Here is a 103949-nt window from a genome sequence, read left to right as displayed (position 1 = left end):
CAGTTATTAAAATTATTATATTTATTGTCGCATAATCACGATTAACTAAATTATAATAGAAAGATTTGGAAAAAATTGTCCGAGGCAATATGCAAGAAGCTTCGAAACGATGAAAAATAATTTACATTTCTATAAAATGCTTCTCGACGGAGCATCGATTTCGAGAATACGTATGCAGCGGCGCGATATTTCAAATTTTATAGCAGAAGCGCCTCTTGAGATAGATCGAGCGAAAAACATTCAAGAACAACTTCTCGATATGCTCAAGATGGCGTGCCGTGTTTTGCATGAATATTGTCGTGCTAACTGTTCAAATGACGAAAACGTATCGCGAGCAGGTGTAGACAATGATTAAGAGCAAACGTCTCGCTTGCACGCGCGATAGGTACAACATTGCCTGCTCCCCTCGTGAGCAGCCGTACAGCTAACGCTATGTCAAACAGGACAATTATATGTTATCTATGCGAAGTAAAAAGAGAAGTCGGTAGCGCGCGAGCGCGCGAGCGCGCGGATATAGTGCTTACAGAGGAAACGAAACGCGCGCGCCGTGGGATTTGCCGCTTAAGCGCGGAGTGTAAATCGAGAGGACGTCAATTACACACACGTAGTCCCGGCGCGAATCGATTGTGCAATTGCTGCTATCGCGTTCGGCGCGCGCTTGTAATTTACGACTTATCTACGGGTCGTGTAATTTTCCTCGGGCGACGTTTACAACACAGGCCAAGCGAACGGCAGCGGCGACGCGCTGGCGAAGAAAAGAAAGAAAAGAAGAGAGAGAGAGAGAGAGAGAGAGAGAGAGAGAGAGAGAGAGGCGGTGCAATCGAGGCGTGGGCTTTTAAATGCATTGTGCGCATCGATGTCGATCGTGAATTAGGATTGGCGAACTGGCCTCTCTGATTCTCGTTTAATGACAGCCGCCGCCGCGAGAGCTTTTCGCACGCATATATATCACACATCCACCGAGGGGGGAGAGGGGAATTGCCGAGCTCGCGCGGATTAATATTTGAACGCGTGGTATTGTTCGAATGGTGTGTACGTGTTTCCAGTTGTGTCCTCGGCGTTTAGCTTTTCAATGGGGCTATTTAGCGGAACCTCGCCACGGCGATTAGGACAGGCGGCGTCTCATTGAATGACGCGCGTCCGTAGTGCCGGGCGTGCACGCGCGGGAAGCGAGTACTTTGCACTCCCGGAAGGGTATATCATCGAAATTTCAGCGCACCGCGCTTGCGTTCCCGATGTAACTTGGGCGCGAGAAGGGTGGCGAAAGCTCGGCCCGAGGGCTGGATGATATTTGAACTCGGATCAATGGAGATTTTACGAAATTTGAATGGCGCCAAGCGATAAGGTTGCGCGCGTTAGGGAGTTCAGCCGTAGAGCTGGTATGCCGTCGGGTGCGGGCAACGAAGCTCTCTGCAGTGTGCTTTTCGCCAAATCCCTGCTGACGCCAGCGCGCGGATGAATTTACGCCAGGCACGCGCGCAAAATATTTGCATTCGCTATGAGATGAGCACCGTGCAAAATGTAATTTTGATCAATTTTCTTTTTAACATTCGCATTTTTCACATACATGACATATTAACAGGAAAAAGTCAGAGTCATTCAGAGGAAAAGATTCAAGACGGTACAAAATCAAATATGACATTTGATTATAGTATTATAATGTTTGATGCTGCTATATATAGTAAATGATTTAGATACGAGTCAATGTTAGCTTGAATTTTTTATAAAAATTAGCGTGACGATTGGAGTGAACGTTCAAATCAAACTAATCAATCGGAACGTGAGTTCGTCACAAGTGAAAACTAAGTCGTTGGTGTTATCGACCAGCTCGAAAAAATGAAACGACGCAGGCTAGACCGAGAAAAAGTAACGCGTTGTTGGTGCATTTCCAACGCGAGATCTGCGCGAACAGCCGCAGGATCCGGCGAGATAGATATATACTTTGGACTGGAAATCAAAGTCATAAACAGACCGATTTTCAATTACGCTTTAATTGATAGGAAGCAGAAGAGATGGCTGGCGCGAAAAGGGGTAGAGATCAGCGGAGGAGGAGAACTGATTGTGCGCGCGCGCGTCGGGAGCTATTCCTCAGCTTCAGGAGCAGAGCTTTTCTTCGCCGCGGAATATATATCGGTGCGTCAGCGGCACACGTCCGCTAGCCGCCCTCGTTTATGCCATATTTGCGACCGAGGCTCTCTTTCATTCCACTTTTGCGATCTGCCCACTTAGCGCTCGGCGCGAATCCAATAGCCGAAACTTCCCGCTCGCTGATATACGCACGCACCTCTACCGAATCGGCATCTTCTCCGTGGCTTCTCGACGATAAATCCCGCGTTCTTCTTATTGTACCGCTGCTGGATCTATTGTTCTTATTGTGGGCACGCCTCCAAAGTTCGTCCGATTCAAGTTGAAGTTATTATGCGCGAGGACGACGCCTCCTCGAATAATAATATTTATGGAAAGTTCCCAGATTTCCGAATCTCCTGGCTGGCTTCTTTCAACGACAACCTCGATTGACAAGTGGTCAAAATGCGGCTTCTCCCAACACCGACGCATGAAACAACAGATTCTGATGCCGCCGGCGAACCTACGTACTAAATAACCAAGTAATTTGTCGGCGCGCCGTTGATCAAATAGAAAAGTAATGGGGCTAACAAAAGGGGGATCAAAAGGCAAAGTTAATCATTAGCGTGAACAAAGAGCGAAAGCAGAATGAGAGAGCCGCGAGCAGAAGGCCGCGCGCGGACGACAATAGCCGCTCTACCCTGAAGTGAGAGAGGCGCGCGTTTTCGGTCCACAGGGTAGGCGCTTGGCTCGCCTCGTGCGAGCCGCTCAGTCGGGCGCCGGCAGCCGGGCGAGCGCGAGCGTCACCTCTTCCCTCACGCCCCGCCGTACCTACGTCGGACCTGTGCGCACAGCGCGCACAACGCAATATCGCCAGGTGTACCTGTCGCCTCGTTTGCGGCTGATCCACGCCCGAATACACCATCCGAATTCCGCTGCCACTTGTGTTTGTTTGTTGTTTTGTTTGTTTGTTCGTTCGTTTATTTATTTCGTTTTTATTTTTTCATTATCGCGCGAGTGTCGTTACGTTGCTCGTTTGGCAGTGTCGCTTATTTTCTTTCGTTGGATTGTCGTCGAATTTATTATCTATTTTTGTCCGTTCGACAATGACAGCTGTAAATACATGGAGCAAATTATCCGATGATTGGTACTGCGGTATTCTTCGGTGAAAAGTATCGCTGATTTGGCCGCTTGCAATTTCGAAACGGTGAGTACTTGTTTTTCAAATAACTCATTTACTTCGGTCAATATCAATACGAGCGACGCGTTCGAAGATACGAACGACATATACATACAATTATACATACACGTTAAGCGAAAGAGCCTCGACTGACGAATCACGACAACCAAGCTAACAGTCTGTCGGGGGTCGCCCGCGGATTCGAAATAAGGGCTGACAAGTCCCAGGAGCGCGCCAACCTTTAAGCTCGCGAAAGCTTGGCTAAGCGAGACAGCCTCCAGGGTATTCCAGCACGCGCTGCACCACGTGCAGCAACGTCAGAAAAGAATCAGGAATTGTCATGGGGACGCACGAGAGTCTCTCTCCGATGCATTACGACATTAAGATTAATGCATGTTAAAGTAAGGTGATGCTTCAATTACGGCGGCAGAGATTAATTCTAATAATGCTAATGCTCGGATATCAATTTACTTGGGTTTGTTAGATCTTACGCAATTATATTTTCGGTAAAATTAATATTCATTAGCAAACTAATGCTCGATTGTAACATTTTGTCACATAAGGTATATTTAACTGGTTCTAAAGTTTTTTAACTGTTTCATTACTAAATTATTAAATAATTGGAGAAGACATAAGCTGATGACTTGTCCTAATGAATTATTGTAAAACCAAGTTTCTAAAGTAAGACAAACAATGTCATTAACAATATATTAGTTCTTTTTTTTGTGTTTAACTAAAACTTACAAATGATCGGTAGAAAGCATAAGATTAATGATTATCTCAGCTACTTTCAAAAGTTCAGAGTGAGAATAAAAAATGGTCCTCAGTGTGTGTTTTGGAATTCAATTTTATAGTTTGAATTTTATGCATAGTTTTATTACGTCGTTTAAGAAATGCCGAGTTGTACTGAAACGTCATACATGAAAATCCTATTGCACGCGCTTTACTTTAATATTTTTAAAATTCAAACTGATTTTGAAGTCGTATATAAAAGTTTATACACTATTGAATGATTTGTAATTTGATGTTTTGGACTTGCTTAGTTCAACCAATTCTTCGTCAATAGAATTATTTTGCAAACCGAACCGCAGTGAAATTTCATCGTAAAGAGAAGGGTTTATTAAATAAAAACAAAAGTTTGAGGACGCACGCTTAGAGCTTGCACTAACACGACACTCGATTAATTATTATTATAAAGCAAAAAAAGAAGTAAAGAAGGTGAAAAAGATGAGGGAAGAGAAGAAAAAACAAAAAAAAACAATTGACGTCGAAATCAGAGCGTAGTAGCGTGGGCGCATAGGTGCGGGCCCGTAGAGCCGTCAGCTGCAATGGCTCACTCCTTCTTCGCGCATCCGAACCCCCATTTATTTGGACAAGGAGCCGGCGGCAGCGCGAGCATCTAGCGCGCGCTTGCGGATTAACGGAGCTTGCACCCGTACGCGGGTGCCGCCAGCAGCAGCACATTCCGCTTTAATTATCGAGCTATTGACGAACCTTTCTTTTTCGGTATTTTCGCGGAATATAATTACCGAGTCTTTGCTTTGGCTAGACTCGTTTTTTCCATACGGGCCTCTCCCTCCCCCCTCTCGCTAGCTCGCTCTCGCTCTTCGTTAATTGAATTTTAATGGAATGAATAATCGGCCTTTGAAAGGTGCTGGTGCACTTGATAGGTTCAAGCTTGAGCTTTTAAACAGTGTGTATGCTTCTGTCAGGCTGTTTTCATTCCATGTCGCTTGACAGACTTTTTCAATTGACGCTTTTATTAAAAGGAAAACAACTTTCATATTACCAAGTGGTCACTACCTGAAGTATACAATCAACGATACATTTATTCGAGTTTTTCTTTAACCGAATGTTTTTCTTTTTGCTATTACCTTAAGAAGTGTTTTATAAGATAACTTCGATAAAAAAAATTAAAATGAAAAGAGAGAAACTTATTGCTGTATTATTTAGCCAAGCATATTATAATTCACATATTATAATCTTATGAATTATAATCTTTTGGCAAATGTTTGCATTTCAAATTATAACTCAATTGGGAATGCATATCGAAGTTCAATGAATATTACTTTTCTTATTTATTTTTACGTTCTAAAGCTATCCACGAACAAAAATTGAAAATAAGTTTCTTTTTAAATTCCGAAAAGTATATTATTATTTGCTATTTCGGAAATTCCGAATTGTGTCATTCAACAAACTAGAAAAGCAAAAACAATCATATATTATTAGCGTACTCTATGCCAATTAATAAAGATAATGGAACGAACTCAAGATAACTAGGTCAAATCATAAAAAAGTAAAGCTGATTTATATCCATAAGGACTGACGCAGCCTTTCTTTTCCATTTCGAAACTGTGGCATTCGCTAGAACTAATCTAACGAAAAAGCCAAAGCCACCGACGATATAATCACATTGTTGACAAGTACTAACGGACTTCAATTCAATTCCGCCTCTATAACTGTCACGCTTCATCGATAAACAACGCAAGAAAGAAAAGGGAAAAAAAGGCCGAGCAGAGAGGGGCAGAGTCAGTGGCAATCGACACATCAGTCGAAGGCTGGTAAGTAAAATATCAAACAGATCGAAAGACATTCGGTTCGACTCGACACACGGCATCCGTTACCGGCGTTACCGGGCGCGGCGAACACGCGAAATGCGACGCAAAACCGGAGCTGGCAAAGCTTTTTGACGAATGAAAGCGATTACGAGAGCCAGTTGCCTTACACAGAGATTCGAGCTCGAGCTGTCTTCCTCGACTGGCAAGCTTTTAGCTGTGCGCGCGTGTTATACCGAAGTATTATATCGATTAGCTGTTGGCAACAGAACAGCGAGAGAGAGAGAGAGAGAGCGAGGTTTGTCGGGGCTGGTTGGTGGGCTTTGGCTTTCCTATATTATTAATCTTTGCCTCTCTCTCTCGAGCCGAGCTTTACGAGCAGCACCCTCGCGAAGCTGCCACATACGCGTCCGTCGACTCTCTCTCTCTCTCTCTCTCCAGTCAGGTGTTACGGGCAGCTTTCGCGGTTCAAAGGAAATCCAGACTCGCGGGCTTCCCTACTCTCTGCTAGTCCCAGACCCGACACACCGACTGCGCGCAGATGTTGCGCACCTCTGGCAGGTGCACGTCAGCCGCCACCACCAGAAGCGCGCGCGCGCACGCCGTTTTTGACTTCCATGCAAAAACAGAGCGGTGCGCTGTATGCGACTACCGAAAATGAAAACTCTCTTTTGCCGCCGAAGGCTCTGCGTATGCGAAGCGTACCCCCTCCCTCCCCCAGGGCAAGATTTGCCATTGCTATGAAAGTGCACGGGCGAGGCGCGCGTTTGTTTTTGAAGTTTCGGAAAAAATAGATTGGATCCGCTGAGGCGCTCTGCGGCGGAGGTTTCGAAACTTGTTTAGAGCTGTTTGCCGCTCGCGCTGTTGTTGCTTTCCTCTGGGCTACGCGCCTCCTCCTGCCTGCCATACAGCGAACGTTCAGGCAAATTACGCTCTGTCGCTAGATCACAGATTGACCCGTGCTATCGATATTCCGGCCGGCGCGAAAGCGATAGCTCGCGATCGTTCGCAAGGACGCCACGCGATTTGCGACTCAGCAACGTTAGTCCAGCTGAGTTCCGACGCCTGCGTAGAGCAATGAGAATCGACAAAGAGCGTCGCGGAGACGAGCAGTGTAGCCGAAAAAAGACAACAAGGTCGTTCTCACACTTCCGGAGGCGGAAGACAGAGAGACAGAGAGAGGGGAGGGGGGAGTCCACAGTCGAAGGGAAAATAGAAAGCTCGAGCACGTGTACGGCTGGCGCTGGCTCTGGAGGCGTATCTGGATTCCGGAGCGGCGTAGCGTGCGATCGCGCGTAGAAGCGAACGTGTCCCCCTCCTCCTTCCTCGAAGCGGATGTGTGTACACGCGGTTTAAGCTCTCGAAGAGCTACAGCTGGCGAGAGCTTGCGCCGCGCGCTGACGGACCATCTGTAGCCTTGGGGTGCACCTGCGAACTTCCTTCGATATTGCCCGACACACATGCGGCTTTTCTTCGCTGCTGGGAACGCCGCCTATGTGTGTGGCTGCTCGAGTGCGGCCGGGCCTTCGACTAAATCTTGTGCGCCAGCCGACTGCCTGCTGCGGCCCCAGTTTTCCCGATGCGACACTCGTTACCCGCTGCTAATATATATATATATATATATATATATATATATATATATATATATATATATATATATATATCTTTTCCTTTTTCTTTCCTTTTCCTTGTATTTTGCGAGTGTCCAGAAAATTTGTAGTAGTTTTACATCAATTATTTATGTCGCGTATTACTTATTTATTCGAAATAAATAAACAGTAAGCTTCTTACAAAATTGCCATTCATTTGACAATTCAAATGAATAATGGTTAGGAAACTAAAGTATGATTAAATGCTTTCTAACTGCCTACAGTATCGCGAGTGTATATATATTCGAATTTGTCATACACAACATTTTCAAAGTGTACGGTCGAAAATTTGGAATTGTGAGTTCATTGTAAAAGTCTCCGCTAAAAGGCATATTAGTGACACCCACACCATTACAAAATATCCATTTAATGAACTTGATTAAAGCTTGCGAGATGTGTGTCAGTTATTCGATATTTTACATTTGACTTGATAATAATAATTCCTGCTGAACCTATATTCTTGACAGCGTCTGGTCAAGAATAGAATAACTTGTTAATAATAGAGAATAGAATTGGGAATAGAATAAGGCTTAGAATCATAATCGTAATCATTTTCATTGAAGTCAAAAAAGCTAAGCTTTAAATCGGTTAAAATATAAGAGTGGGTAGACATTCACGAGGAGACAATGAAAAGGCCACACCTGATAACGACAGAGTACCGCCAGCAGCGGCGAGAGAGTCATCATCAATCGGTGAATGGCTCTGTCTCACTTTCTGGGATTCCGGTGCGGCTTCGCGCTCAAAACCGCAATACAAAGAGCGCGCATGTATATATATATATATATATATATATATATATATAAGTTTTTTTTTTCACGGTACGTCTGGCGTTGAAGCCCGATTGATTGACATCGCAGAGCAGCCGGCAGCAGCAGCGCGAACGTCGATGTCGATGATCTCTCTCGAAAACCACCGACGAATAACACAATTCATCGCGGCCCGTTTAAACAATTTCGCCTCGGCGCTTCGGGCGCTGCTGCTCTGCGTTCATCATGCCGTTGCGAGCTACTACTCGTGGAAATGAAGGAAAAAGGAGCCCTGTCGCTACCAGGTTTCCATGTCAGTTACAACACCGCTAATACCGCCGCTGCTATGTACAACGGGATCAGTTATAGCAGTTTCGAGCTTTGATGTACAACGCCGCGCGAGCTTTTGTTCCTTTTATTCGTTCGACGTGCTTTTTGCCATCGACTCTCTTCTTTTCCACTGACTCGTTGGATAACCGCGGCGAGACACCGTGATCATAGCAACTGTGTCCTTATTCGAATAGTAATGATTAAAAAAATGGAATTTGCATTGACGTCATTGCGAAAATATCAATATTGTGGCTAAGCGTCTTCCGCTATTCCAAAGCTTTCTCGTGTTCTCGAAAAAAAAATAAATAAATAAAACGAACGTGTAACTGCTTTTGCGGTATATGCTCATCGCGCATTTTTCGTCTATGAAATTTGGCTCAATCGACTGAGCACGAACTGTGGGGAATGTGCGTGCGTGTGATGACGGCCCCCAGTTCATTCATAAATACATAATGATACGTTCGTTTGTCTCGAAACCGATGAAAACGTTCCGCAGAACGAAAACATCTGTTTAACGTGTACACAAGTGTTGACCGGAAAAGTTTTACTCGCAAGGCGACATTTGCCCAAGTGTCTTTCGTACAATTAATACATTTTCTTCGATTGGAATGTTACAACGCAACTTGCTACGCCATCGACCACTTTTTTCAAAATTACGTTACAATCGAACGTGAAATTGATATCGCGGCGATAATCGACGAATATCGGATAGGATAGGATACTGACTGGAAACGAGAAAGGTTTGTGCACCACTTGAATAACGTTATTGTGCAAATAATACATTTGAATTTCGACAAATTGAGTTGATAAATATATAAATCGTTCTCGCAAGTACCAGCATGTATCATCTCTCGCCACGATAATTTTGACCGCGAGCGTCATTGAAAGCGCGACATAATTAATGGCAACGACAACGTTCAAACGGTACAAAACTAAAATTTAAAAAAAAAAAAACATGAAGCGCAAATGGGGCATGGATCAATCGAGCCCAATGTGAAATTATCAGCACGGCATATCACCGATGGAAAAACGCGGCAGAGATCGAAAGCTCGACAGCAGCGACAACTGTAAAATGCACCTCGCATAATAGGCAGCGGGTGGGCTGCACCTGCATTAGCCGTCGTCACATGTGGGAGGGCACGTGGATTACGCAATATGAGGGCTGCGACGTCGTCGTAGCCAGGGCTATCGCGTATACAATGCCCGCGCCAAGTCAGATAAAAGCTCGCGCTCGCGCGCGACTGTGCGTGACATTTTTATAATGAAGCTGCAGCGATGGCGAAGAGTCGAGTCCTAGTCAGACATCTGGCCTCTCTCTCTCTCTCTCTCTCTCTTTCACTCGCGCTCGTTCTAATATTGGAAATTTTAGTCAGAGATAGAGAGAGAGAGAGAGAGAGAGAAGCTCCTCGAGCAGCACGCCATGTGCGGAACATATGTATAAACACAAGCCAGGCTGTTGCCGCTGCGAGCGCGCCCGTTTAAAAAGGCTCGTGTGTATATATAAAAGGGGCGGCGATCGATTACCGAAGGGTTCATTCGACGACGTAAAATAAAAGGGGACAGACTATTGTGACCGCGATTTTTTTTTTTTTTTTTCATCGAGTGACTTAATTAGCCGAGTACACTTAAAGGGTTCGTTTTTAGTTTCACCGCTGCTGTGCTGTTGTTACTGCGGTTGTCGTGAATGACGGAACTAGAACGGTCGAGTGGCCTGCGAAGGTTTTAATGCGTTCGACGCACTGTTCTGCCTGTCTCGCTTTTTCTCCGTCTGTCTGATAACAGCTGTTCTGGTTATATTATTTTTAGGATTTAAATGGACGTCACGCGAGAAGTCAGCGACTGGCGTATTTTCATATTAAATCCTGGGCATTAAATCGAATTCCTTTTCCACGAAATTCTGCGCGCAAATTAGGAATCGTCACTGCTATCGAGGCCTTCATTTTTTTGTCTGTCGGCAATTTAGTTACAAGCAATAAAAATTACGAAGTGCTTATCAATAACTACAAAAATTATGAAAATTTATGAACTGGCATGATTTCAGTTGGATAGCAAACATTCGTTCACAATATTTAATGTCAAGGGCAATGAGCATTCGATGCTTGAATTAATCAAACTTTTAAATTAAAAAAATTATCTGGAACAAATTACAATTGTAAATCAACGGAATACGAAATAGATAATCGATCATCGAAAGAAAAGCATTAAGTCCATCCGTTAATGAAATAAATGCCAATATTGCGAAGGTGCTGGAGTAGGGTGAGGAAGGGGGGGGGGCGAAAAATGCTAATAAACGCGCGCGGGGAGGCATCCGCAATCAGCAGCGGTGGGTGGCGGCAGCGCCAGCGAAGCTGGCATGTGCGCGCAAAGAGTGATTGCCTCGAGAGGCGAGGGAGAAGAAAGAGAGAAAAAGAAAACAGGCGCACATGCGGACTGCGATGTTGGCTGGTGGGCGCTCGCGAGACGGGAAATCGCGAGGAGGCGGCGGAGGGTCGAGGATCGATTGGCGCACACCCGGCGTGCGTGTGTATGTCGGTGTGTGTGTGTGTGTGTGTACTTGCCGGCAAGATGTTTTTCATCTGCGGAATCTAGCGGCGGCGGCGACAGCCGGGATTTCGTAAGTCACAGCAGCAGCGCTGCCACATCTGGATCCTGACAGCGTATATAAGTGTATGCACGGCGCACATGGCACGGCGACGCAGAGAATGAGTCACGGGCGATATTGCAATCTGTCTCTTTCTCTCTTGGCCCGTGGCTACGTGACTTTTACATAGGGCCAAGTGTCGCCTCGAACTTTTCTAATTACCGCGCGCTCGCGCGCGCGCGCGAACCGAGAGACTGCAGCTGCGAGAAAACGGCGCCCACCGATCGAAATAGCAAGCAGCCACGACGAACCGGCGCAGCAAAAAAAAAAAAGAAAAATATAGCATCGCAACGCGCCGCCTGCGCGCCACCGGCTGACGCGCGCGCGCGACCGACTCCGCGCCTGCAAAAAGCTCTCGATTGGCCTCGCGCGCACTTTGGTTCTGTATATCGGGCGAATAATTGCCAAAGCTCAGGAAGCTTGTAATGAGTTTGGTGAGACGTGATTTTCTACGGCACAGTTGCCTCGATTATTTGCGCGACAGAGCAAGAGAGGGAAAAAGCCTGGCTCGTGAAAGCTCTGATTAAAGTTTCACCGGGAAATCCACGGATTTTGCGTTGTGGCACGTTTATCACTTTCCCGCTGGCGAGGAGCTGGACGATCAGCTTGTTTGCGTTGGCTAAGCTCTTAACCGACTGTCAAGCCTCGTTTATTTAACTTTTTTTTTCGAATTCGGCAATATTTTGATTGTATTTTTCAAATGTTGAAACGAATAAGTTGTAACATTATTTCACAAGTGGTTTTATATTAATTATTTTGATAAATTTGCTTCAAATATTGGATTAATCAAATGTTTATCGATATTTATACATAGAAAAGTTGAGATTGTGTTTTGGACTGTAAGCTTGTTTCGAATTTCATTATTAGAAGACGTTTTATTGATAATAGCATACTTAGGGTAGAATCTTTATAAAGCGAGAATAAGACACTAATCATTGAATAATTAATTTTTCCTTAAACTTGTTCATTTCACCTTCCTCTTTTATACGCAAAAGATACTTCGACGACAGCATTGTCGAGTTGCTGATTCTTTTCCAGCTCTATTTTTTTGTAGCTAACGAAGATGTCTTATATTATTTTTTCAGATGAATGGTAAACGGTAACATTTTACTCGTATGACTCACATCTCTTAAAAGTACAATAAGTCGCAGTTTCGAAGCGCCGATTGTTATGACTGGCTCTGAGATCGGCATCAACAAAAGTAATTTAAACAAATTTTCAAATTCCAAAGGCAGATAAAGAGCTCACGTCGCAGACGGAAAACTGAAAAAACACAGCCGTCCAGTCAAAATAGTCGTGTGCGGTTCAGATCTTTTGACTTGCGTCAGCAGAAAAGAGAGTGCAACCGCACTCGCGCTCAACTATCGTCAATGAAGCTACAAAAGCTAAAAAAAAGGAAGAAGAAAATGTAATCACTGGATCTTTTTGAAAAGTCGTCTTCATAATTAAAACATCCACGGAGCGTAAGCCTTCGCGCTCCTGCAATAACGAGTGACATTTTTTTCCTTTATCGGGAAAAAGAGTTTCGTCGACTTTTTCACTGTTGCAAATTTCGTTCAAAGAATTTCATAGGTCTCTGTTAACGACGGCCGTTCTATCGTTGTGAGATTCGCGCATTGCCAACGAGAAAGCCTCGTAGTTGCGAAGCACGACGGGGCGCGGAGAACAGTCCGAAAAATCCGCCCGAGACGGGTATAGAGAAAAAGCGAGCGTGATGCGTGCGGACGGAAGCTGCCGAAGTGGGCAGTCGACGGGCAACGAGCAGACTTACGAGGTCGGGACCGGTAACGTCGGTGATGCGGATTATCGGGTGTCGCGAGCATTAGAGTAATATGGCACGCTGACGCCGTTCGACGAGCAGACGTGGAACGAAACGTGGGGTAATTGTTTCAATTTACTTGGTGTTGCGTGTCGATAACTTTATTGTTAAACATAACCCCAACAGTTAGAAAATGAAAAATTCAATAAGATTTCGTGATATGAATCTTTAGAATGTAAACGATTCGCAGGAATTTTTTCAAAGTTTACTACTCAACAATTCTTTCGAATAATCGTGACGTGAAATACTCTTGCAATCAACGGTGAATATGTGAAATTATATCTTAATATTAAAATTTTGTAAAATCAAGCTGTACTATTTATGATCATGAGAAATACTTATGAAAGAAACGTTATTTATTAAACATGACGTTTAAAAAGGCTAATCTTTCAATTCGTTTGAACACTCCAAAATAAAAGATCTAGCGTTTGCATCTGCAAGTCGTTTCTGCACGCAACTCTTTTCAACTACCTCGTTTATAGCAGAACCAGTATTTTCACGAATCTTAGAGAGATTATGATTTGTTCATCTGTTTTTACTTGAACCCTAGCATGTATGGCACCATTGAACAATAGAAAATGATACCATGTTAGTCGCGAGTATAATATAAAGAGTTAAGAAATGATTTAGTCTTTAGAATGTTTCTATGTTTTTACCAAATATTGTTTTCCCAATTGAAGGATCCTTGCGTCATTTATTACTCATCACTAAATTGATTAATAAACATTCGTGAGATGGAGCTATGAAAATATGCTAAATAAATCATTTTAATTCAGATCTTCGATGTTTTGCATTAATAAATCGGCGCTGCAAGCCGAGTAAGATATAAATTTGGACATCTGTTCATCAACGATTCACTTGACTAAGGTTCCTTTTCACCAGCAGATCGTTCAGTCGAATTTGATTAGCAGTGCTTCGCAATGTCATTATCGTCTTTCCACTTTCTCTTTTCGTCAGTGCTTCAGACATTCTGTGATACTATGGTTTAAACATTCACGGTAAAAAAATAAGAATCTCAATGCATTACATTACTTGCAAAATTAAATGATTATAGTGACAATTAGTTGTACGTATTTTGATTTACAGTTGATACAAATGTAAGAAATAATTATTAACTTTGATCCATTTTGAATATATGTTTGTTAAACCCTAAATTATTTTCGAAACAATTGAAAATTGATCGGCATATCTTCAAATGAAACTTACCACGAAGCTTCGAATTGGTGCTCTTTACGCAATTTCGCACCCGACCGCGCCTGTTCCAATTTCGCCTGCGGGACCATCCTCTTCTGCTCTCTATCACGACGAGCTTGTCCACAAGGGGATATAAAGCAGTTCCATGACTGGATCGTGTAAATGTCGATGAGCAAGCGAGACAGAGAGAGAGAGAGAGAGAGAGAGGAAGAAAGGAAGCGTGTGACTTTTAGCGTGCATTTCTCGTTTTTATCGTTTGTTTACGCGGATACGTTTTGAGAAAGTTTCTATAGTATTACATAGCATAAATGATCTTTGATTATTTATAGCGCACCGACTCTTTAATCGACACTCGAGTCATGCCTATTCGTGACTTGAGTAGTTCATTTTTGCAACATGCATAAGCTGACGCTTCGGTGTTTACCTCACGAGGCTAACCAATGCAGTTGATTCACGGATAGACGTACGGAAAGTGCCGATTTGAGTTCAAATTAGTTGTAATATGTTGTACGACACATTTTAAGTGGCCCATTATTCGACGTCATGATTATCTCACCGTGCAATATAATAGACTATCTCAATTAAGTCCCATCTATATTATTAATTGAAGATTCTTTCAATTACTGAACTACCGTTTTTCTCAATGATGAGTATAAAGCAACATGATACTTCAAAGCGTAGGCTCCATTTACGACAACCCATTTCTCTCACATGTTCAGCATCTTTCTTGGATTGCACAATGCCCTTAGAACGACATGTTCTTTTATTGGTAACATTAATTGATAGAAACTAAAAAATATATTTTTACCTGCTTCATTATCGACGGAAAGATGAACGACTTTATAAGGCCGTGGCAACGAAGGCATCGACTAACAATGGAACAAAGAATCACCAGGAGTTTTTGAAAAACATTGACGAAGCGCATCGGGGCAAGAAGTTGTCACTTGCAGAACGCGCGCAACGCAAAGCAGTGATTAAGCGGGCGGCGCATCGCAGCCTGGCAAAACTAATGGGAAAACGCGCGACGCCGGCGGACTGGTTAAAAGGGCAATCGGTATGCAGGACGCGGGGGCTCAAAGGACAAATCCGCCGGAGCACGTATATGACGCTCCGGCGCTCTGGAATCAATCAAATTCGAATCGCGCAACGGGTGCCTCACGCGTCTCTCGCCTAATGCCGCGGGCGGCGCGTCACGATTTTTCTTTGCGCGATCCCGAGGGCCCAGCTCCCTCCCTCCCTCTCTCTCTCTCTCTCGCGCGCGCGCGCTCTCATCTTTCGCTCGTTCGGACTCTTCTCGCGATGCTTTATTCCGTCGTTTGAGCCGCCTTCTTCACGCTCGCCTCTCATTCGGAATCGTTGGTTCGTCCGGTACAATGCGCGATCGCTCCCAAAGAGAGAGAGAGAGAGAGAGAGAGAGCAGCAGCCGGCCATTGCGCATCGACACGTTACGAATAAAAAAAAAGTAATGGAAACGACGATAATCGAAGGCGCACATGTGCGCTTGTTTCAGTCTGACACGAGCCAGCGATCGCAACATGAAAGTAGAGAGCGGCGGAGTGGCTACGAGCAGCGGCGCGACCACGGTGCTGCACAAGATCAAGGTCAAGGAAGAGGCCAAGGACTGCTGTCCGACTCTCATCCAGCAAGGCTCGTCGGCGCCCGTCACGGTCACGTCCTCGTCGTCGCCGCCGCCGAGGATAGGCGCCATCGCCACCATTACCATCAGCAACTGCGGCAGCGAACTCGCCGCGGTCGCCAAGCACACTGCCGGCGACGCTTTCCCCGTCGATCTCGATCTCAAGAGCCGAGCCAAAGGTATATACTTTCTCTCCTTGTGGCGTCGAGGCGCCCCAACCGAGTAGCGCAAGGTCAGCTCGCCGCTCCGGGAGAGCCGATCGCGAGCCGCGACGTCGAGGCGTATAACGTGGCCGACGAAATCTATATACGTCCTCGAGCCGCGCGGCTACAGTTAGCCGCCCGCGAGTGATTTTCGGCGACTGCTCTCTCCCCGCCATGGGGGCACCCGCACGGCACTTATCTGCCCGCAGGCGTCGCCACCGACGCGCGCGCACTCTCGGATTAGTAAAACGCCCGCGCCGATGCGACTTCCAAAGACAAGTGTACGCGCGCACTGTTCGCTCGGAAAGTGCCTCTCGAGGGGGATATCGGCCGGCGGATTTTAGGGTTGACGCTACCCCAATGAGGATGTGCTTTCGAGTACTCGTTTCCCAATGAATGCGCGCGCGCGCGTACCAAAAGCCTCCTCTATTTGTATACGCGACCACGTGCCTGGATTATTAGAATGCTCCGTTGGCTTAGCTGTTCGCGTCTCGTTGCTTCGACAGATCACGTAGTGTCCGTGCGTACGGGGTCATTTCTTTCGAATGGCACGGACTGTGACTGACTGATTTCTGTGATTCATAATATAAAAGCATACTTGCACCGCGTGCTCCTCGTTTCGCTCTATCGCGCTTGTTTTTATTTTGCGCAAGACGCTGAAAATACAGCAAATCGTATAGAACTGAAAAATTCTATGTGAAACGAAATGCAGCTTCATTGGCAAGATAAACGCTATCGTACTCGTTCTCCTCCGCAAAAAATAGGCCTCGCAACGGACGGTCCCGGAAAAGCGCCCGGTGAAAGGGGAGCTTTTTTTCGATCCATGATTTCGGGGGAAAAAAAGTAATTAAACGAAAAGCTCGCGCGCAGGACCAAAATAAACCTGCAACATAAAACGTGCGAGCGGTTGGCAGCGGCACGTGGTGCACAGTATCAGAGGCGTTCAGGCTCTGGCGATACTTTTCTCCTCCTCTGCCTCCTCTTTGCGCAGCGTGTACACACACGCGCGCGCGAGCGCACACACAGCGCGCTCTCGAGGCTGATGTCGTCGCCGTAGAGTGGGTAGAGAGAGGGAGAGAGAGAGAGAGAGAGAGAGCAGAGCAGTGCCTGGCGCCGACGCGATAAGACACGTCCGACACTTTCCTGCGCCCCGCTGATAGCGCGCGTACGCGCGCTCGCGCCATGCCAGAAACTGACTGACAGAGCTTGCAGCGGCGGCGGCAGCGTGGAAGCCCAAAATTCGCCGCCGCGGGGAGACTGCCGTCGCCGCCGCCGCTGCTCAAGCGCAGATTATCCGCTGTGGTTTTGCCCTCGCGCATACTTTGCGCGCGAGAGCGACGGGCCGTTTCGTCCGTCGGACCGCGCCATTCGGGTCAGCCCGCGCGGCCCGCGTCGCTCGTTATCGCGAGCGGGCCAACGGAGTCGCGCTGCCGGCGAGCCGTCCTCTTGCCAAATCTCGCGTCCAAGGAAATACGGCAGCGTCAGCCCGCGGCCGCATTATTCGCGCGCGCGAGCTCCCAACTTTTCAATTTAAACTTTTCGTTTATTAAAATCAGCCGACGTCTCCGCGCCCGCAGCTGTCTCTGGCGCGCCCGCGCGTCTTTCGGAATTCTTTATCCCTTGATTCCTTCCGGGTCGGGAGATTGACTCGAACTTGCCGGATGGAGAGTGCGACTGGGAGGGAGACAGGCTAAGAAGGAAACTGCGTTGAGCGAGCGAGATAGACGAGGTGAGGAAACGATGGAGAGAACGCGAGCAGGAGGGGGAGGGGGCTCGCGATCAAAGCCATCTGTTGCATTGTCCCGGCAATTAGGAGGCGACAGCTGAGTCCCGCCGTACTTACTTCCTTCGGAGATCCTCAGCCTTGTGCGCGCGCTTTCCCGCTCGGTCTTGTATGTACAGCTTGCGAGCGAAGCGAGCTTCGGTCAAAGGTACGCTGTGCAGGCTCTCTTTTCCCGCATCAATTGCCTCATCTCGTTTTCTCGCTTCTTCTCTCAATATTCTTATATACTTGTAGTTTTGCGATCGAGTTACCGTAGCCGATTGACTAGTCCAATTTTGCTATGATTTGAAAATTTTTAAGTTGCAAATTCAAATTCATGAAAAAAAAATGCATGAGCTGTAATCAAATGCACCTGTGTTCTTAGCGATTAAAAACGCCGTACGTTTTTGCATGAAGTGGCTCTCCGAAAAAAAAAATTAACGACGAATAAAAAACGAAACGAAACAACGTCAGCCACGTATAAGCAAAGGCAAACAGCACTTCCGTGAGAAAATCCCCGAGAGAGCTTAAGGGCGTCTTATCGCGGTGGGCGAGCAGCAGCAGCAGCGGCGACGGCGGCAGCAGCCAGCACACGGCAACGCATAAAAGTGGGATAAAAGCGCGCAGAGAGCTGAGCGTCGCTGCGGGAAGTAACAGCTGGCCGAAGGGACATAGAGAGTGGCGCCAGCTACGCAAGCTCGCTGCAGCCAAAGCTAGCATTTCCGTAACCGTGTCCTCCCCACCCCCCTCTCGCCGCTTGTCCCTAGGACATACGTACACCTACGTACTATTTTACGCGGATTTTGCGAATCTCTTCCAAAAATTGCGAAAAGCACTTGGTCGAAATGACTTTTACATACGGCTCTTTAAAATTCTTCGTTGTCCGGATTGGTCGGGAAAATTGTTCGTTCGATACACCATCGGCAGATGTCGGCTTTTGAAAATTAATATAATACGAAATCCAGAGGCGCCTTTACTAATGGAAAGCTAACCGCTAATTGTTGATATTATAAGGTTTTAAGGCTGAAAACATGACGTGAAGTGTAACGGTATGATTAGTTGAACGGAGAAGAAGCAGTCCTCGCTGAGCAATTCACAACGTCATTATCGAAACGAAGTCATCCAGCAATTTTCATCTCGTGAACTACGTTAATTGCGAAGTGTCTTTAAAACTGGAATAAATGCGATAGATTTGGAGCTGAACCGACCACTTAATGATAATTTCAGTAATAACTATAGACTCGCGGCATCGCCCGACTTCAAAAGCTACTCTCACTCGCACGACTAATCACATCATAGCTGGCAATCATTATACGAAAATGAGTTATTTCCGCAGAGCAGCGTATAAAAAATATCCCGCAAGGTGTGTCGCAACCTACTCAGCGGCGCGTAGCACGGCTGTCGCGGGCGCGGGTTCGAAACGCGAAAGGCGCGCGCAAGTCAGCTGCAGCGCACATACGCGCGCCAGCGTAAAACGAGCCGAGGGAGATGATTGAGCGGTGCGCGCCGGGGCGAGAGACAAAAAGCGCGGGATGGCTTACGGCTAGGCGAAGTTGCGCGCTTGGCTACAGGTAATTACCTGCTCGCACCAGGTGCCGTCGCCGCCGCCGCCGCCTCCGCGATGTCGCGTCTTTTCTATACGAGCACAGGCTCGCTCTATCCCGTTTCAACTTCTAGGCTATTTTCTCTCTCTCTCTCTCTCTCTCTCTCTCTCTCTCTCTCTCTCTCTCTCTCTCTCTCTCTCTCTCTCTCTCCGTGCCAGCTCCCGATCTGCTTTCTCGTGCGCTTTCCGCCCAGCTCCCGGCGACGTTTCGACCGCGCGGCTGAAAGACGTTATTGCGCTCACCGCCGACGTCGTCATTCGACTAACGCGATCTTTTGATCTTCGTTGCTCCTCCGAAGCGACATATTTATCGTTCGGCCGCGCATCCGCGGGGGCATCCCGATTGAATTATTGCGAGCGCGCGTAATTGCCCTCGCGACGCGAATATAGGCTTGGCTTTATTTGCGCCGCGTGCCAAAACGATCGCGAGAGACGGCGTTCGTCCGTGGACGCGGCAATGAAACCCAAATGAGCGCGCGCGCGGGCTTTTAATGGGACGTCGCGCGAACGGTCTTCTCGCGCCGGGACCTCGCGCGGCAAGCGTGCAACCGTGCACGATCGATCGAGGATCGATGCGCATGCGGACGAGAAGGGAAAAAAAATGAAATAAAACGAGAGAGCCGACTTGCCCGAAGAGAAAGGATGGCCGCGGCTGCGCACGAGGGAATCGGATTATCCTTCGTCAGCAGGACTTTTACGCGATATCGTCATTGGGCTTATTGCGCGTTGTTTACAGCAGCATAGCGCATTATTATCATTATATTCCGCGGGGCCGCGTATAATAAGCTCTCTCTCTCTCTCGCCGAGAGCAAGTCGCCTCCGTTATCAGCGTGTCTACTCCAGCCCTTCATTGTTTGCCGCGAGCAGATACATCCCCCCCTTCACCCGGCAGGCAGTGCGCGTGATAACGTACATAATAGCAGTGTGCGCGTCGGGGCTGCCCGGGAAAAAGACCGCGCGCGCGCGCGCGCGCAAAAACGGAAAAAGAAACGAAAAAAAATAGGAGAGATCGAGCGCGTATTCTTTAATCCTGACGGCGTTTTGCTGCTTTTTTTCAGATGCCAGATTACATTGTCGTGCGATTGTTTGACGCAGTCCTCTCTCTCTCCACGTTGGTTTGGTTTTTCTTTTTATTTATTTAAGCGAATTAAACCCCTTATCGGGTTGCTTTGCTGTCACATGGTCTAATCTTCATTTTCAATTTGAGAAAATGCTGTTGTACTCGATAGGAAGCGTTTAGTCGAGAAAATAGTTCATTATCGTTTGATAAATTAATTTGATAATTTTTGAACAATAAACAAAAAGAAATGAATTGGCAGTACACGGCATTAATACTATGCACCTTGTGTTATTTTGCCCACGTAACCGTATCCCGCTACGGTGCGGTGTCCAGACTACAACGAAAGTACACCTGCTGCGCGAGCCTTTAACGGAATTGAAATAAATTAGCAAATTCCCTTACATAAGAATCATCGGGAAGTACTTTCGCTGCGAAAGAACCTTCAAAAACTGTATGTTACAGCGCAAACATGCGACAAAATTCCACCACGAGAGGATGCGAACGGTACGGAAAGTCGTGGATCCTCGTCACCTTCGCCATCGTCATCGCCAAGCTCGCAGTACGCCCAACCGACGAAGTCGCAAACCGCGCGCGCCAACTCGTCCTCTTCGGCCCGCTCGCCGGAAAGTGACGACCAAGGCGCAACTTTGCAAATCCACAAAAGTGAATCTCAGACGAGCGAGGACGTCACGGGGGCGGCGACCAACGATCATCGACTGGACGAGCCGAAAAGCGAAACTAACGGCACCTCCGGCGCTCGATGTATTTCGGCTATTTTCACGGCGCACAGTAAGCTCAGAAGGTTACTCGGCACCCTTGTACAGTTTGCCACAGATATATCGCCGGACACGGGTGGCAGTGTGAAAGCTTTGGTGCTTAATCTGTTGGTGAGTTTACGGAACGAGCGACTGCAATATATCGAACACCACAATTCGCGATAATCTCTCGAAAGAAAAAACCGTACGCGTGAACAAATTCTTGTCCATCTCGCAGAGTGGATCTCTGTCGGCCGAAGAATTCCACTCGGCGCTACAGGAGGCGACGAATTTCCCTCTGCGCGGATTTGTGCTGCCGTACCTGAAGCACAATCTGCCCTCGTTGCAGCGGGATCTCAGCACAGCTGCCAGAACGGATAACCAAGTGAGTAGAAAAAAAAAGAGGGGAGAGAGTAAAGAGGGGGGCTCTAATTAAATCCTTTGGAGTGCCTGCGAAAACCCTTTTACTGTTTACATTTCGCTCGCTAATGGAAAAGAAATCCGTGCACTTTGCAATTCGAAATTAATTCAAACAATGAGCTGGTGCGCACAGGCGCGCCGGGACAAAGCGTCGCGAATGATTTGTTTCGGCGTCGTTTAGCAGTGGGAGAAAGACATCTGACGCAGAAATTCGGGAACAATAACGTCGGCCTTCATTTCGATGAACGAGATTCGTCGACAATAAAATCAATTGACCCGGCGTCTCGCGCTTCCGCTGAGATTTCTTTTGGCCGGAGCGTGAGCATAAGCCTTCGATCGCAGTGAAACGACGGTTTTCTTTCCGTGTCACTCCGAGTATAAAAGCCGCGAGTGACTGACCTCACGAGGGTTGGATGCTTTATGATGTTACTAGCCCAGAGTGCCGTAAATCAGCGCGCAAAGAGCCTCGCCGCACTGCCGCCACCAGATGTATCTCACGCCCGCCAAGGCAACTTGCTTAATTTCAGATTCTTCGTTTGGGATGATTTCGCGCGGAGTTAGCAGTCTTGCAGTTAATCAATTGTCGCTACGTACGAAATGTCTCGTATACTTGTTCTTTTATAAAAATCCACCACGACTACTCGACGGTACTTCCTTTGTCGCGTCGCTCACTTTTTGGACTTGTGCGCCGTGTAAAAAGTAGCATTCCTCGCTTTCGTATAAAACAACGGCGAAGCTCTTCTCGGAATGACGTTGAAACAGCCACTGGCAATTCGTCTAACGTGAATTCGCAACTATAGTACATTTTTATGAAGCAATTGCAAATCGACGTAAACCTACGCATAGTTCAGGAGGCATAAATTTACTTGAGAACGGGCATTTTTATCGGTAGCGGTAAATCGCCCGAGCTTTCAAAGTATGAAGTACAAGCCGCCGAATACGCGTGCGGCTGAACGCTTCGTAAACAGAGCGTAGGCGCTCGACGAAGAAGGACGCACCTGAGCTCTCGGCGCGGGCAAATATTTCTCGCAGCGCGCGCTCGCTGGATCCCCTCGGAGCCAGAAGCGCTGCAGCCGAGCGCACTCGCGATGCTTGGCAAATCCAACGATCGGCCCGGGCGTGATTAGCGAGCGGGGCAATAAGCGAGTTGCCGTGGCGATTAACTCAAAAGAACAATAAAAAGGGGCGGGGGTCTGGGAGGGGGGGGGGGGGCGTGCGGAGAGCGAGTGCGTCACCTGAGCGCGACGCATTCGAGAGAGGCAAAAATAATATCGGAGAAGGAGATCGCCGCGGCGCTAGAGGCAGCGCAGCGAAATGACTGCGAAAGCTGGCGCGCTTGGCGGCCGCTTTTCTACTTAAATTGTACGTATATATCAGAAGGGGCCTTCGCCGCTCGTAGGGTGGCCAGCTGTTGCAGAGCGTCTCAAGACCTCTCGCTCTCTCTCTCTCTCTCTCTCTCTTTCTCTCTCTTCGCAGAGCATCAGCTTGGACGGCGACGGCGACGCCGGATAACGAATTGCAAATTAATAGCGCAACATTTACATTTGCCTGGCTGCCTTGCCGTCGCGATATCGCAACGACGTATTCTTTTGTCGCTCCTCCGCACCTGTGCGCGCGCGCGCGCACCCTTGGCGTGTCATTCGCCAATGATACGTATTTCACCAAAAAGAAGATTAATGCGGTGCGCGTCGCGTCGGGCTCGCGAACGCTCGCGTGAAAGTGGGTTACGCGCGAATTCGTTAAGCTCGCCGGCGCGAGTGCGCCCGGAACGTTCGGCCGTGGATTATTACTTGATCGTCGATTAAAGCATACGCTCGCACCTGAGACCTAGCCGCCGCGCGTGAAATACGGGCCGCTCGCCCTTCTTTCCCCTCCCAAGATAAAACGCGCGCGAGTCGCGCGAAATGGCAAATAAAAATTAGCCCGAGAGTCGTAAAAAGCTCGACCTCGTCGAGCGCTCGGGGCTCGGCTAATAAGAAAATGACGGGTGAAAAGCCGCGAAAGTATCGATTGGCCGCGCGTTCATCGCGCGAGACCTCGGAGGGCAGAGGGAGACGCTGGCGACGCCGACTGCGCGCTCTCTCTCTCTCTCTCTCTCTCTCTCTCTCGATATTGAATTAGAAGCGATAAATCGCGCGAGCGAGTATTAAGAAAGCTCGGAGCGGCGCGCGGACAAAGTAGCGCCCGGCGCGAATATTAAAAACGAAACTGATTGGCCTTCCGCGGACGTTTATGAAAAGCCCGTTGCGCCGCGTTTCCATCTCTCGCTCGCTGCAGCTGCGGCTCGGCGTCCGATCGCGTGCCGTTGTTTGCCGAGCGACCGTAGTCCGCGCGCTGACGCGATGTCGTAGATTGATTACGGTGTATCAACGTTCCTCTCGCAACTCTGCGTTTGCGCGCGCGCGGCGAAAGCTCGACTCGTCGAAAGAGAGAGAGAGAGGGAGAGAGAAAGAGAGAAAGGCACCGGCAAGTGACGCGGAAAACCACCGCGGAGCGGTGCCTGGCGCACCGGGCCACAAGTTCTCTGACGTGTACACTTGCGAGGGCTCGCGTTCGCGATACACGTGCGCATGTAGCCACCTGTGGCAACATGCGCGCAAGTGTTGCTCCATATTCGAGCGAGCTCCCATCTCCTAAGCAAACGCAGGCGGCGCTCCGACAGTGGAGTCGAGCTAGGCGCAAATCATCGGTTTTGATTGGCAGACGTGCACGCAGTACCTGCGTGCCAACGAGAGCGCGATCCTCGAAGCTGTGGGTCTCACCGAGTCAGCGGTCGAGCTTTTCGCGCCGCCACCGCCGCCCACGGTGGTCTCCAGTGCCAGTCTGCACCACCATCACTACGCCAGCGCGATGAGACCGCTGGTACCCAGTGCCGCCTCCACCCCGGCGCCGAGTGTCGCCGCGCACCTCGGCTTCGCCGCTGCGCACGGCCTCAAGAGGAGGGCCTCCGACGCGCTGTGAGTATCGACTTTACACCGAATCTCGTGTCGTTGGTCAGAGGCTGTCGCGTCGAAGCGCGCGCGAAACCCCAAAGTAGGCGAACTGCAGCCTCGATGCGCTTGACAAACCGAACGCACGGTGAGAAGGGCAATCGATTGCCAAAGCGCGCTCGTGCCATTCGTCAAAAAGACTCGTCGTTGGCATCGCGCGGGTCGTGCGCACCAGCCAGCACTGCCGGTCAATGTTCGGGATCTTATTTAGCCAGCTGATTAATGCACCAAATGACATTCAATTTATTATGGCCCCTGACAATTATCTAACTCATAATTGTCCTCCTGATAAGTTCGTTTATTGCGATTTCTAGCTTCTTTCGCGTTGTTTTGAGACGATACGCCACTTTGGCTGCCCTAGCCAGTGGAATGCCAGTAGTACGCCTCGACCGCGATCGGACGACAATCGGAACAAACGCAACTCGACGGAATCTACAAACATACGAGAAGAAAGAACTCGCGCTCAGACGGCTTCACGGCCTGGCTCTGTTCGAAAGATCTTCCAATCAGCGAGTACCAAACGTCGCCGCTCGATCGACCTATTGCTGCCGGCGGCACACGCAGCTCGCCGCCAATCCCGTTAAAACGAGCCGGCGCGTCTAGCTCGGGCGGCGTCTGTGACGAGACACGCGCAGCCTTCCCCGAGTCAACAGTGATCAGTCGATCAGGTAGCGGGTCGTTCCGCGCTGAGAAGCGCGCTAAACAGGCGGTCGTCTCGGAGCAATCGAACGACGCACCCGAAAGAGAGAGAGAGAGAGAGAGAGAGAGAGAGAGAGAGAGGCGTAGCTGCGTGGGCGGCCCGCGATCGTAAATTAGAGGCGCGCGGGCAACGAGCGCGGGAGTGGAGACAGTGTCTTCGGGCCCGATCAATCGGGAAAAAGTGAGCGAGCTCTTGCCAAGCCGCAGGGCGGCGAAAAATCTTGGCCGGCGTCCACTCGGGCGCCGCAGGTGCGCGCTCGAGCGTCGTAATAGCCATCGCTTTGGCGGCCGGCGTTGTCGCGGTTTTTGTTGCCCGGTGCGCGGGATGGCCTTGCCCGCGCGCCCTCGCCCCCACTCGTTTTTAATGCGCACTTCACTGCCCCATCCATAAATTGCATTATATGCATTTATATATATCTATATATCAGTTTCGCGTCACGATCCTTTTTCGCGCGTCGTGCCATCTATCGTTGCGTATCCACTGCTTCCGGTCCAGCGATCGGTGCGCATTGATCACTGAAACAGCCCGTCGAGACTCTTGGACGTGTATGCGCGTTCCATTGGAAATGTTCGTCATTCCCATTGGAAGCTCGTGCTTCGAATGCAAAATCGCATTTCTCTAATGAGTAGAGCTGCTACGTCGCGAGAAAAAAAAGGAAGCCTTGGAGGGCAGGTTGTGCGCGCATATAATAGCACACCCTCGCGGAGCTCAAAGGCGGCGAGGCGAAGGCGACAAAACGCTCGCTCCAGATATGCCGAAAGAGAGAGAGAGAGAGAGAGAGAGAGAGAGAGAGCCGTTGGATGGCAGCTTCTCTCTCTCTCTCTCGCTCGCTCGCTCTTCGCGTCCTCTCGATACGTCTGCCGCTGACGTTTCCATATATCACGCGCCGCCCCCGTACCTTAACCTCTCTCTCTCTCTCTCTCTCTCACCCTTTCACTCTCTTTCCAAGTTGCGCGCGAGCGCTGTTTTCGAGTGCCTATCGGCACCCTGCTAATATGCCAGCCGCACGCCAGCTCTCTCCGAAATTGAATTGGGTCTGTGGGTGCTGCCACCACTTCACGCCAGTCACACGGCCGGGTTCGCTTGCGCGACGCCACCAAGCCTTTTCTTCCAGCTCTACCGACGCGCACCTGCGCTCACGTCCGCACCTGCACCTACTGATCCCTGCAGCCAACGCTCTCTCTTCCGCGAGCTTCTCTCGCTTGCCATGACAAAGCTGTACTTGCAGCTCTTTGCAACACTGTGCGCTTTGTCTCTCTCTCTCTCTCTCTCTCCTTTCTCTCTCTCTCTCTCTCTGTTTCTCTGACGGATAGAGGGTTACGAGAAAATACTTATTCCTATCCGCATTCCTTTAATCACGGGTCTTGTGAAAACATTTCTAAGGTCAGGTGCGCATAGAGCTGAGTAACTTTCTTTTCCGTTTTTTTATCTTTCAACGGCGATCGAAAGTTTTTAATAAGATTCAAAAAGAGACTGAAGTTAAGGAGAATATTAATTAAAAGTTTTACTTCAACATTCGCGTGAGAGAATTGCAAAACTACATGCTTCTCGACGTACGAATCCGAACAATAACACTAATAGGAAAAAGAAAGACGACGCCTAAAGTTAAATTTATTTTCAAAGAAGATGGGGCAACATTCGACAATACTATTATGAATGCATCGATAAACTGACACCTAGTAGTGACTCAGTAAACGTAATATTCGTAATCTATTGAAAAAAAAGCTCATCTTTCGTCGTTTTATTGCAATCGCCAGCTCGCAAAATACCTCTCCGCAATGAAGAACGAGCAAACCCCCATCACAACACGCAATTGTCCAAATCAATCCAAATTTGTAAGCAGCTACTACGAGAACGGTGCAGCATTCGACGAGGGCCCGCCATACGCAAAGCGCTCTGCCAATCCATGGACATCGCACTCTCACCATCACAATCAACAACCACAGCAGCATCACCATCTGGCACATCTGTCGCATCATCAGCAGCAGCAGCAGCAGCAGCAATCAGCTCATCCAGATACAGCTCCGTACTGCTGGTACACTCAGCCCCTGCACTCGTCGGTCGCGGCAGCGGCGGTAGGTCATCCGCTTGTCCCCAACCTCGTGCAAGCTGGCGCCAGTTACGGCCCGCTGACCCAGTCGCAGTCTCACCTGCCACCCTCCCATCAGCCGACTATCGCTCACGGAAGTACGCCCGGTGAGCTGATTTGATTTGATCCTCATAGCCATATATACGCGTGCACAATTGAAAGCTTGTAAAATAAAAACAAAAAGAGGATCGTCGCTTGGTCCATGTTGAAAAAACGCGATTGCTTATTTGATTGGCACGAGCAGCATCGAGCTCAGCGTCGGCGCACAGCGGCTCGGACGACGAGTGGAAGAACATCCACGTGATGTTGAACTGCATCCTGGGCATGGTGGAGAAGACGAAGCGCGCATTGGCGATACTGCAGAAGCGCGGATGCACGAGTCCGGCAGCGCCGGCGACCGGAGCGTCGAGCGCCACGAGCAGCCTGCAAGCGCCAACCCCGGCGCAGACGAACGGGGCCCAGTCGAACGGCGAGAACGCCACGGCGGCGGACAGAGACGGCACGTTCAAGCGACTCTCGGGGGAGATCGTCGCGCAAACCATCCGAGCTACGGAAGACCGCGTGGCCGAAGTGAAGAGACGCGCCGGTAAGGGGCGACGATTGACTCGCCAGGCTCGTTTGTCGGCCGCGCTTCAAATCGCGCTTCGAATCGCGCGCTCGCCTTTGCAGAGGAAGCCGTGCAGGAGGTGAAACGGGCCGCGATGGCCGAGGTGCAGCGAGCGGTCGCTGCGGCGATGGCGGAGTCGCGCGCGACCGAGCGCTTGCGAAGTCAGCGCTACCTCGACAACCTGCCGCTCAGCCAGCAGCAGCAGCAGCGTACGGCTCAGCAGGTCATCCGACCGAATTCGTTCCTGCGCCTGGCCGAGACAACTGCCTCGTCGGCGAGGACTGCCGGGGCGACGTCCGCCGCCGCGGCTGTCACCGCTACCTCGTCGAGCAGCGACGACGTGGACAAGGAGCCCCACCTCGGCAACGCGATAGGATCGGTGAGTGTCCCATTGCCAGCTTTGCTTGCGCGCCGCTGGAACTTGGAATGATCGGTCACGTGCGAAACGACAGAGCTGCTGGAATTGCGGCCGAGCAGCCTTGGAAACCTGCGGCGGCTGCGGGATCGCGCGCTACTGCGGTTCCTTCTGCCAGCACCGAGACTGGGAAGCCGGCGGTCATCACGCCACCTGCCGATCGACGTCGTCGTCCACCGAGCAGCACCAGCAGGCACACCAAGAGCGTGGCGGATCGACGACGCCGAGCCCACCGAGGACTGGCAGTGCTGCGAGCGACTCCGATGTCACTAAAACTGCGACTTCGTCAACCTCGTCCGCGAGCTCGGTCCGCTCTGTCAAGTGATGATCGGAGCTCGTGTAAATAAACTTTTTGTATAAAATGCCGCTTGTCGTTCGCTTGGCGATTGTGCATTTAAGTTTTCCTTTTTTTATACTTTACTGCGTGATATTCAAATGTATCAATGGATTGTCTTCGCAATGAAACCTATTTCTATAAGCGCTGCGTAGCGTTTATGCAGTTAATATAAGTGTAGAGATGATTCGCGTACGTTCAAGATGAAATGCCAAAATAAAATACTGTAGAGTCGTTAAGAACTTTGAAGATGGTAGATCTTTGAAAGCTATGTCAAAATAATTGTCGTAAAAATCTTAAATAATCGTTCGAGTTAATCTATCGATCGCTATAACTCGGTGCTATTTGGTGAACTGTATACATTTTCTAAATTAACGTCAAACCCCCGTGAGCTCGTACATTTTTGACACTCGATATCTCAGCAAGAATAATAAACATTTCAATTAAGATTATCAGTCAAACCAGTGTAAGAAAAATGTTCCTATCTAGATTCTTAGCTATTATTGATTAAATTTTCATTATTCATCGAGGCTCGACAGCTTCGATTGCTTTTCCTTATGAGAAAACAAAATCAGTTTAATATTGCGCAAATTTCGTATACTACTAGAAGTAATATAAGTTCTTATCAAATACCTCTCACGTGAGATCAGCAAAATTCTAATATAATTACTAATTTCTGCTATTATTTATTTATACATAAGCTAGTCGAATATGTTACTATGAATATTCTATTACGTGTTTTTCTCGTCAATAACGAAAAAAATTTAATAGACTTGCTCGTGCACTTTTTGTATATGAATTATAGATATATATGTATAAACTATTAATATATATAACGGTAACTTTTATGTAATAAATTCTTGCACCCACCACATAATATAAACAAATACAAGTTCAACCAAATCGTAATATAATAATTAGAAGTAAAAGTGGACCGCAATTTAAAAAAAAAAATAGTTGTAAGTCTAGTCACCCAAAATAATAAATAAATAAACACACTACGTTTGTTAAACCAAGCTTTGTTAAAAAATTCTGACGTGAATATAAATATTCACCATATTAGTTACATGATTCTCCTGATATGCAGATGAAGAATAAAAGTAAATCAACTGACAAATGTTACAAAGTAAAATTACTATATATTTCTCTGATATAAATCAAAAGTAATGATTATTTATACAATTTTATCCATGATTATGTTTCGTCAGAAATATACTTCAATAACATAAAATTGATTTATTAAAAAATGTCGAAACTAACAAACTCATACATCTTGTAAAACAATGTATTATCTTACGAAGAATTTTGTTGAATCAATAAAAAAGTATTATGAATTATTCTTCTTTGGATTATCAACAATATCAGCGAAAAGAGCTTTCATTTTTTGTTCTTTGCCTTGAAATTCAGCCCACTCTTTCTTATTCCTTATATATAGAGGAACATTCAGTTTTGCAGATATTATTTTACCAGCATTTGTAGAATGCAGCAACTGGCCTACTTCGGCCAAATCTTCCATAATAATATTCCTTTGATTTGATTTAGCCCATGTCCATATTTTATCTAAACTTCTTGAACCATGAGTACTAGTAGCAAGCTTTGCCCAAGTACCACGAAGATTTCTGGCAAGTTTTTCCCTACTCTTTTCACCAATATACTCACTGTCCATGAAAGCATCCATAATCCAACTACCTTTAGGATCTTCAAATAATTCTAGCAAATCTTCAGTACTCATGCTGAGCAATGAATTGACTATTTTTATAGGTTTATTGAATTTCAACATTGCTTGTACGGTTACACTGCCATATATTTCTATTTTAGGCTTTGACTCATTACTATTTTTCAAACTTTGATAATTTTCATAAGTTTGAAGTGATGAAAGTAAAGGTACAAATAAAACTTGCCTTTCGTTTGGTTCATCGCAGTGTAAAATCTTCATCATAAGATTTACAAATGGTCCTTGCTTTGCATGTAATCTAACACAAGCATTGGCTACACTAGCAAAAATGCCTTTGTGACCTTTTGATAAATTATGTTCCAAGTACTCTGCGATTTCATCAAACATACTTTCTAAACATTCTTTTTTGTGACAGTAGTCAAATACCTTTGGTACACAAAAGTTAGCACTGATCATCGATACTAATTTGCCAAATTGATTTTTGAAATATCTTCCATAAATATCGTCAAAATCTTGAAAAGTTGATACTGCAAGGCAAACTTCTAATAATCTGATTGAACATTCTGTATTAAAAATATTTGATACACTGTTATCTGTACTTGGATTAAAGCAATCTGTACTTATTTTTTTTATTATTAAACTATTAAGCTTTGAGTCAACATCTTTGAGGGAGTACAAAACTGATTGCATCAGGCCAGAAGTGAGCTCATCATGATTAAACTCTTGGAACTGTGGGAATTGGTAAAGCCGATTGCATGTTTCTACCAATAGTTCTATGTACTCTTCTTTTACTTTACTTCTTTTACTTAAATCAGGAGATCCTCTCTTTTTGTTGTTAGATTGGACAGTAATTAATCCCCCAAGACATTCTATGGCAGTTCTTAGAATATGATTGGCATAGGTATCCCATATGAATTCTTCAATGTTATTAATAGCATATTTACAAAATTTCAAAGCGATTTCATTGTACTTTTTTACTTCTGAATCTTTAACTTCAACCTTTTTATCTGATTCTGTTTTAGATAAATTACCTCTGTATGCACAAACTCGTATTAGTTTTTCTATTACATGAGATGCAAATCTATCACTACAAATAGGTCTCAGCGCACTATCAAAGGCACCTGCGAATCTCACAATAGTTTCAAAACTAGTGTACTCTAACAAAGTGTCAAGAACTCTGGAACCAACCTGAATAATAAAAATTAAAGTAATTTATGGAGTCTTAATGTTTATTCAATCAAACCTGCAATTTCATCAGAACATTTATTCAGAAACATAAAATGAATACCTGATTTCTGGCAAAATCAATTTCTTTTCCAACTGCTTGTTCATAAACATTGTTTGCAAAAATGTCTTTATCTTGTATTTTAGGAAATTCTGTAGTAATTGCTTCTAAAATACTACTTATGTACTGATAAGTTTCAGCATTAAGTTCTCCATAACTGCGACTTCTAGCAACCTTTTTAGCCATTTGATGAGAAGATCGCTTTTTCTTTTTACGTTTATTGTCTCGCCTTGGCTCTTCTTGATTTTCCATTATTGACTATTAATTATATTATTTATATGTTCAACGATATAATATTGATGAATATCGGCGTGTGCTAAGAATTCTAAACACTCATATACCATAACCTTAAAACGATAAAAACAGCACGTGTTTGACAATCATGAGACTATACTTAACGAAGGCTGGACTAGGCAACTATACTTCAGCAATGTTCACAATATATATGACGATCAGCTTTTCAGGGGTAAGTTTCGGATTTTTTTGAAACTTGGTCTACATATTGCTTATATGGCAGTGTAATTTTTTTTTTTTTTTTTTTTTTTAATTTATTAAACGGGCATAAACCCATATCAAGATACATATAAATATAATAATAAAATATATAATATAAACAAAAAGAAGTATAAATAATTAATAAAACGACAATAGTGAGAAGAAAAAAATAAACGGAATAGCTATAAACTATATCCAAAAGTCGACAAAACAATATAATAGAAAAACAGTAAAATAAAAAATAAAAAAGTAACACAATAAAAGAAAAGAAAAAGAGAAAAACGAAATATAAAAAAGAATAATAACTAATAACTAATAACTAATAAATAATAACTAATATAAAAAATAATAAAAGAATAATAAAAAAGAATAATAAAACAAAATAATAATAACAAAAATTAACAAGTAGATAGGGAGAAGCAGCCAAGATAGGTGGGTAAAAGGGAAGAAATAGGTGAGGTGTCACGTGACAGAAGAAAAGACAAAAAAAAAAAAAAAAAAAATAAGACACTAGCGAAACACCGCAGTATTCGCACGAACGTATTTAAGTATGGATTATTAGATCATTATAATAATTATATCAAAAGTTATAAACAATTAAAAATATTGACGAAAAATTTTCAAAAATTTATATCTCCGCAACTATTGAAGTTATCGAAACGAATTTTTTTTATATTACGTATAAAAGGATGTACTTTAAAGATATTAAGCGAACAATACTTTAATATCAATTTTTCCAAAATTTATTAAGATTTTTATTAAACAATTGCCCATATTTCAAAAAGTGTTATTTTTATTTAAAAAATTCTTTTTTTATTGAATTCCTTGACATTTTATCTTTAAGAATCCGTTTTTAAATTCATCGAGCATTTATTAGATGCGACACAGAGCGATATTAGTGGACGCTCACAGGCCCTACGACGCCGATAAGTCAGTAAATTTGGTAGCAGCGCCGACGCGCGACCGAGCGAGTGTCGTAAGAGCCTGTGAGTAAGTGTCCACTATTTTCGCTCACTGTGTCGTATCTAATAAATGCTCGATGAATTTAAAAACGGATTCTTAAAGATAAAATGTCAAGGAATTCAATAAAAAAAGAATTTTTCAAATAAAAATAACACTTTTTGAGATATGGGCAATTGTTTAAAAAAAATCTTAATAACTTTTGGAAAAATTGATATTAAAGTATTGTTCGCTTAATATCTTTAAAGTACATCCTTTTATATGTAATATACAAAAAAATTCGCTTCGATAACTTCAATGGTTGTGGAGATATAAATTGTTGAAAATTTTTCGTCAAAAATTTTCAATTGTTTATAACTTTTGATATAATTATTATAATGATCTAATAATCCATACTTAAATACACTACCATGTAGACAACATATAAACCAAGTTTCAAGAAAATCCGAAACCTACCCCTGAAAAGTTAATCGTCATAGTCTGGAATGTGCCTACACTCGAAACAGTCACCTCATGAAAATTATACTTAGTGGCAGTTTTCATCCTCCACCCCCTGATCATAGCCTACAAAATTTACGTATATAAAGAAAAATGCTTATCGATGTATTTGTAATTAAACCTTACGAAAATACTATTTTTTTTGAATTGAACCCCTCTAGTTTGTTTGAAAATAATTAGAAAACAAATATGCTGTATGTGCAATATAGAAATCGCTATTTCTCGGTGAATTTTATATTTAGCGAAATTCCGTTCGCCTTGAACAATTTCGATTGTTGATTGAACTATACATAAATATTGAAAAATGACATTTTTGTTTGAATAACAGCCTAAATATCACCGAGATGGACATGCGCAAATTACTCCAAGCGCTAATATATTACGTACATAAACAAAATTCTAAACGATATATTTGTAATTGAACCTCAGGAAAATATTTTTTTTTTACATTGAACCTTTCTGATTTGTTTTTAAAAAATTAGATAACAAATACGACATGCACCACATAAATCGTTGTTTTGATGAATTATACATTTAACAAAATTCCGTTGGACTTGAACAATTGCACCATCGCTATTTTTAATTGAACTATTCACAAATAATGAAAAATGGTATTTTTGTTTGAATAACAGCTGACAAATATAGTTAATACACAATACTGTGGCATCTTCTTCAATCACTTATCTGCTATTAGATGTCGCACTATATTGCATATCGACTTAGGGATGGACAGAATCAAATATCTCGGGCTGGAATGAAGATAGGGAAATGAGCCGGGTGACATTTTAAAGCTGGAGCAATGCTGGTTACGGGAAAATTATCCAATTTTACGAAAAATAAAAATTTATCCTTGAATTTGGAAGTCAAAGTTGTAAGTGTAAAAAGACGATTTTCTTCGTTCTTTAAACTGATAACGATTTATAAATAACCTTATAACCTTAGAACGAGCGATAGGAATATGACCTTGAAAATTTTTTTTTCCTAAGTCGATATGCAACATAGTCTGTCATTGGCAACTTAACGAGCATCAGGAAACGACTCATAAAACATATATGTGTCAGCACCTGCTCTTCGAGCACAATTTTTATCGTAAGATATAACGATTCTTTTCCAAAGCGGTTATCAGTGCGTGATATCCGTTATATTTACATAATACAATAGAGGGAATAAAATTGTTGAACGCGAAGGGACATTTATTCGAATAAACAATGAGCTACATTTCCACGCTTCACTCATTCACACTTAACGATAAGTTCGTCTTTCACCGTACACTCTTGAATTCTCTAAGAATGTGATGCTTACGGTAATTGTTCGTCGTGTCAGTGTGATAGTTAATCTCGCTCGGCCCTGTAGCGTAAGTACCAGCGTCAAGATGCGCCTCCGGTGCCTCGGAAAAACGTGGTCCTTAAATTTCTAGTTGTATAGCGAAAACATGCGACTCCCGATCAATAACGTTCTGGAGAACGGGCTTGATGCTTTCACCCGGGCATCGTCTTCCTCGAAGATGGAGCGTCAGAGCGCATGGCGCAATTTATTTGATGTGGCTTGTGACTAGCAAACGTCGAGTGAAAGAGAGCGAGCCCATCGCAGATTCGAGCAGCAGGACAAATCTACGGCATCCACCGATGGTGGCGCGTTCGAGCGTAGCAAAGGGCGTAGGCTTTGTGCCATCACAATCTCGAATATTCACATCTGCTCCCATGTCAGTGAGATGACATACGACGCTATGGTTATCCTGATGGACAGCAAAGTGCAGTAAAGTTCAGCCAATATTATCAGTCATTTTAAACAGGTTATCGCGTTTGACGATTTGGTCTCAACCATATGCAACGATCGTTCACTGTCTCCCAGTGATACTGGTAGGACTGTCAATCCCTTCCGCCTTATACACCATCCCCTAAATCCCGAGCATATGACTCGTATCGGTTTGCTCCATGTCTTATATTTACATGGTACAATTCGTGTTCTTTTCGATGGCCACGAGGCAAAGATTATGGAAAATAATTTCTCGATGGAACAATTTTTTTGTCAGCGAAAACCATTTGTAGATCGGTTCCTCTACTCCGCCGCCGCCCAAAAGTTGCTGGAATTTCGGTTGCTTGGTGGAGCTTCAACAATTATTTAAACTCACTTGGTTTTTTCCCGTAAATTAGATATTTTACGGCTATGATAATATCTCTGTCTTTCGCTTATGATCATATTTTAATTTTTTTGCTACTCATCCGAAATGTCAAGCAATACACTGTCAACTTTGGCGGCCTATAGTTCCTTCGTTTAATACCGAATCTTGATGATTTTTTATTTAATTAAAGATATTTTCAAACGCTATGTCACAACGATACTTTGAATGGATAGAAAAACTGCGCATGATTTTTGCTAACGATTGAGCAGGTTTATATACGTAAAAACAGTATTTAAACGCCATGCAGATACAATTATCGACAATCTGTAGATCAATAACTTTGGCAATTTTTTTATTAATTAAAACAAAATTACGCGGGATTAATAATCGGTTTTCCTAACCTTAATAACGACGCATAGTTCTTCTATAACTTTTTCGGAACAATTACTATCACTTTTCCGCTGAGTTCCTTCATCCGATTCATATGATTGGTGCTATTAACGTTCGTAGTGTGGCATATAAGCTATCTTTAATGTAATAAACTATATGGTATCAAAATAATACAGAATGGATTAAAAATTTTACGTAAGTCAAAGAATCTCCCTCTTGTACTGTCCATCAAGGTTGAAATTAGATATTTCGGTTAAAAAAATCCACTTCTAACAAATAGTTAAAGATTAACGCTTGAGATTCGCTCTTGACATAAGAAGATATATATTGTTTCACAAAAGTGTAGACCTATCTTACCGACTGATGTTTCGGGTACATGTATCGCTGTAATGAGAAAAATAATATTTATTCTTTAATGGATGAAATACGTTGATTAGCTAGAAAAATTGCGCGTGATTTTAGCTACCGATGCAATACCTTCATTTCTATACAAGACCGTATTAAAACGCTACGCAGATTCAATTTCTATTGATTTGGAAGTGTTCAGCGGTTGGAAATTTTTTTTATTAAGAAAAACTGAATTGCGTGGAATTATTACAATCCTTGCCTATCTCGCGTAGTTTTTCGATCATTTTTCCGGGACTACATTCGTCGATTTCCCACTGAGTTCCTTCATTCTCCTTCATCCTTTCAAAATGAGCTCAAAATATCATGATGAACTTCGTAATACTTAACCCAAGTTAATTCTATTATATATGTAAATGAAAATGTGATTTAGAGGATGATGGAATCTCACGAAGATATGAAATATATATAAGAATACCTAATTACCGACATCCAAACAGCATTACTTATTTTCATTCTATTTCGATTTTTTTACAAAAACTGAATAATTTATCCTTTTTCAAATGAACTCGAGGAATGAATAATTTAATAAAAGTATAAAATTTTTAATTTTATAAGAGTATTCGGTTCTCCAATGTAGCTTCTTGCAATGTGTTTTAACATCCGTTTAATTTTGTTTCATATTTAATCATACAGGGTACAATGTTATTCAACAACTTTTTTCTTGATGTATAGTATTTTATTTGTTGCGGTTCTTTAAAGAACTTTATATATACCATGTTTTTTTACAATAATCATTCAATCTGGCCAGTTTGATTGAATTTATTAAAAAAATTGCTTTTAATATTATTCAGTTCTTGGATAAACGATGCCAAATTCATTTGTTTTGCTTTTAGCGCATCTTAACTTGTAGGAAACATTTTTTGAGCGTACTTTTCTTATGATACAGCTCAATCGTGATAGGATATACCGAAGAAATATTTTTTTAAAGGACATTTCCCCTAAAACGATCACTGATGAAATCGACCGGTTAGTGTAATAAAATGACATATACAAGTGAACAAGTTGAGCATACAATCGACACGATTATTTTATTACGCGTAAAAAGTAGATATTAGTTTATTTTGTCAGTTTTGATTGTTTGAAAAAATGAGACACCTTACACTTTAATGTGAAAAATAAAAAATGCGTCGGTTTTTTTATTCGATTTGTGGAAAATGCCATTTTATTTCATTTACTCGGTAAAGCGGATTTCAATAAATAACTTACGGTCGTTGCTTTTTTTCAATTCGCTGATCTATTGTCCTTCAAATAAAATTTCAGATAATATTTCAATGTATATAGACTATAAAGAATTTTAAGAAAGCACTCCTTTGGAATTCACTAGCCATTACAACGAAATTCGGCACTATCGAGGACATATAGAAGACTAATCTTCGAACCATATGCACTAACTGTTATTTTAAAAGCTTAGCTCGAAAAGCAAGATAGCAAGCGAGAACTTTCATCGCTGTGTCGCACGCATTATTTTTCATTAATTACAGTATCGATGACATTTTACAAACTACGAGGAGTACAATGTGGAAAGGTTTTACAATGTATAAACGCGATCTTTGAAAAAAGGAATTCTTGTTGTAACAATTCATATCAACTTTACTAGAACGAAAAAAAAAGAAAAAGACGAGCTGCTCAAATATTTGAGTAGCATTTCTCGAATTATGCAAATGTCAGCGATTCGCGGAACGGTGAGAGAATTATAATTGAATTCCAGCGCTGCAGCATTCCGCGACGTTCATCGCTTCTTTGAACGCAAGAGAATCTATTAGATTGCTATTATTACCGATCGCTCATCTAACGTACAGCTAAGCAATTCACTAAATGCGAGCGTCCGTCGTTATCACGTACATTAAAAAAAATAGAAATCTGCTTGTATGTGGCGTTCGACTCTAACTAACAGCACTATTGAAACGAGAGCACTCGCAGTATGTATGACGAGACTGTCCAATCGCCGGGGGAGTGCATCGCCGGACGATTAGATGACCGTTTCTCATACGGCGCCGTATTCCTCGCTGGACGGCGACTCGTCGCTGGGCGGCAGTTTCGAGCTTCTGGCGAGGCGATGATGGTGGCGATGATGAGCCGGCGGTCGCCTCGGTGGCGGCGGCGGTTGTCCGCTGTAAGATGTGTCGTCGCCTTCCTCGCTGCTCGGCGACGGCGACGGCACGCGGTCCTCTTGCTCTTGCAGCAGCTGGCGGAACTCCTGGATCGATTCGTTTAGCGACCACAGTTGCGACAGCAGCGATAGATCCAGTTGTCGCAGTCCGAACTGAAGTTTAAACGGTCAGCATAAGTTAATTGTCGAATAGTTGCAAGGATATTATCGAAAGGCATCATAACTTGATTCGCTGCATCGTAAAGAAAAATAAAAACTGTAATGACATTTAAACACTTCGCGGAAAAGCGCTTTTGAAAGATTATTCGTCTACTTGGGGAGTCGTTGAAAGTCCGCGATCAATAAACAAGAGCAACGTTACTTTTGCTGAAACAAAGAAGTAGCGAAAGATTTGAAAGTTCGGATAAACGAAGAATTTGTATTTTTCTAATATAGCCGAGGAAGCATCAATAACAGGCTCTCTATCAACAAAAAGCCGCGCGCGAACACGCAGGTCGCCTTTGATTTTTCATCCGAAGCAGCCTGCCGTAGCATTAAGCTTCATCTAAATGCAGATCGTAAAACCTAATCAGATTTCGTTTTTACATCTAGGGAAAAGCCGTAAAATTGCCCGCGGGCTCGCGTTGCGTTGCGCGCGCCGCGCTCTCCGGGTAGAGAGTCTGACGCGCGCCGACGCGTTTTCCCCGTACACGCGTGGCTCGTGGACGAAAAGCACCAGATAAAAAATACGCACGCGCGGCGCGGAATGCCCTGCGAAAGGAAAGGGAAAAATTGCCGAGGAGCAGTGCCAGCGAGTCGTGGGAAAGGATGTGGAAGTGCAGGCGTAAAATGAAAATTAGAACGCGACCGGCGAGAGAGCGAGCGAGCAACGACCGGCCACGAAGGGAATGCCAAGCCGGCAGAGGAAGAAACCAGAAAATCATAATCAGCCAACGGAAAAAAAAAGCGCAAGGGGAAACAAAGCGAGAAGAAGAAGAAGAAGACGATGACAACGACGACGAGATACCTTGAGAAGGTTGCGAGGCCGAGGGACGGAAGCGAAACGTACGATTGCGCTCGCGTTTACGGGCAACGAGTTGCATGCGCGCGCTCGCGTCGAAAAGGAAGGTAAAAAAAAGTAGCGCGCGCGCGCGCGCGCGCGCAAGTCATTACTGAAACGCATCCTCCAATCGAGCTAATGATCGAGGTGGCGTGTCCCTGCGAAATACTCGATTGATTTTAAACTGCCCCCGGGAAGAGTGTGTTTCCTCCCACATCTCGGGACGTTCGCTCATCGGTATGCTAATATGTCGCGCGCGAGATTACGGTGAGCCCAAGTCGTCCGCGTGGAAAATTGGCTACCAAGAGCGCCGCAGCTTCGCGTAACGATTTTCCTAATGCCGATTCGCGCGCCAGCGAGGAAAATCATAACTTTCCAATGGGCAAACTGGACTGGCAGCGTGCTTTTTTTACTGCTCTCTCCCACCTGCGTTGCGCCGGCACTTCCTCGCTCGCTTGTCGCGCTGCTGCGGATTTCGAAAACCGTCGCGGACGTCGCTCGTCGACAGCCTTGCCCTATCGATTTCCACAGCGGCCGTTATCACGGCGAGAGCACGAGCGGATTCGTCGCGTTTGTTCTTGGTGCAGGAAGGAAAGCAGCGCGTCGCGACGGGAAGCGAAGCGGGGCAGCGGGCAGAGATGAACGGCGCGGAGACCTCTCTCTCTGTCTCTCTCTCGAGGAACAAGTCAGCAGGACGCGCGAGCTCCGCGCTCGTCTTCTCGGTTTTGGCCGTATTGTGTCTCTTGGATAACTCTTTTCGACGGGATATTGCGATGCGGGCTTACGTAAAGTATCTATCTAATTTTCGCGCCAGCCGCTCTCTATTTCCTCCGGCTGTTAATTTTGCGTTAAAGGCCAATTTTTTTTTCTTCATCCGAAGAAGGATATTACGAGTGTCGGCGATAACGGCGTTTCCTCGATCCCGGCGAATGATCGGCCGGTGGAGCCAAAGTCAAATTGCGCACTTTCTTACGATCTATTTAGATAAGCATCTCGCGACAGTGGCAGGCTAGATCGGCAATGGACGGGAAACGGGCGAACGGGAGAGGTCTGGATTTCATTAATCGAAAGAAAAGCGGCCGGCTCATCGCAGCCACGGAGTTTTCGGGCGAAGCGGAGTGTGTGCGAGAGAGATGCTCCTTGGCGCGATGGAAAAGTCAAGATATGCAGCGGGGAGAAAGTAAAAGAGACAAAGAGAGCGAGCTCGCGAGCTCTTAGTTCGAGCAAAAGCCAAGATGGAAAGAGCGAAGGGTCACGCCTGAGAGAATGTAGCGTGGGAGCGGCTAATCTTTCAGACACTCGCGTCTTATATATATATACACGGTGCAGCTTTTGCTCGTGCGGCCGAGAGTCGAAGCCGGGAGCAGAGCGTGCCGACTTTGTCTCGTCTTTGTCGTCCGCGCTGATCGATCGATTCGGATCTCGTGCTCCCGGAGCAGCCCTCTTGCCTTTTTTTTTCAATTAGAACATTTTCGCGCGCGCCGGCGTAACTTGCGTCGCTGATTCATTGGCAAGAAGCGGCACCGAGGCAGTCTCGCTCGGAAGATACACGTATACACGTACACGCGGACGTTCGAGAAACTGCGGAGATAAAACTGCTCGGATAGAGAGCGCGGAGGAGGATCGAGAGGCGGCCGTTCGTATCGAGAGTAGGGAAAAGCAAGTAGCTGCGCGCTCGAACAAGCTCGTCCTCGAGTGCTGCGATAAGGGCGATGACGCAGCTTCGAATTTCTCTTCTCTTTTCTTCGCTCCGTGAGACGTTCTATGCAATTATCCGTCCCTCCCACCGAGGTGAAAATCCAGCTCGTAAAGAGCGTCGCTCTCGTATTCCTCGCTCGGAGCGCGAGCCGAAGCGAAGCGTTGACAATTGAGGCGCAAAGCGAGGCCCCGTTGCCATTCGGGATGGGTCCCCGATGGGGCAGGGGGGGGGGGGCTCGTCGACGCGACTTCGCAACCGCGGAAGCTCGCGGGATCAAAGTACAAAGAGACGTCGCGTCGTCCGCCAAACTGTCGCCGACGATCGCTTCGAGATCCAGTTGCAAGAGAGCCATCGAGCCGCGGCTAATTAACGGCCAGTCAGCTTAGCGGTGACGTCAGCCAAGCAGCTACGAAAAGAGAGTGAGAGAGCTGCCGAACGCGCGGGAGAAGGAGGAGCGAACGAGTTAATCTGTTGCAGCGCGTATACCTACGTCGATTGAATATTCAGGCCTTCGCTCGTCTCTCTTTCTCTCTCTCTCTCTCTCTCTCACTCGAGCGCGCGAGGCGAGCACAATATCGGCGAACCGGTGCCCACGCGGCGGCAACCCATTTCCTCGTATAACGGGCTCTCGCGAGAGAGGCGCGCGCCTTCGCAGGAAAACTGCATCGGCGCCAATTAGAAATCTCTCTTTGCCTCTCGCGGATGAGAGTGAAAGAGACTCGGTCTTTCCTTTTTTTTTCTTCTCCTTTTTTTTCTGGCGCTGCGTCGCTGTGGGCGATTTATTGGGTATTGAAATACGCGACTCTCTCCCTATACGCGCCTCTTAATTTCGCTCTCGAGTCTGGTCAACTTATGATTTACAAAGCCGCTCGCAAAATATCGCGCCGTCGATTCACCACAGTCTCGCTATCTTTTCAATTAACCGCGAGCGGTTAATTTATCGATCGGTCGCGAGAAACGCGGCTGGCGATCGACAGGACATAACCCTCGACAACCGCTAATCAGAAATCCATAGCCCGACAGATACTAACGCTTTCCGCTCCATTGTGTGCTGGGCGCGTGCGTGTTTTCAAACGAGATTTCGACGACCTCCGCGCGAACAGTATAGTCACTGTCGGAAATAGCCGATAAACTCAAAACGCCATATACTTATATCATCGGATCGTTATATTTCGAAGGTTATTAGATTGGTGTGCGAAATGTACGGATTTGCTAAGGCTCGCATATGCGATGAATCACTGCTCGAGATAGAGAATGAAAAAAGAATATCGCGATACTGAGTCAACAGCGTGGTTCTTCGACGTCCGCAACAATTGTACGCGCACGCCTGGAGAATGCGGGTGCAAATTGGTTACCCATCGTGCGCGCACAGCGTGCGTCGTTACTTTCGTACCGACCAAAAAAAAAAAATACGCGCGATGTAATTGTTTGGCGGAAAGTCGTGCCGGGTAAAATGGCAGCTTCGGCGGCGCGCTAAAAGCCAAATAGCAGACTTGCCGAATGGAAACGTCGCATTCGCGGACTTGGGAGCGGGGGAGAGGGGGCGGGGGGAGACGCAAGACTCTCGCCGTCGAGCTGCAACGAGTCGCGCCGGTTCTCCGCGCTGCTCGCCCGCGAATTTCGCCAGCGATCTATCGGCTTTCTTTCCGTTGTTGTTTTTCTTTCTCGCGCGCGCGCGCGCGCCGCGCATATCTGTGGGAAGTCGCTGTATGCACTCGCGCGCTGCTCTTCCAGCTTGCAGTTTCGACACGCTTCTTTTGCGACCGCGAGAGATTCCGAGCTCGCGGCAGGTGCCCCGCGTGTTGTGCTCTGTCCTCCTTGCACATTTTTGCGCGCGGGCGCCCAAACGTCACGGTGGCCGTTCGCTCGCCAACGACAACGCGGCACGTTGTCCGATTATTTTCGACGTTCGACCAACGCTCCTCCGCAGCTTTAATTAAAAGCTTTAGCTCGAAGGAACTGAATGAATCATCGGCGCGCTCTCGAAATTGAATATGCGAGAGCGTGGCAAAATTAAATTTCGCTGTAAAATTGAATTTAAAAGCACTTTCTCCAAACACACATCATCGAAGATTGAAAAAAAAGCCACGATTAAAAATCAATTACTCGCGCACGCGAAGAAAGAGAAAAAAAAATCGTAACCGTCTGGTGGGAAATCAATCAAAATCCATCCGTCTTTAATCAGGCATAAACCAATCAAGCGGATAGCGGGCTCACCATTTCTCTCCTGAGTATAGCCAGCTGCGTATCGAGAGTAGTCAGCTGCCTACCCTGAGGCGAAGGCCTGGAGCCTTGGCTGGACAACGAGGTGGTCGAACTCGGCGTCTTCACGCTCCTCTGCGACGCCTTGCTCGTCGATCTTGCGGGCGGCGGAGGCGGCGGCTCCAAGCCAGCCCCGTTCAAGTTGAAGCCGCTCAAGCTGCGCGGCAGCGGTGGCAGTCCTTGCAGCGACGACATCGCTATCCTCTCGATTATGCTGCAATCATACGAACGCAGATACTTTTGACTGTCGGCGTTATATTTATAGCTATTTTTATCAGCGCGCGCGGTCCAACCGGCCGTCGTGAGTCACGCGACTTTTGCCGAAATAAAAGTATAATAAAATGACTCATCCGCCACGACACCGCGGTGCTCAATTTCGACACCGAGACACGGGCTTTATTTGTCGAGTGTGTGTGTGTGTGTGCGCGCGTGTGTGTGTGTGTGAACGAGAGAGAAAGAGAGAGGCAGAGATAGTTCATAGAGAGGATATTCAAAAAGCGCTGTACTTAATTTGTCCGTACGCTTTGTCGTGGCCGCGGTCGAGAGAGCAAGAGAGAAGAAAATGTACGCGAACAAGGGGAACAATTACCACCTATGTAGCTGCACTCGCAAATGGTTCACTCGAGGAGAGATAACGCGCCTTGAACCCACTGATTGAACTTTGATTGACTTCTACTTTCCGAACAATCGACCCGCACGGTAAATGCCAATTGACCATGGTGAAGTGAGAAAAAAATGTCGTTCAATGTCAAAATGCCGAGGAAGCTGTACCCAGACGAATAAATCACTTTTCAACTCGACGATGATTAAAATCCATCACCATCCGCGCGTTTTCATAAGTTACGGATTATGTCAGAAGGTATGAATACACCAGCCACTAGAGAGACAGAGAAATTGTTACTGTCGAGTTTCTAGTTTTTGTTCGTTCAAAAAAGAAAAAAAAAATAATTTCGTGAAAGTGAATTTAATCACGTTGTTCTCCGCAACGAGGAATATTACCACTGACCGCCACCAAATTGTCACTTCCGCACCGCCGTTCGTCAGAAAGACCGCAGGTCCTTATACTGTACTCTTTAGTGTTTACCTATGCAATCACATACACGTATAGAAAGGTCCAAAAACCACGCGACTGTTATTTTCTCCCAGACGCGTTCGGGTAGCGAGCGAAAATAAAATAAAAAAATTTCCTCTCCTTTCGTTTTCGCCGATAATTAACGCCTAGTTTCACATTATCGCCGCAGCGCTTTTCTTTTGCACTCGATTGCCGCGCGCGGCTGCGATACATCGTCGCGAAACTCGCGCGAGACAGTTTTTGCAAGAGAGGAGAGACAGAGAACCTTCGTACCCATATACGCCAATTACCAGTCATTACATATTTTCTTGGCCCTCTCACTGCTCTTTTTCTGGTCGCAGTGCGGTTTGCGAATTCTTGCGACACGCCGCTTTTTTTTTTCTCTTGTACTTTTTAAAATTACACTCGTGCAATTGCCCTCGAAGAGTTTGTCTCCGTTTTTATTAATCAACCGTGTGGTTCTTCGGAAGCGTAGCATGTGTTCGTCTCCGACGGCATGCTTTTTATGCACAAAAAAAAATTATGTGCATCGAGCGCAATTGTTTAAGTGATCTAATTCTGGTTTTGATCGTTGAATCACTACAGATTATGTTCGTGATTTGGACTTGTATCGTCCAAATAACGCTCGATCTGTAAACGCGATACTCCAACAGCAACGTTCATTTTCAGATTTCTGCGATTGTAAGTTATTCAACCGGCGAAATCTTGATGAATTAATTGGATGACTTGCGCCAGGCGTGTTTTTTTTTTTTTTTTCGGTCAAGATGCCTGGCGGCTACAATTAGCAATGAAAATGAAACGGCACGCGCGAAACGTACAAACGATCATATGAGAAATGAATAAGGCATCATGCCTGGTATTCCCAGAATCGGAACGTCTAATAAGCAAACTCTCACAGCGGAGCGCAGATGTGCGTAGACGTAGGAAAGGCTGTTCCGCAACCCCTTGAAAAAAAGCATTACACAAAGATACACAGCGGCGAGCTTTCCCACGAGACATAAACGAAGCGAGCAAGTGGCTGTCATTTTCGCAGCTCACACGGACGCACACACGTGCGGCGCCTGCCTTTAATCGCGCGGGCGAAAGCCCTATAGCAAAGCCAAGCCAAGGCGCCTTGTGTGTACCTGGAAAAGTCGAGGTCAGCGAACTCGGCGTTGCTCCCCTCCCTCCCTTCGCCAACTTCTTCTTCCTCCTCCTCTTCTTCTTCGTCCAGCATCTCTTGTTGCTTGCTGCTAGTAGCAGCGCAAGCACTGGCGCTTTCTTCGGCCGGCAGGGTGATCTTGGTCGCGGAATAACGCACGCCAGCTTCCAGCCAATCCAGCCTTTGTATGTTGTCCGGCGACTCGTCTTTGGCCACGCGCGAGCCCTCCAATTCGTCGATCACCACGACCGTAGCGCAATTCTCTTTGTTCGCCGTTGCCTTGCTGTCTTCTGCGCTCGATCGCGTTGTCGTTGTTCTGGTCTCGACGAAAGTCACATTTTTCTTACGACCACTTCGCTCCGCGTTTCCTTTCTCCAGCTGCACCTCGTCGTCTTCCTCGTCGTTGTTATTTATATTGCTGCTGCTGCTGCTGCTGCTACTGCTGCTGCTGCTGTTGTTGTTGTTATTGTTGTTGTTGTTGTTGTTGTTGTGATTCGTGGGCGACGCTGGTGCTTCGTGTTTTCTCCTAGATGTATCCTCGATCCTCGGTGCTTTGCCGTTCGCCAGTCCAACGACCTTACCGTTCGCCGGAAGCTGCTGCCTTCTCTCGACACTTGGCGCCAACTTGCCGTTGCTCCTGGCCTGCAGATGCGCCGAGTCGTACACGATCGTCCTGCCGCCATCCTGTGTCGTCTGGCATTGCGGCTGCTCGTCGGACCTCCAAGGCCGTTGGTTGGGCGGCGGCGGCGCTTGGCGCGTTGGGCACGGCGGTCGCGGCGACTTTTTCAGTGCCTCGGCGACGACCTGGCGACTGGGCCGCGGCGGCACCGGTGGCGGGTGGGCCCGCTGCACTGACGCCGCCAGCTGCATGCTGCCCCGTTGCTTCGTCAGCTTGCCTCGCTTTTACCTTCTCGCCTGATCACCTGATCGCCGTCATTCTGCGCTCGACGTTATTAGCGCTCGCGCGCGCGCGCGTGTTTCGCGTGTAAACGAGGTCACCTCCTGCACCCACTTTTTCGCGAGAGAGAAATCGGGCCCGCGCACGTTTTTCGGCTATTATTTTCGCATTCGAGTCGCGAAAGCCCAGAGCTGTGCTCTCTCGGTGTACGCGTTTATATGTGTGTCGAGCGTGACTTTTTCAAGATGCAGCGGCGGCGGCGGCGGCGGCGGCTCCTGTGCGCAGATCTCTCTTCTCTTGCAGCACACATACACGGCAACACTCCCGATTCTCAACTGTACGGTGCAGCCAACTTTTTGCGGTCCAAGATTTCCCGCCGCTTCGTGAACGGGCGGCCGACAGGGAGACGACGACGCCGCACAATTGATAGCATCGACGGGATAATGGACTGCGGCAGCGGAGGAACCGGTTGTCAGCTCTTTCGGCTGGATTACGCAAAAGCCTTGAGTCCGTGCGACGGTCCGTGGCGGCGCTCGGCAGTCGGCGATTCGCCCGCGCGAGCTTTTATTCCCTCGCCTCCTTGGCTCTCAACTCTCTCGCGGCAGCGCTATCGAGTCGCCGCCGCGCCGGAATGCGCGTCGCTCTGCGAAACGCTGCTCAGGGAGTCGCATGTCGTCGTCGTCGCGATGGTCGTCGCTGGTGCCCGGCCGCCTTGATGCACGTGTCGCGCATCGCGGCCCTCGGCGCGCGCGAGCCTCGCCGGAGCGACGTCGACCGCGAGGTGCGCGCTCGCGAATAGCTCGGCAGCGGCAAAGGGCGACTGGTCGTGTTCCCGAGAGAGTGCGCGCGCGCGCGCACCGGTCGGCCGCTACCGGAGAACAATGCTGCGCCGGCGGCGTCGCTTCTTTGTGGGCGCGCGAGCGTAAGAGCCGCGGTAAAAGCACTCGCGGACGCGAACTCGGACTCACTGAACTCCGCGCTACGGTCGCGGAGATCCTTGGGCGGCGCGGAGAGCGGCGGCGGTGGTGGCGGCGGCGACCACGTGATCCGCACCACCGGTCTCGCGGCGCGCACAGGTACACGGCTACGGCTCTTGGCTTCGCAGCGAGGGGGGAAAACGCTCGCTCGCTCGACCGCGCGAGAGTCGCTCGACGGGTCGCGGGGAACCTGTCTCTACGCGCGTCTGTGTGCGCGAGAGAGATACGTTTGTGGGGGAGCGCGAGAGCCGACCGAGCGCAACGATGGATGGATCGTCGGCGAACACACACACACACACATATACGACGAGCAATTGTAAGATATATCCCGAGAGCGCGCTCTGTGTCTTACGCGATCTAACGATTTCAAAGTGTTGTAATTGCCCCGTTTTAGCAGCGAATTTATCGGTCGATTAGCGAACGGACCTTTTTCTTTCCTTCTTTCTTTTCTTGTTTTCTTTTTCAATTTGAATTTTTCGACGAGATTCAAATATACCGAATTAACGATGTTCATCGACGATAAAGTCTGCTGACAAATGCGAAAAGAAATATCGCGGAGGCGGTCAGTAGTAAACCACAAAGATATTAGACAAAGGCAGAGAAAATGAGTGCACACTTGAAGGGTAATAGGAGAAAATAAAAAGCGGAAATCGAAATGAAGACAGAGGGAACAATAAAGGATTGTGTCATCGGCGATGCGTGAAAAATTAAATGTGGAGTAACACGATGGATGGACGCAATGCAAACACGCGGTTTAATAATACCATTTTGCCGTAATAACGATGCTTTTAGACCTCGCGCGTCTATCATTACGACGTGTACGACTGTGCTATTACAATGCTAATACATAAAGAGACGATGACGTTGTATTCAATCGATTTCTCTTACTATTGATAACACGATTGTATCTCAGACGCCAGACTGGCAGTTTAATTTTCACGCGCCCATGGTCGACGTATCCCGGTGTGTGTTTTCGTACGCAGAAGAGATTAGGCCAAGTTAAAAGAAAAGAGCCCCGCGAATGGCAAATGCCCGGTATTTATAAGTATGTAGGTATGCATGTGCCGTATAAAATCGATCGACATACCCTTTGTGATCGACTGAACGGAAAAAATCAACTGCGGAGCCTATTGTGTGCTAAGAGAAGGCAGTTGATAAAATTGCAATACCAGCCAATAAAAACAACTCGACGGGTGCGCGCGCCTTGATTTTTCATCACTTTAATAGCCGAGAAAAAAGAAGACAATCGTTAATGAGAACTTCGTAATCGGCGCGGATGAAAGGTGAGACGAGTCGCGGAGCGACATAAGGAAAAAAGCACGGCGATCAGATCGCGCGGAGATAGCCGAGCCCGGTGCCGTGAAACGAACGTCTTCGTAGCGTCGCAACGCCCGCAAAATTGGAGTAAACAATCCGCGCGGGCACCTCGTGCGGGACGAGAGGTCGTGCGTCGCTAAACCCGCGTTACGAGAGACAATGACGCTACACGGCGCAGCCGAGCGCGAGACAAAAGGGCAGAAATTGGCAGGCTCCGTCGGAGCTACCCGCCCGTTATTGCACGCTCGAAGCGCACCGGGCGTTCGTGTAACGCGCCCGACGCCGACGAGCCTCGGCTTTGCGCCGTCGAACGACAATATCCGCGGGAAATTTCCCTTGGCGCACACGGGGTTAACGATGGTCGGTCGGCGGCGCGGCGATGCGCTTGGAAAGTCGCACACGCTGAACTCAGATGCCGCGCTGTCGAATCCCGAAGAACAATGAGCGCGCGCGCGACAATGAAAGCCGCTCGGGTAATTAATTTGTTCCGATTAAAACGACGCGACGTACCTACGCGCGGAAAACGAGCGCGCACGGCGGCTTCACAATGGCCAGCGCTTAACGACCCTGTGCGATCTAATTTATTTGGGAATCGCGCGGCTCGCCATGGCATGTATACAGACAAAGACGAGCCTCTTTCCGATCCCGGTTGCGAAGCTGCAAACTATCTATGGGCAAAATGTACGAGGGATCACTATCATAAATGGGCAACGATCACACGACGACAATCGCCAATTGGCTCGCGATCGTTGTGTGCCGCTTATCACAATGGCGAGGGCCGGTATCTGTGTCAACGTCGTGCAGCTGCTTATTTTTTTTTGTCGCGCGCGCGCGTGTGTCTACGAAAAAAGAAAACCGTCGATGCATTTTCGTGCAATTGCTATGTAGCAAGAAATCGGATTTTTTTTCTTTCTCCGATTGCTCAATGCGCGCGCTATTGTGCACCCACAAACTAGCGTGTTCGCGAGATTTCGATCGCGCGTGCTTTGGAGTGTTATATTCGAAACGGACTAAGAGCGAGGGAGAGCTTGCGGATTGCCGATTTATTTGGGATCGCTAAACGATTAGTTACATAAATGGCCTTTTTATTGCTACTGCAATATAATCACTGATAAGCGGCAGGGAAGTGTGGGTGGGAATGTTCTGTGCGAAAGTGCGAAGCGAACCATTTCTCGTGGTTAGGCTGTAGATCAAATGAAACGTATTTCTAGAGATAGGTATAATTAAATCTCATATGAATGTTTTCTTAAATCACGTTGAATCGCGTTCGACATTTTTAATGATCGGAGTAATCGCCCGCAACCATAAATCCTCGCAACGCACAGACAGACGACGCTCGTGCGTTCGCAAAAATTGTTGTTAAACGGCGTGCGAGTGCCTTCGATACGAAGCACGAGGCGGCAAAAGCCTTCCCCGCGGAGAAACCACGAACCGTACGATTTTCAGCTCATAACGGCGGCGCAGCTCGAGGGACAGCGCGAGGGAAAGCGTCGCGATTCGCGACGTATCGCTCACTTCCGAAATCCGCGCGGCGCAACGGGCGCTCGCCGTCGAGAGAATTTCAACAGCCCTACCGTGCGATCGCGCCCGCGAGAGCGATAGCTGAATTCACGGAGAACGAGTCGAGCCACACAATGAGAGCGCCCGCGAGAGAGATCGGATTTTAACGGCTGCCCATTAGCTTTCGTTATGCGAGCGAGCGCGAGTTACACTCCCGCTGTGTAATGTCATTCATGGTCAAAAGTCAAGCCGGCTCGCTTGCGACACGGCGTACATGCATAGGCAACGATCGCGCAAGAGATCCAAGAGGGCCTCGATACTTTAACGATCGCGAGAGCAAGAGCTCGCAGACAGTGAATGGCGAATAAAACGCATGTATATGACTTTTGCAAAAGTTTTGTGTGCTCGCGAGCACCGCCTGCGATTGCGACTAGGCTCTGTTTGATTTTAGAGGCTCGTTAACAGCTCTCCGTTGATTCATCGCTAATGAGTCTTACCACCACCAACAATTCAAACATTTTAACGCGAAATCATCGACGACGATGGAAGCTATTTCAGAATACGAGAATATCTTTGTGATGCAATATGTACACGTTAATGCTGATTGTTGGAAGAAAGTTGCGGGGTGATGTTTCAGTCGGACAAGCTGGATGGGAAGTAGTTTGTTGAATTGTTTTGGCTTTAGGAAATTGGTTGACGTGTGGATCACGAATCAGTAAGTTTAATACTGATAATTTATGTATACGTCTGTTACGAAATGACAAATGTTCAGTTGTTCAGCTAATGGCCTAATTAACTATATATCTACGGTGTCTCCAACTGTCATACATGAAAACGCTATTACCGTTGCGAATCGCTTTCTCAACCAAGCAGAGCACTAGATTGCCACACAAGTACAAGAACTCACCCAGACAGAAAGGCATTCAAAACCAAACAATAACAATTGGCGAGAATTCAAAATAATTATCCTCACGAGGATAGAGAAAAAAGTGTCAATTCGAAAGGATAACGGCGCTTACGTTTTCCTCGCACGTATAGCCTTTCCAAAGCGAGAGTCTGCATGCGCATTGTAAAACACTGCCAATGTAACGATGATTGAGTCGCGTACACATTGCCTCTGACGACTGCTTGCCCCCCCCCCCTTTCTCTCTGTGGCACGCGCGAATCATTGTCCGCCAGAGCCTTTGTTTGCCCGCTAGACAATAAATTTCGAAGGCTTGCGCTTCCGCGCCGCATGAATTGCGAGAGAGACAGAGAGACGATGGGCTAAACGTGTTCCTAATTATGAGATAATAGTGCCCGCTCGCTCTCTTACCCAACTATATTTACCCAAGACTAGATTTCGCACGGATCTTATAATGGTGATCTCGATGATGAAGACGTTCGGTTGATCGTTGACGGCTTGTTATTTATTTGGGGCTCGTAATGATAGTCGGAATTTTAACTAAACTGATGTATATTTCGTCCTTTCATTAAATTTTTTAAATTTACATTATAGTTCGATAAAAACACGGACAATAACAATATGGGATATTGGCACGCACATATACACGTATCGAGTGGTCGCTCAATTTACAATTGCAAACCTTGACTAATGTTTTTTCCACATAGCAAGACATTATTTATAGAAATCTGTTTTAAGTGTTGTGCAATTTTTCTCGTTAATTATGGCCGTACATAGCAGCAATAATTCTATAAACCAGTACCTTGTTCTCATTCTGCAAAAAATAAAAGAAAAATAATTATTTACTGCTTCTCGTATCAAATACGTTATCCGTGATTATCAGATTTAGAATAAAAGCCTGTCTTTACATTGACACGTATATAAAATTTAAGCTTTGTCGTGACAAGTACACGTGCACCCTCCTCCCGCATAATGAAATTTCAGTGAAGAATAAATGTACACAGAAATCGTACAATGCAGCCGTATTGCCATGATATATATAAGGTTTCGAAGTATTGCAACAGCTATCAAAATTCAAAACACATGTTGAACGCGTGACTATTTTGCTGCCGAAAGTTTAGCCCTAAATGCATTTTACAAGCAAACGTGAGAAAAGTAAAATAAAAAAAAATAAAACAAGGATAAAATCGTTATGTAACAGCTTATATTGCTCCCCTTGTGGTTGTACATATATATACATAACCTATCCGATGTCCATTAATAACTCACATTCGAAAGTGGTCATACCTCTTTCACGTGCGCTCGCGTGCAATTGAAATTGTTTGTTACACTCCACTTCGTAATAGCTTGTATTACAAAGTTGCCCCAAAAAGTGATTTGGATTGAACAAGAGAACATAAGTTTCACAGTTGTACCTGCTGTTATTTTTTCTCATTCTAATCGACGCAAATAAATTAAACTTGCGAGCTCATTGTCATAAAAAAGTGTTGTTTATTTTATTTTAAAAGCTGCGCTTGTGGGACTTACGTAAGCTGAATAAAAGGTGTAGAGCGATCAAAACTTTTTTACCGATGTTTTGTATACTTATGTAAAGTGACTCGGCTCAATAACATTCCGAGTCAATTGTCTATTCTAACACTGTATTTTATGTAATAACAGATTGCGAACTGCTGCCAAGAAATTGTACCTCCTCATTTTTTTTTTAATGCATGAGAATATTTCTGGACAATAAATCAAGAATGATACCTGGAAATTATTGTATCATGACAACAATACTATCACGTCATAATATGTTTATTAAAAGTACGAATAGCGAATTAAAATTGATCCTTTTTCTATCGTTTATATCGCTACTGATTCAAATGGCCAACGTCTTGCCGCACGGAATTTCGAGCCAATCAAAACAATACTATTCTTGAAAATCTGGCAAGATATCTCGATCATCACAATAGCCTACATCTGAAACGAAACTTATTTTGAGAAAAACCAGACATTACGGTCGATGTTCTGGCCACTGATTCCACGCGCACTTGACCTAAAAAACACAACGCCTCATTATAAACTTATTAGCAATCAAAGCATTGCACGTACACGCACTGCCGAAGACAAAAGCAAATTATATCTCGGTGGAATCTCAGTGCCGGCGGTGCAAAGGCAGAGGCAAACCGAGGTGAGGCACGTGATAAAGGAGGTAATAAAAAAATTAAAAAAAGGGAAGAAGACTTACCGGCAAGTCGGACTGCTGCGTGCTGACACCTGGAGGGGACAACGGGCTTTGACGGGCGACAACTTTACTCCTTGAATTTCCACTCTTGTCGACACATGGGGCACAACAAGCTCGTCTGCTGCGAGTTCAGCCACTTCATGATACAGTGGATGTGGAAGCAATGCGAGCACTGGCCCCACACTGCGCAAACAGAAAGACAAAAAAAAAAATAAATGCGTGTCACGCAATGCAACGGCGAGACCGGCGCTCTCGAAACTGCGTCGGGCGCCGCGACGCGAGGGGTAGGGGTGAGGCCAAAACAATCCCGCAGCCCCGATCGATATCGCGCTGCTCGCATGCGCGCGCGCCGCGCGCAGATGGGCGCGATGCGAATTGTGTCCCGCGTGCGCGCTGCGTTTGCTGACAGCTGCCCACGGAGTCGTGGATCGCTTTGAATTCTCTCAGGCAGGGGGGAGGGGCGCCTCACCGAGACCTTCCCTTCCGATTCGACGCTTTCGCACGATCAACATTAACGTTATTCCACGCACCGTCGGGCCCGGGCTATTTGCAGAACCGCGCGATGTTAACCTTGAGCAACGGCAAAAAATACATCGCGTTTTCCGGGCATTACGAAACGACCGTTTCTCGTGATCAACTGACTGAAGATAATGAAGTTACACCGTGCTTATCAGCGGATTATAAGGCTATACGTCCAGTAGTCGATTTCTACCTAGATATCTTTCAATTTATTTATTACCACTTTCATTCTCTGCCATTAGCATAACGATTTTCGAGGAAAAAAAAACTATTAGCCGTGTTCTTTTTTATAACTAGGTAACAATAGCAAATTAACGACTGTAGATCGTATCTTCGCTTTCTAATCGCAAAGATTGAAACGCATATAAAGACACGTTATAAACATATCTATCGGCGCAGGCGATCTCATCCGCTTGGAAAACTGCATGTGCGATGATTTAAGTGCTGTTACATAAAAAATGAAAACACGCAGTGGAGCGCCTTTATCTGCAAATTGTACAAGGCACGCGGAGAGAGAAGGAGAGAGAGACAGAGACAGAGACAGAGACAGAGAGAGACAGAAAGAGAGAGAGAGAGAGACAGAAAGAGAGAGAGGGATAGGGAGAGAGAGCAGCAATGTGCATGCAATATCGAGGAAACAAGCGGCGAAAACAACCTTCCAGAGAATTAGATAAACGTTTGTCGTACTATTACCTAAGGGGCAATCGTCGCCGGGCATTTTGCAGTCGGGGCAGCTTGCATCGAACGGCATCCGGCAAATACCGCAGTTGTCGTCATTGGCGATCCAACGCCAGGTGGCGACGCCTCTCCAGCCTGTTCGTCAAGTTTGTCGTTAGGACTTTACTTTACCAACGTGCAGTTCATTCAGATGTTATCATCGACCAAATTTTTACTTATGTTCCTATTAATGTTTAGCTTATTTCTTTGAATATGTTCAATTGAAACTTATGACCGGAGCATTAAAAATTAAAGATTTTGATTTGATAGGCGACAATGTTCAGCCGATGTTATTCTATTTCATAGGTGGAAATTTTTAGAAATTAAGTAGTGCATAAATTACTATTCTATGTTGAGTTATTTGTTATGAAACGTAATATATCAATACAAAAACAACAGAATATATTAATAGGGCAAATATATTTTTATCGGTTAACTTATCAAAACATAACCAATAAATTACTTGCGTACGATACTTTGTTCATGCCGATTAAAATATTATTAGATAATAATAGTATCGTAGAAATGATTTTTCACGAAAAAATTATTATGACGGATATAAAAAAACTTTAATTTTCGTCGATTAATAGTGACAACTTTCTCTTTATATACAATTCAACATAAGAAAAGTACTTACTGGTTATAGTAACTTTCATTTTACTTGCTATACTAATACGTTCCTATGATCTTATTTTATCCTGCTTTATAACAATTATGAAGCTGAGTTCAGAGATATATAAAAGTTGATTTTGTTTTATTTGGAAAAAGAACAGAATAATATATTGTTTTTATTGAATAGCGCCATATTAAAACTATCTGCGCACTGGACTTCCACGCAGAAGTGCGCGCGCACTGTTCACCCGCTATAATTCAAAGCTTCGACTTGATACAAATGATAATATGTTATTTTCGAATATAGTTTCCCTCTGCTACATTATAAGGTGAGAACGTCACAAAAGTGTCGAGCATTTAAGTAAGTTGTTAAATTTAGAATTGAAGAAAAAAACACGAAGTAAATGCTTGCATATCATCAAAAACTTGTTGGAAGTTAAATTCATTACGACAAGGGCAGTCAGTTTCAGTATCCAAAAAGCCTCTGCATAATACATGTACGTCGTATATGTCCAAGAAAAATAATTTTTTTATCAAACTTTTACTTTTATTTATTCGTCACTAACTCAAATAAACAATGCATAAAATTCCATGAAAAAAATTGGAGCATTAGCAAATACACTACCAAGTTATTCTAATTTATAATATTTATAAGGAAAACGTAGTATCGTGCATAAAATATGAATCAAATAAGAGAGAGAGAGAGAAAGATCTAAACAGTTAACTTGGATTGTTTTTTGTTTTTCAAATTCGCATAACAACTCCAATCGAAAAGTGAAGCTATTTGTACAATCTAACATAATTGCAAATAAGTAAATAACTGATTTATTTTTCGACTAACTTTGATAGGCATGTCAAAAAAGAGTCGCCGAGAAAGATTTCACTTTTTGCGCAATAGCCTAAAGGCTTTATCGGATTATATAATGAATAACTCGCGAAACTCCATTAAATAAGTCGTTGAAAGGCAGGAAAAGCAAAAAAGTCATATTATATGTTATTTGGCAGAACATAACAAAGAAGCCGCTCCAATTTAACGGTTTGAGCGAACACAAAGCGATTGGGCTTTTCCACCCCAAACACATCAGCAAGCGCGCTTGGAAGGGTGGGAGGGAGAGAGAGAGAGAGAGACGGGTAATTCCGTAACAAAGCAAGGAGCTAACCATTTGATCGCCCCTACGCAAAAGCTCTCCACGTGTCTCTTTAGCGGGATTTCCTCGAGCCGCGCGATAAAAACCCGTGGGAAAGGGAGGGGGTTTGACACAGCTCTTTCTTTCCGTCCGCGGCAGGAAAACAATATAATCCGTTTCTTTCTCCTTTTTCGGGCGGAGCGCGCATAACGACATCGACGACGCGTAAATACGCATGTATATACAGCATGATAGACTTGGCCGTATGCGGTGGCAGTTGTCCTCGCTCAGGGCGAGTAGTCGTCGTTGTCGTCGCCGAGTGGTATAAATCAATAATCCGCTCTGTCTCTCTCTCTCTCTCTTTCGCGCGCGCGCGCGAATGCAAAGCAACAAAACAAAAAAGCGAAACGGCTGCGGCAGCCGGCTGCACCCCCACCGCCGGCACTGGCATGGCGAAAAAGCGGCCAATTGCAATGCTACGTGCGCATTCCGATTATTCTAGAAGTGTCGGGGCCGCGCGCAAGCGAGACGCCTTCATATCCTGCATTCGCTGCGCTCTCGTTGTAAAAGGGCGCGCGAGCGAGAGAGAGAGAGAGAGAGAGACAGAAAGAAAAGGACAACTGCTCTGCGCACGAGAGTGCGCGAGTACTCGCCGACTGTTGCTGGCTCCCGCGCATACACGCGCGCGCGCGCACGTGCACATACACACGCACACACACACACACACACACGTGCACGCCGAGGCGAAAAATCTGCGCGTCGCGCCGTGAAAAACAAGCCTTACCAAGCCAGAGAGAGAGAGAGAGAGAGAGAGAGAGACCTTTTTACGCTCATTGCTCGTTTAATACTCATACCGCCGCCGTCCGCCTATAACATCGCGCCGCCTGACTTTACTTGCTTGCTTGCTCGCTCACTTACCTGATCACTGCGCCGCCGACTTACGAGTGTATGTATATATATACACTCTACATTGCGTTTTCTGAATAAACATTTCCATTCGCTATGTTTATCTATGCTTCTGCTCTCTCTCTCTCTATCTCTCTCTCTCTCTGTCTCTCTCAAATCTTTATGATTATCATGTTTTGATAGCAACTACCATTAAACATTATTAGACGATTGAGTGGTTGGGGTTAATTGTTTTAATTTGTTCGGATAAATTTTTGACTAATCAGCCGGCTTTAGGTTGACTGCTCCAAATTACGTTTTGAAATGCTTTTGTCAAATTCTAAAAATAGAGCGTTCGAAATCGCATTAACATGAATTTTTGTTAATTGTCTTGTTATAAATCACTAATTGTAGATGAAAGTTATTGTTGTTGTCAATGAACTATTGCAATCCATAAATCACTCTACCAGTGGCTCGATCAAAAATGATTAATGATAAATGATTAGCAGTCAATTGTTCAATCGAATAGACTCTAATAATGAATTAATTATCACATGCATGATTAAGAAGCGCACCAATTTGCAGAATAAATATGTCAGTCGCATTGCACTAAATATTGCAATGTTTTTGTTTTTCCCATTTTTTTGGGAATTCAAGCAGGATAGTGCGCAGTAATAGCACTAAAAACAAGGACGATGATTTAGACAACGACGCAAATGTAATATTGGGGAAAAACGCGGATCGCGCGAATGAGTCATGCATATAATATGATGGGATCGGAAGCCAAAACGAAAAGAAAGGAAAGGAAACGCGAAGCTAAAAACACCTGGCGCTGGCTTAATGTCTCATTGCAAATCCAATAAAGCTACACATGTCCAACGCCCCATCAAGTGGGAGAGTGAGAGACGCAGAGAGTGTGCAAGGGGCCATGATCGTCGGCTTTCTGCGCAACCCACACACATCCTTAGCTCGTCCGTAGCACTGATACTTATAGCTGTTGGCCGCTCGGCTCAGCCACACCAACACAGGTGAATACCGTTGGTTGAACGTTCGGCACGCGCGCTCTCGCGCGCAAGCTTGAACTCTCGCGCGGCTCTCGCGCAGCGGCAGCTGCTGCTGCGTAGTAGTGCGTAAATACACGGGACACGTGTAAAAAGTGCGCAGCGCTCTATCGATGTGTTAGTGTATTCTCTCTCGCTCGCTCTTCCACGAGCAGTTAAAAAAAGAGAGCGGCAGTGGCGCGCCGCCAGCCGCCGAGGCAAGTCAACTATCTCTCTTGTCGAGCGAGTAACAGAGACAGAGGAAAAACACACGGGATCGCTAGTGTTGTACAGTGCGTAGCACGGCTTACAGTCGTACGTGAGTATCGTACATCGCGCGCGCCGGACGAGCTACATTACGCGCAGCAGCAGCATTCGTTCTCTCGCTCTCATCCAACGAGAAAGACAAAGAGACGATCCTGCGCGTGGATGTCAGCAGCTGCTCAGATGCAACGACTCCGGGCCGTTGACCAACTAGGCCAACGCAACACATCTCGCTAAAGTGAGTATCTGCAACTTTTACCAGCGGGCCCCGTCTAGTTTTGCCCTACGACCGTGCTTCCCGGCTGCCTTTTGCCGTTCGCGGTCTGTCTGTCCTACCCTCAAAGGGAGCCGGTATTTTTCGGCGAACTCGCGGCCTTCGGGCAGCTGCAGTCGCCGCGGCGCGCGAAAATAAGAACAGCGGGAGAGGGACAGAAAAGAGCGCGAGGCCAAGGTAACCTTTCGTCGTAGCCGCCGTCCGTTTTATGCCGAAAAAATATCGTATCTTCGAGGTCTTTCTCGCTCACTCTCCGTCTGCCTCTCGCAGTTGTCTTTCTCCCGCGCTCGCAGTAGGCTCTAGTACTCGACTGTTCATCCGCTTCTGCATACATACGTCTGTCTGGCTGTCGCACGGCGGCCCTTATTCGCGCGCGCATATCTTACCTGTCGTCTACTCTGGCGCTAGTCTTCGAAAGCTCGAGAATGGACCGAACTATTTTCACTCCCGTTTCCTAGATTTCTGAAAATTTTTTAGATTCGCAGTGCGAGTTCCAATTTCACAATTTGAATGCCAACTGCTTCAAATTATAAATAAAAAATATTGACAATCAAAATAGGCCTGTGTGAGTTATTTGTTGTGTATAAGATATTATTTTAATAGTTTTTAGATAAAAAGTTAACTTTTTTCAGATTACAAGCAGATGCTAATTAGTTCTTGCTTACTTAATGTAATCCATCATCATGGTTGGGTTTCTCGAAGAGGACAAGGGACTCTTCCCTTTGCAAACTATATCTTCCGTTGTGCAAATCTTCCAGAATCAACTGGAGAATAGTGCAGAGCCAGATCTTGCTCTGCTCTCAATCATTGTCGGAGCAATAGAAAATCCTCTCACCTGCAATAGAAATATCGAACCTGATGAAGCTACTGGTTATGATGAATCCAAACTCCCACCTGTGGATTTTGAGAAAGCTGAATCAATGTACACAAAGTTTACGTCATTGATAAAAAATGCAGTGGATCTATCAGTTTATAATACTAAGTATGCCACAAGAGAACTGGTAAAAAAGGTATCAGATAGTATTTGGAATTATTTATCAAGAAACTATAACAAAGACCATGCACATTTGCAAAGTATATACAGTTACTTGACATTATACAAATTGGACTGTTTTGGAGCTGCATTTGCTGTAGTCGCTGGTTGTCAAGTTTTGGGTTTTAACGATGTGCATCTTGCCCTTTCAGAAGACCATGCTTGGGTTGTTTTTGGAGAAAATGGTCAAGAAACAGCAGAAGTGACATGGCATGGTACAACTTTAGTTTGATAATGTGCTTCTTACGGAATCTTTTTGGTAAAATTCATGATATTAATGTTTCATTTTTAAATTATTTTATAGGGAAAGGAAATGAAGACAAGCGAGGACAACCAGTTGATGCTGGTGTAGCTTCAAAATCATGGGTGTACTTGAATGGCCAAGCAGTTGTTTGTGATCGGGCAATGGAAGTAGCCACAATAGTGTCCGCGATAAATCCCAGTTTTAGTGCAACTGCAGATGCTGTTGAAGTAGCATTGTTACAACAAGAGCTACTTTGGTTATTGTACGACTTGGGGCATCTAAAAAAGTACCCAATGGCTCTGGGTAATCTTGGGGAATTGGAGGAGGCAGCACCAACACCAGGACGACCAGCACCAATCAGCCTCTTTCAGGTATAATCAATATACTTTTACATATATATTTTTATTTAAAATTTATTTTTAATTATAAATAATTTGGTCACAGGAAGCTGTTCAATCAGCAAGAAAGTATTACGACAATGCACATGTTTACCCGTATACTTATCAAGGTGGATATCTATATCGGCATGGTATGCATGTGAATGCTCTTGCTTTATGGGCAGATGCTGCAGATGTTCTTAGGAAGTAAGTAATGTGCAAATAATTAGTTTTTCAATTAAATTAGTACAAGTGTTGAACTAAATCTTGAAATTTACAAAAATGCATCAAATCTATAGGTATAATTACTGTCGAGACGATGGAGAAATATACAAGGAATTGTTAGAGATTGCCAATGAACTTATACCACACGTAGTGAGAGCAGATGATCATTTACTTCGACAACCACGTTGTTTTGCCTATTTACTAAGGTTTTATGATGGCATTTGCCATTGGGAAGAAGGTGCCAATACACCAGTTCTACATATTGGTTGGGCTAGACCACTTGTTAACACCATCTCCAAATTTGATGCAAGTATTCGTGCTCAAGTAATGATAGACTGCTATACTGAACAAAAATTGGATGGCAGTTCTGATGAAAATCTCAATAACAACAATAACAACTACTACAAAACGAAGGTTTCTTTATTATAAATTTTATAATTCTTTAAAATTTTATTAACTCAATCTAATTTAAAAAGAAATGTAAAAAATTGATTAAACTAACGATTAAATTTTTCTTATTAGGAGAGATGCAGTGCTACACGTGATCTTATAAAAAGCCTCGAATCCAAAGTACCTGAGAATCTAGAACCCATGCATCCTGGAATCCAAGCTCTAGCCGCAGCATGTGGTGAGAAAATTTTGAATCGAGATTATTTACTTCAAGGTGATGGTGAACCGTTCGTCGCTCCTGCGGATACAATGCTCGACTTGCCAATGTCAACATCTTCAGTCTGCGGAATTTCAACTCCCTCAACTTCGCAAGATAGCCTCGACGATGGTTTAAGCGAAATTGATTTGGAAATCGAGTCGGACGAGAATGAAAGTCCAAGGATAATGTTGTACAGTCAAAAAATGAAGGGCCTAAAGGATTTGTTACTCGCAGAAAAGCTCAACACACATGCAGTTTCGCTACAGTTAACGGCACAAAGTCAAGTGCAGGTAGGTAAGAAAACGAGAGGAGGCGATGAAGTCGTCACTGGAGCTGGTCATAGGCCGAAAAGGACGAGGAGAGAATAATTAGGGTGTTGAAACAGCAAATATGCTTTTATGATGTCTTTCGATTAACAATTTTTAAAATCGTGTTGAGTCACGATGATAAACCTTGAAGGACTTGCTTCTATTCTGATGCGAATATTTCTAAGCTTTTTGCAATAAGATGTTTTATTTGACCAGTATTTGTCTTCAATGCACAGAAGGAAGAATTTATAAAAAAAATTATTACTTCACACTTTATACATTAATTTTCATAGCCAAAAGACGCAAGATTATTGTATCCGTTTTTTCTTATTAAAGGCTTGTCCTTCAAGCATATTCTATGCAATTTTTTGTAATAGAAGTTGGATAACGTTAAAAAGAAAATATTTATTGGATGGCGATAAATGGTGATTGTTGAAGCAATCATGTAACGTCTCATGAAAAAGATATCCAGTGAATGTAATTATTCAATGGAGTCACCGTAAGACAAAATTTATAGAAGAGTACAAAACAAAAAGTTTATATTTACACTTTAGTCAACCGCTGCGGGCATTCGTGCTTATGTCTTTTTCTCATTACTTTCAAAATACTTTATGAGAAAAGATTTCAGTAAAATATTGCCTAAAATTTTATTTTACCAAATTTTATGTTATGATATTATTATGCTATGTACCTACTCGACAGGTATCAAATTTTTAAATTAATCATTTTGTTTAACAATATAATAATTTGATTTTATAATATAATATATTTTTAGTTTGTGTACAGAAATAAAAAATATTTCTATTTTCAATATTGAGAAAAAAAATGTTTTACTTGAATCTTTACTCAGCATTAACATGACTGAGACTGGCGTGTTCGCACGATTTTTATTTGCATAACAAGCAAATGAATATTTTTTATTGCATATTATATTCTTGTGTCTACTATCTCGTTGCACTTTCGCTTATTTATTGAGGAGGGTTTTTCTTCTCCACTTATAAATATGTATCCCTTGCACTTTCACGATTGAAAAGTTGCCGTTAACGTTTTTTTACAGTTAAAGTATAACAATGCATAGTTTAAAAAAATTTCTATTAGAGAAACGCTTTATTATAGTTAGTAAACCACAACATTCCGATCCCTTTTGAAGTGGTGCAAATTTTTAATTTTAATTACTAGAACTTTATTCAAGCATGAAATGTTTATGTATTTTTATATTATTATTTATTTTCAAGTAAAGTTAAGTATTTGAAAGTAGTGTGACGTTTAGTCAACAGACTTTATTCGCAAAATTTATGTTTACCTTAATAAATTCAGTCTTAATGTTTTTATATATGTACTTGCTCGCAATTTCTATCTCAAAAATTATTTGATTTAGATTTTTTTTATTTCCTCCTCCTGAAAACTGTAATTTAAAATATTTACAGAGAATTAATTAACAAATTGATCATATTTGATGCAAAATTTATTTTGTGACATACTAAAATCCTCGCATCTCTCAAAATAAACTGAGTTCATTTTTGATAACTAATTATAATTTGTAAAAAATGATTAGTTGGCCGCTTTTACAGATTCATGCTTAACTTTCTATTTCGCAATCCTTGCCATTTTTAATATATTAATGTATCAACTCCTTTTTTTTTTAGAATATGTTACTTTTAATCTTTTACGGTACCTCAAACAATCTCGATAAATACGTAAATTCACCTCAGTGACAGAAATAGTCGAGGAAAATAATTGGACGTAGATTCCATCAATGTTTTATTGGATTGTTATCGTAGTATAAGTTTGTTAAAAAATAAGAAATGAATGCAACAAGCAACAAAAAACAAAGAAAGAATTAAAATAGTAAAAGAATATTGGCTTATGTTGAATTAAAAAAAACGAATGAATATTTTTAATATGAAAACGAGCAAAAAATTGATTCAAAAACAAAAATTATTAATGGTATGTTTATAACAAATCTAGGTTACTGGCCCTGAAAAAAATTTTATTCCAATTGTCAATGATGGGTTCACATGGAAAATATTCATAAAATTCGCATTCAGTTTTTTTTTCAAGTCATATTTTGTTTTGACCTCCGTAGAATGCAACATGTGAAGTATGTCATCTGCGATCAATTAAAAAAAAAATATTAAAGGGCGCTATCATACTGTGATGCTGAATATACTATATATTATTAAATTGATATGGTAAACTACATTTTAGTGATAAAAGTAGATAAATGACAGAATGAGACATTGAAAATCGAAATGCATACATACTTTTTTGTATAGAGATGATTTGTAAGATCTTGTAACATCTTTAAAACATCATGCAAAACATGAATTTAAAAAGTGATAAACGAAACTTAACAGTTTAGAACGCCAAAGCATATAAATCTAATATTTGTTTTGTATTGTATCGATTAGTAGCAATAATACAGTATTACTTTGATAAATAACATTGCATTAATATCGAAACATTTGTTTTATGTCTCATCTTTTCTTGCTTTCAAAGCTACGACAGAAAGGTTTTCATTAATAAGGGTAATTTCCTTTTCCCCTAGATCATTATTTTGATGACTTTTAAAAAACAAATATAGACTTGTATGTTTTGAAAAGACAATTGATCTTGATCACATGTACGTATTTCACGTGTCTTTGCAAGTATGTTAGTGTTTGAGCGTGACGGATAATTGACGATATGTAACGTAGAGATTATTGGCTCTATTAGGAGAAATTTTTTTTTCTCCTTGTTTGTCTTGCCATAAGCATTGTCATCATTAAAGTAGAGAACATTAGTTTATGTGTTATCAAATTGAAGTGCTATTACAAGTTTTTTGTATACTATACAAAGCTCGTCTCGGTGATTAGTTTCTTTAAAAATCTGAATAAGCATCACTTAAAATTTTTATTTCTAATAATTGTACGTAGTTTTTAGTTTGTTTGAAGAATCGATGCTGAATGTTTTTGAGTGATTTTCTTCGTGTAAGTTTCTTGTATTTTGCGTGGACTCCTATATTGTATGGCTGGAATGCCTTTGGTAGAATTGTATCTCGTCATTTAATTTAGAATGTCGATAAATACAAGAAAATAAATTATAGATTAGTCACTAAATTTTTAATATTTGTATTTATGATTGTAAAAAAAGGATTTGTATAGTTCAAAATTAGTAGTACGCAGATTTGAAATTAATATATTGAAATAATTGTTTTAAGTATTTACAAAAGTACTTTAGTTATAAATGTTCAATTTGATAAAAAATTCTAATTAATATCACTCCGCTTGATTTATTGAGAAATTTTATTTGAAAATGGAAAATGTTATTTGTCAAAATTATCTCCTTTTATACAAGAGAAATGTAAACATATATTTTTACAATGTATTCGATCGAAGATGTAGCGCAGAAAACATTTTTAAAAAGATATGTTTCTAAATTTTTCAAAGTGTTGTATTCAGCGTCGTTATTAGATTCAAGGGCTTTAGTGTAGTGCGTAGAATGAAAGCGATTATTGTAGGAAAATCAGTATTTTTGTATTGTCGTTCTCGTTTAAAAAATCTAGTGGCCGTCACGTAGATTTTAGCTTTTGATTCTCTATTGAGAGAACACGTTTATAAATATTGAAATAAAAACATGTTAAAACGTAAGATAATGAAAGAACCAAGTAGGATAAAATATTGGCCGTTTAAATAAATTATCGTTAAATGATTCCTTTTTTCATTTGAAAACACAAATACATTGACAAATAAAAATTGCCCATTCAAAAAAAACCTAATTGTTCCTATTGTTGATTAAAGGAGAGCATATTTCACATTTTACTTGGTTCTGCGTTTGAAAAATATGTCACGAACTATGAAGTATATTTGTAAAGCCAAATCCGTTGAAAGAAAGAAAAATATAATGATGAACTACAACATGTGAAATTTTTCTCTGTCTTGCTCTCATTCTCCTGTGGACTGTTCTTCTCATTCGCTTGTTAGATCACATTCAATGATTCTAATTGTAAGTGAAATATAAATAATGTTGAAAAATAGAAACAGAAAGTAAATGTATCGTAAATATTATGCTTGCATAAACAATGACTAATTTTATCAGATATAAATGTTTAACCCGGTGTATTTTCTTAACCAAATAGTTGAAAGAAAATAAATAGTACTAATTTTAATGTAAATTCAACTGGAATTCTGTAAAAGTGCGCGTAAAATATTCGTGCCGTTGGATTATTTGGGAATTTGCACGAAAAGCAAAAGCAATGAGATTGTTTGATGTTGGATACTTCCTTCATTGTATTGCTCTGATCGAATCAATGCGTTTGTTTTTGACGCACAAAGTTTATCTGGTTGTGTAGTACGTAGAAAGCTCGCCGAACGAGCTCCTAGTGATCGCATACTAATGTAAATGTGCCGAGCTTGAAGACGAAATTGCGGCTTATTAGTGACGAATTTCTATGATTGAAAGGATCGAGTAAGCATTTCGATACGTATATTACGTAGAATGAGCATATTAGCAAATTGGCACATTTCTTTTATTAGTTAGAAATAGTTGAAACAAGCGGTCTTCAAGTTTTTGTCAGATTCACGTTAGACAATTAATCAAAATGAACATTTAGAAAATACAATCTACTTCCACGGGGGCATACTACACTAAACATTAACAGTTAGCAAGATGTAATCATAATAATTAATCTACTTAAGCAAGATGTAACAGCTATAAAACTTTAAAATGAAAATCAATTCATCACAGTATACGAGTATCGTTTACGTGTACTTAAACAAAATGTTAAGACTAGACGAATAATTATATTCAAGTTATGCAATATTTATTTTTACTCAACAGAATTTTTAAGTAATGTATAATTTATTGTATGAAATATTCATGCAAACACTTAGTGATTGCAAACTTTAACAAGATATCGTTTTATAGCGACTTTAACCGTCCTTGCCAAGTTTATAAATCTCGAAAATTTTGCAGTTGTTTTATTTACAATGCTTTTTACTGTACTAAACTATCCACTGTGAACAATTATGGCTTCTTTGACATTTTATTGGCAGTAAAGATCAATCAGATCCTCGCATATTTCTCAATTTGTAAATATGCAGATACTGATTTATTAGGTGAAAGAATCGAAGAACTAACAGGCGCGATCGAGAGATTTCTAGAGGTATTTGAAGAAAAAACATATATTACAAGTAAATCCCGAAAGTTGCTTCCCAATCCGAAATAAAGGATTCATAAGATTATTACTCATTGGACTTATTTCAAGACAATGCTGAATATTGAATGAGCTCCAGTTATATTGTTGACTGAATGAAACAGTGATTGTAAAGGCATCATGGAAATGTCTTGATTTTTTGTGGATTATAATAAACTATTTTATTCTATGAATTGTGAGTTTTATTTATACTTCACCTCGTCGATTTTTCTCCAATAAATAATACAAAGTTTGGAATTTCATAATAAGAAGTTTGTCTTATACGCCGATGGAATATTGAAAGGTGACTGCTATAGTCAATCTGGTTTCCAAGGTCAACTCGAGAACTTGCTTTACTTTCGTTTTAAACCTTTAACTGGTAGACCTCTAACAAGTATGATACGCATGTCGAACGTGCCTCATTACGGCACGAATGATTCGTTGTCATTTCGTGTTCGTAGTGCATTATTTTAAAAGAGAAATTTGCAAGCAGACGCATTTTTCTATTTAACAAGGCTTATTGCATAAAATCTCATGATCGAATCTAATAAAGCATATAAACTTTCCATGGACAATTAGCGATTTAATGATGAATTCACTGAATTGGAGCCGCCCCATTGTACATGCAAATATACAGGATGTTCGTCTTAGGTCGCTCGTTTGCGCGAAGGGCGTTGCTTTTGGTCATCTGGTACTTGTCGAAGTAATCCTCGCTAGAGGTTCCCAGTCGACGGAAGGCACTTGAGGTTTTGTCCTTTTTTTCTTCTTCATCTACTTCGACTTCGCAGACGCTTATTATCGCCTTGATACCCGTTTGCAGGCCAGCTCGTAAAGTAGAAATCTTGATTCTAGGTTGCAAAAACGACCGAGTCAAGTGCATCGATAAATCTTGCAGGCAATAGTATGAGCTCCAATGGGATCGTGCTTCTTCTCGCGTTTACCGCATTTAAGCACAATGCGGGCATTGACGGCAGCAAAAACCGCACTGGCCGATAATTCGTTCGCGTCGCTTCTGTGTGCCGCACTTGCCGCGTTTATTGTTTCCTCGTAATGTCAAATAATATAGAGCCTTCCGTTGATAACTTCCGTTGATTGCGAATGGGACGAAGCGACAAGTACAGTCTAGTTTTTAATCGGTGCGTGCGAAAACTAACGCCTCGTTAGCCGAAAAGCAATGGTTGGCGTATGCAACTCGCTGCGACGCTAATTTCAATTCTTTTGGAACTTCAAATTTGCCCTCGCGAATCGCTCTGATTGGTAGTAAACCTGCATGGACCTTTGATAAAGCGATCTATATTCAACGTCAATAGAGCAAGAATGTAACTTGAAGAAATAGACGCTCTGCAAAAACAAAGTGTTCAAATTCAAGTTACTTACTCGAAAGAAGTGAAAGCTTATTACAAGTTGCCGATGAATGACTAGCCGCTTTTTTGGAGTATTGCAACGTTATACGCGCGCAAATAGTCTTTTCCATCTATGCGGAAGGAAAGAGTCAGGCCAATGATTTTTCCGAGATGTCTAGATTTTTATTGCTTTCAATTCTTCCATCAGATGCAGCCGTTTACAAGCGACGCGCATTCAATTCGCCAGTAGTCGACACGACACACAGCCGCACTCCAGAGTTCAGATCTTAAGTTATAATTAGCGTTTTATACATAATGTTATATGTAGTATCTCATTTAACTAAAGATATTCAAGTTCATTTTCGCGTACTGCGTTACGTGCTGCTTTTATTTTTTATTATTTGCCTTCGGTTTGTATTGTTAATAAAGTTTATCTAATAATACATCAATACATCATTGTTATTAAGAAATAACAAGCTTTGCTATTAAAAATATTTTATGTTTAATTTTAATACCAAATAGTCGATCAACAAAGATGATTTGTTTTTGAGAAAAAAACGAGCTACTAAAAAAGCGTAGCACGGATGCATTGTTAAATCAGACAGTGGATGTATTGAAAAAAGATTACTTTCATACCCTAATGAATTAAATCTTAAAATCCTGTAGCCATCCGACTCGCGAAACTGTACATATACCTTTCCTGTATACGGCATAATTCTATGTCTCGTTTTCGCAGGGTTTTGTTTTTTCTGTGAAGACTGAAGGAATAGGGGCGCACATGTGCACTTAACGACCTTTGAGACTTAGTGGACTTTGTACTGTTCCATTTGTAACCATTTTTCTTTTTCGCATCCATCTTTGCTGTAATTATTCTCCAAGTCACGATGTAATCTGTCTAATTCATCTTTGTAGCACTTTCCGATGAATTATCAGCAGAAACGTTATGTTCTTCCGAACTTTTAACCGAACGTGATTGCCACATCGATTTCTCCGCACTGCACACCAAGATCCTTCAGCAACGAGCACATCTTTCGTGAAACGCGCAGCATCTAGCAATCCGTCACAATAAAAATCTTGACAAACGCTTTCACACCGTAAAAGTAATCGCAGTTGACAACACAATACTTACGGGTAGAATTTGTATCGCAGGAAAATGGGAAAAACAATATAGCGAAAAACAATATACACATGGACGACGACACAAAGACTCGTTATTTTGTATTCTCTACTGTTGTGGTAAAAGCTCTAATTTCAAATGACCACTACATATAGTAGTAACAGTATTATCAAAAAGGTTATAAAATTAAAGTTTTTGTTTGAAAAATGCATTATTTGTTGAATACTTGACGAAATAAAAACAAAAAAAAAAGAGTAATTGAAATATGTCTGACATCAATGAAAATTAAAAAATAAATCTAAAAATAATTCTATAGTAATAGTTCATGTAAACTTTTAACTGAATCAATAAATCAACGAAATAAATAAAAAGTACAAATAAATATAACTTTTTTTATTGCAACGTTTTACAAGTTTTTTTTCGTTATGTCGTACTTATAATATAAAACGTATAATAAATTATAGAACGACTATATTCTAAATAAAATACCTAATAATTTTTTAATAGTATAGGTAATATTTGGTCATCTTTTGTTTTGCGTAATAATTACATAACTATGCAGAATTGAATATAGCTAACCATTTGCTTTTATCTCGTTTTTGATCTCTAACTACTGTATCGCTGTGGCTTTATTAAAAAAAATCATTTTACGACTTCACTTATGGTAACGTTTTATAATAAAAACTAAAAAATAACGATTTTTAATAATATTTTACAGTGCATTATATAGATTACAATGATCAACGAGAGTACATATTAATACTGTATTTCACATAAGATCGAAATAAATACAAACAAATGAGACCTAGTTTTCATACGACATTGTGTGAGAACATAAAAACTAATTTCATATAAAAAATTGTGAAAATGAAATAAGGTAAAAACAGCAGCCGTCATAACAGTCAGCCAAGTTATCGTAAAATCTACTTTAAAATGTTAACACGATGAAAGCAATTTAAAGAAACAAGCGAACTTAACCATACTCAGGGCTAAGCTTCGTTAAAAATTCGAATCGTCATCTGAAATAAATGTTTGGTCACCGGAACCAATTAAAAAATACGAGTTTTTTTTTCAACTTAAAAATTAAAAATCAACATAATTTTACAGAGTATTCAATGATAATAAATCATAAACCATTCGGTGAAACGCTTAATATGTTGTGTCGCCGCATGGTTTTCGTCTTGCAGACGGCGATTTTCATCTCTCAACCGACGAACTTCTTCTTCCAAGGAAACTCTGCGGCGTGTTTCGCGTGCCACGCGTATCTCCAGGCTTGACAGATGACTCTGCAAGTCTGTCACTGAATTTCTGTGATAGTACGAAAATATTTTAATATTATGTTCATTTATTACCGATAGAAAAATAAGAATAAAATTAAAAAAATATTGAAAACTTACGCAATGGTATTTGATCCATCTACAATTCTTTCTTCGGACCATTCTTGATTATGTTTCGGAGCTTTGTTATTAGACTCATCTTGGTGATTAGTGCTTCGAAAATCGGAATCGATTTCATGAGAACTCCTAATTTCTTTATTAACGTAATTACTTGTAGATTTAGACATTTGTTGGGGTGTTTTGGTTACTCTTGGAGAAAGCCTGTAACATTTTTTCATTAATTAACTTTTGAATTATATAAGACTTTGAAAATTTTGTTAATTTTTTTTTAAGTCTTATAGTAGATTTTAGATTGAATTTTGGAAATTATTCTGCGATACAATTTTAATTTGTTATGGAAATTGTACTTTGAACGGACATAAATGAGTTCATTGGTTACTTATTTTGAATTGTCAATTGTAAGGTAGACAAAATAAAAAGGACGGCCAGTTGAATTATTTTTGAAAATTTTTATTTAAAAGTACAGAGTAATATTAAATTCTACAATCCTTAAAAAAAAAAAACAATTATTCCAAATTTGTCTATCAAAATTTAATTTTTTGACAAATTCTTTGAATACTTAACCGATTTATTAAGAATTAAAATATATAAACATTTCTTTTAATTAAAATTCATTTCTATCAAAACGTGAATTATAATTATTATTAAGCAATATTCTTTTCTCTAAATTTCACAATTCCATATGATTGTATTAAAAATGTTTCCACAGATAGTATATTTTTTAAATAAAAAAACAATTATTATATTCAATTTGTGATGGGAAAAATCTTAGTAATTATTAATCAAGTTTTATAAAAATTAAAGCATAAGGCAATATTTGATTCACGTATTAAAAAAATCTTTTAGATTAGTCAGTGCAATGAGTCACGTCTAGATATGATGTCCCTATTTGGGTCGGGGTTATCACATGGTACCATAGATTAACTTTGTATTAATTACCTCTCCTCTTTTGTCAATTTGTTCTCACTAGGTGCTGGACTCGATGCTGTACTGGCATTCGATATAACAGTTGCTGGACGTGCCATTGTTAAAATAACTTCAGAACCAGGATTCCCATTTTCTTGCGATCCATTAGGCAATACGCTCAAAGTCGATGTACTATTTCCACACAAGTTTTCGCGTGATCTACATCTGTTCTGAATCTCTAACATATTATTGTTAACTTTATTTGAATTTTGATTGTTCTTTGTATTGTGATTATTCACTAAATGACCATCATCTGCTATGTAATCTGGATTTATAAGTTTCATGAGGTCTTCCTGAAGAGTACTAGATGTCAAATTTGCCGAATTCCTGTGAGAACTTCTAGCAGCTGATTTTGGTCTTGGACTTTGATTACGCGATCCAGTACTTGACGGAGTCAAATTGCCAGGACGATGTTTGTTAGCTCTTCGAAGTCTGTAATAATTGTGAAAAATTTATCAGTATAATAATGAAACATGCAATCTACTAAAAATATGATTAGTCAACGTCGTCTAAATACTTAACGTCATCAAATAATTTAAAATTCAATAATTTAAATATTCATTAGTATGCAATTATTAGTTACATTCCAGCACAATGTAGGGTAAAGTTTAATTAACTTGTTAGTTGGAAGTTTATAAATAAATATCGTCAAATAACGATTTTTGGATAAAACTTATGCGTACCTAGGTGAGATGCTGCCTGATCCATTGGACAGTTCATCTTCACTAGGCAAAGTAGAAATATCGGTAGCATTGCTATCAGCCATTCGAACTTCGGGCGGCAAACTTGAGGCAAAATCCTTAGGTCTATATTCGATGCTCACCTTGTGTGGCACAGGCCTTTCGGACATGGTTGTTTTAAGGCACGTTACTTTTTCACCGACTTTGAAATCCTGAGGATGTTGAATTTCATGTTCATCTTTCCGTTCGCTGCTTAATTCAATTTGTTGTAATATTTCTGATTCATATTTGCTTCGCCGTCTTTCGTACTTTTCCTCGCAGCTAATTCTATTTTCTTCGTAGACATCGTAAGATTTAGAACTTCGATCAGCTTTAGTTTCATGACTCAACGAAGCTTGATCATGCTCAGTATATCGAACAAGATTGTTATTGCTGGTTGACTTTGGTAAACCATAAGGCGTATTTTGTATTGGAAGGGAATTTGAAACAGCTAATTTTTGGTGTCCTACAAAAAATATTTCATAACATTAATTCAATACGTTATTATACAATTGAAATTTTACGAAGGAAACTAATTTGTGACAAGCCTACAGGTCAAGATAGAAAAAGATAGTGTACCTTCATTTTTATGCAATTCGCGCTGGGAAGTATAGATATTTTCTTGCTTTGTCTCATACTTTTCTTTCTGCAACTTTACATAACTGGTACTTATGTGATCCTGATTGCGATGAACATTCTCGAGTCTCTGATAATTATCATGTCGAATGCTCTCATGAATGGATCTCGGTGAAACATAATTACTCTCTTTAAGTTCATGATTATGCAGATGATTGTGATGCCTTATGTTGTCATAATTTTTTCCAGTAGCGTAATGAGACTCCTTTTCTTTTTTTGGCGTGAATGTGTTATGTTTATTCGAGGTGCCGCTTTGAAAATTTTGCCTAGCAGGTAAAGGGGGAGGTGTACCATCTGTTCGGTGCGATGGATCTTGATCTTGATTTTCCAATAGTTCGTACCTAAAATACGTCAAAAACATACTTTTATATCGAAACACACATTTAATTGGACAATTAGTATGCAGTCGGAGGAAAGGGAACAAGCGTCGTCGTTCAACGATAAGCGGTTTCATGGTTAAAAACCAATGGTAAGAGAGGCATCAGGATGATTTTAGACAGACTCACCATCGATCGTCAGCGCTACTGTGTCCGCTGCTGCTGCTGGTCATAGTACCTTCAATGGGAAACCGCGGATCGTTGAACGACCTGGAGCTCGAGCCCGTCCCATAGCCCGAGCTGTTACTGGATCGCGGAGGACTAAATGACCTTTCGTACCTCCTTTGATGGGACATAGCCGTCTGCTGGCTCGGCGTGTTATCCGGGTTCGTTATATTCTCGTAATCCCCCTCGTAATTCGCCGACAAATACTGGCAGTTTGAGAGCGAGCAGCCTCTGCAACATTAATAACAAATTAATTGAATGAAACTATCGTTTCTTAAATTAAATTAAATTTCTCAGAACATACCGTCTGGGAGTTCCGTCGTTTGTGGGTGGTATGACAGTAACAGTGACTTGAGCGCTCGTTTTAAGTAGGTCGACCATTTGATCATGGCTCAGCGTTGACACGGCAACTTTGCAGATCTCGACCAGTCTGGATCCTTGTCGAAGGCCAGCTTGCCAAGATGAGCCCATGCTTTCCACTTGCGTTACGATTCCATCGGGCTGTACATGAAATCCCAACTGACCTAGCGCGTTCCTTTTGAGGGACAGTTCTGATGCTGGAGCACCTTGGGTTACTGCACGCAGACGAGCTACGATTTCCATCAGTTCATCTCGATCGCTACAGTCGCCTCGTACGTGTATCGTTATGCACTCGCCCTGATGGTGGTAGAGTCGTAGACTACAACAGAATACACATTAATTTCAACATTTAATGATCAATGATTCATACTAGATTCATCGATTAAATACAAATTCCCAGAACAGCTGGTAATTAAGTTTGAAACGTAAAAGAAAAAGAATAAGTAATAAGAAAAAATATCATTCAATCAGCCGTTGAGTAGAAAACTAATCTATACATGCGAGCCGCAGCTTCAATTGGTTATTGAAGATTAGCTTACCTGTTCGTCTGAGCATGCCATCCTAAAACACTGATGCAAGGTGTGACGAAGACGATTTGCCTGGAGTGCTCCTCTATCAAGACTATCGTGTCGATGCTAATGCCAAGATAGCAGTCTGTATTTTGACTGCTATCTTCGAGTATAACTTGCCAGCAAATTGCCCCGCGTTGAGAGGCGTCGCATGACAAACGTGGTCGTGGCGTTGACTTTTTTTTGCTGCTGAACGACAGCATCGCTATAAAAAAAACACACACACATACATTAAGGACGTTAGTCATCATTAGAGATATCGAATCTTAACGAACGAAAGGAGTCGATGCGATAATCTTTACATCTAAACTTTACGATGCAATTGTAATTAGCGGAAAAGTCGAAATATCGATGAAAAAAATACTTACAAAACTTCTGGCCAGATTCAACAATAGTCGTCAATGAGTAATTATTAGCTAGGTCCTTCAGATACTCTTGTCGCGTGCGAGTAGCCATCGTGGCGAATTTCTCGGATCGATGAGCCGCGTTCTCGGCGTTGATCACCTTGGCGAGGATAAAGTCGGCAAAGTGTTTGCCCTTGGAAAATGTTGCACCGGCTGGCACTGGCGGTCCGAACACCGGCACTTCCTTGCTGCGCGACACCGACACGCGGTACTGAGTGTTATCCGTGCACGGATTTACCGCGCGCACTATGATGAACACGTGCTGGAACTGCGATCGTATCCGTTTCGGACTGAAGGGTAGTGCTCCTGGTTCCTGCGACAACGAATGGCGAGCCGACGTTGATTATAGTTTGTTTTTTCAATCGCGAAGGAGTACGCGATGCTGATAGTAACAGTTCTCGCGGACGTTCAATGCTGCTCGCGTGTGAAAGCAATTATACATAGATGGAAAATGATAATAGTAATTGTAGCTTTCTAAAGACGAGTGATTATTCTAATTGAACGCGGATGTTAGTTAAAATGCAGCAGCATAGGATTGCGTCGAAGAGCAAACGTTGTGTGTGCGTACCTGGAAGACAATGGTGACTATATCGTTGCCAATGTGCCGCTTTCTAAGTAGCTGCTGACGGTTATTCGGTGTGAAAGGAAGCATCGTCGAAACATGGAAGGTGACTTCCGCTCCGCGGTGAGTCGCGCACACGGCATGCGTGCCCGTCGAGTCGGTTCTCGTGTCTAGGCCCGCCTTGTATCCCTCGAATCCTCGCAGTCTTATTCTTTGGCCTAAAAATCGAATCGGCGCATTTGGTGTAACTAACGGAAATAGCGACGTTTCGAAAGGCCAATCGTCAACTCACCAACGGAGTCTAAGAACTCGAGGAAAGCTGGTCCGGCGTGCTGATTATTGTACATTTCCTCCTCGGTTCTCTGTCCGGATCTGCAGTAGAGCACGCCCACTTTGTATCTGACGAATGCAGCAATAAAATCAATTGGATTAAATCGTTCGCGCAAGGAGCAACGCGGAAAGAGTAAAATATGAGGGCACCTGTTGGACAATCCTTGCTCGTCGAGCCTCGCGACGGCCTCTTCGGCTGGCGGCGTTCCCAATCTGAGACAGCTCATCTGCACCTCCGGAGCCACCATCTCGAGAATCTCCCGCGTGGGGATCTTGCCGTTGGACGACTTGGAGCCGGGTATAGCCTCTTCGGGCACGGAGCCTCTGAGCGTCAGCAGCTCGGACGTCCTGATGATGATCCTGAACTGCTGGGTGTCTTTGCGCACACTAATCGCCACGGGTCCCAGCTGATCGTCCATGCCGAACCAGTTCTGGTGCTCGCGCCCGAGGAAGTAGCGCCTATAGTAGTGCGCGCCGTCGTCCACGCTCTCGATCGGCAGTGGTCGCTTTTGCAGCGGACACGTGTACTTCCAGAGGGTCTCGCCTGGCGCCGGCTCCAGCACACTGACACCGTAGGCCAAGGCCGGACGGTGCAGACCGTTGCCCTGGGGGCGACGCGTGAGGCCTACCTCGCGCTCGCCCTCGCCGCCTATTTCGTTGCGGAAGAACGGACACGACTCCAGGAGATCGTTACCTGTTCACCATTGCCACGCGATTAGTTACTCCAAGGCCTTTCGACGTTGCCGCGACGCTCGGTCGTCGTCGGAAACGACCTCGTGTCAATCGCACTGCTGCTTTCTGTGCTCTCTTATTCATTCAAAGTCATATTCGTGACAATACTCGGAGTAGGTCATTTTTGCCATCATTTTACATCATTTGTTTCAACTTTCAAAACTCATCGTTCGAACAAATCATTGAGACATAACAGCGAAGAACTCGATAAGGTACTGCATATACAGCAAAATATTGAACAAAAGCTCACGTTGTGCTCGAAAACAGCATTATTCTTGACGCAAGGCCAATCGGTTTGCGCGTCCGAATCGACTGTGGAGAATCGGGCCATAAACCGACCCGTCGGAAAAAGCTGCGATTACCTTTGCCATCGCCGGCATCCTCTTCGGGCGCCTCGTCCGGCGTGGATGCTCTGAGGCTACTGGCGGCCGACGCGCCGGTGGCCGTGTTCCTTCTCCTCGCCAGCAGAATGCCACGGAGCTTGGCCGCGTAGCCAAGATTGGCGGTGAGCGACTGGCAGTCGTAGTGTGCGAACGCGCGCCGCCTGTGCCTCTCCTCGAGGTCCGCCGACACGACCGGACTCGTGCACGGCAACTCCTCGCCGCTCGGCGTGTTGGCCGCGCTGCTCGTCCTCGGTGGCTTGTTGCTGCCCCACAGCCGGTTGAGCTTCAAGCGCAGCTTGGGACTGGAGCCGCTGGGCCCGCAGACCTCGTCCACGTCGACGTTGGCCGCCGATTGAGCGTCGCCGGCGTGCTGCTGGAGCTGCGGCTGTCGACGCATCATCAGATCCGAGGCCGTCGACCCGCGCAGACCGACCGTCGCGGGATTCTCCCCGGGACGGAAGTCCTGCAGCATCGCCAGCAGGTTGTCGCTCACGGACACCGACTGCGCCACCACGTCGATGCTACCTGTTGCATTTGGACGACGCACAAATTACGCACTGGTGGCTGTGTCTGCCAGATGTCGGGCTAGCTGTTCTCGGAGGGGCGATTCATCGTTTTGTGCGCGTCCGCAGTCGCGGCCTCGAGTAAAGTAACCTCTACGTGCACGTACGAGAAAGAGAGAGAGAGAGGACACGTACGGTTTTAAGAGTAGTATAACGTAGTGCAAAATGGTGTAATAGAATAGCCAGGTTATTAGGGTTGCCGGGTTGAATGAATACAATAGAAAATTCGAAGAGTACAAAAATTAAAAACTCAGTGGATTTACAACTAACCATTACGAACTAATTACTGACTAAAAACTGAAGAAGAACAACAGGCCTGACGGAGGTCGACGTAGTGCAGCGGCGCAACGGATAAATTAGCACCAACTTGAGTGATGAGAGAAATAGTAGTATTACAGTAAGTAGGCGAGTGGTCCCCGCAAGCAAGCCAGGAAAACGATGACGGGAGTCTTTTGAAAGGCACCTTCGGATAATTCTATTCGTAACCTCACGACCACTCGCCAGGAAACTATAATTAAGATAGCGACCAGATACCCTTAGATATACGCACATTGGACAAATAGCCGGGACTTGGAAAGAACGCTAAACGTCGGGAAGAGTCGACAGGGTATCTCGGTCATGCCTTCGAGCGAGACTTTCGACTCAAGTTACAGCAATTCAAGTAGCAACAGGAAAGAGAAAAGCCAAGGTTTGAATTCCCGTAGGCGTTCGCCAGAAAATTCCGTAACGCTTAAATCGTTGAACAACTCTCTCGCGCGAATCGAGAAGGATCTTTTCCAAGCCTCAATAAGTGGCGCTTTGTAGTGGAATGAAGTGGCTGAATTTCCGAAGGATCATCTGGCAATGATATTATAATCCCGGCTGCTGAGACGAGACGTCGAATAACGTGACAACGCCGTTGCAGACAATATGGTACATTAAATTGGTCATGATAAGATTCCTTATTGAGAAGAGGGTGCCACCTACTGCAAGGCGATGGAACTAAACGCGAGTAGTAATGCCGTTCAAATGAACAAAGGGAACGGATCCAACCACCAAACGTACCATGTATTCTGAGTAATTTGCAGTTGGTCAGTACGAGATTTGTCAAAATCCACCCAGATGATGATCGAAGCATAAGAGGAATGCGGGAACGCCAAAGTTTCCCATATGACTTTCCTTATTCTACGTGAGAGTGACTTGTAGAAATTGAGGGAATGGAAGGAACGATAGGCCTTCCCGACGAACTCGACTGAATTCCACTCCCATTATAGAGTGGTGAAGATAGGAAAGGGATTAGGTTGTCACCTACGATAAATTTGGTGAGGGCCTGTAAGTCAAATCTAGACTCGAATGTCTCGCTACCCAGAACAATCATCTTCGTCTTGGCAACATTCAGTTTAATCATATTGGCTTAATCCGTAACTGCCTGCGCATCAAGCTGAACTCTAGCTATCTCCTTCTCAATGTCACACGAGAGACATAGGTTTAGATATCATCAGCATAGAGGATATAGTGCGCAAATCAAATGACTTTTGGGATGTCAATCATGAATACCGAGGACATCCGAAGCATTACGTAATCACTCAGAGATTGCGCCAGCCATGTAACCACCGTCTGGATACCGGCCGAGAGATCGTCGAAAAACCAATCGAGAGCTGTATCTTGGACACTGAGATCGCGAAGCTTGCACATCAACAGCCCATGCAAAATGGAATGAAAGACCTTCAAGAGATAGATAGATAGATAGAACAAGAGAGAGGAAGAGAGACGTAAAGCAGCCCAAGATGGTGATCTTACACTGCTCCACGGCATAGCGGACGTTATCCAGTAGCCCCAAGAGGGTGGGCCCGATCGAATGACACCCCTCCAAAAATCAGTGTGCCTGGAATAGAGAAGACCGCTCGGCTGGAGGTATTGGAGAAACTACCGATGAACAAGGTGCTCCAAGAAGAACTTGGGGAGCCGCGCAATGGTATGCATGTCAGTGAGTGACCGAGGAGACGCAACCTCGTCGATGCCAAATCACACGCGAGCGTTCGATCGGATTTCTCCCGCTCGGCGCGCTTGCCTAGGAGTAACGTTTAACGCCAATGGACAACCTCGATACAACGCTCGGTCTTCGAACGAACTACAACAACCCCGATCGTCAGTCGTCTCGATTGCTTCGTATGCGACTATACGGCTAAGCGTAGGCATTCGTATCGTTTCCAGGCCCGTACTACTTAGCAAACACGAGCTCTCTCCTGCGCGTAGCGAGAGCAAGCGACTCGAAGGCGTTCAAGTTTAACGACGGCCACTCGTGCGGACGCGCGCACCGTTCCGCAATATCGGCGGTGTAAGCTGACGATCGCGCCTCGTTGTCCGATTGTCGAGTCTTACCATGCGAGCCGTACTCGCGTCGCAGCGGCGTCTCCGGTACGCGCGATGCAGGATCCGGACTGTGCGGCAGCTCCAGGCTGGAATTGGAACGGTGCAGGGCCATACCGCGACCTATGCGGCTACCTGGCCCCATCGCGTTGCCTCCTCCGCCGTTGCTCCCGTTCACTGCCAGGCTCGCGATCATCTCCTCATTCTGAAAGCAAAACAAGCGTTACATTGACGGGCGTTCGTTCACGACGGCATTTTATGTACGATCAGCGCTTTTCGGGATTTCCATTGCGGCTTGCCGTTCTCCCGCTCGGGACGAAACGGGGGGCCGTCGCTTATCGCACTCATCCGCGCAAAGTGGATTTGATTGACCGAGGCGTCGCGCGCGAGGCAACGTGGCGCTACGAGAGAGAGAGAGAGAGAGAGAGAGAGAGAGAGAGAGAGAGAGAAAGAGAGAGAGAGACGAGGGAGCATCGGCCGACAGGTGTTCCCCGTGGGGACTCGCTGCGCCGACACCACCCTTTCGGTTGATTACGTGCGCGACTTTTCATTAGTAGTCCCCGAAGTAGGAGCCGTCGCCCCCTTGCTAATTGCAACGCGAGAATGAATATTGTCTGCTTGTATATCGACGACGTGCGATACGAGAGAAGAGCAGGCGCGCGCGAGCTCGACCTCTCGCGGCCACGAGGTCGGACGACTGTTTTAATTGTGCGACGATTAGAGCTCGCGTACGTCATATGCCAAATATGCCAATTAGCACCGACTCGCTGTCGTTTTTCTTGTTTTTCCAACCGGCGATGCCCGTCGCCGATGAGAAAATGTTCGGACGTCGGCTCTCCCCGCGATCGCGCGCGCGCCCGTGATCTCAAATTGATAACGAGCGAAAAATTGCCCGACTCAATTTTCGTGCAGCGGAGACAAAGGAGATAGGCCACATCCGCATTGCTGTCGCCGACGAGCGACGGCAGCGCATCCGATATAATACTGGCGCCGTCTAGACTGCTAATACCGCTCCTCTCCTTGCCTCCTGCCTTTGTATGTTGAACGCGCGCTAATTAACTACTCACTACTGCGCTACTGGCCGCAAATTCGCTAGTTCGCGTCTCGACCGGTCCAAGACTCACTGCATTCGAGTCGACAAACACACGAGGGCTAGTACGAGCGATAAATCAAGCCTCGAACCGTCCTCCACGATCCTCGACCGATTAAGCTCATCGCGCAGATCGAAGTCGATAAATTACCGAGGCAATTAAATCAGCGCAGCTGGCCCAATAGCGGGTCATCCACAGTTCCGTGTCTGAGTCAGCGGCCCTCCGAAAAAAAAAAATAAATAAAAACCTTAAAAACGCGATCCCGAAACGCAACTACGTGCAGCTGCCACTGCTGCTGCTCGCCAGCATTCTAAGTGCGTTCCCGCGCACTCGACCGAAGTAAAGCGCCCCTCCCCCCCCCCCCCCCCCCCCCCCCGACACACTTGGCTACTCTTTCGAGACACGTTAGCGCTGACAAGGGCTGCTCGTGCGAGCCTCGGCGCTGGATGGACTTTTGCCCTGCCGGTCGACAGACCGGTATACGCCTCTCGAACGCGACTGCGGTCCTCCGCGAAGTCCGCGATAACGAACGGAGCTTCGTTCGCAAATTACTTAGCGACCGCTCAACGAAACGTTAATTACCGACAAATGTTGAGTATCGATCGAGCGACCATTATTCATTCGGACGCCGTTATCGGACGGCTAATCGCCCATTGTCGCGCCAGATTATCGGTCAATCGAAACAAGTAAGCAAGGCGATGCGGCCGCGACAGTAAAAGAGTAAGAGGAAGTTATAAATAAATTTGAAAAGACGACGAGCGTGAATCGATAAAAATTTAAAAACGCGAGTAGAGCTGCTGCTAATGATGCTGTTAAAAACCTTCGAGCCGATAACTGTAGTAGCGTCTGCTTCAAATACAAGCACTTCCGCGAAAAGCCGCTGCTATTGAATCTAAACGAGGTGTAGAAATCACTGTCGAGCAGAAGAGAGCTCGCGGACAGGTCTTAACGATTGGAGCTCGCGGCTCATTGTCGCGGATTCGTCCGCGGGAAGCTGGGCTTGCGCAACCAGGTGTCCAGATGCTCGCTGCGCGATTGTCGGGCGCATCGGTGCGACTGGTTTCGGCTGCCTCGTGATTCATTTCATTCGTTTCTCTCGTTTCTTTTTCATCGAACGAACGCGGCGCACCGTCAACCGAAGAAAAAAAAAATAATAAACAAGCGGCGGAAGCACTTACGAGAAATGCAAATGAGGCTCCAAAGGCGCCGAATATCGTGCCTACCGAAGTGTCTTCCTCCTTTTTCTCCGTGACTCATCTCGCGCGGAATGCGACCACGACATTCCCGCCCCCCCCAGCGCGCGCGATACAATTTCCGCAGCGCGTTTTCCGTTTGATCCCTTTTATTTTTCCAGACCCGCCTCATGCATTATTGATGGGCGGCGACGTTTTAGGCGTCCGGCCCGATACGATTTATACCGATCTGCGCGCGTGCGGGGAGGGGAAATTCATATTTATCTGTCGAACGGGCCGATGAGATTTTCGGCCGTCGCCCGTACACACGAGCGCTTCGGAAATTCGTCCTGCAACGCGCAACGCCCGTTCGAGGTTTCGCGCTTATGCGGCGGCGACCGCTGGTCGTGAAACCGGCACCAAACTTATTTATGCGCACGCTCGTCCCACGTCAACTGCTTAACGCTAGAGAGCGTCCATCGCGGTTGCTTGCAGCAACGGCACGCTGCCATCGATCGGACGGACACCTCGACGAAACACCTCTCGATCCCGCTGCGCAAAGTCGATTCTCTCTTAACTGCGCCGCGCGTGCGAGCGTCGGCTGTCCCAAGCTCATGCGTGCGCATAAGGCAAGTGCAACTATCTCTCTCGCGCATCTCGCGCGATAAAAGTCGACGGCACTGCTACTTGGTGCGACGCGTCGATTGAAATTTCGCTACGAGTTATACGCAACTTGTCCCTTTCGATCGGTGGGCGAAAGCGCGCGTTACGATAAGATTCGTCTTCCTCGCAAATAAAACCGGCGGTGCGCCTTAGATTAGATTTTGTTGCCAATCATTCAACGTTGGACTCGCTGGTTTCTTCTTGCTGGCACTTCACAAAGATATAATTTTTACGAGGACCACTATTATATGAAAGTACCGAATGAAAGAAAATTATTTTTACTATACAAAAGCTGTTTTGATAGCTTGATAGTCTCGAATTCAATGAAAATTGAGTTAACACTGGGGTTTCACTACTTATTTTTTACATTACGTAATTTAAAAGTCTAAAAGCGCAATCTGCATCCCATTACTCGCAATCGATCATCGGTCACTAAATTTCTCAAAAGGAAAATATACGTTCCGCCCCGTAAAATATCCTCTGATCAATCACCATCATTGAAGTAAAACGCTCGACCGCGAGCAGTTGTTACGTTCGTAACAAGCAGTAGCAAACAGGCCAGTGGAGTGAGTGGAGCCGTGCCTGTGTATAAGGTCGAGGGCCTGCAAATCCGGTCTCAAGCGGAAGTCAGGCGTGTCCGCCCTAAAAAGAGCAAAGCGGATGGACCGCGCGTATGTATACGTTCGGGGAGAAGGGAGTGCGCACACGGATAAACTGGCCTCGCGGCTCTCGCCGCTGCCGCGCATCTTCTAGCTGCCAGAGCTGATGCGCGCCTACTCCGATCTCTAAGGTCGCGCTGTTTCTCGATCAAACGCTTGGGCGGCCCGCTACCGAGGGACTTTGCGCCATCGCGAAAAGTATGAAAGCGAACCGATTGGCGCGCGTGCCGTACGCCAAGCGTCCCGGGCCTCTTATCTCCGCACTTGGAGCGGTTACTGGGAATCCCCTCAAGCGACTGCTTGTGTGCCCGGCGATTTCTTACGACCGCCCGAGACACATTCGGATGTCTGCATCGATAGGTTTTCACGGCTGAGCTGCCGCTCTGTCCTTGTCGTGCACGCTGGCTGCTATCGCGGGCCGTTCCGTTCTTTCTGGATCATGCGCTGCGCGCCACTTAACGTTACATTTTATACGATCGTTGACAAACAAGTGGTCATTATTACGAAATGATTTTGTTCATCGGCAATATAGACTCTATGCGTGTCAGTAATCAGGTAACAAATTGCGACTGCCACCACTGCCTTAAAATCTTACAAAAGTGGCGTATTACCACTACGATCACACGAGCCGACGAATCCATGCACGAGCCTCGTCATTCTTCTCAACTAAATATTTTTCAATTCGGTTGTTCCAGCCACAAGCAATTGAAGACACGAAAATCAACAACTCCTAAGACTAATAAACTCGCTTACGCTCGTCATCACCGGTGCGGGGTCTGCAACACTTCCGCAGTTTGTCTATACCAGGCACTCGTGGCGGGTGAAGAAAGGAGACAAGAAAAAAGAAGCGACCGGACGAGGAATCAAAATGCAAAGTTGCGACACGCGAAGAATACAAGTCTTATTAGCAGCTTTCAAGCTTGGCGGTGCGAGCGAACTAGTTATGCAAATGGGACACAGGCGCATTCTCTTCGATTCACGGGCAATTTGCAGCGGGAACGCGCGCGAGCGAAGCCGAACTGCCGCCCGACGAGAGCCACGGAGAGCGCGTGCCATCCCGAGATCGGGATGTGTCGAGCGAGCCGAATGGTGTTTTCCTCGACCGGCGCGAGGCCTCGAGCTAGCAGCCAACGGTGTCGTCCTCCCGTCGGCTCGGCGCGTCGAGCGCAGCAGCCTACGGAAAAGAAAACGCGCTCCCGTCGTATAACTGCTCCCTTGTCGCGGCGAACAACGATGCTTAGCGCGCGCCACTGTTGTCCAGTAGCCATTTTTAAGCGACTACCTGTGTTTATTTGAACTTAATGAAACTGAGAGTCCTTCATCGACTAATTAAAATTAATTAGCATTGGAAACTTATGCCGTAGGAAGTTGCAGAGAAATGAATAACAAAAGAACCAGTTGGGCTTGCGAAAGCCGATGATATCTATTTTAGCCGGGGCATAATAACCACGAGGATATGCTCATAAAAGCGAGATGGCCGCGCGCGCGCGCACGCGAGTTTCAACAAAGCCCGGATCTCGCTCGATAATGCAGTCATTGCGAAAAGGCTTCACAGTGCAGCGCACACGTCGAATGGCCAAAGTACACAAAAGATCGCGGATTGGTTTTCTTTTTTTCTTTTTTTTTTTTTTTTTTCGCTGGAAATACGATAAAATTCGGTCGCGTTTTTTCTCGTCGAGCGTTTTCACTTTGACAAATCAGAGCCAAAGGCAAACGAGCGCGCACCGCTATACAGCCGAGATTATTTGTGCGCGCAGAGAGAGAGAGAGACAGAGAGATGCACACCGACACGTCGCTCGCAAGTGTACAGGAAATCATGAGCGATTGTGTATGTATCCGTGCTCCTACGGGCCCGTACATTTTAAGCCGCCGCGGCATTGTTCCCGATCTTTCTGGCCTTTCTTCCCTCCTCATAATCAACTTCAACTTGTTTGCCGCTGTCTCCTGCTTGCGTTCCGGCTTTCATGTGGATCGGAGAGCTTTTTTTCTTCTTTCACGTACAACGTCACGTTTTCGTTTCGTGCGATCGATCTGGCCGCCTAGCAAACCCACGCCTTCCGTAAAAACTACAATTAAAGGTGAAACGGTCGTAGAAAGCTGCGTTACGCATTGTTAATCGGCTTTCATCCCCTTTCGATTTTCCATCGTCGCAATAACCCATATCGTCGTCAGCGCGAAATAACACACTGACACACTGAACTTTCTCTCTCCCTCGTTCGGTTTTTGCGCTCGCACTATGATTATTGCTCGTATGCCAACCGGGTGTGGCTTTTGGTGTCTTTTTTTTTCTCGTGACTGCAGTGTCGATGTAAGACTGGCTCTCGTCGGTGAATGTGGAAAATCAACGTGTTTGATGATCGGCTCCCGGGAAATGTGCAGTTGTAACGAGTAACGAGATTTCTTCGAAATTTTCTTTTATAACGGGTTTATTACCAGCCGAATTCTCGTTGTTTCCGTCATTCTTATACTGGAATTTTTTCTTTTGTTATCCTTGACGACTGCCGTTTGCTGATATTTCGAAAAAAAGATCAAATGAAATGCCGTCGGAAAAGTGACACAAAAGTAAGGTGTACCACGTGTTTCCGAGGAGGAATCACGCGTACGGACGAACTAAAAAAAAAACTAGTGGCACGCGGATACGTCAAAGTACTGTTGAATGACGCTATGTGTTGCGCGCGAGCTAAAACGAGGCAATAGAACGAGTACGCGGCAACTGCACGCTGAGAGAAACACTAAGGAGGACTGTCCGTCGACGTGTGGTATTTTACGCGCTGCCTCCTGCTTCACCTTCAAATATGTTGTTGGTCGCCCGCGAGCGATGAGCGCCGGTCTGAAAAATAGTACATTACGATACAAATGCGGGAAAGTAGAGCGAGGGTGGCAAGGTACACGAGACGAGAAACTCTTTCCCGAACATGTGCCGTACCGTATTTTTTGATACGACGTGTGGAAAGTGCGATTTTCAACGCACGTTTTCTGTAAGCGTGCGAGAAAGACGCATTTTGCGCACGGAGTGTCGAAATAGTACATTACGATACAAGTGCGGGAAAGTAGATTCTTGTCTCGTGTGGCGTTTACACCCGAGCGAGGCGAGGGTGGAAAGGTACACGAGACGAGAAACTCTTTCCCGAACATGTGCCGTACCGTATTTTTTGATACGACGTATGGAAAGTGTGATTTTCAACGCACTTTTTCTATCGAGTGTGCGGGAAAGACGCACTTTGCGCACGGAGTATCGAAAAAAATATATCGTGTCGGGCGTATCATGTCCCATTGCCTTCTCGTGGGCGCGTACGCACACTTGCCGATTGTATCATTGCAGATGAATGACATAACGCGAACGACGATGACTCATCGCGATGTTCCTTTTTTTTAGCATTTCGCACGTGCGAACGCGTTTCCCTGCTGATAAACATCGAATTTCTCGCGTCAGTCAAACCTGCAGTAGTTTGTTCTCAAGGATGCACTTAAAACACTGGCTGGCGGAAAAAAAAGAGAATTGTGCATTTATGTATCCTGCACGAGACTTTCTCTCTCTCTCTCTCTGTCCCGTCGGATTTCCGGCGTAAAACAATGACAGGCGCGCGCTCACAGCGGAAAATCGCTCGGCAGAACGATGTATGAATTATTGATAAGTTTAAGAGGGAGAGAGAGAGAGAGAGAGAGAGAGAGAGAGAGAGAGAGAGAGTTTTTCCTGCGTACGCAGCGGAAGACGACGCGGCTGCCGTGGGAAATCGCGCAAGCCTCCTCGACCTTCAATGGGCTAATTTTCCATCTCTCGGCCCCTCTCTCGCTGCCGTGTAGGCGCGCGCGTTCTGAGCGTTACGGAATCCCGATGGAAGGAACAAGTGGCTCGGACGGTATCGTTCGAAAGGTTCAGCTTTTCGTTGATTTATCCAGTCAGGCTTTTGCAATTGTGATCCGAAGATCCGAATTGCGTAGTCGACGACGGCGCCTTGCCGTAACGAACAATACAGATCCGAAGGTCGGTCGCGCGGAACAAACGCAGGCTAAAAATGTAATTTAGAAACAAACTGCAGAGCGGAACGCGGCGCTGGCACAGAGCAGTAAAAACGGACGAAGAGCGCGACGTGTGTGTACGAGTGTAGCGAGGCGCAAGCACATTTAGCGAACGAGCAAGGGGGGGCGGAGAGAGAGAGAGAGAGAGAGAGAGAGAGAGAGAGAGAGAGAGAGAGAGAGAGAAGAGAGGAAAGGGCGAAGAGACGAGTTTATAGCTCGTCGCAGCTACACCAGGATTTGCGCGGGACGAGCCCCTAAAGCCTAATTGAACAAACTCTGCTCTCGCCGCTTTTTATAACTGGTCAGCGCGCGAACGGAGCCTTCCTATGTATAACATCGTTGCGCAATTGCCTTTCTGGCGATCCTCCGCCGTGAGCTTACGTAAAAGTTGAATACACTCAGAAAGTACGTTCAACGCGAGCGGCTATACATATGGATGATGCGCTCGATCGCGAAGCAAATAATGGTACATCGACTAGCGGTGGCGGCTAGAGCCCCGCCCGTTACGAGCCCGTCGCAGTTGTTGGCGAAAGCTGCTACTTCCGCTTTTCTACGAAAAAGGCGCTGCGCGACGCCAAGTTAGCGAGCTGACACCCACATTATCACAATACGAGCAAGCGCTAATTCATTCGAACGCGAAGATCCACAGGTGGATATAAACGGCAATGTGAGTCTGGCTCGACGATGCCACGATAAGTCTTTATACTCGTTGACCCTGATCTTCGTATGCAAGATGACGGGAGGATCGATGGTCATGCTCATTACCGACGATACGCGCCGCTGACTTTATTGTCGTTGCACGTTGCCGCCGCTTCCGTTCACCACATCGGTTAATTTCAATTCGCCCGAGCGCGACGGTAAACGAAACTCGTTCGATTATCACGCCAACGAGCTGCTCGACTCGAGGCTCAGTCAGGTGCGCGCTTTCGCGTGCGATCTGGCTGTTCTTGGAAAGCTCCTGCGGAAGGCCCCCCACTACAGCTGTGCAGCTCCGCGGCGCGCGCTGCCGCGAGCCAGCCACCGCTCGTACGCGCGCCCGGCAAGACTTTCCCTCCGCGAGCTCGTATATATGCAATGGCTGGCGCGCCGCGCCAACTTTCGCTCAACGCAGCCGGCGCACGCGGTGCTCGCGACGTGACGCGAGGGCAGGGACGACGAGCTCCTGCGACCAGGCTCCAGGCTCCTGCCCGTTGTGTGCGAGCGAACTCGCCCGGGCCACTTCGAATTTCCGCGATCGTTTCGGCCGAAGGGGCAAAGGGGCAACGAGCAAGCCTGCTGTGTTCGCTCGAAGATCACAAAGAGGTCGGCGGCGGCGGCGGCGGCGCACATTTGCTTCCGCTTTTTGTCGCCTTAGTCGCCTGATGGGAACGCGTTATTACGTGACGCGCGGGGCATGTGCATATCGGGTACGAGGATCGTTACGCCTCGCGGAGTAGCAATCGCGTTGAGTCTTCTCTCCTCTCACGCCTATGTGTTCTCTGTGCAGCAGGCGCGCATCGCGAAGCTCCCCCGTCAAGCTCGTTGACCCTCTTTTTGTCATGCACGTGTATCGTAGCCTCCTCTCCCCGTACGAACGTTTGTTTTTCCAAGCCCGTATAGCTTCTCCGTCCCGCGCTCGTGGCCTTTCAACGGGATTGTATTGCCAGTGTGCGTCTACGGGGCTACGAGCAGATGCGCGCACGCGTATATCGATAAGTGGGTGCGCGAGGCATTAGAGGGACGATGAGAATGTTTACGAGGTACTTTCGCGGCCGACGATTATGGAAATGACGATTGCACGCGAGAACATTATGGTCGGGCCGTTGATAAGCTAAGCGGCAATGATCCAGCGCGAGGCGACGATCGATAAGCAGTACGGCACTTCAATTTCGACGTCTAATAGCGCTACGACGACGAGCATCCGTCCGTCCAAGGATGTCGCGCGATGCACACGATGCACAGACGTGCGCGCGGAGGCGCGTCAACGAAAAACAAGCGACAACAATGAGAGTCGCGCGCGCGTCAAACGGGGCTGGCTGGCCTCGTTAGACCGAAACTTGGCCGAGCTTGCCGCGCAGATTTTCCTCGATCTGTTGTTCGCTCCCTCCGACTTTCACTCTGGGCTGGCTGGCGCGAGTGAAAAAAAGGCATGGGGCCGCGGCCATTGTTGGCGCACGTGTTTGCCGTGAACGATTTGCCGGGATTACGTTCTTCGCGCGCGTTTCGCTTAACGAGCACGCGGAAGTCAAAAGCGGAACGCGCAGCCGCCCTGCTTTCAGGAAAAGCTTTCATCAAGGTGCGATTCTCGCCTGTCGAACCTCCGCGTGCTGGCAATGCACGCGCATTTGTGAATCGTGACCCCGCGTATGTGGAGCGTGAAACTGGGGTCCACCGGGGGGTGCGAGCTGCCGAGGCGTCGTCTCAAAGATACAGTAACTTCTTCCTGGAGCAACCTCCAGGCGACGCGTCTCGCTCGCATAGAAAGCCAGCGGACGCAACGCGGCAATCGAACTGCAGTCGGTGGAGCAGTTATTCTGCGGTCGAACCTGCCTCCCGACGACGCGCCTCTGAACTTGAGACGGTTTCTAATTTCACTTGCAAAAGCAAGACGTGCCTCCGGAGCAATAACAATCTCATCGATCGGCATCTGCGATTGCATTACTCCACCCAACTTGTTTTCACCTTTTTACAGTGCGCGTGCTGTGCGCACTACCACGGCGCTTTCTCCATTGTCCGTGAAGGTGCTTGTCCGTCGTGCTAATGTGCTGCAGCATAGTTCAACGTTAATTTGCCCATGGACGGACAGCTCGAGAGCTTCTTAGCGTGGCCAGCGAAATTACCACGAGTGGACGATAACGATACTTTGCGCTGTGACCGAACTCGCGACGGTCGATCTGGTCCGTTACTTGACAGCGTGCCCAGATCGCGTATAAAAATTGGCCGAGAGAGAGAACGGGAAGCGACAGCTACGCGCAAGAAAGTTTGCGAGATCGCTCGCCGCAGGGAAGTTTTATTGCGCACGACAGCGGCGGCGCACAAACAAGTCGTCCCTCGTCGTCGCAGAACTGGGAAAGTGCGCCGCGTTCATTGTTGCCGGCTCGTCTAATATGCTTCGGTTTCTCACGCGCCTGCGAAGAGAGTCAGCAGCCATCCCCCGCCGCACGGGAAATCCACTTGATGCGCTTTTCATATAAGGGCAGCAAAGCAGAAGCCGAGCGTAATCACGGACTGCCTCTCGACGAGCATTGTCTCCCTCGTGCTTTGCTATTAATTATGAACTCATTTCTTTTTTACCCATTGTCGTGCGAGCGATGGTTAAGGAGCGATGCGTGCGAACATTCAGTGTGAATCATTGCCCGTAAGTGGTTTTACGGAATTAGAGCGATTTTGCTTTGAACGAGCGATCGCGTCCAATGGATATTGGACATTGAAACCAATTTTTTTTCCTTTACTCGGCGATCTCCCACGGCAAATAAAGCGAGGACGCTCGATAATCACGGAGAAACGCTTATCTCCGGCTCCTACTTCAAATATTGACCCGCGCGAAATCAATATCGGAACATTCGAAATGCCCCGTTATCGCGTTCGCGCGAGAGCCGATATAATCGGCAAAAATTTCCTGTCCGCGATGAAAATTCGCTGCCGAGCTATTCGTGGAGTTACGCTCCTCGGTGACACGATTCTCGTTATAAATTTGAGCTGTTACGTACTTTCGGATCCCTCGAAACAAGGCGCACCGATCTACCAATCGGTTGCTTCTCTCTTCTTTGCCAACGCCTCGAGCAAGAGAAAAACGCACGCGCATCATTAGAAACCGCAACGTGCCACCCACTATTCGCTAATATCAGTGTAAAATGTGTGAACGCACACTGAAAAAGTTGCTCGTGCGGCAGAGCCGAGCCAACTGACTGTAAAGGCATTTCCGAAAATCGCGAACGGAATGCGAGGAGTCGACGAACCGAGGCAAAATAGCGCGTGGCGCGAAATCGAAGGAAAACGCGTAATATTTATCTGCATCGATACACGCCGCGTGCTGGCATTGCTGGCGCCAAGTCCATCCGCGCGAGCGCTAGTCCCGAGCTTCCGCGTGTCATCGGAGCGCGCAGCAGCCGGGCCGCGCGATGATTTGCCTGGCGACGGCGGCCGTCCGTCGCGTTGCGCGGGCGCGCGCAATTGCCGAGCGTGGGCGACGACTCAGACTAAACAACGGCTAACGAGAGCGTTGGCGCTTGTTAGAGTTGCGTGTTGGTGGCTCTCGCTCTCGGGTTATTGTGCGCTTTTTCTTACCGGCGCGCAACGCGACTGCGCCAGTCGTGGCAGACGCGACCGATTCTTTTCGTGGCGCGACGGAATGCGCTTACGATGTGCGTCTTTCGCATCCGAGGCGTCGCGTCAATTCTCTTTTCTTGCCTTATTTTTTGCAGCGCCGCAGCAGGCTTTTACGTTGGGATTTTGTTACCGTGAAAGTGTACAAAATACGCTCTAAATCTAACGCCCGGAGGTATCGCGCAATGCGCGCGTAATACGGAAAGTTTAAGAGTGTTATTGCTGCATTCGTTCGAGTCCATAATCGGGTGCAATTGATTTTCATTAAACTTTTACTGTCGACAACTTTTAATGTAAATACAATTGTTTAACGCCAAGTACTTACGGCACATTTTACATCAATCGATCTTAATTTGTGATCGTAATTCAATTTAATAAGAAACTTGTTTTTATTAATTCTTTTGTGCAACTTTGTACTAATCGGTTTTATTTGTGTATTTGATGTTGATTAAATATTCGCCTTCCTCGCTGAACGAATACGAGTCGCAATTAATTGTCTTAATTTAATGCCCATGTAGAATTAATTGCATAGCTACCGAAATAGAAGCTTGTGCGTCGTATTCATATGCTTGTAACTGAATAGCTTACCTGTAACAAAAAGAAAATGAAGGGAATTACAACGACGCGCGATGCAGGATGAAGTGGTTATAAAGATATTCGCTGGCGCAGTTTAATCGATTAGTTAGCACCATAGCAGAGCCGATAAACCTTGGCCCTCTCAACTTGCGACTGGCCAAAAAGAAGCTGGCTGAACAGCGAAAACATTAATCAACGAATGTGCTAAATGCATTAATCAAACGAGCAGTGTAACGGCAGAGAACAAAGAAGCCCGACTCGACGTACAAACGAATCAGATTAAAAGAGGCGACAAATGGAGTCGGTTTTAATTAAAGCCAGGGCGCGAGTGTGGGATCCGAAAAGGGCGACAGATGCTGGAGCTATTAGCATGCTTATTAATGAATTCGCATCGACGGTCCACGTCGCCGGCGCGCAGGAAGCACGTGTGCCGTGTCGCATTTGCGCTTCTGCGCGTTCGGCCTCCCTTTTTTGTCGAATTTAACGCCGGCGGCGCGCTAATTGCCCACGCGGTCCCGCGGCGATACGAGTGGAAATCGGAAAGTCAGCAGCGGCAGCCGGCCGGGAAGAAGGTGAAAGTGAAGCGCTTTGTGCCGTTGTTCTCGTTAAAATTTTTCTCCGTGGCTCGCGCGGCGCCCCCGCCGTTTATCTCGACCAACAATGGGCTTGTCGATTCTCGATTCCTTTCTTTTGCCCGCCGCGGGCTCGCTCCGCGCGCGCTAAAAGGCTTATCCGTTGACCCGCGAGACTGATAGCTCAATAACTCGGCGCGAGCGTTATACTCTCTTTCTCCTCGCTTTATCTCCACGGCGCCGTAGAAACATTTCAATTGGACGTTTTCCCTCTCGGTGTCGCGCGAGCTGAGCCAGCAGCAAAGCTCGACGAACACGCGTATATATATATATATATATATAGTCGGCAAGCGAGCGAGTCAGCGAACCGAGCGAAAAGTATATAACGTTTTTCCCGCGAGCGGGCAAGTTGAATGACGATCGTACCCGCAAAAAACGAAAGGGTTTTCGAACAAAAAAAAAATAAAAATAACGACGTGGAGCGTGGCGTGTACCAAGGGACCGGGGCAAAAAGGAAAAAGAAAAGAAAAAACAAAAGGCGTTTTACGCCGAAACGATTAATGATCGAGTTGCAGCAAGGAGCTCTTGGATCGCATGCAGCAACGACTTTTTGACGTCGCTCCTGGCGCTCTCTTCGAAAGAAGCGATTAACTGGCTCGGATTCGCGGAGTAGAAGCCGCGAGAAGATCGTTGTATATACTAGCTTACAAACTGGTTGGCCTGCTGCTACCACCTCTATTCGTTAGTTTTATCGATTCCAACGTGCTGGCTTGCCGGCGAGTGTAAGAGTGGAAGGAGAGACGATCGCCGCTTCTGCAGTAGCGTTTCTTGCGTGCCCCCCAGCCCTACGGCCCTGGACTCTTTTCGAGGAATACCCTTTTGCATGAAAAGGCTGCTGCTGCCCACTGCATCGAGGCCTATTCTACCGCCTGACCGCGGTAAACCGAATGACAGTGCAAAATGTATTCGCCACGACTACAAACACGATATTTCACTTTGACAATCATCGACGCTATATTAGTTTCGTCGTATACCGCACGTGGGCTTCACGTACGATTGTGAGTTCACTAGTACAATAGCCTTTCGAATCGACACTTGTAGGATTTGAATTACATTAAGGGAGGCAGAGAGAGGGGGGGGGGGGGGAGAGTTCATCAGTGATTGTCGATGCATGACGGAGAAAGAAAGATAGGCGTAGGGCGTATCAATGAGGCTTTGTATTGTAATGCGTACAGTAATGCAGCAGATCGCGAGGCCTTTTTCAATTAGAGGCGCAAGGAGACTGCGTAATTTAAGTTTCAAGTTCCTACTTCTGCCGCAATGTTGCCCGTATCGACGTTTGTGCGCGCGGCGAAGAGCGCAATAAATGACATCGACGGAATTGCTTCACTCAAAGGTGTAACGCGTATTCACCTTCAATTCTCGAGCTCAAACAGATAAACGATCCATTTCCCTTTTTGGAGCGTTTTGCCAAAGGCGTGGACAATTTCGAATGCATAAACAAGGATCGTAACAATCCACCGGCCATCGAGCGCGTAACACTCGCAGCGTTGGCAGAACGCCGTCGCAAGCGCGACGGCTGACTTTACGAGAGCCACGACGCTCGTAGACGCCTCGAGGGCGGCCGGCTGCGCGACCGCAGTATTCTCTCTCTCGCTCCGGCCATTGTGCATTGCGCACACATGTGCCTATATGAATGCTCTCCGCGGAAAGAAGAAAGAAAAGCACATCTCTCGTGTAACAGCATCGCGCGCGCGCGCGCAATTAGCGACGGCTTGGGTTTCATAAACAAAGATTTTGTGTGTGTGTGTGTGTGTGTGTGTGTGTGTGTGTGTGTTTACGAGGAAAGCCGAGGAGGAGCGGTAGGTACATTTCTCTTTCTCCCTCTCTCGGAAAAACCTAGTAGCATTAATCTTTACTCGATTGCACGCACGGGATACGCGCGCGACGGAGCCTCCCACACTGCTCGTCTGCTGCTGTACGCGATCTCGAGGCGTTTCATTCGCTTGGAATCCGGATGGATAAAATGGTTTCTCTCTTTCTGCGCGGACTCATCGCCAGTAGCGGAAATGCTGCTTTTCGGAAACACTCGAGATGCCCCGTTGCGCAAGGTCGCCAAGCTGCACCATACACTCATCGTGACCGCAGCGCAGTTCTTTCGCCAATGGCGCGCTCGGTGGGAGCACAGGCCAGCTGTCGCCCGCGTCAATAATCGCTTAATAATAATTTACTCGAATAATCCGAGCCAATAACAAACAAGTCTGCTCCCCTCCGCGGAATTAATGCCTCGCGAGCGCGCGTATTCGAGCATCGTCGCGTGCTCAGCCAATTGGATAATTATAAGCTTTAACCGTGAAGCAAGGGCGGAGCAAAGGAATGCCATTGGTATTTTTCGTCACGTCGCGCTATGTGCCATTTGAATACAATGCAGCCGTCACCTTCGTGGCACTTTCTTAGAGAGACCTGCTGCAGAGAGGGTCGAGGTTAAGTGGAGTTATTTGTACTATCCGTGTCACCGGTCTCGACAAGAAAAGAAAAGATAGCGGGAGGTGGCACGTATTTCTGGGCTAATTAGTCCTAAGAAACACTTTCAAGACGTAACATTTCATCTGTCGCTTTCACATTTCTGCGCGCATGGTTTCCGTGTATCGTAGACGCGTGAATGGGAAACATAGGCATGGAAGTTATTTGCAAATTAGCGCGATTCAAAAGCAAGTAACGAAAGAGAAAGAAATTCAAGTAGTGTTCATCGATCGGGCCTAACGAAAAACTACAACGACAAAAAATAAATAAATAAAAGCGCGAAGTGGCGATTGTTCTCAGCCGCAGCAGTGGTTTAGCGTCCGAATACGAGACGCGTCGACAATTGGCGGCTGGCACGGTGCTAATGAAGAGCCCATAATTTCCAACGATACCCCCGTAAAATTGAGCATACCGCGGAGAGCCAGGGCTGTTTACGAGGTGTCGTGTCGTTGGCAGGCACATCTGGCGAGCACGAAAAGTCGAGTGCGAGCGCGAACCTCGGGGCGCGCCCATTCCGCAGATTAGCCGCGCGCGAGCGCTCCTTTCCTTCTCCGTCCTCCGTGATCCCGTCATCTGGCGCGTCCTTTTTACGAGCCTGTTTTTCGAGCGCTGCAGCGCTATGCCGAGCGAGCGGGGAAGAGCCAGCGACCCTGGGACCGGAAGTCTCTCCTTGACCCTTAAGAACGCGAGCAGCTCGTTTGTTGTGCCTTCTTACTTGCTTTATCTGGCGCTTTTCTCGACACGCGCCACACCCGCTTCTCTCCCTCGGCGAACGATTGGCTTTCTTAGAATGCTAGATCCGAGACCGAGAACGCGCGAGTCACCGGATTTTTCAGGAGAAAATGACGAATAATCTCGAGCGCGATAATACGAATCGACAAGGCCATATTCAATATTAGTCTTGCCAACATGCCGATGTGATTGAAGGTCGTATTGCACTACTCACCGCTGATACGCGGAGGATACGGGCATAGCGATATCATTAAGCGAGCGTAGACGTCGTAATAGGCCGGAGGAGCGACGAAGCGGCGTTGCCTATTGCCACGGCGTCGTCATTGCTCCTCGTCATTTTAGCTCGCTCTCCTCTCCGAGCGCGTGATTTACGCGCCGCGCTGGGCTCCGCAGGCTATACGCGCGAGCCTCTTCATTTGGGCTCGCCGCTAAATGATTGATCGCCCTTTTAGCTCTGGCCTAATGGAAAATTTGCGATGAGATATAGACGCGTTTCGCCCGAGCCGCCACCACCCAGCGTGGACGAATATAAAGAGCGCTTAGCCGCGAGTGAGCGCACGGCTTAAAACGTGCGTAAATCCAGGAGTCGGCTCGCGAGAAGGCGTTCCCTCGAAGAGCAAAAAGACGGAGACAGCGAGAGAGGTAGCTCTCGACTGCTGCAATCACTCGAGAGAGAAAAAAATAGAGCTAAATAAACAAATAAAACGGCGGGGAGACACGCCACTCCTACATAATAGCCATAGCCACCGTCCATCCCTTTTGGAAATAGCTTTGATCGCTCTCTCTCTCTCTCTCTCTCTCTCTCTCTTGCCACGACGACGATAGCACCGTTCAGACGATAGCAACCTGCAGCTCCTGAACTCGCACAAACAAACCGCTGACCATTCGTCAGCCTTCTAATTCGCTCGTTTCTCTTATTTCATTCTCGGCTAGTCGACGACGGTAAGCACAACTTTTAATCTATAGCTCATAGTTGCCAGCTAAATCGAGGCTCATTGAAACGAGACGTATTATCGTGAACGATCAAAGTCCAAAGAATGAAGTATTAATCTGTCTCAGGTTAATTGACAGATAAATGAACACTCTCTTATGCCTATAAATGCGTTAAGCAATATCAAAAACATTGAAGAAATGCGCGGCTTATAGTATATTATACTGCTCTTGCTACTTCTATCATGAGATATTTTACGCCCAACGGATCAAATATGCACTATTGCCGTATCATAAATATCAAAATCAAATTATTGCGCTAAAATGCATGACGCTCATCTTTGAATAACTGAACAACGCATATGCAGATTCAAATTAAAGCTCATATATAAGTGGATTTATTTTGCCGATTTCATCAAACGATAATTTTTTTGGCAACGTATCATCGCTTGCAGTACAATGATCTCCCTATCGAATCAACTAGGTGGAAGACATAGAGCAGTCAACGGCAACTTGAAGATCTATCGATACTCTACGAGATTTTCAGTAGAACTTCGCGCGCAACTAAAACCGACGTCGAATTTCTCTGGCTGCTGCGCTGCTGCTGCTAGGCCAGAGAGAAACAGTAGTCGCGTGCGCAAAAACCAGACGATCGACTCTCTCTCTCTCGACACCCCCGAGGCGAGCAGCTCTCTGCCCACCTGCTCTAATTTTCTTGGTGGACTTCCTCGCGCAAGCACGCCTCGGGTGTTCTCCCACGGCCATCGCTTAGCGCGCACGCGAAAAATCACGCGCCGACAACATTCGAACTATGGACGGGCTTTTATCGGACTAACGCTCGACAAGTCTATATGCATATGGACGGGAGAGGAGAGAAATCATTGCGCCTGGAAATCAAGCTAGTAATTTGAGTAAAGACGCATAATGATAAATCCAGCGATAGTCGCTCTGCTTCATTTTTCATGCCGAGCTCTCTGATTGCATCTCTCCTATGCTTCATCATTCTTTCGTTGGCTCCTCTTCTTCTTCTTCTTCTTCTTCTTCTTCTTCTTCTTCTTCTTCTTCTTCTTCCTGTTATTACGTCGCTCGGCTAATTTCTAATCTAATACATCAAACAAGTCCAGGCTTATTACTAATATGCCAGATACGTACTTTGTCATCTCTGCCTTCTTCGTCGCATGGACGTTTCAATCTCGTTTACGGCACGCAATCTCGAGCTCTAGATCTTGACGAATATTCCAAGTAAAAACGTGCAGGATAATCGGCGAAAACTCGAATAATTTTGTGCAGCCTTGGCGCGTCAATCTCCTCGCCTATTAGCCCATCACTGCTGCACGCACCCCGCGACCGCCTATCTATCCTCGAGACACCATCCGTAATTGCTAATAGATCGAAGAAACGCGTATTACGCCTGCGGGTGGATCAGATACAAAAACAAGTCCACTTTAAATCGACCCATTGATCTGCGCGACGAGTCTTTCCGAGGGCTACCGCAAATCGCTGCTCTGGAATCGACGCGCTCAAAGGCTTAACATTCTTTCGGCTATTGGCAGTCTCTTTTTTTTTGTCGAGCGGTAGAAGCGTGCGGCGGAAACGTTTTCACAGTTCGATTTAACGGGCTTCTCTGTCGAGAACTACTAGCTTCTCTTTTGCTTTTCTTTTGTTCGTGAAAACGCATAAGCTGCTTCATTCACGGTGCCAGTAGATTTGTTTTCATACGGAGAATTGCAGCCGGCTATAAAAAATTTTAAGACAGCTTTTTGTTGCAGCCCTCGTTGAATTTTCACTACCAACCCCACGCATTGAACAATGCTTTCTTTTTCTATTTTTTAGACGCAGTAGTTAGAAAAACTCTGTCATTAATTGTATGTGATGTAACTCAAACACGCACACTCGCAAGTCATCAGCATTAAAAGTCACGTCCAGTTCTCTCGAATACTAATGTCGTAAAAGGCTTTAAAAAGAGAAGAGAATTCAGTGGCTCAAGAAGCTTCAGAGACAATCGTACATAAGGAGATGCGCAAGCGAAAAAGAAGGAAAGTCAGCTGCGAGATTCAGAGGTTGCAGCAGCGGCACGTGAGCCGAAGGACGGTTGCGCAAATACGCACAAACGTACGAGGCATCTTCAGAACGTTCCGGTCGACGTGCGCTAGAAAATGCGAAGACGCAAACAAAAAATAAAGATGGCTTATCGGCATAAGAACGCACGTCCGCCTCGCCGGCGCGAGGATACGTCCAATTTCGTGGCGAGCTCTTTTGTCTGCTGACACGATGAGATTAGAGCGCGAGATTTCGCGGACGTTTCGCAAGAATGTTTCGTTTGTCTCGTCGGTATTGGGGCGATTCGCTCTAATCACGCGACGGATTGTTCCTCTTATATTAGTGTACATCCTTGGCGTTTTGCTTTCTTTGCCTCTGCGCGGACAAAATAACCCGAAATATCATTGGATGCCTTGCTTTCGTGTAGGCGCATGCAATAATATCATTCGCGGGATGAGGCCGTTTGTAACGAATCTCTCCTCTCCGCGCCATTGGCTTTTTCCATAAATACTCGTGATGCCCTACTAACCAAACCGTAATACACATTCCTCGAGAACGCGCATCATCGGCATGTATCATAATTTCTCTCTCTCTCTCTCAGAAACAGGAGACTAAGACTCGGAAAATAATCATTATTTTCAGCTGCGCGGTGCGCAGCCGCGCACGTAACATTTTATCAATTGGTAAAGCGTCTATAGGAAGTCGTGCGAACCGCTGGGTAATTAGATCTGGGGGAGTCGCGCGGCTGGTTGTACCGTCGTGGCAGACTCGCGGGAGCGGCACCAATTGAGTCGACTCGCCTCGGCATCATCGCCGGAGCATCGCTTTCACTTTGCCAGGGAATTCGGCGCGCCTCTCTCTCTCTCTCTCTCTCTCTCCTCTCTCTCTCTCTCTCTCTCTCTCTCTCTCTCTCTCTCTCTCTCTCCTCCTCTCTCTCTCTCTCTCTCGGGGGCTGCCTGCCAGTTCGCGCGCTCCGGGAATTTTTCTCCGTCAGCTCGCAGACATTGAGGAAGCAAAGAGATTCGGCCGGGGAATCTTTCGTTCTTTGTTAACTTCCCGGTGGAAGAGGTTGGCAGAGTTTTTGTATTTAGGGGGATTTCTGCATTTTATTTTTATTTCGAGAATTAAAGATCGACCTCATCGTTGAGAAACGATATATCATTTTGCTCTTTTAGCGATAATTGCAAATACGTATAATTAAGTGTATTTTATCTGAAATGAATGATTTTTAGATGAAGAACAACAAAAAGAATTAAATCAGAATTAATTAAAAATCGAAAATAAAAGAATTAGTATTGAAAATGCTTATAATAAAAAAAAAAATTGGCTATGATCTACACTCCAAAGTCCAAACTGTTAGAAGTACAGGGGGGGTTTGGAAGTTCGGTATGATGCTGTGTGCATTAAAGTTCCAAAGATGGAAACTAGTCAATTTTTGTGCTTGAATTTAATGGTACCTCTTAATTTTGCAAAAATATGTATATGTGATGGATATTTATTGTAAAATGAACCACCTATATATTTCAATGTTTTTGATGACTGGCAGCTAACTGCCAAACATTTGAGGAATATACGGAATAGTTCCTCATTTCCATTGGTTTTTCAGCCTGAAACTTTGGGTAGAGAGTAAGTAGTATCGAAAAACATCAGATTGTAAAATAAGCTATGTAAAACAAGTAGGTTATTGAATTGTATAATTGAAAGTTATTGATATGTAAATTAATGAAAAAGTTCCTAAAGAAACCTTTACTTCTTAAAATAAACCATTCAAATACATTCTGTTTAAAAAAACAGTCAGTTGTTCATAATTGTTCAAACAAATACGTTTATAACGAAAGTTATACATTTATGACATAATTAACCGGTAGCGTTAGATTCAATCGCAAAAGGATAGACTGATTTGAATGCACATGGCATCACAGCTAGGCTCCGGACTGTTAAGCCTGAGAGCGCCAAATCTGGCGCTGAGAGCCAGCGTTGGTACAGTTTCGGCGCTCTCAGGCTACCAACTCGAAGCGGTAGTATAGCCACTTCGGCCCCCTAGTACCGCCAACAGTTTAGGGCTTTTAACTTTAGGGCGCTACCGAGACCACATTTACGTATAGAGAGTAGATCACGTTAAATTTTTTTCAGCATGCATACAAGCACGGAAGAAGAAAAAAGTTTATTTCAGTATAGAGAATATTCAGTATTCACATCATTACTTATAGCGTAATCACATAATTCCTATATAGTGAGTCGTGCGGAATAAAAGGCCTTATTTCTGAGAAGTTGAATTGCTCAATTTTAAGATTCAAAAACCGAATTTCATTAATTCGTACATTAAAATTTTAAAGCGGCATTTTGTCAATAATTAACAAATAATAGCTTTAAAAGATGAAGAAAAATGAGGAATACACAAAAACACATATATAAGTATCAAGCTGTGCGATATTTAAATAATCGTTTTACACATCACATGTGACTCATTCACGCACCCGTATATATGAATAACAACGTCGCGTTCGTTTCAACGAAAATATTCAGATGTTCAAAGTTACTCCGACAACGATCGTGAACAAAAAGATTCGCTAGCGTCAGGAGTCGACACACAAAGGAGATTCCTTTGTGCTTGGGTGAAATTCGATTTTCAAAAATTAAACGTGGGATTCATATCTGACTCGATAAGAATATGATTGTTGAAAAAACAGATTTGCCTGCGCGATCGTTTTCCATACATCACCCAACTAAATTCCGTCGCAGAAACAACTTAAGCTATCGAAACTCGAACAAATCCAGTGCTCAAAGGCAATCACTTAACGGAAAGATCCACTTAATTACTGCAATTATGAATATTTTCAACATCACGGATTAGAGTGCCATACAAGTCGTTTGATAAGTCGTTTCATATCCGAATGAGAAAAAGAAATCACTTCAATAGGCCCAAAATGGACGCATTACCATACCTCTACAAATTGCCTTATTTGTTCATTTCGCAGCGTACCAACGTGCGTCTCTCCGGCATGCATCTTTCGATACACACTCCTAACCCAATTGCTGAGTTCTTTTTACGAAATACAAATCGATGCAATAAACGTCGATCGTGAAAAAAAAAAAAAAAAAAAAAAAAAAAAAAAAATTGCCTGGCACACACAGGAGCGTAGAAATTAACACGCTGGCTTGAGAAAGGGGAAAGGCCACGCACCTGCGTGCCAATTACAGCAGCTGAAGCCTAAGAAACGACGCGATGGCGAAGCACCTCGAGTAAGAGAGAGAGAGAGAGAGAGAGAGAGAGAGAGAGAGAAGAGAGAGAGAGAGAGAGAGGAGAGAGAGAGAGAGAGAGAGAGAGAGAGAGAGAGAGCGAGAGAGAGGAGAGAGATGAGAGAGAGAGAGAGAGAGAGGAGAGAGAGAGAGAGAGAAAGAGAGAGCTATTAGTCCCCCTTAAACAACAACTCTCGATTGACTTGTACACGAGCGCGAGAGCTTACTCGAGTTTTCTTTTTCCCTAGCGCTCGAGACAGATTTGATATAACCTTGCATTGCTTACCGAGCTTTGACGGCTATTACGTAAAACGACGCTTATTCAGTGCCCTCATCGGATTGCGGTCTTGCGTAACGAGCACGGAGCAGCGCTCTCGCTCGTCAAGTCAGAGAGCGCACTTTTGTGTCCCAGAGCCGAGCGCCCCGTGGAAGCCGATAAAGCGTCTCGAAGGGAATGCATTTCTCACGAGACCGGGGGAGAAATACGCTTGATGAATCATTCAAATCATAAGCACGGCCGCGAGCGTTTCCTGCGCGCTCTGACAAGAAAACCTTTCGACCTTATCTCAGCACACTTAGCAAGTACAATTTTGCTGATTGTATACTTGCTCTTTAGGATATCCTTTCGTTTTCTCAATGGACGAAGTATTCCTCGCGCGCCCCAGGTCTTTCAACCCTTTTTTTTCCTCTAGAACAATTAATTCGCTCCTTACGCTCATTCTCACGATTAAATGGCTCTTCTCATTTGCATACATTCTAGTTTGGAGCTGTGCATATTAGACAAGCCGATGGGGAAACGTAGCATTGCCTTTAGAGAGCAATGAACCGCAACGAAGCAAGTATTTCGAGCAAATTTTCCAGCGATGGAGCAGTGGCCAGTGTCTTGGGTTACCAGCGCGCAGCGCGAGCTAGACAAATGTATTTTCGCGCTGCCCCGCGCAACGACTGGAAAAATCCGGTTTGCATTGTACTCCGGCGCGCTACTCAAAGAAACCTCCTCCCGCCACGCGTATAAATTACATCGCCGTGTCAAACGGCCATCCGAAAATTAAGATTACGTGTCGCCGTGCAAGCGCGCAAGCAAAGACCTTGTCGAGCTCATTTTTTTCTCACTTTTTTCCTAAGCTATTACGTTTGAAATAAAAAGAGGTCAAGCGCGAATACTCGCGCACCTCGTGAGATTTTTTTCTTCTTCTCGCGAACTGCGCGAGAGCAACCGCTGAAGCCATTTTTCAGAACGCGCGGCACATTCAGAAAAAAAAACGCAGTGCTCTCGATC

General features: G+C 45.2%; 6 protein-coding genes across 13 annotated transcripts; 2 read left to right on the top strand and 4 right to left on the bottom strand.

Moving 5' to 3' along the window:
* The first annotated feature begins 2841 nt into the window (after positions 1–2841).
* On the top strand, positions 2842–28743 carry LOC131663537 (protein CBFA2T3). 4 transcript variants are annotated; one of them, XM_058934002.1, is made up of 11 exons: positions 2842–2941; positions 3178–3271; positions 5613–5805; positions 15689–15993; positions 20905–21329; positions 21436–21582; positions 24321–24574; positions 27151–27503; positions 27641–27982; positions 28066–28382; positions 28456–28743. In XM_058934002.1, exons 4-11 carry the CDS (start codon positions 15714–15716, stop codon positions 28741–28743), a joined length of 2406 nt encoding a protein of 801 aa, XP_058789985.1. In that variant the 5' UTR covers positions 2842–2941; positions 3178–3271; positions 5613–5805; positions 15689–15713. The 4 variants fall into 4 exon arrangements, with proteins under 4 accessions (XP_058789985.1, XP_058789984.1, XP_058789983.1 ...); XM_058934001.1 differs by having other exon boundaries at positions 2856–3271; positions 5738–5805; XM_058934000.1 differs by lacking the exon at positions 5613–5805 and having other exon boundaries at positions 2856–3271.
* Positions 28744–30069: 1326 nt separating this feature from the next.
* Positions 30070–32130, bottom strand: LOC131663538 (nucleolar protein 9). Its single transcript, XM_058934004.1, has 2 exons — positions 31716–32130; positions 30070–31615 (listed from the first exon to the last, which is right to left on the bottom strand). Exons 1-2 carry the CDS (start codon positions 31962–31964, stop codon positions 30080–30082), a joined length of 1785 nt encoding a protein of 594 aa, XP_058789987.1. The 5' UTR covers positions 31965–32130; the 3' UTR covers positions 30070–30079.
* Positions 32131–36725: 4595 nt separating this feature from the next.
* On the bottom strand, positions 36726–51061 carry LOC131663614 (probable serine/threonine-protein kinase tsuA). Its single transcript, XM_058934099.1, has 3 exons — positions 45892–51061; positions 43651–43909; positions 36726–38848 (listed from the first exon to the last, which is right to left on the bottom strand). Exons 1-3 carry the CDS (start codon positions 46776–46778, stop codon positions 38570–38572), a joined length of 1425 nt encoding a protein of 474 aa, XP_058790082.1. The 5' UTR covers positions 46779–51061; the 3' UTR covers positions 36726–38569.
* Positions 51062–52039: 978 nt separating this feature from the next.
* Positions 52040–56111, bottom strand: LOC131663615 (anaphase-promoting complex subunit 11). Of its 2 annotated transcripts, none has more exons than XM_058934100.1 (4): positions 55602–56106; positions 54941–55060; positions 53732–53911; positions 52040–52318 (listed from the first exon to the last, which is right to left on the bottom strand). In XM_058934100.1, exons 1-3 carry the CDS (start codon positions 55618–55620, stop codon positions 53796–53798), a joined length of 255 nt encoding a protein of 84 aa, XP_058790083.1. In that variant the 5' UTR covers positions 55621–56106; the 3' UTR covers positions 52040–52318; positions 53732–53795. The 2 variants fall into 2 exon arrangements, with proteins under 2 accessions (XP_058790083.1, XP_058790084.1); XM_058934101.1 differs by lacking the exon at positions 52040–52318 and adding an exon at positions 52326–53539 and having other exon boundaries at positions 55602–56111.
* A 1106-nt stretch (positions 56112–57217) lies between these two features.
* Positions 57218–67361, top strand: LOC131663613 (menin). Of its 3 annotated transcripts, none has more exons than XM_058934097.1 (7): positions 57218–57649; positions 58249–59130; positions 59799–60414; positions 60504–60814; positions 60888–61027; positions 61120–61459; positions 61568–67361. In XM_058934097.1, the coding sequence occupies exons 3-7, from the start codon at positions 59850–59852 to the stop codon at positions 62060–62062; spliced, it is 1851 nt and encodes a 616-aa protein (XP_058790080.1). In that variant the 5' UTR covers positions 57218–57649; positions 58249–59130; positions 59799–59849; the 3' UTR covers positions 62063–67361. The 3 variants fall into 3 exon arrangements, with proteins under 3 accessions (XP_058790080.1, XP_058790081.1, XP_058790079.1); XM_058934098.1 differs by having other exon boundaries at positions 58246–59130; XM_058934096.1 differs by having other exon boundaries at positions 57218–59130.
* Positions 67362–70039: 2678 nt separating this feature from the next.
* Positions 70040–82433, bottom strand: LOC131663433 (signal-induced proliferation-associated 1-like protein 1). 2 transcript variants are annotated; one of them, XM_058933838.1, is made up of 15 exons: positions 82417–82433; positions 80160–80352; positions 77215–77760; positions 76271–76814; positions 76083–76189; positions 75797–76008; positions 75193–75541; positions 74795–75029; positions 74200–74574; positions 73860–74126; positions 73297–73694; positions 72682–73183; positions 71972–72430; positions 71033–71233; positions 70040–70943 (listed from the first exon to the last, which is right to left on the bottom strand). In XM_058933838.1, exons 2-15 carry the CDS (start codon positions 80341–80343, stop codon positions 70748–70750), a joined length of 4575 nt encoding a protein of 1524 aa, XP_058789821.1. In that variant the 5' UTR covers positions 80344–80352; positions 82417–82433; the 3' UTR covers positions 70040–70747. The 2 variants fall into 2 exon arrangements, with proteins under 2 accessions (XP_058789821.1, XP_058789822.1); XM_058933839.1 differs by having other exon boundaries at positions 74010–74126.
* Between the last annotated feature and the right edge of the window lie 21516 nt (positions 82434–103949).

Source organism: Phymastichus coffea, unplaced genomic scaffold (genome assembly GCF_024137745.1).
Source record: "Phymastichus coffea isolate CEN01 unplaced genomic scaffold, Cenicafe_Pcof_1.1 PCOF00036, whole genome shotgun sequence".
In the NCBI taxonomy this organism is placed as follows: domain Eukaryota; kingdom Metazoa; phylum Arthropoda; class Insecta; order Hymenoptera; family Eulophidae; genus Phymastichus; species Phymastichus coffea.
Note: the sequence above shows the minus strand (reverse complement) of the source record. Positions and strands in the feature narration are given on the sequence as shown.

What these genes read in the sequence shown, in the direction of transcription:
- LOC131663537 (XM_058934002.1), top strand. Translation starts at nt 15,714, where the DNA reads ATGAAAGTAGAGAGCGGCGGAGTGGCTACGAGCAGCGGCGCGACCACG. An exon ending in CTGCCAGAACGGATAACCAA is followed by an intron (nt 21,583 to 24,320) that starts GTGAGTAGAAAA and finishes TTTGATTGGCAG; the next exon opens with ACGTGCACGCAGTACCTGCG. An exon ending in TCGGCAACGCGATAGGATCG is followed by an intron (nt 28,383 to 28,455) that starts GTGAGTGTCCCA and finishes GCGAAACGACAG; the next exon opens with AGCTGCTGGAATTGCGGCCG.
- LOC131663538 (XM_058934004.1), bottom strand. Translation starts at nt 31,964, where the DNA reads ATGGAAAATCAAGAAGAGCCAAGGCGAGACAATAAACGTAAAAAGAAA. An exon ending in TTGATTTTGCCAGAAATCAG is followed by an intron (nt 31,616 to 31,715) that starts GTATTCATTTTA and finishes TTTATTATTCAG; the next exon opens with GTTGGTTCCAGAGTTCTTGA.
- LOC131663614 (XM_058934099.1), bottom strand. Translation starts at nt 46,778, where the DNA reads ATGCAGCTGGCGGCGTCAGTGCAGCGGGCCCACCCGCCACCGGTGCCG. An exon ending in GCTGACCTCGACTTTTCCAG is followed by an intron (nt 43,910 to 45,891) that starts GTACACACAAGG and finishes GTATGATTGCAG; the next exon opens with CATAATCGAGAGGATAGCGA. An exon ending in CTATACTCAGGAGAGAAATG is followed by an intron (nt 38,849 to 43,650) that starts GTGAGCCCGCTA and finishes TTTAAACTTCAG; the next exon opens with TTCGGACTGCGACAACTGGA.
- LOC131663615 (XM_058934101.1), bottom strand. An exon ending in CGGCGACGATTGCCCCTTAG is followed by an intron (nt 53,912 to 54,940) that starts GTAATAGTACGA and finishes CTGTTTGCGCAG; the next exon opens with TGTGGGGCCAGTGCTCGCAT.
- LOC131663613 (XM_058934097.1), top strand. Translation starts at nt 59,850, where the DNA reads ATGGTTGGGTTTCTCGAAGAGGACAAGGGACTCTTCCCTTTGCAAACT. An exon ending in AGCAGAAGTGACATGGCATG is followed by an intron (nt 60,415 to 60,503) that starts GTACAACTTTAG and finishes ATTATTTTATAG; the next exon opens with GGAAAGGAAATGAAGACAAG. An exon ending in GCTGCAGATGTTCTTAGGAA is followed by an intron (nt 61,028 to 61,119) that starts GTAAGTAATGTG and finishes TCAAATCTATAG; the next exon opens with GTATAATTACTGTCGAGACG.
- LOC131663433 (XM_058933838.1), bottom strand. Translation starts at nt 80,343, where the DNA reads ATGATCGCGAGCCTGGCAGTGAACGGGAGCAACGGCGGAGGAGGCAAC. An exon ending in GAGCAAGGATTGTCCAACAG is followed by an intron (nt 76,190 to 76,270) that starts GTGCCCTCATAT and finishes TGCATTCGTCAG; the next exon opens with ATACAAAGTGGGCGTGCTCT. An exon ending in TGGCATGCTCAGACGAACAG is followed by an intron (nt 74,575 to 74,794) that starts GTAAGCTAATCT and finishes ATTCTGTTGTAG; the next exon opens with TCTACGACTCTACCACCATC.